Raw genomic sequence first — 144,179 nt, forward strand, 5'->3', positions numbered from 1 at the left:
TCTCAATTGAATTACAAGGCTTCAAACATTTTCTTTAATTTTTAGAATTAGCGCCAAAGTAAGTTTCCGACACAAATAACAGCAAATATGTAAGAAACTACGTAATTCACGTCCTAAAGTCACTGGACCAAATTCATAGATCATGATTTCCTCCAGGGAAGGTTTTTTTTTTGTTTCGTGGCTTTGGAGTCAGGTGTTGAGGAGCTATGTAATTTAATGCAGAGTCATGTGATTCCTTGTATTTTACGTTTTCCATTTCTTATGATATTGGTGAGAACTTAATATTTTTTTTCTGCAGTGTTTCGATCACTTGCGTTTGTTACATGTTGTTTTGTTGTTTAAAAATGTATGCACTGCACACAGTAGCGGCGAATAGGTGTCTTAACTGAGCGAGGGGGGACAGTTTACCTACTGCAATTAGAAAGAATCGTATTGAAAATGGAATTCCGCAGATGATTTTGGGTCAAATCCACTGGTAGACAAAAAGTGTGTTGGGGAGGAGAACTAGTACCAATGTCCCCCCCACCCCTAATCGCCCCCACTGTCAATATATTGAACTAATATGATACGGCAAAATACGGTTCTAAACCCGGTTACTTTGCCTAACTTAAGCGGCTTTTGCAGAATACTTCGTAGATATCTGTTCGTTACATGTACAATTTCATCATTTCCTGTACATACAGGCGTGCACTTGTAGCACACGTGTTGTCCCTGATGAAGAAAGAGGAGAACATATGCGTAACTGATTGAAGATGCAAAGTCCACTTCCAAATTCGCTCGGCTTTAATGAAATTCCGAAGAATTTCGAGCATCCTAATGTATTGCAGTCACAGAGCAGCAGATCCTGTTATCTTTCAGAGTTGAACGAAATGTACATAAATACAGCACCTCAGAGCTTGAACTTACATCAGCGTCTACTTCTGAATTGAGCAGGCTAACGATTATTGAACGTAACTCAGAAATATATTCATTTGCAACATGCACTTTGCTTCTTCAAGTAGCGTGAATAGTGCTGCATAAACTATGAAATGACCCTAGTAGCTCTGGCTATAGCTTTTCCTGTTTGATTTGATTTGTTTTACTTTATTTTACGTTCAAAGTCCCGACACGATTGTTGATCACCTGACATTGTACGTACGCATTCTACACTTCGACTTATTGAGGTCCGTGCGACTAAACTTCAAGTTATAGAGGTGATTAGAATTTAACTTCGACTCGTATAGGTTTTTCATAGTCTACCTTCGAGTTATTGAGCTCGAACGGCATCCTATAAACTGTACAAAAATTCGTTTTATCAAGGTTTTATTCGAGTTGTTGAGGTAAAATTAGTATTGAGTGTTATGGACAATTCAAGGGGATTACAAAGGAATTCAATATGTTGAGGTTCGAGTTATCAAGGTTACACTATATTACTACTACTTTAGAAAACATAAAAGTACATGACAAAAGTTGTCTATATTTTTATTTCTTTGGCACTTATATTTGATTGTGGGTTGGATTAATCTAAATATCAGAACATCATTTAATTTAAATATTTCATTTGGTGTGAGTCTTGTTGTATAGATGAAAAGTACTAATATTACTCCGTAAATATAATAATCGTAGTGATGGTAGTGCAATAAAAATTAAAGTGACTGCTAATACAGGGTAAGTCAAAATGATGGACCCGATTACAGAAATTTATTCTGTGAAATCTAATAATATAACTAAATATAATTGTTCATTTACTTATTTTTACATCAAACTGGATCTAATAATCCTCTTTCTGTTAATAGTAGTAGGTATAGATAAATCCCATTCCATCCATATTTTTCTATTAAAGATATACTAGGATTTATAATAACAATCTTATTATTAATACAACTTTCATTAATATTTCACACAGTATTTAGGCCCAGTGTGTCTTTGTAGCCTCTCATACCATTATCCATGTATCCCAAGGAAGTCAGAATCGCAAGCGGAAGAGTACAGACAAGAGCAAGATAACTCCTTCCTCCGCTGCTTGCACGTTTACACGATTACGGTTTAGAAACAGACAAAGCGTCATTTAGTGTAATGTACCGTCGGGGAAAGAAATAATTTCCGCAGAAACTATTGGTATTAAGGCTTTACGAGGGAAGTATTTTTTTCCCATGACTGTACATAGTATTACAGGAAGCACTTTTATTTATATAACTTAACTAGAAATAACACAGAACCGAGATGATGGTTACAAAAATCGAGACGAGAACGAGACCTAGAATCTTACAGTCGCGAGATGAGACTTAGTGTCCGAGATTCTCGGAAACTATAATGTTACCTAAATCAAAATCCTTTACCAAGCAACTTATTCAGACGTGCCTACTATATATCTGTCTGATTGTTTATACTTAGATACATCATATATTTTGTTTATGGTAATTGGAAAGGAAGTTTATCCATTAGTGGCAACTGCGCGAAACATTAGAACATGGCATACCTGCACACATTCAGGATAAAATTCCATTTACAAGGACCCGTAGGTCGAAGTGAGGCGCTAGATAAGAAATACTCTTCCTCATCGTCGCGATTAATCAAAGAGGTAGAAAGGCGACGTAAAAAACGAAATAGAACGAAAGAAACTAAGTCAATTTAATCAAATATCGTTTCAATTCCTACTGCGCGTTGTTAACTTGTCCGTCGCTGGCAACCCTTTTCAATATATGTCCATGGAATGCAAGTACAAAAATGACAGAATGGATTTGTTTATCACATTACACTGATAAATAATGTAAAATATCCTCATCTATTTTAGAGTCAAGGTAGATTATAAGTTACGAGTTCATACTTATTATCTTATCGTGTAAGACTGGTTCCAAAGATAGAGATAAAGTAACACGCATTCAGTTATCTATCTTCACACATCCTACAGTCCCTCAACCCCCCCTTCCTTCTTCATTTCCCAAATTCCCTCAGCACACTCCCCCTCAAACGTCTAATGTATGGTAATATAGCCTCACACCTACGAAGTATGAGCCGTTGGGTCATTCTTGCTTAACCAAGTGAAATTATAGTCACCTTCCATATCTCGTAAAATTCTACACCAAAATCAAAATTATTATTATTATTATTATGTAATTGTTATCACCCCCAGCACACACAATATATTTTTGTTAGCCTCCTGAGACATAAGTTTCATGTTCTGCCCCTCTTCTCCGAAGTTAGTCCCCAAGCTATACTGCTGTCAGGGCACGAATCTAGAAGTATAATCGGGAGTGGCCTGAATCAAGTTGACTGATTGATTGATTTTGCTAATTTTACTTCGCTTTCCTGCCAGTTTTTGCTATTCGCGAAGATAATTTGAAATAATTCATTTCGCCGATTCTTGAATACTGACTGCTCTCTAGTCTGGCTCATGGCTTCCAATACTAATCATTCTAACATGGATTCCGTCCTTAGCTTCTTTACCGCCATTGTTGGTCAAAGATTTCCTTCTCTACGGCATCTTCGGAAACCTGACATCCTGACAACTTTGAACATTCAGTTACTGCAGACCCGAAGCGATCTGGCCGATATGAAATTTTTCTATAAAAACATCAATAGGAAATTAAGATCCGAATTTCTACTTACAGAATTCAATTTCAGAGTGCCCTCTCGATCTACCAGAAACGCTCTCTGTTCCACAGGCTGCCCCAGTTCTATAATAAATTACCCGCAAACATTGATATTTTCTCCCCAGAAAGTATTTTCCAATCGTCACTAACAATGCATCTATAGATCTTTTGATTGTTTCCTTGTTTATATCTTGTCATGTTTATATTTACCTTTCATGTTGTTACCTAAAACCATCTTGGCCTGTTTTTGTTTCTATATTATAGTTCAGTGTAAAATGGCCATTACATGTTCCGCATCTGAAACTTGGAATAAGTAAATAAATAATGATGAGTGATGATATGATGAAATTGATAAAAGGACATTCTTCACACATAGTGAACAGAAATTTTGAATATTATATATACCTTAAAACATATTGCACTTCAAGCTTTGTGCTAAATATATAAGCTTTTTGAATAAGAACATTTACACGTAATTTAGAAAACAGTATATTTACATTCTAAGAAAGCCCAAACTCATACATAAGAAGCTATCTAAATAGTAACACCGAAAGCTTGCCAAATTTCTATTGCCAAGTACTACAAACTTAATGTCCATCTAACCTGCCTACAAATTTCTTGTGAACACCTTAACATACGTAAAATATCAGCACTATGTCATGAAAACGTCAGTGAAGGAATGCGATAAACGCTGTTTACTCGGCTTGGTGAGGTTGGTCAGTTGCAGAATGGAATACTTCTCGACAGAGAAATCTTTGACAGGACCATTAATGGACACGAGCTATCTTTCAGTTTGTGTTTGTGACGTAGTTCAGAAATTGTATATTGCATGGTTTCAATTCCATTTTCGTTAATGGGGATGAAAACACCCCTGGTAATTTTATTTTGCCGGGGATATTTTTTTTTCTGTGAATGGGAAACCCCGGCATGAGCTTATGTCTAGTTAAGACCACTAAAATCCATATAAAAACATCTGTCCTACCGAGCATCTGGACCAGACAATATTCCTACTATTTTCCTTCAAAAAACAGCTCACTCGCTAGCTACTCCTCTTGCAATGTTATACAATAGGTGCTTCTCTGAAGGCTGCTTTCCCACTCAATGGAAGAAAGCAAATATCATTCCTATTTTTTAATCTGGCAATGCAAACGATACTACATGCTACAGGCCCATTTCTCTCCTTTCCACACTTGCTATTGTCTGTCAAAAGGTTATAAAAAATAGACTTCTGAAATTCACATCCCCTTACATTAACCCAGCACAACACGGCTTTCTTCCAAATTCTTCATGCCTTACCAATCTGTCTTCTATGCAATCCTATGCCATAAACGCAATTACTAAGCGAAATCAGTTAGATGTTGTGTACTTTGATCTGTCCAAAGCTTTTGATTCAGTAGATCACCATTATTTACTGCATAAATTAGCTAACAGATTTAATATAACTGGAAACACGTTAAACATAGTGAAAGACTATCTAAGAAATAGACAACAACGTGTTATACTTCCTGGAATAAATTCTAGCTGGCTTCCTGTTATATCTGGTGTGCCGCAAGGAAGTGTTCTTGGCCCTCTGTTATTTGTATTATATCTGCATGATCTCACAGACCTCTTTAATTCCCCCATCTCAAGCACAAATCTAATGTTCGCTGATGATTGCAAGATTATGAGAGAAATAAAACAGCCATCAGACATGCAACTTCTCCAAAATGACATAAATAGATTCTCTGAATGGTGTAAGCGATGGAAACTGACCACAAACCCTTCGAAATGCTCTTACATAACAATTTCATTGAAGCAAAACATTCTTGAAGGTAATTATACACTCACCGACATCACTCTAGCAAAAGAAGCACAACACCGAGATCTAGGTATCCTCATAGATTCTAAACTAACTTTCGATAATAACATATCAACCATCACAAAAAAGGCAATGCGTATGCTAGGCTTACTTTACAGATTCACCGAAATCCATAACCCGAAAGCACTTTCCATTTACTTCAAAACTTTTGTGTCCCCCATTCTAGAATACTGTTCACCAATCTGGAACATGGCTGCCCCTTCTCATACCTCCAAGATCGACAATGTTCTCAGCTTTTTCCTCTCCATCGTTCGATACAGAGTGCCGGCCCTGAGACACCTACCTAGGAGAGATCTGCTTGTAAACATAAATACTCCAGAATCACGTAGATACGTTGCAGAGTGCCTAGACACAAAACACGGAGCAAGGAAACTTTCCACACTGCAACTCCAAGACTCTCACTCAAGGTACCTTTATAAGGTATGCCATTCCCGAGGTTCCGAGATTTATTCCCATGATGCTGTGCGCGCTATGACGTCATTAAGCGGACAGAATGGAATTTACTTCGTTATCGTATACGGAAGCTTGAGATAAATGGGTCGATTATTTACTTATACACACTTTTTCTTGAATGCCGGTAGAATGAGAACAAATCAACATGTTTGTGCTCCTGCCACGTGCAATAATAATAGAAGAAAATCGCCTGGAATAAAGTGATCATCGCTTCCCAAAAAGTTGCTGCAGCAGGATTGATTCAATTTGTTCCTCCAAATTTCGGACTTACTCAGTGGTGCAACCACAGGGGAGGGCAGGGGCATTGTCCCCCAACCTTCGACGGAAGTCAATTCTAGGGGGGGGCAAACATTGATGGCCAAAGGCACCTGCAGGGGGCACAGAGGAGAAATTGCCCCCTTCTATTTCAAATTTTATACAAATAAAAATACATTTCCTAAAATTTTCTTGCTCGCTTTGCTTGCAGTGCCAGCTTTTCTCAGTCTCGTCAAGTTCAGAGACGTAGCTAGGGGGCGTCGGGAGTCGGTCATGGGCGCCAAATAATCTAATTTTTAAAAAATGTGAAAGAGAGAATGCCTTGGCGCCATGTGCTATTATTTGTTCCTTATTAAATCAATATTGTTTTAAATTGCAAAAATTGGATCAAAAAATTTACTTTCTCGCTTCGCTCGCAATATAATTGTTTTTTTTAATGTGATGTATTTAAATAATATGTCTTGTATATGTGTAATGAAAAAACTTTGAATACGTACATAATTTAGTGTTAGCATCTTGCATATGTATTTTCTTATTTTATGTCGCTCCATGTTGCTTATGTGTAAAACATATGAAAGTTATACATGTTATATGTACCAAAAAAATATCTTCGGCACGCATTTATCATTCATTTTCTGACATTCAAAAATACAGTTTGTGTGCTTGTTTTCAATTATTAGCTAATGTAAAATTTCTGGTGTTGAAAAAATATTTCAAATCGTTTGTTCCAATTAAATGCTTTAGCACAGACATCTACCTACCTTTTGCGTAATTTATGAGGATAATAACGTCTTTGATACTACCACTACTACCACTAGTAATAATAATGACATTATTAATGTTATTATTATTACTATTATTATTATTGGTACGTTTATCCTGGTACTTTCTCCCTCCAGACAAAAATTCGTGGTTGCGCCTCTGGCCTTTTCTTCCACACTCGCCTTCCGTATCATCACGTATGCAACTTTCAAAAACCTTTACACAATCGGAACTCAGTTTCTAAGTATTGCTTCATTGAATATTGAGTGCAAGATAAGATTTATTAGCTTTGAAGTTGAAACATCGTCCGCGACAATAATACTTTGAACATCTCGTAGGTAGCGAACACTAATTAACAATTGCACTATTACTTTACTTTATGTGCGTTTGTTGAGAAATTGTGCTGAAAATATAATGTACGACTTACAGGACAGCCGTTTCTCCCCTGCACATCCTTTCAATCTTCTCGTCAATCAATGAGAAGAGCTGCCATGTAAATAATGACCAAAGAAGCTATTCTATCAGGCCCGTAGCCAGGAATTTTTTGTAGGGGGGGGGGGCGAAGTCAATCCTAGAGGGGGCAATATTTTAATATATTGTGTCGCATTGGCACATGTTATGGTAGAGTACACAGAGGCACTTGCCCCCCTCCCCCAAAAGCTATAAGTAACAGAAAAGGGATGGTATCTTGAAACTGCAACGAACAAAAAAAAAAAAAAACTTCGAGCAACATCAAATAGCAATATTTCGATAATGACCTTTCCAGGTTGCCAAAGAATATAAAGTTTAACATAAATAGGCTAATAGAGACTGTACCTACTTGATATTGTAATTGATTGATTTGGTGTTTAAGGTCCACTTTATGCACACTTAATAAATAAATAAATAAATTTGGACTGGACCTACAGTTTAAAGTGGGATCCGAACCATTATGTGCCTTCACCCTACTTGATATTTACAGGTCGATAATGTTAATTGATGACTAACAACAGCTTTGGGCCTCTCTGCAGAACTGATTAAGGGAGCCCTTTATAAATCATGCTTCATAATGATTCCCTCTAGTTTCCAGTACGCAAGATTTTTTACGCACAAAGGAATCTATCGAGAATCCAACAACACCATTGTGTTGTGTTGTACAAGCAAAATCGGATTAATTACATAATAATGGTTAGGATCTGCACTTTGATGAATTGTGGAAAAAATTGTAATACTTTTTTTGACCTTGCTAAAACATTAAAACATGGGTCCCTTAGTCCACCACGGACTCTATTTCCTTCAAAGGGGAGACTCTTGTATCACTACATACAATGTTTGCCTACTGGTTACGTTAACCATTTTGCAAAATATTGTGTGAATTGTATTATATTATAGTTGAAATACATGTTTCGACACCTGACAAAAATAGGAATCCCTTGATTGACCAATGACTTCTTGGATTACAGTGTCATCATTAATATTTGATATTAAGTTTCATAGAAAGAAATTGTTTTAATAGGGCGCAAATAATTTTACGGGGGCTCCCAGGGCCGACTCCCGCCGCCCCATATAGCTATGGCTCTGAACTTGGACTATAAGAATAGGAGAAATTGTGAGCGAAGCGAGCAAGATAATTTTACGAAATGTACCTAGTATTACCATAAATACTGTCCCAAAGTTGTAAGTAAATAGACACAAAATGGTGAGAGATATTGTAATATCAGAATAACATGAGGTGCATGGATGCATTATGAACCAAAATCACAAATAATTATTCGAAATGGCCACCTTTAGCACTGACACACTTCTGAAGTCTTCGTGGCCACGCATCAATGGAATTACGCAACACATCGACTGGAAAATGAGCAACTGCCTTCAGAAGAGACCGACCGCTTTAAACTTTCAATATTGGGATGTCTCTTCTTCCAAGCCATCTCCTGAAGCTTGGACCACAATTTGTAGTCCAAAGGGTATAGGTCCGGACTTGCAGAAGGCCAATCTGAAGTAGAAATGAAGTCTGGAACATTTGCTATGAGGGCACGCTCCATTTCTGTGAAAATGGGTAAAAACATCAGCCAAAGTACCAGCAGACAGTGCTTGAGAAACTATGCAAGAATCTTACCGACACCATCTTCCATGGAGAGAATTGGAGCTTCCAGCAGGACTCAGCCCCAGCACACAAAGCACGCACCACCCAGCAGTGGTTGGAGGCAAATGTTCCTGACTTCATTTCCACGTCAGATTGGCCCTCTTCCAGTCCAGACTTAAACCCTTTGGACTACAAATTGTGGTCCAAGCTTCAGGAGATGGCTTGCAAGAAGAGACATCCCAATATTGACAGTTTAAAGCGGTCTGTTCAGAAGGCAGCTGCGGAGTTTCCACTTGATGTGTTGCGTAATTCCATTGATGAGTGGCCATGAATACTTCAGAAGTGTGTCAGTGCTAATGGTGGCCATTTCGAATAATTATTTGTGATTTTGGTTCATAATGCATCCATGCACCTCATGTTATTCTGATATTACAATATCTCTCACCATTTTGTGTCTATTTACTTACAACTTTGGGACAGTATTTATGGTAAGACTAGGTATTTTTATTTGTATAAAATTTTAAATCGAAGGGTGCAATTGCCCCTTTGTGCCCCTTGCAAGTACCCTTGGCCGTCTGGAAGAAAAATGCAAGGAACACGTCCTCCCCGATGGCGCAGTGGTAGCGTCATCGCCTTGAAATCAAGGGGTCCCGGGTTCGATACCCGGTGGAGGCACAAAGTGGTTCGGATCCCACTTTAAACTGTGGGTCCAGTCCCAATTAGCCTTACTGTGCATAAAGTAGACTTAAAAAACCAACTCAAACCAAACCTACCTGTATTATTAGTAAAACACATTTTATGTGTGTGTTGGATATGGTATGAGATTTAATTAGGAAAAGCGATGGATAACGTAATATTTATACAAAGTAAATTAATGTATTATGTTCTTACAACAAATGTAACTATTACAGAATAGGAAGCCAGTGACGAAATTAGCCGTAAGTTTTTTTTTAATTCCTCGCAGTAGTAAATATTGTTACAAATAAAATCCAAAAAATTAGATCCTCAACTCAGGTGGATAAGAGATCAAATTATAATTCTCAGCTTGCATTTACCTCCGATTATTAGAAGTATCATTCGACCGAAAAGCAATCTCCGACTGTTGGCTGATAAATGCGACGTGCCTAAAATACAGGAAAACGTAACAGCATAATCGTTCCATTATTTTTGTTTTGTATTTGTATTGCTTTTGTTTTATTTCAAGTATAATTTACCCCTTGGCTAATCGCAAAGATGAAAATGAATGGTGAGTAGATGAAATGGATGATCACAAATCCATGTGGATCACAAACAGTACAGAGTACTACACAGATTGTTGGCCAACATGCCAGAACCTAGTAAGCCCGCAAGAATGAAGTTCCTAGGATATATTACCTGAAAGAAATATTGCTATTTGAATGTTTCCCGAAAAGACACCATTTATACAATAACCATCATCTAATTCATTCGCCGGCCCGGTTCAAGTCCCAGCATAGGCATAGGTGTTCTCTGCGAGTCAGGCACGTATCCAGGAATTCCCTTCGTGGGGGGCTGAACACCATATTTTTAAGGTGTATAGATAGAACCTCACAACTGTATGTTTAAGGCCAGTGGTGGCAATTGGGTTCAAAAGGGGAGGGAGGGTGCAAGAAAAGTTTACTTTCTCTTCCCTTGGTATACAAGGGTTAGCATAAAGAGGTCATAGTGTGAAGGCAAAAGAATGGGGAGCAACTATCCCCAAAATCGTCGCCACTGTTCAAGGCTGCCAAATTATTCAGAACGTGAAATCGGAACATTTTTTACCACTCAACTCCTCTGTTTCCATGCATTAACATTGTGTGCCGGAACCATCTCAGTATGTGTGTTTGTCCATTTCTTATCATCAGACATCAAAACATCTATGGCGTCTTCGAGTGTTTTTACGAAGCTGTTACACACGCACGGTATGGACAATCCACTCGACAACGCGAGACTCAAACTGTTGGCTGCGAACTGGACGCAGAAATTTCTCGAATATTTCTCTCTGATTCGAGCCTCAACACCACTACTGTGTCTTGTCCTCCCATGTTTACAGTTCTTATAAAAGCCGAAACCCACCAAATTATTCATATTGAGGCCTAAGCACTCGCAAGTGTTCACAATTTCTGTCACAACTTCCGCAGTCTTGTCATATATTGGCACGAAACAAAGTAAGTCTTCTCGAATACAGTTCGAAACAATTAATTCACAATGAAAACCCTTCCGATCCCAACACATCTAGTGTTTCTTCTCCCAATATGATTAAATGCTTATTCATTTATCTCCAGTGACGTGCCCAGGGGAGGGTTGGTGAGGTCATAACCCAATTTGACAAAGTATTCCTTAAAAACATGAACGTCAAAGAGAGGAAAAGATGGCAAAATGAGGACTGACCACCGAAAATAGTATGCATAACCCTCCTCTTCTAAAATTCTGGGAAAATTTGGTCCGGGCACAACTAACTCATCACTCAAAACTTTGATTTTCAGTTGATCTGTGCAGCTTATTTCTTTTTTAATTAACCGCTCCAATACCCGTTACTGCTTAAATATTCACTTTAGAGAGAGACCTTCGATCTCTTCGCCCCTCGACCCGAACTAGCACTACACTGAGGCTCCGGAAATTCCGCTGTCGTTAATGCCTTTTGCTTTGGACCCGAACTGGAACTAGTAGTAGACTTCGTTACTTTATGGTATTTAGTCCTTTTCATTTTCGAATCACTAGATCTTATAAAGCCACCAATAGACACTGACTGATCACTAATCGACTGTATGAACTATCACACTTATCTTTGAATACTCATTAAGCGATTCTGTTGTACAGATCAACCTGGAAATTGAAGCCGCGTATTTTAACCTCATTATATTCTAGAACGTTCCACAGATAAAACGATTCGTTAATGTTGCCAGTAGTTCGACTCCTTCTCTTATTCAAGAACGTTCCCTCTCGCGCTTTCCAGAGATTAAAAAATTACAATAAATCGTCCTACGTGTGGCGCTACGTTTGCAGCTTCCAAATGCTGACAAGTCTTTGCATAGTGTTGCGACAACACCGAAAGCGCAAGAAAAGTTTTAATGCAATATTATCAACAACAGGGTTATAGAACATTCTCCGTGTTGCCTTGGTAAGTATTTCTCTCCTTATATATTATCGGCACACTATTCAAGAAAACAAAAACCTAATTTTCCCGGACCCTGTGGCTGAGTGGTTAGTACATCGCGCTGCGACCCCAAGGGTCCCGGGTTCGAATCCCGCTCGGCCATGGTTGTGTGTGAATGTCAATTTATCATTTTCATAATTTCATCACTCATTCCCATCTTCGTAAATTAGCTAAGAGAAACAAAACGCGAAGTAAAATGAAATAAATCAAATAAAAAAAAACTAATTTTATGTAGTGTAAACTGAAAAAATTAAGGGGGGCTCCTGCCCCCTGATCCCACCTTGGGTGCGCGCTATTAACAATAACAGGGTTATAGAACATTCTGTGTCTTGGCTAGAAAATTATTTATCTGAAATTATCATCACATTATTTAAGAAGCCATGAACCTAATTTTATGTAGCGTAATTTCCTGAATGGGGTGCTGGAGCCCCCTGATTCCCACCTTGCATACGTGCTTGACTCGATAATTATTTCTCTCCTTAAATTATCGTCACGTTATTTTATTTCACACCACAAGAAACCAAAAACCTCATTTTAACTATTGTAAACCGCAAACTTTCGGGGTGGCTCGAGCCCCCTAAGCTCCCCCTTGGATACGTGCCTGCTACGAGTGTCCCTTCATCAATTTAAACTAATCATCACTCATCCTGTTCGTCGCGATTAGCCAAAAGTGGAAGAAGACGATAAATAACAAAAACAAATTTATCCTCATCGTGGCGATCAACTGGAGAATGTTAAAAGTAGCGTAAAAATATTAAAGGGAAATTCCAGGACATTCAGTAAAAAGACATATCAGAATATGCCCGGACAAGAACTTTCCTTAGAATGAGACATTTAAAATAAATGCAATAGGTTAGCTGGAAAGAAAAGCCGGCAGTGGACTACAGCCTGCAGGGACAAGATATCACGCAAAAAATAAACTATGCATTGTTTTGGAATAAATGTATTCTTCTATCGCGTATTTGATCTCTTGCTGTCAAATCAAATTAACAGCTTTGGTGTATAATATCAAAAGATGCATGAAAACACAGCGTTTCATGGGCCATCTGCTACATTCTACGCATAGCTTTCAACCGCTCGTGTCCGCTTGGTGACGTCACAAGCTCTAGCCAATAACGTGCAAGTCGCGGAGTGGCCCCCCCTGACTCTCACTCATTCAACGTTCACTATTTCACAGGCTACAAAATCAGTTCAATGTAATCTCAAACCAAACCGATATATTCAGTTCATATCCATCTTTTATCACCAACATATAAAAAATTGTATATAAGTAATGCTTTTGTGAAACACATCTGTTTACCTTGGAACTGTCTCGACTTGTTTATGTTTATATTTATTTTTTGTTTATTTTATTTTATCTTGTTTCGTGTGTTCATTTTAACACGAGTGTACTGTTTTACTGTTGTTTCTTTCCGGTTTAAAATGGCTTCTGCTGTACTGGAAATTTCAATAAATAAATAAATAAAATAAATTAATGTAAAAGAAAGAAAATAAACAGATTTGTGCTGAATACCAAAAAAGTTGTTACGTCTATATCTATGAAAAACTAAATATGCTGACCAAGGCAGTAAACGTTTAGTTTATGTTTTTAATAAAATAAATTACTGCCTTGGTCAGCATATTTAGTTTTTCATAATCATGGAAACAAGGCTTAATGGTGTTGTCTATATCTAATGAAAAGTAAAGTCCCTGATCATTATTTGTATGTGCATTGTTAGTAGTAGTGGTGCACATAAATTTTCCCAGTCGCTGCGAATGCAAAGCTGTACAGTGGGATCCATTAGTATTACCGTGCAAATTGTCCATGACTATTTTCATTAATTTTTCTCGTACATCCTGTGTGTTTTTAAGCGATGGATTTCCATGTATGCTGGTGCAGAAGTTGTCAACAGCTTGTTTTGAGTTTTCTTTTAATTCTTGAAGCTCTTAGTGGGTCAAATAAAGTGCACGAACATGGTGATGGACAATTTGCACGGTAATACTCATGGATCCCACTGTACAATCACAATATATTCCTTACCTTAATGCAAGTTGAGTCTGCATTACGAACGCCCCTATCAACAATGTTGACAAGTTGCAGCAAGTTCACAACATGACTTCCTGAAGAGCTTCAGAAAGTTGCAAATAACAACAATAGAAGTGTCTTCATTAGAAACATCTTCAAATATTTCCAAGTACTGTACAATAGAAAGAAATACATAATTATTTAAATCTTAAAACTGCACTGTGCTTATAAACCCACTTTGCTTCACATAAAGAAGTAATGTTTTGCATTTATTTTCAAGCATGTCGTTTAATATATAAATCTTAAGGACCACAGTTCATTTAATTGCACAAGAAAAAATAGAGGACATTTCTCCTTCTGGGTTAACGCTTAATCGTTAGAATTTTTTAACAAGGAAATTTGAAATGATTTCTTCGCGGGGTTTCAACGCTCAAAACCCTCCCCCCGTGTATGCTCATGGGTACGTTACCTCTAGTTTTCGTCGTGTTGTAGCTGGAGAATAAATTTACACTCAGGATCACCAAAGAATGATTTCATGAAGAAAAAAAAGGCCTCAATCATTTGCAGCAAATGCATTCGTTTGATTGGGTTTGTGCACAGAAAGGCTAATCTGGACTAGACCTACAGTTTAAGGTGGAATCTAAATCACTGTACAACGGGAATCGAACCCGGGATGAAATAGCCGTAAATCAGATCTTTTTTGAAAAATTTCATGGGCCATTGAGGAAATTTTCGAAGAAGAAGAAGAAGATTGGGGGTGTTGAAGGTATCTGAGACTGTTGCGAGCTAAGCAAGGAATATTTTTTTAGATTTATTTTATCCCGAGCTCACAATAATATTAATTCAATGGGGCGCCGCGACGTTTACTCTATTCCAACTTTTTTTCTTTTTGCCCCTTTAGTGAACTTTTTTGTCTCAAGAGTCCGGGTTGACCGCCCCCGCCCCATCCGTAGCTAAATCTCTGCTGCTTTCTCCATCATTTTAATTTCGTTTATCCAGTTTACTATACTACATATTTAATGATTACTTCACATTGCATACAAAAATATTTTTCTTAAAATTGGAGGATTCGAACTTCTAAAATAACCGATGGGGAAAAACTCAAAACTCAACGTTCTTAACTTGACGATAGTGGCAACCCTTCACGTAATATCGCCAGCCAGCAACGATAGATTGGAGTTGCGGGCGGTCGGGGAATTCCCTTGCTGAACACTGAAGTATATGGATGTGCTCGCGATAACGCGTAATCATCATCGAGAGAGGACTGCGACAGACTAGTGCTTCTGCAAGTGACTAAGTCAGGTAACTATATCCTGTATAAACAACTACTTCTTAAGTACTGTGACACGATATACTACCTTTTGCTGTCATATTTGAGGGGTGTAAGGGGTGATCCTTTAGGAAGGCACACAAATGTGATCCTCTTTTCAACGTACTGGACTATCTTGTGAAGACTAACGAGGCACTGGTGCCTGGTCCAACAACCTGATGAATCCTCTGTATGAAATGTGTTGTGTTGTCCATGTGTGTTTGTGATTGTCCCTTCATTCGTTTTATGGTTTCATCTTGTCAGCGTCCATCCTGGTCTTTGCGATTAGCCAAAAGTGTCCGAATGTCCAAATAAAATAAAACAAATCAATCAAAACTCTCATTCGTCAGGACAAAGCAGCGGCGGTCGATGGTTTGTAATAACTATGTGTAACTATTGACCTAATTTTCTCCATTACGCCGTTTCCCCTTCACTTAATTCGGTCCCACCGGCCGCTGCTGGGACAAAGGCCTTGTCCGAAAGATGCAAGATCGTACTTGAAGCGGACGTACTTCAAGAATGGTCGTGTAGTTCAGTCTCGAAGTTTTGGTAAAACATGCGTGCATGCTTTCTTCATTTTCAACATCGCAGCCCCTAAATTTTATTCCGCACCCCCTCACCACCCCCAGATGATTAACCCTGGCGCCGCCACTGCCGTCAGTATACCACAATCTTTAGTTCAACGGGAGGTGCTGCTATTTTAGGTTGTACTAGACCTCATGGAAAACGATATATTGGAATGGCTGGATACAGTCATAATCCAAATCATAACCGCAAAAAGAAAAACAGTTTTGGAACTTTTCCGATTCCACCATTATACACTCCGTGACTCCACCGTCATCTGTGTGACCATTCGGATGATGAGACTTCCCAAAAATGTAATTCGGAACTGGGAAAAAGAAGAGGTCAAACCACGCATCTGCCCAATATTACAATGTAGACGCTGCTTTCGCTATTCACATTGAAAATCAATGTAATACCGGCAATTAGTGTTGCCCACGAGACTTTGGTCTGTCTCGTCCCGTCTTGTGAAAATGCCGTCTCGTCTCGTGTCTCTTCTCGAAAATATACGTTTATTTCGTCCCGTCTCTCGTCTCGAAGGGTTCTGTCCCGTCTCGTCTCGTCCCGTCTCGTTTTGTCTCGTCTCGTCTCGTAAAAGTAATGCAGGATATTATGCCAACAAAAGTTAAAACTGGAAGACATCACAAAATATTATTCCCGAAAGTGGGTAAAACCTTAAAATATTTTGTACGCTGTATAGTGAGAATAAATAAGGTTCGTTAACCATAAGGACATTAATCTAATATATAAAAATGGATGTATGTGTGTGTGTGTATGTTTGTTCCGGTATAACTCTCGAAAGCCTGGAGCGATTTCAACCAAACTTGGTACGCGTATCACTTGAAATCTCGAAAGAAATACTGTGGGGGTAAGACAGCCCTGGGGGGTGGAGGTTTGGAGGGGTGACATGTAAAAATAATCGAAAACGACCGATATTAGTGTGGAATCAATAGTTTTCGGGGTCGATAACATGAATAGGGACACTCCCAGTGCCGTTCAACTCCAAGACACATCTGGCACCCCTAGGGGAGGGGGTGGGAAGGGGGTGAAATGTAGAACGACCGATATTAGTGTGGATCCATAGTTTTCGGGGTCGCTATGATGAATAGTGACACTCCCAATGCCGTTCAACTCCAAGACACCTCTGGCACCCCTAGGGGTGTGGATGGGAAGGGGGTGACATGTAAAACGACCGATATTAGTGTGGAATCCATAGTTTTCGAGGTCGCTAAAATGAATAGTGACACTCCAAATGCCTTTCAAATCCAAGTTAATTTTACACTATAGTTAGAATTCAATGTTTTCCTGTTTAATAGAAGATTGGGATAAATAAATACCCGAGCAACGACGGGCAATCAGCTAGTATTTAATATAATGTTTGTTAATTACCAATAGGTAGAGAATGAAATTTACTTTGTTGTTTTTCTGCCTTCAATCAACTGTTTTATCCATCGTACACTAAGGGAGCTTTCAGACCGAAGCAACAAGCGATAGGCGACAAGTCGCATGGGGAGTTTGCACCGAAGTGACGATCAACACGAGCCCCTTCCGTATATAGGCAAATATTCACCCCATAGTATGCACTACCAACTAACAGACCGAGGCTACACTATGCACGACATTTAGTTTCAGTGATAAAGAACACGAACACCTTGTCGTGTTACTTCGTTTCGGGAGGTCACATTTACTGAGTGTTCGTTTCCAAGCGGTTGCTTGTCGCTTCTCGCCTATCGAGTGTAGCTTGTTGCTTTGGTCTGCAAGCTCCCTTGAGGGAGCGTTCAGAACGGAGTGACAAGCGACATGATAGTTCACACGTGACACAGGTAACTTCAGTTTATTAGAAAGCATTCACAGTCCGAGGCAACAAGACGCACAGTATTCAGAAAACGGTCTAATACGTACAACACGCAAGCAACAATCGACCCCGAACAGTTTGTTGCGTCGCTTCGGTTGCAAGGTTTCATGTAAGGGAGAGTTCAAATCGAAGCGACGTGCGACACATGCTGCTTGGGAACTAGCCCATCAACAGCAGGATTGCACACTGTGGCGGCATGAGACGCCGTGCAAGCCTGCGTTCGATCGGTGGAATCACCAAGCGACACAAGCTCCTTTAGTCTCTAAGCAGGCTTTCCCCACGCATGCGCTACCAACGGACAGAGGCGACACGATGACATTAGAAAACGGTCAAGTCCGAACGACAAGAAAGCGACAATCGACACGTCCCGCTCGTCATGTGGCTTCGGTTCTGAAGGTTATATTTATTACTGAGAGTTCATTTCCAAGTGGCAGGCGTCGCTTCTTGCTTCTCGCTTTTTACTCCTTTGACTTCAGGAGTCAACGCAGAGTATCTAACTATATTGGCCTATTACCAGGTTTTTGGTGCGAAATCTTTAGAGCTTGCAACCAGTACTGAGGATGGAGCTGTTGATTTTGAGAAGAGGGGTCGCAATGAATGAACTGTTTGTGCTGGCGAGAATTTTATGACGATTGTTCCCAATAAGGCTGGAAGAGGACCTACAGTAAACAATGGCAGTGGCTACCTTCGCATCGTTTGGCGCAAGGATGAATGGAAGGAAGCCCTTGGGGTAGCAGTTGTTGAGGAAATTTCAGGATTTTTCAAGTAAAGATAGTAAAGATACCTGAAACACGAGGGTATAGTCTGGGCAAATTCGTTACGAGCATCGTGTGGCGAATTACGTTTTGCGAGGGGGAATCTTACAGATATAACTCGAAAGAGCTTACTAAATAATCGAAGAAATGTTGGAACATCCAGAAATATGGAAAAATAAGAGAATGCTTAACCGACGCAAGAAATTAATTAGAAATGAGATGTTGATATGGGCAGTGATAAAAAATACCTTTTCCCAGCGACGCGTGCAGCTGGTCGTGCTACTTAGGTTCGGAAATTGACATACTTTGGTCTGGTCACTTCTTACTTCGGTCTGACATATGCGACAAACAACACAGGACAGGCGAAAATCGAGAAGTGTCGCTTGCGAACGAACCAACAGTAATAAATGCAATTCTTTGTGCCGAAGCGCCGAGACAAGCAGGAGAGAATAACGGTCACCCAGGGAAGTTATGCCACAAATTGATTACATTTCCTCACAGAATTCAGGTGTTTTCTTGCTCCAATTTTAGTTTCCATGTCTTCCCTTTTTGCCGAATTACGTTTCACCCATTTACCCAGAGGCGCATTATATCATATTTCCCATCCAACGATTATTTTGAAGGGAGGGAAATTCTCCCTCCGCTGGGAAATTTCATGTTTAAACAGACAAAATGCTTAATAAAAAGTTAAAAGGTGAGAGATACCTAGAGAAAATGATTACTGACCGCGAGGGGGTTTGGATGGGGAAATATTACAATTAGCAAGGGAGGTTACATGTCAAAAATCACATCACTTCCTTCCATGAGAAGACTACAAAAATTGCTTTAGGTCCTTTCCTTAGATGGCACGATTTTATGTGGAATATTCCTTATTCCTCGTGCGGGAATAATCGTGTTGTGAAGATAACAACTATTGTATGCCTCACTTAACTGTTCAGTGTGGTATTTAAGAAATTTCCAGTGGGGGGAATTCTACTGACTGTCTAGGGACAGCATGAGATAATGACTTTATGCCATAATACATTTCCCCCAAGGATAAAATTTATCAAGCAGGGGGGATACAAGTATCCAGAGGGGGGAATCCCCCCATCCCCCCTACAAATACCACCCTGCGCGTTATAGCAGTAGTTTTTACTTTAAAGGCGTTAAATATATTTAAGCTGTTTTAAGGATAATCAAATAATAAACAAAGCCCGCAATTTTCGTAATTCTCGTAAGGTTTACAATATTTTTCATAAATTTTCCATTCAAAGAAATTATCAAGAATAGTTCTCTCTCACAATATTTGTATACAGATAGATATCTGAATCGGTATTTTAGCAAAGTACTTATATCTGGAGTACTATTACAGCTTAAACTTACTAAGCTTGAATACATTGAAAAATGGAAGTAATACTGGATTTCGGAAGAGTATAAAAACTAAATAAGATAGCCTTTTTATGTAATGGACGCTGATTTGGGTTTCCAAAGAATATCCTTTACTCCGAGTAAATAAATATTCGCAACTGATTAATTATTTTGTTTGTATTTTTTTCGAGACTTTCGAGACGAGACGAGACTTTTCACGAGCCGTCTCGTCCCGTCCCGTGTCTCGTCTCGGAAACGAGACGAGACAGGTGGTCAGTCTCGTCTCGTCTCGAATTTTGAAACGCTTGTCCCGTCTCGTGTTGTTTTCGAGACGGGACACGAGACGAGACGAGACATGTCTCGTCTCGTGGGCAACACTACCGGCAATACTGCGGCGCTCACCTGAAATCCATGACGTGACTCAGCGAGCGTGACCGATCTTGTGCTAATAACGAAAAATTAATTAAACCACGTCTCCTGACTAAGCTCTTGATTGATGTGTCTCTAATGGTTCACATTAGTAAACCGAGTTACTAAATATTTATTGTTCACTGTTGTCACCCGTCACGTACACAGAGCGCACGTCACTCTGCGAATGGGGCTGATCACTGCAAACTTTTTAGGTGGTAGCGCCAGCATAGTTGTGTCAGAAAATTTCGTTTGTCATTTGTTTGCTCTAACCTTTACATTGGAGAGCGATATAGTAACTATTCAAACAATATTTTCACCAAAGCGAAGGGGTACAACAAAAAATGTTTTCGTAAACCTTTTAAATAATGTAGCATTTCATAAGTTTCCGAAACACATTCTTGTGAAGCTAAGAATTAACATATTAAAGCGCAACGCAGAGTTCTTCAAACCGGCTAAATAACGTTTGTTTATGCACATGGATCACTAAACTTGGTGTAATTTAGGTTATTTCCAGCTGCCGTTGGTTCACAATACAAAACTTTATGTTATACACTACGCTTTAAGTTCTTTTCTAGTTGCGAGTACGCTTAATCCAACTGCGAGTGTCGGAATCAGAGAAACTCCCAAAATAATCCAGAAAAACGCCGTTTGGGTTGGTAAGGGAGGGAGAAAAGAGAAAATTATTAAAATATCGCTCATTTCGCCAGCTCTCTTTATGCTCTGTTCTTCCTTATTCTCTGTCATTTCAAAAAGAAAAAGAAAAAAAAGTCTGCGGTATCGGCCAATACCATCACACAAGGGAAGACATTTAATCCACAACCCTCACTCCCCGCTTGAACGTAGAAACAAAACGAATTCTACATTCACGACCGTCAACCGTCTGAATTCTGAAGAACTCCGCCATCATCTGGCCAGGAAACAACCCAGCATGATAGTAATCGTTGTTTTTAAAAATTCCTCCTTTCTTACTTCACGAGTTTGTGAGCAGGAATTCAAAATAGCTGATTTCTTTTATTTCCACACAGCCTTTACAAGGTAGTTACATACTGTCGAGATGTTTGGGTACAGCTTTTCCTTTACCCATGCATTTGATATTGTGAATTATCTGCTTCCCTGGAGGGTGGAGGGTAGGAGTTTGTCCAACATTTCTTGGAAAATCTACATGCAGAACTTGTGCTGGCTTTCCAACCTGTCACAAGTCAACGAACCTTTGAAATGGAACAAATGTTGCTGTTGGCTGCGCTAATGGTATCGGATGGTGTCGGTGGAAAACATTCAACTGATACTTACCGATACCGATGAGAGAACACTCATATTGCCGGTTCTCAAATGAGGAACTAACAAACAGAAATGAAACTTGACTGTTCTTTTAGATGTTGACGGTTCTCCTACTTATAAAAAATCATTGTTAGCACCTGTTCGACTTATTCCTAATAATCGTGATTCGATTTATTGGGACTAATAATTATACACATTTAGCTGTATCTATACGCACATATTCTTCGCCATCGTTTGAACCTCCAACCAAAGAACAATTTTGCAGCAGCTGAAAACATCAACCTACCAGGCGAGCAGCAGAGTATCATGTCAATTTAGAAGCAAATTTAGGACTCAGGATCGGCCAATTACTTCATATCGAATGATCAGTGGCCGTTATTGATCCAGTCAGATCTGTGGTGCCCCACCTCCTACGATTTTAGAACACGAAGTAACAAAGTTATCTTGCGATCTTAGCAATAGCAATAGCAACACGGCCCCCATAGTTCTTCTCCTCCGTATTGACTGGAGCACACCTCAGTTCAACCGGCGCTGCGGTATATTGACAGCCTCTCTTGGGCCCTACCACCTGTGATATGATATGATATTTATTGATATTGATACAAGCCCTTGGGATGTGCATATCGTACAGTATTGTTATATAAACACCCCGCCTTAAACATACATTTTTAAACATAAATATTTAGAAAAAATTACATGTATAAAAGGCAATATGTCCCTTTTCTAACATTTGTGATTGTTCATTATCACTACCTTCAGAACACTGCACTGCACGCTCGGCCTATGCCTGAGCCACTGTTCCGTACCGTTCACTTTCACCGACCCCTTGCAGCATTTTTCGTCGCTCCCTGTACAGGGTTTAACTCCCCCCCCCCTTGAGCTTGTGAAATATGAAAAATGCTGTGAAAGAAAATTTAAAAAATGCTAATTGATCACAAAGATCTGTGACAATACTACTATTACTACTACTACAATTACCACTACTACTACTATTACTACTACTACTATTACTACTAATAATAATGATTTCAAATATTATTCCCATGCAGCACGGAGAAAAGCACAGCATTCCAAACTTACGAGTCTTTAATAGTGAATGCCTTGAAAATAAACACGAATTAATTATTGAAAATAAAATATGAGGGCAAGTATGATTTAAAAGAGAAAAATAGTTATTTTTGTATCTCAGTTCTTCTTCGTTCGTTTTAAGCGGCTAATGCAGACTGAGGGTAGCCCGACAAGATTGATTTGCTTTATTTTACTTCGCTTTATGTGCCACTTTTGGCTAATTTGCGAAGATGGGGATGAGTGATGATATGATGAAACTGATGAATGAACACTCACAAACATCCATGCCCAGGAGAGGATTCAAACCCGGGATCCCTGGCGTTGTAGCGCGATGAGCTAACCACTCCACCACGGGGGCCGGCTCTAGGCCGACAAGAATACACAGTCACCAGTCCGCCTTCCCATTGTTTACTGCAGCACGTTTGCACTTCTGAATTCGAATTACAATAAGCTTAACTATTGTAAAATGTTTTGTTGCTAAGAACAGAGAGACAATCCAGATGTGAATTATCCTGCATATGCATGGTAGATTTTGCGGGTGGTATTGGCGCGTTTCTCATAAACCTTTACAGCGTCATTTTGGATCCGTCGATATGTCTAAACAATCTAAGCGACCGCAAAGTTCAATTTTGCAATTTTCTTTTGCAAAAAGTCATGCAGTGACTCTCGCGAGAATTGTGAAAATGCCTTGCTTCGTCGCAGTGTGTCCACGCTATTGCGAACGTTCTTCCCGGTACTGATTTCGCATCCCCTTGTGAATTTTCAAGTTATGCCGTATCTACATCCACATCACTAAATAATGTTGAAGAAAGAAGTGCTTTGTGAATTGCCTAGAAGTGATAAATGTGTTGGAATGTCTTTAAATTTACTTTTGAACGCAAGAATAGACTTAGTGGAATTTAGCAACATGGATTCTACATCGGGCCTCATCATCATCCTGGGTGAGTTCCATATGTAAAGGTAATGTTAACTTCCCCGTGCAAATAGCACCGTGCCATGAAAGTGCATGTAGAGGTGAGGCCCCACAGATTTTCGATCTCGGCCATTTTGGAGGTGATATGATCAGCTCCGGCAGCCTTTACCTTTACCCCCCACGGTTGCTTTCAGGTACGCATTGATATGAGGCTGGGTGAGCCCTGGAGTCACTTTATGCGGGAACAACGACTGAAAAATTCTAACCAATTCCGGGAATGGAACCCGGATCTCCCGCATGGTTGTCAGACGCCCTACCTAATAGACCACCTCGGCTTCTTTGATGAGTTCGATAGGCTACTTTGATTATTTCAATTTATTTTAATATATTTGCTTGTTTTTGTGGATTTTCTTCACACATAAAATGTCTCACCTATCATACAAATGACAGTTGACTAGACAATTATTTCGTAACAAAGAAACAAAAAGTGCCCCTAGAATTTGTTAAAAATCGAATAACTAGAAAGTAATTTTGTTCTACTGCTTTCATAAATATATTTATGTAGATCTCTACTACTTAAAAGTGATAGTGATATAAGTAGTAACAGTAGCTGCATTAGTAGTATTATTAGTAGTAATTAAACTAATTAATTAATTATAAGAGTTAATTAATTTTGAGTATTATTAATTTATTATAATATGATAAAACAATGGTAATGTGAATTTGGAGAAAGTTTTAGAAATAACCCCTCCTTGATAAAATCCTGCGCACGCTACTAGTCTTGCTTTCTATTACTTCTATGTTTGCCCCCTTAGAATTGATTTCCGTCCAAGATGGGGAATAGGCAATGTCCCTCTGCCCCTTGTAGTTGCGCTGGGTGTGCTGAAGGGGTGCGGAATAAATTTTGTGGGATGCCATGTTGAAAATAAAGAAAGCATGAAATAAAACATGCATGCATGTTTTAGCAGAGGCGCAACTACGTTTTTTTTCTGGGGGAAGAGCAAGTATGAGGATAATCGTGCCAATAATAATAACAATAATAATATCATTACTACTATTATTATTATTGTTAGTAGTAGTAGTATAGTAGTACTAGCATCAGCAGTACTGGAACCGCAAGCAAGAAAGCCTGGGCATACCCGTGACTCCTGTGCACCGTAGTCGCGAGTGGAGGGGAGGGGAAGAGTTGAACAGAAGCAGGGGAAGATACCCAGAGACTTTTCGCTGAAGTTTCTTTTTTTTGTGGTTACTCTATAGTAGTAGTATCAAAGACGTTATTATCCTCGTAAATCACGCAAAAAGAGGAGAAGTCTGTGCTAAAGCATTTGTGTTGGACAAACGATTTGAAATATTTTTTTCAACACGTTCAATTTCACATTAGCTAATAATTAAAAACAAACACACAAACTGTATTTTTGAAAGACAGAAAATGCTTGACGAATATAATTATTTTTGTACATATGATATGTATAACTTTCATCTAAAACAAATAAGAAAATATATATGCAACATGTTAACACTTGTGTATGTATTCAAAATTTCTTTAATATATATATATACACAGGGTGACTTGTAATTAGATGTATTCTCTGAAAGGGGTTAGAGTAGAGGCAATTTGCAATAAATTTGACCAAATGATAGCCCGTCCGAAAATTAGTAGTTTTCGATATAATCGAATTCTATTGTTTTTTTTTTAAAAATGACAATTTTCCACATAAAAAGATGAATTGAGACAAAACTGTTCATTATATGGCACATATTTCAGCGTTTTCTGATAGCTAACAAACAAGTGGTTCGTTGAAAAAAAAAAAAAGTTTTCTCCCAAATAACTATCACATGTAAGTAACGGCGGGTGAGTCTAAACTTATAAGTGATGATAAAAAAATACACTCTTAGTTCACTAGGCCACGTATTAATAACAAAAATGGTATGACACGAAGCGTACAAATTAATACTTAAATTACTTCCGTGAGTCATCAGCTATCCAACAAGGTACTGTACAAATGTTGCTAACATTCACATTTGTATTCATTTGCATGGAATGGAATCAATGAACATTACAATTAAAGAACATTACACGTCTTGCTCAAAGTGGGCACCTCCGTTACGAATGCAGGCACGGAGGTTTTTACGGACATTTTGACTCGTAACTCGTGATGTGATGGTGTCCTTGATGTGTTGGCCAGCTGTTAAGATCCTCTCCCTGAGCTCTTCTTGCGAGTTTACCGGTGTGTTGTAAACTAAGTCTTTCGTGTGGGCACAAATTAAGAAGTCGCAAGGCACAAATCGGTGGACCGAGCCGGCCAGGGAATCGGGCCTCCTCGGCCAATCCATTTCTTTGGGTATTTTTTATCCAGCCATTGTCGCACGCCCAGGCAGAGCGTCATGAACCATTTGATCCAGCCATTTTTCCTGCCCCAAATCTTAAATGGCATCACTTATGAACATTTTTTGAGGAACGGGATGGCAATGTTGTTGGAGGATGTGCCTCTAGCTACAACACGTGACATGATTTACCAGCATGATGGCTGCCCAGCTCGATCCCCCGATCGATTTGACGCCTTGCGACATTTACATTTGGAGCCACGTGAAAGACTTAGTTTACAAGACACCGGAAAACTCGCTAGAAGAGCTCATTGAGAGGATCTTAACAGCTGGTCAACACATCAAGGACACCATCACATCACGAGTTACGAGACAAAATGTCCGTAAAAACCTCCGTGCCTGCATTCGTAACGGAGGTGCCCACTTTGAGCAAGACGTGTAATGTTCTTTAATTGTAATGTTCATTGATTCCATTCCATGAAAATTAATCAAGTGTTATTTCTTGTACACAAACATTTGTACCTTGTTGGATAGCTGATGACTCAAGGAAGTAATTTAAGTAATTTGTACGCTTCGTGTCATAACATTTTTGTTATTAATACGTGGCCTAGTAAACTAAGAGTGTATTTTTTTTATCACCACTTGTAAGTTTAGACCCACCCGTTACTGAGATGTGATTGCAGTGGCTGTGATTGCAGTGGCGTCTCGTCCCTTGGGGCTTCCGGTGCTTAGCCCCTAAAGAAAAACGGACGTATTGACGTAATTATCAATCACCATAACGCATAACTATCACACAGTCTTTTAAAAGGCGATTTTTATCCACGTAAATTCGTCGTCTGCTGCAATTGATACGACAGCGCTCCTATAACTTGACAAGTTTAAAACAAGACGCTACAATCCATTGTTTGCGCACCTCACATCACATTTCCCCACTCCATTGTCTGCGGCGACGTTCATTTGCAGTGTTGCAAACTGGAGGGAGCTGAATCCTCTGAGAATTTTCAACGAAATTTGAATGTGAAAGGCATGAATTAGTATCCCGTCACCTACGCTACCTATTGATTACGCTAAATTCTAAATACATTTTGATATTTTCCCTTTAAACCTTAAATGAATTAAGTTATATTAGGGATATTTCTTACCAGCATAAGAAATGTATGAAATAAAACGATAGAAAAATGAAAAATATGTAAACGATAGAACTGAGCTCACCTTCTAAATGTTTTCCAGTTCTCCTTTTTCAGTTTCACTCTCCCACTCATCCGAGTCTGTGTCTACCGATGAATCTGTGTCCGTGTCTGAATCGGCTTCACCAAGTCTAATTATCAGTTCATCTACACGCTCGTCCATAAGTCCATCTATATCTTTCAAAGTAAGAATCTTGCAGCCAGGAGTAAAGAGCATGAGCATTTCAATGCTTTAGAAAAGAACACAGGCAAGCGTGTTATCAGATTGCCTTCTCGTGGTGATTGTTGTACGATAAACAAACGAACCACCACCCCACTCGGTAAAAAAAAAAAAAAAAAAAAAAAAACTGGACACTGCTCGATGTCGCATTCAGAACATGAAGTCATTCGCCCTGTAGTTTCTCTTCGTTATAAACCTTAACGCACGTGCGTAATACTACAGTTTACGATCGGCGCACCGCACACATTTTCAAAGGCCGGATTAAATAAAATGAACCACTGATATAATAGGAGCCTGCATGCACTGTCACCCTAAACAGTGAAAATCGTTTGTCATATTTGTTTTAGCTTAATTTTGCTGAGTTGGCACCACTGGTACTCTCAACGCCAGACCAGTGAGTAGAAGAGTGGTGGGGAGGATGACGTAATACGAAGTGCTCCGCAGCGATCTGCGCATATCGGGACTTAACTTGTCAGGCTATAGCGGCATTGATGTCAATTATCGATCTCCGGGGCACGTCGCAAAGAAAGACGTGGCCTACACCCACCTATGCTACAGTGAAGGTCACATGCTAGCAGAGAGAGAAGGGGAGAGTCCAATGGATTTCAGTGCTGATTCGGGGCTAGTTTCTTCGCGTCGCGTTCGATCTCGCGTGTTGTACTGTAGTGTTGTGGTGGCTTTCATTCGCTATGTTTGAGTGAGTTTGGCAGGGTTGATGTTCTAACACAAATTGATGAAAGACACAATGAATTTTTCCGGAAAAATAGGCATATATTAAATAGTATTATCGATTGCTTAAAATTCTGTGGTCGACATGAACTTGCTCTACGAGGACATAATGAAGGAGAACAATCTTTAAACAGAGGCATCTTCCCAGATTTGTTATCCCTTCATAGAAGAGGGAAAACTAAAGAGGGAACTTCGTGTTCTTTATTGTAGTGAAGAGTTGAAAAATATAAACTCTATCAGTAAATTGCATTCATTTTTTATTTAAAATTATTTAGAGGGTACCTTTTCAGAAACAGTAAAAATGACAAACATAGTTTTAATAACTCCAGTGGCAACAGCTGAATCTGAACAATGTTTCAGCACATTGGAGCGTATTAAAACCTGCTTAAGAAATGCAATGGGACAAGACAGACCAAATGCCTTGGCACTTGCTTACAATAGAAAAAGAATACATTTCAAACATAGAGGGCTTCAACGAAAAAGTAATAACAAAATTTTCTGAGCAGAAGAACAGGAGTCAACGTTCGTAGAAAGTTGTGTGCACATACTCGTTTAAAAATATACAAATATATTTATTTTCTAAAATATTAATTCACGCCCACATTTATATTAGGTATATAAAAACATGAAAATGCATACATGTAAGTTGAATCAAATTAGTGTTGCCCACGGGACGAGACGGGACAGGCTTTTAAAAATTCGAGACGAGACGAGATTGATCATGTGTCCCTTTGACAAACGAATATTTTCGAGACGAAACAGCATTTCACAGCATTTCCACGAGAGGAGACAGGCCAAAGTCTCGTCTCGTGGGCAACACTAGAATCAATGTAAAAACTGATACGAAAGGTTAAGACAACAGAGAAACTGTAAAAAAATATATTATAATTATATATGAAAACAGACTGTTATTACAAAAATTACGATATTGTCAAATGATCATTAGCAGTCCTCTGTATTTTTTCATGGAAACAAATTCTTGTTTGCTCGATCGCTCTCACTCCTGACATTGTGCTTCTCAAGTAATTTTTGATTAATTTTAGCTTGGAAAATCATTTCGTCGAGGAAGATTTTTTTTAACATCTCTTTTCTGTTTGGTAAAAATTGTAAGTAGGGTGAAAATTAGCGTTGCCAGCGTGTTCTCTTGCCTGTCGTCTACCCTTCTGCTACATAAACCATTCAGCTAATGAAGTTTTGTTTTTCTAATCTGGTAATCCACTTTCTACTTGTGATTAACATTTTCTGTTTGCAGTTAGGGGCGTAAAATATAATATGTTCGGTTGAAAATATATTTTAACGCCGAAAGTGAACCTTTTGTGAACCATCGGTCTTTCTTAGTTTATCATTCTTACTGCCCCCCCGGGGGTGTTATTTACGCCACTGCATTTATCACATGTTCAATCTTTCGTTCAATAGTCCTTAATGCACACAGCGATATGCATAACTCGGAAAAGGGGTGAATTTCCAATAAGCGGGAAGATAAGCTTCTAGGGGAGAGATTTCTTTCGTATTGCTGTCAGTTTGCCATTGTCAGTTGTGTTGTGTTCCTGTGATAAAATAACGTAATTGTTTCAACGTGATTTTATTTATCTCAATTCCTCATAATCTATAAATGGGAGTAAAATATTTTCGGTTAGAAATCGCTTATTTACGAGTTACGATTATTCAGAATTTCTGGAAATTCAGGAACATAATATATTTTGGAAAGTGCCATTCGTTTAAGATGTAAATGCTAATCTAATTTCCTGAAATAACAGACGTGATACATACACCTTGAGTTTACACATTTACTTTGGATGCAATAATAATAATTATAATACGGTGGAGGCACATAGTGGTTCGGATTACAATTTAAAGTGTAGGTCCAGTCCCGATTAGCCTTACTGTGCATAAACTGGACTTAAAACACCAAATCAACCAATCAATAATAATAATAATAATATACCATTGTTATCTTCATATGCATTTATTATTGTTGTTGATAGTAGTAGCAGTATTCGTCCCTATTCATTTGTGGTTGCTGTTCCGGCTATTGACTGAAATCACTTTAGACACTCCCAATATTACTACCATAGTTACTACTACTACTATTAAAATATGTCAATGGCTTGACTACCCCTACAAGAATTTCTTTCGACGTCTATGACTATGTACTACACATATATGTATTCTTCCGATCGAGAAAATGCATTGTAGTTTTTGAATACACATTAGTGCAAAGGCACGAAATATGCCTAATGTGCACAATGATCGTAATCATACGCATAGCAATAAGACTTATCTGACCACAGACATAGAACCATGCGACTTACGTTCATTTACCCGTCAACAACCCTGTATAGCGAAAACCGAAGAAATCGTAAGTTGCCGGTCACTTTCATGGAAAGTGCCTGCTTTTGTTCTTCCATATTTTCTGTCACCTGTAAGCATGCGCGCCGACTACGTGGGTGCTCCGGGCTCGAGCACCCACATAAATAATCTTATGGGTGCGCCGCACCCACAAGATTTTTAGTTTGATAAAAACAAAATAAAATAAATATTTCTCACTTGCCATTATCAAAAAATAATAAGCAATTAAAACATTGAGATGGGACGGACGTTGATAAAGACAAGCTAACATTGGACAGGGACATGTTTCTAGATGTGTGCAGAACGAACAAAGAAAAAGTGGCCAACTTGTCAGACATTACAAATATTTCAAGTAGAGAAAACAGTGGTCCCATGCGTGAAATGCTCACAGAATTTGTGAAGTTTGTACGGGTGATTTTAACTATACCTGTTACTTCTTGTACCTCTGAGCGGTCATTTTCAGCACTTAGACGATTGAAAACGTTTTTGCGATCAACAATGACCCTAAAAAGATTGAATGATTTGGCAATTTTGCATGTTCATAAAGAAATGACTAAAAATATTGACATTACCAAAATTGCAAACAAATTCATAAGTGCAAATGACATAAGAAGGAATGTGTTTTATATTGAAAGTTAACATGTCATGATTATTATTATTATTATTATTTGGTACATAAAGTTAGTCATTTTGTAGTTTCTGTTCACAACAAAATCCTTGCAATACAATTAAAATTATTTGAATTTATGCAGATTTCTTCATTTTAATTTGTATGAATGTGGTATTTTCTTTTAGTAACGTGTTGATAATGTCATTGCCTCTTGCAATCATTGTGCATGTAAGTTGTTTAAAGTATACAATACTTGATAATTACAGATCTATCCGCCATTGATATGCATCCACAGAAATTTTGGAAAGTCGGCGCCCTTGCCTGTAAGCAACCTGTATTTTATGTACGTATTCTTCTGAATCTAATCTTTACAATGGTGTAAGATTCATATTACCATTTTCGTTGAAAAACCCTGTCTCTAAGAACAAAAGGTATCCCTTGCGGTCCGTTTCCAATACTAACTGCAAGGGGAAAGTACGGACAGCGCGTTGTATATTGCCAGGTATACCGTTGATATGGCAACAGCGCCGGAAGTGACGTTCACTAGACCAGCGTTGTCGAAAGAAGCTCGAAGAGCAGCAGACGACAAATCAGCCCAGCGTTTTGAGCGCCCTGCTGCTCGCCTCGCAATTCCGGAAGTCTCGTATTTACCTTAAATTAAAGGTGAGAACTCTCAGAATAATTTTTAAAATTGTAAGTAAAATATAGTGGAAATGTGAAATGTCCAATAGTGTGACGTATGACTACAGTTGCGTTGGCTCATTGAAAGGCAGGAGAAGACATGCGGAAAATTCAAGTGCAAGGACCGCTGTAATTTATTATAAGAACACTCCAACTGTGGATGGCTATGTTTTAATTACAACAGGCACGTATCTAAAAATATATTTCGGGGCTGGTGAAGTAAACACCCAACGAAATATAAGGGTTTCTTGCACATTAACAGAATGTATCGCATGTAGTAATAATAATAAGCACAGTAATAAATCTGGCCCAAGTTCCTTTTGTTTTATTGCGATTTCATCATGCTACGAATGCAATTTTTACATGGTTCGATTTCGATGTATGTCTGTTAACACATACTGCGGAGTTTTAGCGATTACTTAAGATTTTGATGAAATGTTAAGTATCCCCGAAATTCGAATTCTGCATTCCTAAGGATTCTTGAGGGTGCCATTTCGTTTTTTCACGAAAATAATCTATATTTTCGACGTATTAAGTAAGTTTTGTTCGTTTCTTTTTCCCTTCACTAACACGCTAAATGGCGGTCACAGTTTCACTACCGTAGTCGGCATGCAGTGTTTCCACCCCAATCCACCAAAAAATACCTCCGTAGTCCCTCAAACCATTGGCGCATAGCCCCACGAACCATTTCCGGTAAGGTTAGGTTAAGTAGGGTCACGTATAGGTTACAATAGTTTAAAATTGGGTAACATTATAGTATAGGGGTGACGGATTTCTTCAAATTTACAGGAAAAAGTACTAACGGAAATCATTTTCGGTAGCATTGTGGAAGTTCGTGAATGTAGTTTTGATCCATTTTAATGCGAATTCATGTTGTTTTCTGCGAAAATCTCTGTCCGACATGCTGTTTCTGCTGCCGCCATTTGCTTCTGCACGAGAGCACAATGTTGCATGTGTTAAGATAACGTAACCCCCATAGTCAGTGTTTCAAACTCACTGTGTTTTCACTAGAACATGATGTCTGAGTATTTTTATTTTTTCATTTTTTTTGTTAACTATGCTTGCCTAACCTAACCTAACCTTACGGAAAATGGTTTTTGGGGCTAACGTGAATGGTTTTTGGGGCTAACGTCAATGTTTTGTGGGGCTAACATCAATGGTTTGCGAGGTATTAGCATAATTTCAAATCCGGGCACGAAAGTAGGTATTTTCCGGTGAACGAGGTTGCAACACTGCATAAATTGACAAAACACTCGCACAACGTGCCCTGAACCCGTAGCCATGGAGGAATTCATTTCAGAGCGCAACTTACAAGTCGAAAATCAGCCAGATAAGGTGTATGTATCACGTCTGTTATTTCAGGAAATTAGGTTCGCATTTACATCTTAAACGAATGGCACTTTCCAAAATATATTATGTTCTTGAATTTCCAGAAATTCTGAATAATCGTAACTTGTAAATAAGTGATTTCTAACCGAAAATATTTTACTCCCGTTTATAGATTATGCCATCATCGCACAATACAGAACTGCCAACCTCCAGATTTACCGTGCCAAAAAAAAAAAAGGCAATACGAAACCGAGCTACTAAATTATAAAACACAACAATGGAATATCTTCATCGAAAAAGTCTGGAAATAAATGGTTCACCCCGTATAAAATCACTACCGGCAAAATAAAAAAATGCAAACCATGTCCACCTTAATTAATGACAACGTTATTTTGTTTTAATAGAGTATTGCACGGGCCCGACCCTGTGGCCGAGTGGTTAGCACATCGTGCTGCGATGCAAAGGGTCCAGGGTTCGAATCCCGGTCGGGCTTGGTTGTTTGTGAATGTCCATTCATCAATTTCATCATTTCATCACTCATCCCCATCTTCGCAAATTAGCCAAGAGGCACAAAACGCGAAGTAAAATAAACTAAATCAAATCAAAGTATTGCACGGTTTTAGAATGTGTATTTTACATCATCTTTTTAGTAAGTGTCTTTTCCTATACCTTTTGACCTAAATCCTCAACCAACACTTTCTCGACGAGTCACCATGTCAGGTGTCTGAAAACATCGGTTCAACCTGAAGAAGGAGGTAGTATAACCTTTGAAATGTAGTTCCACAAATCTCACACTCACAAATGTAAGTTACTGATTTTTAATCTTTTAACCTTTAGTTGATATTCGATTGTGAGCAATTAGCACATTACCAGTATGTTAATGACAAGAACAACACAAATATGACAAAGGACTTGGAAGAAATCAACTTCCTAATGAAGAATCTCATACCAGACGGCAAACCTGAAAACGACAGCAATGAAAATAAGGATACAAGAAAAATTTATCACCAGCCATATCCAAAATCACCGATATTACCTTTCACTTCCCAGGAAGTAGAAAATGAAATAAGCAGCATGAAAAGGAAGAAGTCCCCGGGACCAGACGGAATTCCTGTGGAAATAATACCAGAAATCACCCCAGTACTTACGCTTTACATTACTCAACTATTTAATGAGTGCCTTATCCAGAAGACATTCCCAGAAACCTGGAAAGAAGCAAACTTAATAATCATCAAGAAACATCCAAATAAAGATGAAACCAGGGTCAATTCATACAGACCAATATGCCTTCTCAACATTTTGGGAAAAAACTTCGAGAAACTTATCCCAAAAAAAACTCAAAGAATTTCGCCTGCCCATATCAGGGATACAATTTAGGTTCACTGACGATGCATTATGCCTGCTATCATCTACAACACAACACATTCCAAACAAGTACATGGTGGGAATTATGGTGGACATCGCTGGGGCATTTGACAACTTGTGGTGGCTCAGTCTCTTTCAAACACTCAAAAACATGAACTGCCCAGGTACACTCTTCCTACAGAAAAGTTAGCATCAAATATCCGGATCTACAAATTAGTAAGATTACGTCAAAAGGTTGTCCTCAGGGTTCCATTCTAGGACCCGAGCTTTGGAATACTAACTTGGAGCCTGCGCTTATGAAACTACAAGACCATCCAGACTAGACCAGATTATAGCTTATGTGGATAACATTATCATGCTCACTTCCGGTAACTCAAGAAGGGAAATCGAAGATAAAGCATCTACTGCAATGAATATGCTATCCGATTGGTGTGATCATGCTAAACTCAAAATAGCTTATCCTTAACGGGAAGTTACGAAGAAACCCTCAAATCAAACTCGGAGGAAGAAACTTAAAAAGAGTAAAAGAAGCTAAATACCTTGGTATTACTCTTCAAGAGAAGATGTTTTTTAACAGACACCTAGCCCTGGCAACAACCCAGGCTGAAACAACTATAAACAGTCTAGCCACACTGAGTTCCTCAAACTACAACCTTCCACTATCACACATAAAAACATATCTCATTACCATATATAATGCTGTTATTTGCAATGGCTCGCCCCTGTGGGCCATGGAAACCAGTAAACAGTACATTAAAAACAGATTGAGATCTTCGCAACAAGAACAACCTCAACCCTGGCTCTTCTGATAATTGCGGGCCTACAGCCTATTGAAATCGTCATTAAAACTAGAGCATCAAAATATTACTTTAGAAATGGACAAGAGAACTAAATCTATAATCTAATTGGAATACGCCGTGCCACGGTAACAGAAATTCCCCACCACTTGTTTAGCATCTGGCAACAGGAATGGACACAAGCTACGCAAGGAAGGAGACTTCACAGCTAAATAAGCACAACTTCAGACAGACTTATAAATGCCTGAAATCTAAAACCGGGATGGACACACCAGGACATAAAGCCTTCTTTTGCCACACATCGAACAAACAAATCGAAGATTTAAGACAAAAGCTACCAAACTTCAACACGTACCAGTTAATAAGAAATTCCGAGCACTTTACATTACTAAACGACTTAACAAACCTGGTGTCGAAAGAGGAACTTTCCCTCTTCAAATCCGGCATCACTCACCTCCCCATTCAACCCCTGTAATGTAATATACCCCCCAGAAGATCACAAAGAATCCACCTTCGACAAACTCAACAACAACAACAACAGGACATCCCTCTTTCAGACTAAGATCACCAAGAGGATAATGAAGCAGAACCTATCACAGGAACATCAAGAAGGAGACACTAACACACAATACAGTAATACGGCAGAAACAAAAAAAAGATTATGCCTCCCCGGAGAAAGGCAAAGAATAACACTGCAAGGACTCGACCCAGGAACCAACCAAATTTAACCCAGATTTTTATTTTTCGTTTCTTTCTTAAACTGTAATCTTACAGCCCCTTCTTTATTCTCGTTACTAAACACTCTGCAAAATTTCTCTCACTGATTCTTGACAATTCTCCATATTTCCACTACCGAACATACTAAAGTACCTGATACTTCCCAGGAAATCCCTCCCTACTTCTTTCCTTCCTTCCTGATGATGACCCGGGTACCAACCATCATACCGATGTTCATCCCAGTCCGACCAACTCTTGCTGGTCTCCCGCAAGTCTCCTTGCATCAAGCACCACTCGTTCTTTCATATCCCTTCTTAGTATTAATACTTACATCTGAAAGCCAATAATACTCTCACTATCTCAAACATAACATACTAGACGATAGACCCTGCTTAACATTCATAGAATCGTGGTAATGTCTATCCCTCATCTCATTCATCAACACTAATGCACACAACACACAATAAAACTTATCCTAACAAAACATTACCCACCCAATTACACACTTATGTAATTTCGTATCTGTGTTCATAAATAATATTAATGTTAAACATTAACACATATTTACTTCCTACTATTACTAACCTTTTTCTTAATCTTCTTGCCTTGTAAAATGATGTAAAAACCAACTTTGTTCAGGAAAACCGAACAAATTTGGTTCTTCACACTGGGGCATTCATGCCAATGTCACAGTGAATTATTGTAATAAAAAATGGAAAATAAAGGATGAATCAAAGAAAAGTGGGGGAATCCGTAAAAAAATTGCGGAACTGATGCCCTGGGTTAATTTTCAGGTACCAGGGCATAAGCTCATACCTCCGAAAGTAGTTTGACTATTTTTTTTTTATCCATCCATATACATAACAATAATAATCTTTCTATGTAACCATATCTTGTATACTGTTTAGGAAAATAAAATTCTTGTTCTGTTAATTCTAACAGTATTAAACCTAATATATCTAACCAAACAAAAACTTAAAATTACTTCCATGCAACAGATCTCCGCAAACTAAAAAACAGCAAATGTTTCATAAACAATGAAACACTTTTCCACTTTCTCAAGGGGATATGAAGAGTTACAGTCTACAGGAAGATCAACCCTAAGACCCCATGGTTACAAGGTACATATAGATTTGAATTATTGAAGGAACGTACTTGCAGTATGTACAGTATATCATCCACTCTTTACTTTGCTACAGGAAAAAACTTGTTGTTCCTGGTTCCGATTGAAAATCTCCATTTGATTGTCCCAAAATTCCCTTTCCGACTTTTAAATTCACTGTTCAAATCCCCCTTGACAGTAATTCAAACCTAGGACATTCTTAGCATGTTACGTTCGCTACCCTCCACTGAGCGGTCGATGTAGTATATACATTCAACATATATGCTGTCCCATGAAGCATATATTTGTACAGTACATAGTGGCTGTTTAGTAAGTATAGTGTTGGGAGGGTTGATTAAACCCTTGGAATTCGCATCGTTTATTATAAGTTACAAAATAGCAGAGAGTTTGTTGTTTTTATTGTTAGTAACAGTAATTAGTTAGTATTTGAACATAATAACCAAAGAAATACTGCTTTAGATCGAAAAAATTGAGTGTACAATAAAAGAACCAGTTTTTTTCTTTTTTTTGTACCATTTAATCCAAATAGATGATTCCACAGTTTTCAGGATTCCAAAAATTAAGATTTATGTGAGAGTTGAAACAACACAAACATTATGACTGAAATTTTCCTCTCATTATAATGCTTTTTCTTGAAGATATCTAAAATTTAATAACAAAATATAATAACTGTGCATTTCAGTACACTAACTGTTTGAAATGTAAAAAGACACTGAAATACAGTTTTTCTTCATATTCACTTGCCTGGTGAATTGAATAAAAGTCTCTTCAACAATATAATAATAATAGTTTATTTTAAGTGTTGAGCACAGTATGAAACCTAATACAGCACTAAGTCAAATACAAAAGTACAAAGTTACACGAATAAAATACATAAGCTGCAGAATAACATAACAAGTTAGCACATTTACACTTCAAGTTACAGTTTTCAATGAGATCTATTATATCTCTGATACTAATAATTGTTTATTGTTATATAATATTGTGCAATTAACTGTGTATTGTTCTAATAATAATAATGATCATATTTATTGAAGTGATGATAACGATTAAACAACCACTGTGTTATACAAAATTAAAAAATTGAATACATAATTATAAAATAAAACAGTAGATCCTACAATTTTATACATCAACATAAATTCAAATTGTAGGTTTCAACAAGATCAGCTACTAAACCTCTTGCCTTGTTTAGGCATGTGAGAATTGAGATATACCTATGTGAATATCTGGGAATTTTATAAGCTATATTTTTCAAAAAGTATTCACTGTCAACTTGGAAATTTAATATCTTCTCTACAAAATTTAACCTTTTCATTTTTCTTCTTTCTTCTAAGGAAAACATATTCAACTGTGATAACCATTCAGAGTAATGTTGGTCATAGTAATTTTTTTTAAACTTTGTGCATAATAACCTGATAAAAAGTTTTTGAACTGATTCAAGTTTTTGAAGGTGACTGGTTGCAGTCAGAAACCATAATTCATTTGCATATTCAAGAATAGGACGAACTATCATTTTATACAGGAATATTAAGGTATCTTCCTTTTTAAAAACTTTCCATGAGAAAAATATATAACCAAGCATTCTCTTTGCTCTTTTGCAAATTTCTGAAATGTGCTCATCAAATATGAGAGAGGAGTCTATTACTATTCCTAAGTCTTTATGACTGTCGCACACTTGGATTTTATTTTCATAAATAAAATAGTTGGAGACTATATAATGAACTTTCTTAGTACATCTTAAAACTTTACACTTTTTCAAGTTAATTTCCATTTCATTAATCTTGCACCAATATGTCATTCTATCGAGATCAGCCTGAAGTTGAGCGACATCATTATTTGTTAAAATACTCTTAAAATTTTTTATATCATCTGCATATAGTAAACATGTGCTAGATTTAAAACATAATGTAACATCATTGATAAAAACAGCGAACAGAATTGGGCCGAGTGGCGACTCTTGAGGTACTCCACAAAGTATTTCTTGTTTAGAAGAATTTGTTTCACCAATCTTAACAGAGAAACTTCTATTTACTAAAAAGTTGGAAAACCATTTAAGAAATCGTGGTGATAATCCCATTTGGTCGAGTTTGTAAATTAATAACTGATGGCTGACACTATCAAAGGCTTTAGCCAAGTCAATAAATAAAATATCGGTCTGGGATTGCTTCCTAATGTTAGATTTAAGAGAGTCTATTAAAACCAATAAATTTGTGATAGTAGACCTTTTTCTAAAAAATCCATGCTGATTTCCATCAATATATTGTTTAAAAGAAAAAGACAAATAGTCAGCAATTATGTGTTCAAAAACCTTTGCCATGGAATTTAATATAGTAATTGGTCTATAATTATTAAGATCATTGGCTTTCCCATCTTTGTTTTTAGTTACAGGTACAATAAACACATTTTTCCAGATATCTGGAAATATTCCAGAAGTAAGTGACATGTTGTAAATTTTAGTTAACAATGGTACAAAAACATCTTTGTTTGCTTTCAAAATAAAATTAGGTATGCCATCAGGACCTATTGAAGACCTGCCTTTTAGTTTGTTAATTGTATCACTTACATCCTTTTCCAATATAACAGGTACATCAATTAAGTTGATGAATGAAGAATAATATTTTTAAAATTTACATGACTTCTTTTTGAGAAAGATTTGTGAAAAAGCTCACTAAAAGCATTAGCAATATCATATTCATTGAACAGTACATCATTATCATAAATAATTTCAGTGATAGTATTTTCTCTCTTCTTTCTATTAAAGTGAAACCAAAAAGCATTCTTGTCACCATTAACATTGTTTTCTAAGGAGTAGTATTGCTCCTTTACATTAGAATATTCCTTTTTAACATCTTTCCTTAATTGGGAATAAGTAGTGTAATATACACACTTATTTGTAAGTTTAAATTTATCATGATACCTTCTCTTTTTATTGATCATTCTCTTTAGTTTCCTTGTCATCCAAGGCAGTTGATTGTTTGTTCTTTTAACTTTTGAAGGAATATTGTTTTTTAATATTGCATACACATTTCTAGTCAGTTCCATAACAGATTGTTGTACATCATTAGATATTTCAACCATATATGGTAAATGCAACAATTCATTATAAATATTCACATAATCACCTCTGGCGAAATTAAGACATCTATAAATATTATTTTCCCTTGTATCTATATTGTCTTTTTTAGACCTATCCAATTCAAAATAAAATGAAAACGGTGGATGAAACTTATCAATTTTAGATAAAGGATGTTCATTAAAACTAATGTTACAAGTGGAAATGTTAGTAAGTAGAAGATCTAAAACATTAAAAGGCAGTGAAGGGTCATACGATACATTGTGCTGAATTAGATTAGAAAGTGTTGCGATTTCAACAATTTTTTCAGCCTTTCTTTTAACATAATAATTAGAGCAATACAAATTTCCAGTAGCCCAGTCAATTCCACCAGCATTAAAATTTCCAACTAAAATTATTTTATTGTGTTTCATTAACATCTCTTGAACTACCCAATCAAAGTAGTTTGCAAACAAGTCACAGTTTAAATCAGGTGGCAAGTAATGCAATCCTATTATGGTTGGATCAGAATTATTTGACATTAATTTTACCCAAATTACATCCAATTCTGTAAAAGGTGATTCCAAGATCACAAACTGAACCTTGTTTTTAATAAATAAAAGACAACCACCACCACCAGATTTCTGTTTGTTTAAATCCAGGTTTCTATCTTTTCTTATCACCCTGTACATTGGATCTAAATCTATAAAATAATCTCTATCTTGTTTACACCAACTTTCTGTAAGAAAAATTATGTCATAATTTTCAATATTTATATTGCTTACTAATGTTTCAAATTTGGTGTTAATTCCTCTAACATTCTGATAAAAACATTTAATCATATTATTACTAAGGAAAGACAAACTTAGTATTTTGAAGTTGAGTTTTCTCCAGACTTACTGTTACTATTTGTATCAGATACACTTTTGTTTTTGTTGGCAACTATATTGTCATTTTTCAATTCGCCATAAAACCTTGTTACTAATACCCCTTTAGGCCAGATATTTTCATCGAATAGTACATCATAGTCATCCTGGGAAACAGCTACATGAAAAGAAGAGTAAGAATCATATTTAGTTTTCAGCCTTGTACATACCATTTTCTTTACGGAAGAAGTTTCAGCAATATATTGCTGAAGGTCAGAATTTGAAACTTCAGGATGAAGTCGAGTCACAAATAGAGCTCTCTGAGGAAAAACTTTGCGTTGCACTGCTAACCTAGTAGATGGATTCTGACCTTGCACTGATTTCTTCACGTCGTTCACCTGTTTGTTTACATTTTGCAAGGTCGAAGCTTGATGAGTGTTTTTGGAACCAGATGCATTTAAAACCTGGTTGTTTTCTATCGAATGCACTGATTGACCCAGAAACTTATCAGATCCCCTATCTGTGTGAGTTTTGTGAGCTACTGTAGATAAAGGTAAACAAGGAGTACTGCGGGGCATTCCGATTGTGTTTTGTTTTTCTTTCGGAAGATTCGTTTGAATTACGTGTGCATAAGTGTTTTGTAGAATCTTTTTTTCTTCTGTTTTCATTAGTACTTCATTCTGTTCTTTCAATACAATCACTTCGGCTTTAAGAGATTGAATTTGATCACTTAAATTCTGCACTGTCAAGATCAATGTTGACATAATGTCTTTAACATGGCAGCAACTGAAACAGTTTACATTACCTGGCTTTTGTCCTCCAAGTTGATGTTCTTGATCAATATCATCTTCATCACTATTATCACTATGTATTGCCATTTCTTCATTATTTTCTCTATTTATGTCCATGTTTTCATTGGCACTATCGCGAGCAGCTACACGATTAACCGGGACGGGTCGTGGCGTCACAGGCGTTTCATCGCTACGCTGTTGTAAACATTTCGTACATTTATAGGTAGATATGTCGTTCACCATAAAAAATTCAACTTCATATTTAGAAAGTTTCAAACATGGTTTAACGTGAAACCTTGTATTACACAGACAGCATGCCAATACCTGTTGCTTTCCATAAATTCCTTTGGAGCAAATTCCACAGTGATCAGAGGCAGGCGCCATGTTGAATCGGATAATAACAGCAATAATAATAAATTTGGAATTAACTTTATTTATATGAGATTTTCATTATTATTGCCTAATAATAATTATCATTGCTATTATTTCTATTATTATAATTTTATCATTGGGCTGAAATTTCTGGCAATGCGATGAGTGAACCTCTCGTAAATGTTTCCTGTCTATGGCAATGCTGGTAGTTTATTACTTTGGTTCACAATCCCTTGAGATAACTTACTGTAGAAGTAGCCCATGGTATAATATTACACCTAATGTATCTTTGTTTATTATTTTTTTTATTGAAATTAATATTTATGCTTTGGCTCTTATGACATTTGCCTCATTACCGATCCAGTTTTGAAACTAAGGTAGAAAAGGAACCTTCATACTTAGATATATTAAAAGTTTTTATTATTGGACAGCAAGTTTTTGAAAATTTCACTACAACAAAATGTTTTACAATAAAGCATCTTCTCTAAATTATAGATTGTCACAGGCACGCTATTAATGCTTTCATTGCTTCTTTTTTTCCTCACAGAATTTCTGAATAACTACTGTGTTCTTAGAACTGTCTTAAACTCATGAAATGGCATCCTATCAAGAATTGGAGGAACCTCTGAAAGATGTGTTGCGTGAAATAAAGCTAGATAAAGACCAAGTGAAAGAATCCAAGCACATTTTGATGCAGGTAAGTTGGAAGTGTTTCAATCATAAACAGAGTTAAATTAGTACAGTTGATGAGTCAACTTTTTTTAATGAAATTTGTGTGTTTCTGGCAGGGGGACATGCAGCTTATCACACTTTATTAATTGCCCATAGTAAAAACATTTTTTCTTAAAAAAAGGCCCAAAGATTATCATCACTAGGCCCCGGGACTTTGATATAACATATTTTTTATTTGGCATCGGATGAAATACTGGTGTGAGATCTTTACGTATCTGATGAAAATTAGTCAAAATAGACAAACTTGATAATGCATATTTTGACATATTTTACCAATTTCGCATTTCTACAACATATTTCTTCCATTTTCTTATAATAAGACGTTTCTGTATAATTTTGTAATTAATTATCATGCACGTAATCGGTTATTTTATAATTTATTCTTACCTTTAGTGCAGCGGATAGTTTATATTATCGATGTCAGGATAAGGAAATTATGGACGAGGATATTAAAAGCAGATGCCATTTTTTCTTACCTACTAGTGCAGAAAATAATACCCCACTTTTTTTTTATCCAGCCGACAATTGATAGCCATGCAAACATTGTTGACGAAAATTGTTCTCCATCATTGTTTTGCGGGCATGAGAATTAGCATAAACAAGTTTCAATGGTTCTAATTTCTTTACCTTTTTTTGCTTCACACAACAATCAGTCAAAAGTAAAAATAACATTCGGTAACATAACATAATGCCTACTGTGTCAGCAATCGAGTATGGGAGTTTCAAGATCACTTGTTGTTTGAGCCAAGCACGTAACAGTGTGAATGAATAAAATGCCACGAATAGGAACTTCTGCGACAAGATTGTAAGTCCATTGTGAAACGGAAATAATATTGAGTGTAACATGTTCTGACCAAAATTTTGTTGCCTGTTTTCAGATTTTATAGATTTAAAATTTGCCTAAAAACGTTGTGTTTGTGTATTGATTGCCTAGATTTACCAGAGCTGTAGAGAGCTGCCAATTTTGCTTTCGTTTCCACAAAGATGCAAATCTGACATAATTGTAAATGAAACTTGGGATAATTGCAGTGAAACTCGTGATATCTTTAGTATTTTTTCCACTACATTCATCGGTTAAAGGGATTCTGACTTAATTTCAAAGCCCACCACCACCCTAGTCAATCTTCCGTGGAAGATACTGACTTCCCTTATAATGAAAAATTTGAAAGTACTGTTGTGCATATTTTTGGCGTTACTGGGAATATTTCTACATTTTCCTGACATATTTTTAATTTTTTCGACATATTTTACAATTTTTATGAAATAATTACATACGTATTTTTCAGTTTTTTTTAAGGACATAAAGTCCCAGCCCCTAATCATCGCCATCTTAGAAATATGTAAAAATGAAAATGTAGGGCTGAGCCGATACTGATACTTGAAAATTGTTTTAATGAAAAGTTGTTCAAAATATTGATTAATGTTAGTGTGTCAGTATTACACTCCAATTATATGCATAAATTAACCAATAGTTTTGATTTAAACAATTCGAGAATTACAGCAGAATATTAAAATACATGTTACATAATCATTAAGTTTTTTGCATGCAACTTTGAATTTAGGATAATTAGACTGTGAAAGCATCAAACAATTTTTGCGAATCCATGATAGACCAAAGTGCTGGACAAGTATCGGTAAATAAATTCCAACCAATACTTACTGATACCACTATCACTTCTGATACATCCTTTATCACCTTCATTATTTAATTTCTTCCAATGTTCTTTCACAAGGGAAGCCTTCCATTTATGTAAATCTGTGTCCGGCTATTGTTTTATAACTTTTTCTTCTATAATTGTATCCTTTTTCCAGGGGTAGACACATACAGGGTGCCCAGTTGCCATGGCACACAAATTTTCAAATCCAGTTCTAAAAAAACAAAAAGTAATTCAAGTTCACTTATGTAAATTTCCATTGCCTTTTTTTTTTAATGAGTACAGTATAAGCTTTTTAATGTTTGTGTGTTTTCTGTATAACATGTATAATTAAGTCAGAATTAATAAACATGCCATTATAAATTTTTGCACTGTTTCTAGCTGAATTTTAAAATCTACAGCAATATGGTAGAGCTGTCTTTAGGAAGGCCAATTGGGTGCAACAATTAATTACTTTTATCCAATGTTGTATTAATTGATAAATTCGATGTTTTAAGGTGTAGCTTTATCTTAGTTGGATTCCTAGCTTTCTTATCCCATATATGAAAAGATAATGTTCTGGGTCCTGAGAAAAAAGGGGCTGGCACTGGAATTATTTTTAGTTTTGTTTATCCTTGGCTTTTCCTCAATAATGTGGGCTGACCAGACTGTTTTTGAATGAAATTCATGCCTTTTTGTCTGAAGTCATAATCCTTTCATAAAACCTTATGTTGGAAGGAAAGAAATAGTTTTATGCTCTGATGTCTGTTCTTCTTTACCATAGGTGGTGCAAGAGAAGCTGATTCCAAGTATGAGGAAAAATGACAAAGTATTTGCCTCTTGCTTCACCAAACTGGCATACGCTGGAAGTGTCTACAATAATCTCAAGATTCAGGAGCTGTCAGAATTTGACCTGAATTTCATCATTAAATTTGATTCGGCGTTAGAGGTAAAGTGTATCCTATGTTGTTTGCGTTTTTGTTTTAAGTCCACTTTGTGCACGGTAAGGTCTAATCAGGACTGGACCTACAGTTTAAAGTGGGATTCGAACTACTTGTGCCTCCACTAGGAATTGAACCCGCCCCTTGATTAAAAGTTAGCTACGCAACCAGGAAGACACTATATGCTATTTCATTTGTCACATGTATAAAAGTAACAATTAAGTGTTACTGTTTTGAGTGTGCACGTATGAGAATTGTCCTATCCAGCCAAGGTAGTGGTGTTACTTTTTCAAGTATCTAGGATTAACAGTGACCCAAATTTTAGGTTCCTGGATTTAACATTTTCCTCTTTTAGGTTATTTCATGTTGGCCTCCTTTAAAATGTACAAATAAAGATTCCAGTGTGTATACAATGTATGTTGCTTGATTTTGCATGGAAGATTTGTCATTTTGCATCATAGAATCCATGTTCATCTTAGCAAACTTTCCAACACTTGAGTAAGTGTTTGGAAACCTCCAGGAAAATAGTATTTTGGTTAAAAGTCTGACATCTCTTGCTCAAAAAATCTTTCCATCCCTCTGACCATGAATTGATGTCATTGTCAAATTCTATCATCCATTTGTAAACTTGTGGGGTTGTAGGCATGCTTAGCAGCATTAAATATGAATCTGAAAGAAAAAAAGATTTTAAAAAGGGGTTTTTAGACTTCCAGATGGCTTTGGGGAGGGGAGGTTGATGGTAATCCACTGTGGGTACTCATGTGTGGAATTTACTTGAATTTTTCTCCATAGACATGAAAAATTGCAACTTTTATTAGTCCAAATCCCATTGAATTTATACATATTTATAAATGCCCTGAGGCAAGTTTTTCACACTTTAGCTTTTATTTTTATCGAAGAAAAAGAAACTAAAACTGAATTCTCTCAATCCATTTACTTTGTTAGTATCCTTTGCAGAACAATCTATCTGAGAGACAGAAGATTATTGCAACATAAGATATCTTGAAGTTGATTAGGTAAATCTGAAATTTTTGTACAATTAAAATTTTTTCGTAGATTAGTGTATCCAATAATATTTGTGACTTGTATATATCAAGTCTGAGTATATGAATGGCAAATATAAATTCTGCAGCTTAAATATTTTAAATTATATATATAAAAAGCAAAGAAGGAGAAAGGAAACACCAGACAGTGGAAAAATTTGAATTTTCGCAGACTCTTATCGCTGCATCTTCAGAGTTAGGAGAAAGACGGAACCGGAAGTTAGAAGCCTGCAGAGTTGCCAGGTCTTGATTGAAGAAGTAGTAGTGCGTAAAATGAAAAAAAAAACACTGTTTGATCATCAGGCTTGTCGAAAACTGTGAGTGGGAGGGCGAGGTGGGTTGGGAGAAGATTGGTTGGGGCTGGAGACATGAGTTGCAGAGGGGGTGGGATGAGGTGGGGAAGTTACTGGGTGGCCTTGTTCAGGCCAGGTGGATATATAGGCCCTCTCTCATCTTTTGCGAACTGATGTGTTGGCTGGTTGGGGTAAGAGATGGATGATCGCTACCCGGAAGCAGAAAGGGATATTGTGGTGTTTGGTTTGGACGGCAACAGTGAAGTCCAGGTTGTGGGTGGAGAAGCGGTGGTTATTGATGCAGAGGTTGAGGGCAGTTGATGTTTCCCCCAGGTAAAAATCACCACAGATGTTGCAGGTGAGGATGTAGATCAGGTTTGAGGTGTGGCAGGTCCCTTTGGGGTAAAGGGTAAATTTGCCAGTGGCCGTGTGCACCTGGAGGGTGTGATAGGTAATGAGAGTGGGGCAGGTTTTGCACCTAGGGCGGTTGCATTTATGGGCTGGGGGGTGTTGGTTGTGTTGTGGACCAGGATGTTTTGGAGGTTGAAGGGGGGGGGGGGCATTTGAAAACCACTCTGGGCTTGTCGGGAAATATGTTTTTGGTTTCAGGATCACTGTGGAGAAGAGAGTGTAGTGTGTGCCTGATTTTGTTGAGGTGGGGATGATATTGGGTGATGAGTGCAGGTGGGTTGGTGGCGGCAGGTTTCTTGGTGGTGGTGGTGGTGTGAGAGACAGCTCACGATATTTGTTTGGTGACCAGGGTGGAGGGATATCCACGGTTGACCAGATGTGTACGTCCACATCCAAGAAGGTGGGTGGGTGAACTTTATGAAACGGAAGTGATTGAGTTGGTCCAGAAAGCTGATAAGGATGGTTCTCCATGTGTCCAGAGCATGAAGATGTCGTAGATGAAGCAGAGCCAGAGGAGGGGTTTGAGGTTGGGTGTCCAGGAACTCTTGCTCAAGTTTGCTAATGAAGAGGTTTGCGTAGGATGGGGCCATTCTGGTACCCATGGCTGTACCTCGGATCTGTAGGAAATGTTGGTTTTCAAAGGTGAAATTGTTACATGTGAGAACAAGGTGGGCTAGGTGGGTCAGGAAGTTGGTGCTGGGGTTGTGAGGTTTGGATCTGCTATTGAGGTAGAATTCTGTGGAGCAGAGGCCATGGGTGTGGGGTATGTTGGTGTAGACGGAAGTGACATCGATGGTGGCAAGGATTGTGGAAGGGTGCTGATTTTCTGGAGGAAGTGGTTGGTGTCACGGAGGTAGGAGGGCAGAGCTTTCACAAGAGGCTGGAGATAGAAGTCAACAAAGGCAGAGATTCTTTCTGTAGGTGAGTCGTAGCTGGACACAATGGGTCTACCAGGGTTGCCAGGTTTGTGAATTTTGGGCAGTAGATAGAAGGTGGGAGTATGGGGGTTGTCAGGAATTAACATGACTGTGGTAGGAGCTGTCAGGCCTTCAGGGGGTCTACGGGTGTGGATGAAGTCCTGGATTTTATTGAGATGTGCGGAGGATAGGTCAACTGTGGTGGGTTTATAGGTGAAAGAGTCAGCCAGCTGACGAGTGGCCTCCGCCTGGTAATCTTGAGAGTTCAAGACCACCTTGGTGGACCCCTTGTCAGCTGGGAGGATTTTGATGTTATGGTTGTTAAGATCTAGGAGAGCTTTCTGTTGGGAGGGGTTGAGGTTTGGTTGGTTGTGGAGGTCATTTAGGAATGAGCTGTCAGAGGTGGTGGAAATTATGGTACATTACCCTGGCAGGCAGGGGGTAGGATCTTTGGAGGAGGGGGGGGGGCAAAATTGAAGGAGGCTTGGGTGGGTTTCATTGTTAGTGGTTTGGAGTGAGGGGTTTTTGGCCCAAAAATGTTGCTGTCAGAGGTTGTCAAAAAGCAGGTGAAATTGGTTGGGGGGAGTTGTGGGGGAGAAGCTAAGGCCTTTGGATAAAACAGCTATTTAATCAGTGGAGAGTTTATGGCTGGATAAATTGTGTAAATTATGGTTGTTTTGGAGTGTGTTAGGGTCGTTGGTGGTCGTGGATCTGATGGGGTTGGGTTTGTCTGTTGACTGGTTATTTCCTAAGGTGCGATGTGGGGCAGTGCAAATATGGTTTTTTGGGGGAGGTCTATGGTGGTGCAGGAGGGGTGGGCAATGGTAAAGGGGATGGGGTCCAGTAATAGAGGGCATGTGGGTTTGGGACTGAAATTGGGTGGAAGTGGAAGGGGGAGAGTGCAGGCAGTCTGAAAAGCTTGATGGCAGAGATTCGAGAGTTTTTGGAGGTGTTTAGTGTTAAGGTCACTGGCGATGGAATATATATATACTGTTTAATTGATGAATTAGAATTTTTGGATCCATTAGAATCACACAGACCCTTTATATTGTGTGTGTATATCTGTGGGTGGTGAGAGGCAGTAATTCGTAAGGTTGAAATACAGAAAACATTTGCTTGTACCCTTGAATTTTTGGAGAGTTCACCTTGAAAACCGGGAATTATACTTGAATTTAATCATGATTATAGGTTTTTATCATCATCATTACCACCGTCCTCCTCCTCCTCCTCCTCCTCCTCCTCCTCCTCCTCCTCCTGCTTGAGAAGACTATTCTACTCAATACACCAGTACCTTACTCAATGGTTTGCTGTATTTTTTCACATTCCATTCTGTTAACTTATTGAAATGCATAGTTATGATATTAACTTTACAGAAGAAAACTTGTTGAAGTTACGGGAAATTTTAATCCTAAAGTGTACGTTGTGTGACCTTTCATGTAAAGAAATCTTATTTTTGAAATATTTGAAAATTTGTTGGAACCATTTATTCTTAGGAGTGGCAGAATATGGAATCATGAAGTTCAGACAATGTTCTTGCATTTTTATACTGAAATTTCATGCTAACGGATTTTCTCTCATGCTTATTCTGCTAGAATTTTAGTTAACTGAACTTTATTTCTGTTGTCGACTAAAAAAATGTGTTTTTTTTGTTCGTTTTTTAGTAATTTGAGATGAAAGATGCAAATTTCTGTGCATGAAGTGTACTTACATTTTTTTTGCGGAACTTGTGAATTGTCACTTAGAGTTAATCATTTCTATGCATTTCTTTGTAATTCTTTGGCCTCCCCGATGGTGCAGTGGTAGTGTCGTCGATTTGTAATCAAGGGGTCCCGGGTTCAATACCTACTGGAGGCACATAGTGTTTCTGATCCCACTTTAAAAACTGTAGGTCTAGTCCCAATTAGCCTTACTGTGCATAAAGTGCACTTAAAACACCAACTCAATGAATCAATCTATCTTTGTAATTCTTCATAACCATGAATTTATTTTTTTCAGTTTAAACTTGATCCCCATGTGCCAGGCTTCGTGAAAATCAAGTTTGGTCCTATCCCAGAGAGCAATTCTGATGTTTCAAGGTAATCCACTTTAGATTAATACATTGTTGCTTTTTGTAAATATCATCGTGTTGCCTTAGTCTGTAGTGTGTGAATGCTTGTTTGCAGACTGGGGGGGGGGGGGGAAGTTGCATATTCTAGTACATGCATGTGTTTGTGTCACCTGTTGCTTGTCACTTTGGTCTTAAACCTCTCTTAGGATTTTAAACTTTCTTCTTTATCATACATGTCCTGAATAAACAAAATCTAGACCATCATTTATTTTCTACTATTTATAAGATTGAGTTTTGTGATTTGCCATTGTGTGAAAAGAATTATGTAGAAATAAATGAGCGTGTTATCTTCAAGATTGCTGTCAATTTTTTAAAATGCAATTGTAAGTAACAAAACTTATATGGTTCCAGCAGTGCTATTTTTTTTTTGGTATACCATAATATTTTTTTACGGATGGACTGATATGAAATTTTTGCCAATATCTATAACAATTGAAAGTAAATCTGTAAATGCTCAATGAAAACTTCATATCAATAACTAATATCCTTAATTAATAACTGCGATGGTTTTGCTTTAGAAATATTAACCACATACAGTTGAACCTGAGTTATACATATGTCAAGGTGAAGAGAAAATAATACGTATAACGGAGAATTACTTGCAAATCAGATTTAGATAACATGTCATATCATTATCAAAATACTGTAATTGCATCTATTTTGAGTTACAACATACAGCATAATACAGGTTATTTCTGTTATAAAGTGGTAAATTAACGAATCTAATAGTTTGATTCTTAAGTGCATTACATTTGCCAGTTTAATAGTTTTTTGTTGATTAGCGTCCACTTCTGGTATGAAGTTTACTTTCTGGTGAAGCATGTAACTTTTCCTCTTTCTGTTCTCCATGGTCAACCAGTAGCAACTGAAAGCTTTCACTGAAGGAACCCCTGTTCTGTTTTTATTATGGGACACAGCAAACCTTAGCTATTGGTATATTTTTAATGTGTGTTTTCGTGTTGCGATTACATAAGAAATAAAATTCCTATCATGTTCTGAACTGCGGCAAATCTTTCTCCTCTGATTTCATGCCGCCTCTCCGTGCCTTCTCTGTGACACCGCCGTGCTGCTCTCGTCTTTCTTGCAACTCGAGACTGACCACCACCATGTCTGCCTATCCTGTCTCTTTTTGTGTTTTTGTAACAACAAGAATGTATACTTTTATGACATTGTTGTAGTTTGGTTACGTACAAATCAACTGTGCTTTATTAAAATTAGTACTTGTAACACAGAATTGCGTATAAATGCATTACGTAAGAATAAGGTTTAATTGACACGTTTTTTAAATTATATTTTACTGCGACCTACAGGAATGTACATATAAAACAAAATTACTCAGAACTGAGTTACGTATAAAGCAGTCTCAACTGTATTTAGACATATACTTTTAAAGACAAGTGTATATGAATTTACTTACAGAAAATAATAAAATGGCAGAATTGTGCACTAGATTACAGTCTATTTATTTATGGAAATATCAGATTGATAAAATTATTGGCCAGTTTCTACTGATTTGTCCATATCAGTGCTGTTCTTCATGGCAGAGTGGCCAAAGTAGCAGGCTACAAAGCTCCAGGTCCCGTTTTGAACCCTGGTTGAGGCATGTATGCATCATTGTATTTTTTTGCAAGACCAACTTCAACAATTTATCATTCACCCTCTCATGATTTACCCACGTGGTAGGAAAGCAGTGTAAAATGACCAAAATAGAAACAGAGAGAGAAAATAATGTCATTTCAGCTAATTGCAACAGTGAATGATGAGTAATGGAATTGGTGAATGGAGCCTCAGAAACAACACCCTTGCCTAGGCCAGAAATCCTACCTAGTGAGAGCAGTCAACCACTCAACATCCTTGGACACCAGAGGAGTTAAAAATGTGAAACTTTACTGATTGATTGATTGATATGCTTTATTTTACTTTGCTTTTAGTGCCACTTTGGCTAATTTGCGAAGATGGGGATGAGTGATGATGTGATGAAATTGATGAATTGACACTCACAAACATCTATGCCCAGGCCAGGATTCGAACCCGGGACCCCTGGCATCGTAGCGTGATGTGCTAACCATCCTGCCATGGAGGCCGGCATGGAACTTTACTGGCTGCCTTCCGAACTGGCAACTGGAAATCAATGAATCAATTTTATTTGACTGCTATTGTTTAGTTTTGATCCCAAATAATAGCTGAAATAGAAACAAATACACTGTAGGTCGATACTGAAAGAGTAGCATTCCTAATAAATATGTTAAATCTGTCAACATCACTTCATGAAGACACAGAGGCCCAGTAACAATATGGTATTTTGAATGTGCAAGGTACATTCAATAACTAACCGGAAAAGTAGTATAAAAAATCTAAAATACAACCGTGATTGTTATATTTTTGTTATTTTGTGAATGCATCTGTAAGCTATTCATAGCTGGGGCTGGCACACCTGCTTCATGCACGGGATGCTGGGAAACAGTTAAACAAGATGGTGGCACCTTTACAAGAGTGTTCCAAGCTGGAGTAGTGAAGTGTCGTAAGATTTGTGTTGAGTGAATGAGTGAAGGCGTGAAACCGATAGAAATTCATCGCTGCATGACAGTTCAGTACGGTGACAACTGTATGAGTCGATCACAAGTGTATGACTGAGTTGAGAAATTCAAACAGAACATAACCAGTGTTGAAGATTATCCGCATCCAGGTTGCTCTCACTGCAATCACGGAAAGCAACATTGCTCAAGTGGAGGACTTGATATGGGAGAACCAGCGTTTTACTGTCAGTGAAATTGCTTCCCAGATGAAAATAAGAGTAGGATCAGCTCACCATATCAGTCATGACATATTGAGGTTTAGGAAAGTGTGTGCGAGATAGGTTCCAAAACGTTTGACACCGGAAATGAAGGAGAGACATGTTTATGTGTGCAGGGAGCTTTTGCTCCATTATGAAACTGATGGTGGGGCATTTCTTCATCGTATTGTCACTGGAAATGAAAGTTGGGTTCATTTCTATGAACCCGAACTCCAACCTTTTGCGCAAAAAATAAACTAACCATTCTGCAGAGAGAACGTGGTCTGGTGGCCACTGGTGTGCTTTTGCTGCATGACAATGTGAGACCACACACTGATGTCATATTGTCTACCATCGAGGACCTAAAGTTTGAGTGCTTACCCCACCCTTCATATTTGCCTGATCTTGCACCTTCCGATTTCCACACCTTTGGCCCACTGAAAGGAGGACTAAGTGGATCGAGGTTCCAGAATCACGACGAAGTCAAGTCAGCGGTGCATGAGTGGTTGCACACGCGTCCAAAATATTTTTTTTCCTGTGGAATCGGTGCCCTTGTCAAGCACTGGCGTATAAGGTGCATTGAACTAGGTGGGGGGGGGGCTATGTTGAAACATAGTACTGTAGTTCTAAAAATTTGTTGCAACATATTTCCGGTTATATATTGAATGAGCCTTGTATATGCATATTCATTTCATCAAGTAGAACATTTTTCCCTTCAGTTAATGAATTATCAGGGTGTTTAATAGTCAAGAAATCAACAAGTAAGTCAAGAAATTATGCTTGTCATCAAGAATTTTTGCTATTTTTTACAGTATATAGTGAATTTACATTGTACCTGTACTGATTTGATAAAATTTAATATCTGGAAATCTAAAATTGTATTGAGTTGTAGTTATGATTTGTTAACCTTGTTTTTTATGAATTGCATTCTTGTATGCAAGAAATTTTCTAAAAATATTAAATAAAGTAATGTGGCCATTCCCCATCCAGGATGAAGTCTGAAGCATTAATTTTTATATGCATTAATAATAATAAAAGCAAGTCTAAATCTCTTGTTAAAGTACAGATTCAGTTTTCATCTTAACCGGCCTTATGGTAGGGGCTTTTCATTGAATAAAAATATATATTTTGTTAATATCCACCTGTAGCTAAGTAGGAGGTGATTAAATGTTAAGAAAAAGTCAAGAATTTGGATTTGTTATTTCAGTATACACCCTGATTATGAGCTGAAAACTTCAAGTGGGTTGCCATTTTTCAGTATGGCTTAAAAAGCTCAGCTTGGATTTTGGGGTAGTTTTGATATGCTGCACAGCGGCGGCACCAGGATTAATCATCTAGGGGTGCTGAGGGGATGCAATGCTGAAAATAAAGAAAACATTAAACACACATGCAACCTTTCAAAACTGCGGAAGGGAGGCAAGGACAGTTTACTTTCCCTTGGTAGATAAGTTTTAGCATAGTGCGGGGACAAAAATAGCAAAAAGCAGGGAGCAACTACACCCCTAATTGCCACCTCTGATTAACATGAATTACTGACTGAAATGAAATTATATGTGTGAAGTGCACAGCAACTTCGTCTTCGTTAAAATCCCTTCTGCCACACTATCCCCAACAACGAACTGTGAAATTTCTTCGTGAACATTGGACATCTTCCTAACAGTTTTTTTTTAAAAAAAAAGCCTGAAATGGTACATTTACTAGACATGTTACGTGGAACAAATACATAGAACATGTTAACAAGAAAACTACCCTTCACGTTACAACTCGCATTAACTACAATTTCCCAATACCTTACTTTTAAAAGTAGCTGAAATTTTTGCTTCAGTGCAAGGAAGAACAAGCAGGAGGAAAATAAACAACTCACATTAAGCTATAGTCAATTATCGAAAACCAAACAAACGAAGAAATATTCATAACAACAATGCTGAAGAAATTAAAAATGGCCACTGCTCTTTATAGAGGCTGCTGCCAGTACAGGAAAGTATGTGTATCAGCATCTCTTTCAGTGCTTGCCTGTTGCAATAATAACGGTCTTACTTCAGTACTTCACATTCGGCGCTCAATATGACGACATGACATAATATGACACACTAAGGGTTAGTGTTTTTAGTTGAACGTGGGGGGTGCGGAGGAAAATTAAGGGGTGTGCAAGCATGCCCTCGTGCCCCCCTGGTGCAGCCCCTGATGCTGCACTAGATAACATTGTGAACATCTCAGCTAAAATTCAGCTTTGTTTAATTTTTCACCAGTTTTATCTAATTTTACTGGGCTATAATATTTAAAGGACATATTTTTTATCTTCCTTATTTTTGTTATGAGGTCTATGTATTATGCAACTAATGCAAATAGCCTGTCTTGGTATGTCCATAATTTTAAAGAACCAAACACAAGCTGTAATTATTATTATGAACTGTAAGTGAGAGAATGTGTGTTAAAATCAATTTTTGTGCAACATCAACAAAGTAAATTGTGATTTCCAATATTAATGCTTTTACAGGAAATTGGCAAAGTGGGTAACGAAGGATGGATACCTAAAGAGGAACTTGTTTTATCAGTGGTTCCGGGGAGTTGTATCTAAGACAATAAACACAGTAGATGATGAATTTTTCTACGGATATCATGTATGTACACAGTAGCTGGTATTTATCTTCATGGTAATATTGGAAAACAATATTTATCTTCATGGTAATATTGGGAAACAGTCCAGTGCAGTCAATACCTTTAACTGTAATGAACTTTGTGTTAAATTTGTTTTAAGCTTTTCTGTTCTTAAAATTCCATTTTTATTTGATCTTGATACATCTTGTAGCTCTTATTATATGTATGAAAAATTATTTTAAATTTGTTGTAGATTTTGTATTAATACTTTTGGGGTAGGGTGTAAAGGTGGCTGGTGTGTGGTGTTAATGACATCCCTACCTGAGTTCTCTCTCAGGGATAAGTTGGAAGGAAATTATACAAGGGGAAGTCAGTAAATACAGGGTGATCGAAAAGTCCCCGAACCCAAATTTCAATTTTTTTTTTCGCCGGTCGTTATTATGATAATGTCAAAATTTCTGTGGAAGCTGGTTTGCGAGGGTCTTGGCTGTACACGACACAAGAGATGGCGCTGGGGAGTGGCACTAGCAGTCGTGGCGAGGAAATGAACTACGAGCAATGCTGGTAACAAAAAAATCAGGTAAACCAAACCAACAGTTAACCTAAACTGTGACCCCACAAGAAAAAATCGGGTGTTGTTAAATCAGGTGATCTTGCCGGCCAAAGCCCTTATGAAATCAGGCGGTCATCAAAAAATTCACGCAGAACTGCCATGGTGGCATTGGACGTATGGCATGTTGCCCCGTCTTGTTGCAACCACACATCTCGTTCATCGGCGTACAAAAACGCGATAAACTGCTGTATAATGTCCTGGTACACAATAGAATTCACTCGGTTTTCGAAAAAGAATCCTCCTCCACCGACAAAGTCATCCTTGCAACTGGCGTGATTATTTTGTTACCAGCACTGCCCGTAGTTCATTTCCTCGCCACGACTGCTAGCGCCACTCCCCAGCGCCATCTCTTGTGTCGTGTACAGCCAAGACCCTCGCAAACCAGCTTCCACAGAAATTTTGACATTATCATAATAACGACCGGCGAAAAAAATAATTGAAGTTTGGGTTCGGGGACTTTTCGATCACCCTGTAGATCACAAACTGATGTGGGATAGCTGAAAATAATAGTGAGTAGTTTCTAAATGTGTCATTAGGTGGCAGCACAATCCAGCTTGATAATATTTAGTTAGCAGTCGCTAGATAGCAGACGCATGCATGAGCAGCTGAGTTTAAAAATTGTGACCATGTTTGAGGAGTCAGAAGAGCAGCATGCTGTTGTGCATTCTTTGTGGGCAAAAGGACTTCTGGCAAAGGATATTCATGAGGAAATGTTTCCGGTGAGAAGTGTTTGTTGCATGAAGTGGTGCACAACTGGGTCGATAAATTCTAGCAAGGATGGTCAAATGTTGACGAAGACCAACCGGGTCATCATGTTCAAATTGCGACAGAACAAACAATGCGGCAGATGGAGGAGATGATTCAAGCTGGAAGGTGACTGACGATAGACAGCATAGCAACTACAACAGGGTGTTCTCAGAGCTTATCCTACAGCATAATGCACAAATTTCCGAAAGGTCTACACATGGTGGTGGCAAACGTTTCGTGGATGAGGTGCATGAGGTGCGACTGTGGCTGGGACGGCAGCCCAAAGACTATTATGCAGCAGGTTTTGGGGAACTGATAAAGCGATGACATACGTGTATCAATGTTGGTGAAGATTATGTTTAAAAATAAAAACAATTTTCAAGTCAGTATCTCACTTACTATCAGGGGTCCCAGGTTCAGTACCTAGGGGAGGCACATTGCATAGTGGTGCGGATCTCACTTTGAACTGTAGGTCCAGTCTGGATGTGCATAAAGTTGACTTAAACATCAATTCAATTCAATATATCCCTTAGTATTTTTTTTTTTTTTTAAATGTTTGTGACTGACTTACTTACCCTCATAGTTAGGAATTAAGTTAAAAATGGGCTATTTAACTTTATTGCATGACAAGATTTCAAAAAGGATTGATTGTTGATATAGAAATACATATACGGGTACACATGAAGGAATTGAAATTTCAAAAAGAAAAGGATGAACTAAAAATGCAACATATCACTAGCTTGTAGGTCCTTGAATGTAACACTTAAGGTAGCTTTCAGACTGAAACAACATGCAACAGGTGACATGTGCCTCTTGGAAATCAAGCTTCAGAAATAAATGGGACCTTTGAAACCAAAGCAACATGACAAGCTACAGGTGTCGCCTGTTCCTTGCATTTCACTTGGAGTGTAATGTCGTTTTCAATGGCATGCATTGTGTTACTTTGGTCTGTTGTCCATGTATGCACGATGAATGCTTTCTTGTAGACTTGTCAATTGTATGAACCTCCGTGCCACTTGTTGCCTGTTGTTTCAGTCTGAAAGCTCCCCGGGTATTTGGAAGCATGAATGGAGTGTACTTACATATTGTTCTGTCATGGAATTTCCACATTTCAGCCCTGTTTGCTGGCCTTCCTTCAGGTTTTCCAAGGAGTTTGAAACATTGGAAATGGTTCAAAATAGGGGGAAAGTTTAACAAGATTAAATAGGAAAGTTAGGCATTTGGTAGCACCCTGAGGAATGCCCTGTCACAAGGTTAAACCTTCCTAAAGCTGCATGTGACATCATCCTTAAAAAACTGGGCTTGTTCTTTTTCCATCTTCCTTCCTTCCCTTCATCTCAAAAGCTGCTGGGTAAACAGAATTTGCTCATCACAATCTCAGCAGGAAACTACAGACTTTCTTTTTTAATTTATTAAACCCATCTAGTGAGCCATTCTCAGTGCTTTAAATTGCTGTGCAAATGTGATGAAGGTCTTTGAAATGGTGCAAAAGTGACAACATGTTACAGCAAAAACCACATGTAAGTGGTTTTTAATTTCCTATTGAGTAATTCCATGAAAAGTGAAACCAAACTGTCAGACTTGCACGATACATTTAAGGGGGAGAGGGACAATTTCCCCTAGGTCCTTCTCTCTCAGGCAACTGGGGAGCATTGTTGCCAACTTAGATCTTTTGGGGCCAGATCTGGCTCTTTCGTGCACTCGTTTGGCTGTGAGCTGTGGCACCCGCTCCCTGCCCACTATGATGCCATCACTAGCCCTGGCCCACATAGACCAACTTTTGCCATTTTGCACGTGACGTGATATTATTGTGTTGGCTGCATCACCGCACCCCCTCTTACCTCCCCAGCTACTTTTATGTAACGCCGTGGCTGAGGTGAAGATGACAATATTGTTATGCGGGAATCCCTTATATTCGATTTCATAGGACCATCTGTGGATCATTGAGATGGGTGATGTCGTCAGATCTACACAGTGAAAACTAAGAATTGATTGTCATCACTAATAGCAGCACCCCTCCACCCCCTTCACAACTAAAATTACCATGGGGGCACTTTATCCAGCCTTTTAAAATCTAACTCCTTGAAATTCAACTTTAGCTCAATTTAAGGTGAAATTTAGCTTTTTTTTGCATCAGGTTTGGCAACACTGCCAGATTGGCCGTAGGAGGCAAGGAAAAATGCATTTCGCTTATGGGGGGAATTATTTTATTTGTTTACTTGAGAATATCAAACTTCCGATGGTGGAAAAAAAACATATGATCAGGTAGAGGATCCATTGAAGATGATATTTTCGATAGAGTCAAAACTCCCGTTTGTTTATCCGTAACTTGAATTTGAAGTTGTTTCTCCATATGGAATACATGGGATTCTGTAAATACATATTTTACATATTTTTCAAACACAGTGTCTAGCTTAATAATCAAGTTTAAAAACCGCTTCCACTTGCAACATGGGTAGAAATTCATACTCTGAAATTATGTGTGGATTTTCTTTAGTAGCAGTGCCCATTCCAATGATATTGAAATAAATGCAAGCCTGGTGCAAAAATGTCACACCTCACCTTAATTCATTCATTATGACTAAGTACATAATGTTTAAATTTCAGCTTAAAATGCAGGTTCAACCAGGACTCGAACCAAGGTCTGTGGCATACCATGCCATTTCTCTACCACTGAGCTACTGAGCCAGCCTGGCTTCACCTTATTTTTCGATGTCGTTGTTTTACCTGCATGGAATCATCTGTGTCAGTGCTACAGCAATGGAATCTGTTTCTGGGATTCCAGAAGGGGTAGTTCAGTGGTATAGCAATGGCACAATATGCCAGAGACCTAAGTTTGAGTCCTGGTCCAGCCTACATTTTTTGCTGAAATTTAAACATAGGACATCTGTTGTGTGTGCCAAATCTTCACACTTAATGTTTGTGTGAAACGCTCTGATATGTCTTTGTATAATATTTCCTTAGTGCTGTGAAGATGTTGTTCACCTGTTTATAACATGACCTGTGACACAATAGCCCTTGAGTGCTAGGCCCTGCCTACCAAATGCTGGCCTCACTCCCACATGCCTCAGCAAATGTGGGCAATCATCCAACCTGTTTATGAGGTGATATGTGGTCAGCATAACAAACACCCAGTTGTTGGTGTAGTTTTCCATAACTGGGTTACGCTACTCGTTCATAGCTTCCCAATTTCCTCATGATGGTGGGTAGCCACCGGTCCCACACTCTGGCCGAAATCTCAGGAGAAAAGTTATTTCGCTTCCTCCCAAGAGACTGAAACTAGTGCATGTCCCGTAGCCCGAGCCCAAAGCCTGATACCTCAGACCACGTGGTCACAGTGCAGGACTGTTCATCTGTTTACCTCACAGAAATATGACAGTTATCAAGTGAAGGTGTGTTCTCGTTTGTTTTTGGAGTTACATTTATAACAGTATAATTTTAATGGATATATAAGGAATAATAACAGTCCAAGTCTACAAAATACAACTGTATAATACATGCCATTATTAACTTTGTAAAACAATATCCATGCTTTTCAAGTGAGTGATTTGAAGAGTATACAAGGTGAAAGTTTCAAAACGTTACACCCATAACTATAGAGTTAACACAATATGTAAACATGGATAATCTGTGGAGAAAACAAATAATTGCAAAATTATTTGGCCTGATGAATTAACAATATTGATTCAATTACAGATTGTTTCTTGATCAGTAAAATTATTGGCAGCACTTGTCAATAAACTGGTACATTGACCAATAGTGAACAATTTAATGTGTCACATTAGAAAATTGAAACAATTGTACATAAACATGCTGAACTTTCTATTTTCAGGTAACTGTTCGTGATTCCGGTCCTGCTTGCACCCTGAAAATTGAGAACTTGAGAACAAAGAAGATTATCTGTGTAGATTTGGTAGCTGTGTTACAGTTCCCATCTGATAAATGGCCTCCACGTCCCGTTCTACAGCTTAGTGATGTCAAGGGATTGTCAAAGGTAAGACTATACTTCAAAGTTTAGAAGCTTGCTACAGCCTTCCATTTATTGCATCTGTGTTCGTACAATGTACATGTTTGCACTCCCAGGGACATAATGGGCTGTATTAGTGGTAACGTCACAGCAGACGACAAACCAGGATTTGAGTCTAAGCAATGGGCAAAAGTGTTTTCTTCCTATTCAATTCAATGGGATTTTCCATCGGAAGGGGTAGTTTTAATTATTGTGACAGCAGTTATGAAATAAAATAAATTATGATGCGTATCGTACATCAATGTAAAGATGAGATTTCAGTTAATACGACTATATATCACACATACCTTACAGAGAATAAGGTAAAGAATAACTGGAGTAAGAAAATCATGCATTTTTATACAAAAGTTGGACATTCCAGTTCCGAGCACATGGATAATGGGAAACCAAAAGCCTCAGGTGATTGAACCGGTGGAGCTCATTGGCTGTGATTCTGAATCGAATTTCTTTTGGAGCATTCACTTTACTCGATTTCCTACTCCATTTATTCTTTACATTCTCATCTGTAAGGTATATGTTATATATAGACGTATTCTCCGAAATCTCATCTTTACATTGATATAAGATGCACATCACATTTTTGTTTCGTAACTGCTGCCACGATTCTTAAAGTTACCCTTTGCAATGGGAAACTCAATGGAGTTGGGTAGGGAAAAAAACAAGTCTTTATTTGTTTAGACTCTTTTCCAGCTCGTCGTTTGCTGTAACGTCACACGAATACAGCCCATTTGTTCTTTGTTTTCTTTACTCTTTCATAGGCTGGTGAAAGTCATGCTCTCTAAAAATCTGCAGCTTGCAACTGTTATCTTTCCTTCTCTCCCCTCGATGCACTGTCACTCGGTGTTGCTTGCTTATTGTTTCTCTGCCAACTGTCCTGTAGAATTTTCATGTACAGTCATGGTGTGTGCAATAAACGTGGTTTTAATATTGTACAACTCATGTTTTGTGTTTTCACATTGTGAATTGAATTGTTGTTTTTTTTCCATTAATTTCGAAACTTCGTTAACTCAGGTTACGTTATCTGGGACGGAGATGGTAGTGCATCACTGCTTTGTTTGTTATATTCTTACAAACAGAAAAAAGGGACTATTAAAAAAATCTTAACTACTTACTACAAACTACTTTGTATTTGTCCTGTTTACTGACTGTGAAATGCTGAAACCAGAATTTATTTGGACAAAAGATCTTGATGTACATTTCATCTGCTTTAGTGGTTACAAGGAATGATTATTTACTGAAATTCTGAGAGATCGAGGCAGTATTGGTAGGAGGAGCAGCAGTAGATGAACTGGATCAACTTATTAAGAAATTAAACATGATTCTTTAGCATATTCCAGTGTGATATAAAATAGGCAGAATATGGACAAACAAATCGGGTAAGAATCATTATTATACTACGTGCATAGTTTTTCCCCCATACATTTCCAAACGACACACAAACTTGGAAAAAATTAATAATGTATAGTTTAGAATGTCAATATTATGTCGTAAAAGAGAAATTTGGAACATTTTAGATGTACTATAAAAAATAAGAGAAATGTTCAGGTTTTGCAGGACATTTTACATGGAAACGTGGCATATTTCCTCACCTGCAAAAGTGGCATTGATTGCAAGTGCCCATACTAAATTAGAAAGAAACATAAAATAGAGCATTAGAACCTCAATGACAATGAATTTGGAGACCTTTATTTAACTTGGGTACTAACAGTTTGGGAGATACATAATGAAGACAAAAAAATCTGTTGATTAAAGAAAATGGCATAAGCAACTGGCAACAGTGAGCTTAATTTTGACCATCTTGGAAATGATTCAACAAGTACCTAATATACAAGTACTTTTCCTCCAAATCCATTGGCTGTGATGGTGGCAACGAGAAGTTTATGAAATGTCACCTGTTAAAGAAATCAGTGTGCTGTTTGTAAATATATACGTAGTGGTTTAAAATGTTTTTCTTCTTCAGTAACATCTCAAGTTCCCACCAATACTGGTGATGATACTTGAACATTGTAACAATTAAAGCTGTTCAGAATATTAGTGAAAACATCGATATAGTAATATTAGTGGGTAAAAGGAAGGAGGGTTAACAAGGGCTACATAACAAGTGAAGAGGAAAAAGGAAACACACACCATGCACAGAAAAAAATCAAATTTTCACAGCTGTGAGCTGCATCTTCAGATGTAGAAGTGAAGTAAGAGAGGTGACAGAAACAATAGTAACAGTTCAACCTGCAGAGTTGCCAGGTCCAGGTCTAAGTTGTGGGTGGTTAAAGAAACATGGTTCTCACACTAGGCTTGTTGAAAACTGTGAGTGGTATGTTGTGATGTGGGAGGACGCGGAGGGTGGGGAAACGTTACTGGGTGGCCTTGTTCAGACCATAAGATGTGGTTGCACTCATGGCTAATATGTAGGCCCTCTCCCATCTTTTCGTACTGAAGTGTTGGTGGATTGGGGTAAGGGGTGGATGATCGCTACCCAGAAACAGTTGTTCATGGGGATGTTGTGGTGTTTGGTTGAAGTCCAGATTTTGGGTGGAGGTTGTTAATTCTGAGGGTGAGGGCTGTGGATGTTTCCTCCACATAGAAGCCACCACAGATGTTCCATGTGAGGATATAGATAAGGTTTGAGGTGTAACAGGTTCCTTAGGGGGTAGAGGGTGAATTTGCCAGTGACAGTGTGGATCTGAAGGGTATGGGAAGTGACAAGAATGGGGCAAGGCTACCCAGTAACCTCACCCCCACCCCTCACCTCCATTATTACTTTTAGGGCCTCCCTGATGTTGCAGTGGTGGCATTGTTGCCTTGTAATCATGGGGTCCCGTGTTCGATACCCAGTGGAGGCACATGGTGGTTCGGATCCCACTTTAACCTTTTGGAGCCCAAGGCCATTTTCACAAGGCCATTTTAGTGCCTGAGCCGATTTTGAGCAAAATTGAGTTTCAATTAAATGAGTGTAGATCGGAGGCTAATTGCTCTAGAGCAGTGTTCCGCAACCTTTTTTTACTCACGGCACACCCCAGACGGGCCTAGACTCAACACGGCACACCAAAATGTCTGTCCCCTCAAAATCATATGAATCTTAATATAATTACGAAATATTACGTCGTTATGTAATCAATTATTGTTATTATCATTGTTGTTATTATTATTATTATTATTATTATAAAACATGAATAGACTTATGCATTTATTAAAAATTTATTAACTTTAATTCACTGTAGAAAATACACATTTCTAATACGAATTTTAAAGTAAATAACTCTACTCATACCTTCAATGTGATACTTGAGCCTGCTTAGCTGCACACTGATGGCTGATTCGTGGCGGAATCGTTGACAAAGCAAGCCTCATTTCTTCATCGATGGATTTGAGTCTCTCTCTCTTTGATGTTTAAATTACAGTCAACGTCGAGAAGCCCAGTTTACACAAATAAGTAGTTGAAAATGGTAATAACACATTAACTGCCATCTCGGAGATAGCCGGGTATTCACTAACTTCCAAAAATTTTAATTTCAATGTTCTGTCTGCTTTCAAATCTGCCAGTTCCTCTTGTAAGCATAAAGTTTAAGAAGCGCCAACAAACAGGCACAAAACAGTCAGACATACACAAAAGATGCAGTGTTACAAACAAAGAACTCGCTTGAATAGCTCTATTGTATGATTGGTGCGGGCCGCTAAAAGGCTTGCTAAAAGTCTTATGCGGCTTTCTTTGCGGTGAACACAAAGCTTGCCGCCTGTAACCCATCAAACCGGCCCAATATTACAGGCGAGAATACATATAAGATGAGCAAACTATAACAATATTGAGTAAATAAATTAAATTTAATTTCTATGAAAATATAACAGTTGTCAGCAAGAATAAACAAGCACCTTCTTACTTAAAAGCGACAATTAATTTCTTACAATATTACAATAGTAGGTAAAAGTTCACGTCACACCTTTCACCTTGTGATGGCACACTAGTGTGCCGCAGCACACCGGTTGCGGAACACTGCTCTAGAGAGATGAATGATATACCGTTGTATACGGAATGAACCAGATATTCAGAATATATAAAATTTATGCAAATTCGGCATATATGTGGCGATTGTCTATATTTAGACAATGCAGGGTAACCTTTGTAGCCACTTGTGAAACACTTGTGCTCAAGAACAAAGGCTTTTCTTCAGCATGCCTTGAACTTCCATTCTTACGATGCAGTTTCAACAACCCCTCTTCCCCTCCCCCAACCCCCCACCCCCTGCTTACGCCCACACGGAAAACATTCCTTTTGACCTCAAGTACCAATAAACAAACTTCCTTCAAATGCAGTTTCCAGGGGTGAGGGAAACGCATTGCTTTAGAACAACAAAGTCGGCCTTCCTTTGACAGCAAATTTTTTCCCTTGAAAAAAGATGCAAAAAGAGAGTTGCCTTTTTCCCGCCATTTTCATGAAAAAACGTGTAACAATCATTTCTGTTCAATACATGTGTTAAAAACAATATGAAAAAAGAAAATCTAAATTCTAACCAAAAATAGCGAAGTTATAATGTAAAAACTACGACCTTGATAAAGCGTCTTGATCGAGATGATTGGGCACCCTAAGGTTACCTAAGAGCATCTCGATCGAGACAATCAGGCACCAAAGGGTTAAACTAGGTCCAGTCCCAATTAGCCTTACTGTGCATAAAGTGGACTTAAAACACCAACTCAATCAATCAACCATTATTACTCTTTCTACCCCACATCACGGCCACACCACTCACAGTTTTCGACAAACCTGCCAAGAAACAATCTTTATTGTACAGTTTGCAACTTTTTTGTGGTCCTGGCAACCCTGCAGGTCACATCTGTCCATCACCTCTCTTATTTGCTTCTAAACCTGAAGATGCGACCCACATCCATGAAGATTTGAATTTTTCCTGTGTCTGGTGAGTGTTTCCTCTTCTGTTGTTAATATATTAATATTAGGCATTCCATTGCAGGCAGTTATACCACTATAGTGTAAATCACCAACCCTGAGACCTTCTGTAAACAAACGGTCTCACCGATTCGATGTATCACTCCGCGTCAGCTGATTCATGACCGAAATCATCTGCTGTTACACTCATAGTTCGCCGCACCTATTCATTTTATATAAGAGCCTCTGAATGTGAGAACCCGATCTCAAAACATCAGACGAATATGCAGCCGCATACATTGTTACTCTCCCGGTCATTCTCTCTTTCATAACCCTTAAAACTGCAGACACTGACACACCACTGCACTGGGATACCAACTTAACCACTTCATTTACTGGTTTCTCAGGATACCACTGACAGAACGTTACATAAATATTGAGTAGAATATGTTTCTGACCCCTTTTCAAAGGCTGTCCTTGCTGGTGTTTTTAAAACAAGCTCGGAGAACGCGGAGACTTTCCCGCACGCATAGAACACGGCATGTTATTTTTCTAAGGATAAGTCAGGCAATATTACTAAGTTGCACTACTTCCTTGCTGTTCACATGATTATTTTTAGAAAATAACCAATGTTATAAAATATCATTATGTACCCAAATCTCTAAGCTCATTGAAAGTTACAATGCATATTCCTACAAAATGTTCACACTTATCTTGCCTTGCCATGTCACCAAGTTATTTTACGAAGTGCGCTATATTTGGTGGAACAAAAATCGTTATTAGGATGCTTGTCAAAGTTTCCAACCGGAATAAATTTACGAACTTTTTGTCTTGTTTTGATCATCATCAATATATTTATTGAACTTACAGCAATGCATATGCCTGTTTATGCCCATTATATTTATTTACATAAGATACAATTTACATAAAATCTACAAACAAATTTCAAATACACTCCTATCTATATCATCCTTAGAAATATACATTACCATGTTATATCATTTTGTCTAAAAAAAATGCAAGTAAAATATATTCAATTCACATGCAAGAAAGAAGCCAAATTTATGGGAAATGATTACTGGTGCAAAGAGTTAACCATAAAGGTGAAGCAATAAGTAAAAAAAGAAAGAGCATTGGGTTTAAAGTGAGACGTCATTTGCGGCAGCGTATCCCATACTACAAATTGGCCATTGTTTTACCTTATGTAATGAATCCTGTAACAACGCTGGATTTTCGTGTGGATTATTTTACTTCTATGAGTTTGCAATGCTTTCTGTATGCACGTGGTTTTGTTTACAGAAAGTATCAGGGTTTGTGATTTGAACTTTAGGGATTTGCTTTAAAATATTCAAAGTATTGGATAAATATCGAAATATGAAAGTACTTGCCATTTAATGACATAATTAATTTTTCGAAACAATACTGCAGTAAAATAATAAAATGTTTAATTTTGCCTAATTTCCAGGATATTTAGACTGCAAAAATGTCATGTTACATGTTTGTGGACCCTGTGACACACCTAAACTCCAAAAAAGTATCTGCTGGTATCAGTAATTAAATTTGAATAGATTTTTCCTGATACCAGTACATTAGCTCAGCCCTAGTAAATAGTAAATATTATTTTACAGTGTTTACATTTTAAGCAATACACACACATAGTGTTCTGCCATCAGTTGTTTTTGTATAGCTGATGAAAACTTCTTTAGTGACTCATTTGGCACTAATATTCAAACATTGTCCTTTCCATCTTACAGAAAGATTTCAAGGACAGAGTATGGTTTGCTGTGCCAAAGGTGTACAATGAATTGGAGAGCAAACGACTGGAAGATATTTACTGGAGAATGTCTTTCTATGAGTATGAGAAAGATATCATTCTCAGTTTGCAAAACATGAAACCACTAATAAAACTAATGAAGGTATGTAATTTCTTTTGCATTTCACTCCTGAAAATAGTAAATGTATGTAAAACTGTAGCTAGAGTTACTACTTATGTGACAATCTATATATTTTATATATGTATAAAAATGGATGTATGTGTATGTGTGTGTGTGTGGTGTGTGGGTGTGGGTGTATGTATGTATGTATGTTTGTTCCGGCATAACTCTCGAATGCCTGGAGCATTTTCAACCAAACTTGGTACACGTATCACTTGCAATCTCAAAATAAATACTGGCACCCCTAGGGGTGGGGTGGGAAGGGGGTGACATGTAAAAATAATCGAAAATGACTGATATTAAATTCAGCAGAAACAGACATCCGTGACTATGCAATCCTGCACAACGATAGTGTTTCTCGGGTTGTCTAACATTCAGGCTGATATGACACTCTGTTTCAAAAATGCCCGATATTAGTGTGAAATCTATAGTTTTCGGAGTCACTCCCAATGCCGTTCAACTCCAAGTTCATCACCTATCGTCATGGGGGTGAGAGGGGGTGAAAAATAAAATGCCACAAATGACCTAGATCAGTGTTGAATCCATAGTTTTCGGAGTCGCTAGGCTAAATGGTGACATTCACGATCACATTTAAAATTAGTTACATTTTACACTATAGTTAGAATTCATTATTTTCCTGTCTAACACAAGATTGGGATAAATAAATACCCGGGCAATGCCAGGTAATCAGCTAGTTGGTAATAAAAATGATAAACTATATTTGAATTTATTCCATGTTCTGCTCTTCTTTATTTCGTTGGGACAGCTTAACATTGCAGTCCTGTTTCTAAATTGCTTATTACTTGTGCGTACTGGGAATCCCTGATTTTACAATCCCAGATTTTACATATTAATTTTTTGGTCCTTGTTAAAGTTATCGGTAGAGGCACATATTTTTGATCAATAAAAAAGCAAAATTTCGGTACAAAAACAGTCAATTTCGAGTTCAAAAGTGGTAAATAAAATAAAATTTCGGTGCTGTAGCTGTGAAAAAATGGGTGAAAAGCAATATATAAAATGACATTCTGGTTTTAAAATTGTGAACATAATCCAAAATTTGATTTAAAAACTGCACTTATTACAAAATAAACATATCCCTTCTAATAGCACATTTATGTAGTTACCAGAGTATTGAGTTTATTCTTGTATAAAGTGGTCCATTCTTGTTTCTCAAATATTTACAACAGAATTAATCAATTTTCCGTGAATTGCATAACTCAACAGGATAATTCAAACCTTAGAAAGTGTCTATAAATAAACTCTAAATATCGTGTTTGAGTCTATTTTGCAGTTTATTTCGTGGCCAAACAGGGTAGGAAAATGCACCTCCCACCTTTCAGAAACATTAAAAATTAACATTAGAATGTGTTATTTTCAGATTTGGTGTTTTCGTCAAAAATGAAATATGCATGCCCCTAGTTATCGGGTGATTCTACAATTAGGAGACACTTTTGACTTGGATTTAAATTTTTTTTTTTGTTTTATTAATTTTTTGAGATCGAAAAGTTACGAAACTTTTTCTTGATACTAGGTGTGTATTATTATTTCAATGTGGAACAAATTTCATACTGTTACTGTCAGTGGCGTGCCCAAGGGAGTGTTGGTGGGGGTTATAACCCCCCTTTGGCTTAGTACTCCTAAAAAAAAAAAAAGAACATCATAGGTAGGAAAATATGACAAAATGAGGGCTGAATACCAGAAAAAGTGTACATAACTCCTCCCTTTCAAAATCCTGGGTACACCCTTAGTTACTGTCTTCCATGGTGAGGAATTTCATTACAATACACTGTTCCATGCTCATGTGCACCTTTCAGGGGCAGCGCGAGAAAATTTTGACCATGTTGGCAAGAGCATGTATTGATAAATTAGGGTGGGCAGATATAAAGTATAGGAGTTTTACAAACATGTGTTCTCTCTCACTTTCTCCCCCCTCTGTGTAGATTTTCTTTGTATTTCTTTCTCAGTTTCTCTTTACTGTTACACATCTTTATTTCCTCTGCTTGTGTTTCCCCTCCCCTCTCATGCACACACATATGATGGTGCACGTAACCCGTTCGCCAAATCTTCTAATGGAATTTCTTAATATTATACTCTATCCACTCCAATCTAGAAAGAAAATTGGGAAGGGAGTTGATAGGTCTGGCCCTCCAAGAGCTGTTGCCGCTCAGGTTTTTCTCCTATCATTTCTATCTTTCCTCTGTCAATCTTGATATAATCTACCTAGTTCTCTTTCATTGTGTCTCCCTGTCTATGTCTTTCAACTGTTCACTGTGTACTTCAATGTTTACGGGGGATAATTTTCTTATCCCTTTAACTTGAAGAAGAATGAATGTTTTTTTAAGTCCACTTTATGTTGTTGATTTGTTTTACTTTGCTTCTTCTGCCACTTTTGGCTAATTTTCGAAGATGGGGATGAGTGATGATATGATGAAATTGATGAATGGACACTCACAAACATCCATGCCCAGGCTGGGATTTGAACCCGAGACCCCTGGCATCATAGCGCAATGTTCTAACCACTCTGCCACAAAGGCTGGCTCCACTTTATGCACATATAGGCTAATCTTGACTGGGCCTACAGTTTAAATTTGGATCTGAGCCACTGTGCAATGTGCCTCCACTGGGTATTCAACCCGGAACCCCTTGATTACAAGGCGACAACATCGTGCAGGCCACTATATTAAGAAATTTCCCATATACCTTATTAGGTGTACATATTGGATTAGAGTATGCTGTTTAATTCATGGGACAACTTATGAAAAATGTGGAACAAATTCTTTACAAATGCAACAGGCACCGATAGTTACTAGGTTATACAAGAATAGGGTTACCAGACGTCCGATTTTTCCCAGACATGTCCTACATTTTAGCCTTATGTCCGGCATCCAGGAGGAAGTTGAAAAATATCATAAATGTCCTACATTTTGACCATCACATAATATTAAGAAAATATGTAATAAGAAATAATCATGCAATTACTGCACTGCCAAACTCAATAGTGAAATTTATTTTGATTCAGTCATTCATCAATTGTTGTATGTGTATCTTGGTGTAGCTTGAAAAAGTTCTGGAAAACCAGGACGAAATGTCACAGATAAAATAAAATAAAAACCATTAAAAATAACTGTTAGATTATTTTGCATCTACTTGTACAAAAAGTGGTTATGCGAATCCTTAAGAAGAACTTAGATATCCAGTCATTGCTCAAAAAGAAAATAAATGTTTGTCCCGCTAGGAAACAAAGGGGAAAGGGAAGCAATTAATGAACAAAGTTTTGGGACCACTTACTGCTGATGTCACTGTTCAATGCCTGAGTGGAATTCTTTGCCTTATTGTTTATACGAGAGGTGTCTTCTGGGTGCATGCGATGCATGCGGCACATGCGTCAATTGTGGGAAAAGAATTATTACTTTCTTTCACTTCAGATCCAACAAATGTAATATAAGCTTAGTTGAGCACTCTCGTGTAAAATAAATACTTCTCCTATATGAAGAAATTAGAATGTAGAAATGCTCATTAATGTCGTCGCAGAGCAAGCTGTTGGATGGACCGTATCAGCAAAGGAAAATTTTAACGTGGGCAAGCACTGCTCGCGTGCTTCTTTCCTCCCCTATTCGCTTCTTTCCCTCACAATGCATGAATACCACATTGGCTGCATGTGGTGAGGTGACAACTACAGAGAAGAATGTGCTTGTTGTTTCGTTGAACAACGAGCAGTGACAGCCATTGATTTTTCTCCTTGGAGGTACAGTGCAATGCACATTTAGTTTAAAGTTTAGTTTATTTTTATTTCTGGGCCTCCTTCAAAGTTCCACATGACTTAGTGCAGTATTTTCCCGAAATATTTAAAAAAATTACTGGAAATGAAACAGAGGGTGTGATACAGGACCTAATTAAAAAAAAAACATTCAACTTTCGCTCTTTTTCGGAAAAACAAGGAATAGTAAAAAATGATAGACTTTGCCCTTCTTTAACTGGCCTGTGTAGTAATCATAAGGATAAGAAACAGAAGTATTTAAGACATTTTCAAATTGCGCCATATCAAGTGATTTTATAATTTTATGAAGACTTCCTCATCAGACATCAAACCTGCTGAGATTTAAACTTTTATTATCCATATTTCATTACTTTATACGTTATGCGATATTTAGTAATGTTAAGGTGCAAATCGTCAACTATTGAATAAGTATATGTTATCCCCCATTCCATAATATATATGTTTTAAAACATTTGTGGACAACATGCCCTTTATGAAAATCCACGATACGCCACTGGTTTATACTGATTCAATATTTTGATTGTAAAGCAGGGATATAGAGAACAAAGTTATTCAGGGTGTTTGCAAGTCAAGAAAGTCATGGAAGTCAAGAAAAAGCAAAGAAATCAAGAAAAAGGCAATAAATTATTCTTGTGGTCAAGAATTTTTGCTATCACAATGACTGATTGGTTAATTTAGTTTATTTTACTTCACTTTTCTGCCCCTTTGGCTAATCGCGAAGATGAGGATGAATGGTGGTAAGATAAGATGGATGAAGGGACACTCACAAACATATAGGGACAACCGACACAAAGCCCCACATAATATTATACTGGCTGTGAGTCCAGACACCAGGGCCTTGCTAGTCTGCCAAATGCAGTCCAGGATGCATTAATAGATAAAGCAGGTTTAATTCTCTTCTTAAATACAGCTTCAGTTTTCATCTTAACTGTCCCTTTAGTATGGATGTTTCATTAAATAAATATTTATTTTCTTAATTGCAAATATCCAACTTTACATAAGTGTCGATTAAATAAACGTCAAGAAAAACGAGGGGAAAAAAAAGGTCATCAGCACAACAGACTCACGAGAGAAATTATTTTTTCATAAAGTCTGTAAAATGTTTGTTTGGTACTGGTCCCTATAATTTGAAGGAGTTTTACTGCCCATTCTAATATAAATATATTTTGATTAAACCTGAAATTTTGAGAAAAATTGGCTTCTGAGAAGTACCACTTAAATCATGTAGTAAGAAGTACATTGTTTTGAAATTTTGCATGTAAAAATTCATTGAGAATTCATTGGGATAAACTGAAAAGTGTTATTTTTAAATTGCTTTCTAACATGTTCTATAGAAATACATATTATTTAGTGAGAATGTTTTGTGTCCTACATTTTGACTTAATGCCCTACATTTTGGGATAGCATGTCCTACATTTCCCTTATAGCGATGTGGTAACCCTATACAAGAAGTGCTCATATGTGTGAAAGCAGCATCCCTAGGAGAGGGACGAGGCATCACACTTCATTACGTAGCAGTAAAAATATTTGAAATTTAATTTTAATGTTTTAGATTAGCAAGTTATGCTAAAATTCGACTTTTGTAGTTGCACAAGTTCCAACTGCCCTCCTTTATTTGCCACTATTAACGTATCAAAATGAAATACCTTGTTTCTATTTGTGCTAAAATCACATGATGTGTGCACATTATATGTTCACGGATGATGATAAAAAGTATGGTAAACACAGACAGTAGTGAATAAGTATTTTGTCTCCATAATTCAAATTAATGACTTTGCGTATATAGTTTAATAATGAGTGAAAAGAGTGTTGAGGGTTAAGGAATGAACGTTTTTTTTGGCTCACTGTTGCTTTGTAAATTGAACGTAAAGTGCCTTATAGGAAAGTTTTAAAATATAAGAGGAGCACCCATTTTTTGTTCATTTTGTAGAGTAAGACATCAATTTTCACACAAAATATCACTGAAAAATTGTAAAAATAGAGGGATTTGGGTAAAAATGAATATTGAACAATTGATGTTACTACAGAAGTGATTACTTTCATTGAAAAGAAATATTCATGTTGAGTGAGAAAACTACTTTTTTAACCTCTATTGTAGAAAGTAATTTGGACCAAAAAATCATCAACGTTGATTGTTGCGTAGCATTTCTTCCCTACATCACAGTTGAAGGGCCAGGGGGAAAAACGATGAATGTTCATTCGAGACGATTTGCCAGGAAATGAAAAACAAAGTATTTCTTTTCATAAGTACGTTAATATATGCCAAAATAATAATGCGTTTTTCAGGCACTTCTCATCGTTTCCCAACCAAGGCCGTTCTCATTCTTATAGTAGAGCTTCTGAACTATCAGATGGCGCAGCGATCTCAAAATGGGCGAAAAATCGACATTCATCGTTTTCCCTCCTGGGTCTTCAGTTGACTTTCGCGCAATCGCGCAAATGGAGTATCTCCCATTCATAGCTCTTTGAAACTCTTGGAAAAGTATCACATGAGTGAAATAAGCCATCCATTACCCAAAATTCTAGGTTAAAGAAGCCTTGTCATGGATCGAAGTTCCTTTTTATACCATATGGAAATATGTTTTTTTTTTGTTTCGTTGGTTGTTTTTAGGTATTTTTAATCATATCATGCATGTTTGATTTTGTATGCTCCCACCTCGAAGAATGTGAACTTCGGGTATATATTCCACAACTACTAGCCACCGAAGTGTTAACTGGACCACAAGCCTTATGTTTCAAGTTTTAAAGAATGAAAAATATTAATAATTAATAACATCCATCACTATATTTTCATACAATTTCCGCTATCTTACTCAGGAGACTAAAGACAGTGAAACTTCTTACAGAGTGATCATTTCTGAGGCTTTCTAGTGTAGACAGTATTCATGAAAAAATAGGTACGGAGTAAGACAAACTCATATTATTTTATTGAAGAATTCACTTTCTCATAAATGCTGACATCATAAATATGTTCAGGTGGGCAATCAGGTGGGCACAAATTGCCCCCCCCCCCTCTCTGTGGCACCTTTCCTTCACTCATCATTCTAACGACTAACTCAATGCACAGCGATAACCGAGAAGTTGTGCAACTGACTATGCACAGTGTTGCCAACCTCCTAATACCACACTTGCTCCCACACCAGAATGAAGTGTTCAGGGTGGCTAATTACCGGGAATTCTTGGAATTATGCATGAATTCTGCTTGAATTTTTCTTCATAGATGTGAAAAATTGCAATTTTTATTAATCCCATTGAATTAATACATATGTATTTGTTACTGCCCTGAAGCACGTTTTTCATGGTTTAGCTTTTATTTTTATCAAGGAAGGAAAAGAAAAGATAGCTGCGTGGAAAATAAAGCAGAATTCTCTCAATCCATTTGCTTTCTTAGTGTCCTTTGCAGAACAATCTATCTGACAGATGGAAGATTATTGCAAGATAAGATATCTTGAAGTTGATTAGGTAAATTTGAAATTCTTATACAATTAACAATTTCTCATAGATTACTATATCCCATAACATTTGTGATTTGTTGATGTATTTCTAGTCTGAATATGTGAAATTGCAAATGTAAACTCCTCACCTTAAATTAAATATATAATTTTATCATGGACCTAGAGTGGCCATCCTGAGTGCAGTGACGGCACCAGCCTGAAATAGGTGTGTGTGTTGGGGGGGGGGGGGGAGGGGGCTATAGATTTCGGAGTCAAATTCTTGGGGAGCTAACTAATGCCGACCAGCTAAAAGGTATTTGCTTAATACTTTACTAAGGTATAATTTTACCAGTGACATATTTTAGTCAGATACAAGAAAAAAATCAAAAATAAAAAAAAATCACAGATGTATTTTGTTCCATCATATACAAAAGTACTTTTAGGTACGATTTTTTTATGCCAAATGAAATGCATTAATCATATTGTTCTCTTTTCCTAATCCATTATTGAGTGATAATATCTCAAACTTACGATTCATGTGAACGGTATAAAGTACACCATAAAAACTACACACATTATCAACTTGCTGGATACAAGTAAATACTACATGTAACACTATTTCTATGTAAAGTGTGAGTATTTTTTTGCTAAAATGAGAAAATGAACTACAGCAAGAAACTACAATAAGATACATCTGTTTTTATGGCCAGCTACAACCTTGTTTAAATCCAAAGATTTTGCAAGCTCCTTCTCAAAGGACAGAATAGATAGAGAACTCAACCTCTCATGACCAATTCGATTACGAAGATAACACTTGATTTGATGCAAGCAGCCATTGATAGGGGTATGCACATTTCAATAACACATTGCAAAACGGTAATTTTGAATGTTTCAACCATTGCAAGCAGCTGCTTATAATTATGTGTCAGAATTCAAACTCAGTATTAGCACAATAGGAAGCTATGGTTCTATATTGAAAAGGAAATTTCAATTTACATATGCTGATAAATTGTTTTATACTCAAACAATTATAAATATTTTTATAATTATTATATTGATTTAAAGAAAAAACTAGAAATAACAAAAATTACAACAGAATCAAATTATGCCTTTATAAACAAAAATATTTATAACATATAAGTGTTATTTATAAGAAGAAAATATTTATATTATTATCTCTTTTTGAGATAGAGTTAGTCCCCGTTTTTATAATTTAGCATGCATTCATTCCACCACCGAGTATACTCAACATGCAAATTTCTTCATCCAGGCTTTTTTCTACAATCCTGATCTTCAGTTTTCAAAACTCAGTATCTGGCTAAATCACATTCAAATGTTGAACATATGTTTGTCACTTTATATAACTTTCCTCAAAGTATTCATTTGAGGAATTATAGCATTTATAAGCTTGCTTGTTAAGTAAGATGAAAGCAGATACTTATTCACTGCTTCAAATTCAACATGAAATATTTTATACATGGGAGTCCATTCCACAACTTTCCAATCTTTTTTAAAGATTATATCCTAATCAAAGTTCACTAAAGATTCATAAAGGCTTCTATATAGCTTAAGAATCCAAGTTATTATCAAATTGCCATGTTTAATGCTTTAAAAGCAACAATAATTGTACAAATATGTATCAATGCCATATTGCTATATCTGTACTTATGTTTGTTCCCTCATGAGATCCTATCAAAGTGACAGATAACTAGTATCAGAGTAACTAGTACATGCCCGATTTTTTAGTATGTGTTACCTTCAATTGTTTTTGTTTTATATTTTTGTCAATAAGTGCTTAACAGCTTGAATGTATCATATCTTTCTTGTCTGAAAGAACACATATGATAGAAGATATATTTTTTTTTAACTGTTATGAATATGAATTCAAAATATTGCACAATTTGATAATTTTGTCATGATATGCAAATTGGCTTATTTAAACATCATATTTAATAAAATTAGTTTAAATAGTAATTTCAGACATTTAATTGCATTATATGAATAAATTTTTAGCAATCATATGACTAAATTATTATAACTATTGCACAAATGTGGAACTCTGAACTTAGCCTAACCATTTTCAAATGTTGTTATGACAATGTATTCATTTTATTGTCATATGCTGAAGGGTCTTTATTTTGAGTTTTCTTTCTGATTCTTAGTGTGCCATAACACTAAGCTGTCCAAATCAAAATAGTACAGGGAGCAGCGAAATATTGTAGTGATTCGTGCTTCAGAAAAGCGGTATTAACTTAATAAAGTAGGCATCTATTTGATCAATGCCACCCTTGAATAGAAAGTGTGTTAACGATACCATTTTTTTCTGCCATGATGAAATATCTTATGTTTTCTTGTTAAACGACTGGAATTCAGAACTTAGGACTAAAAATGGGCAGGATGCAGAAATACCACCCACTTAGGAGGTGCCACTCTCAATATACAAATTCAGCTCTACTTGGAGACAAACATATTGACATAAAAGCAATGAATATAGTTGCAACTCTTGCACTGGACATTTTGATTAGTGAAATAACTGCTGAAGATTATAATTTTATTTCAGAATATAATCTACATAAATACTGATCAGAATTGGATGAATGGTTTGAGATGTGCTTCAAAGATGGATTCTCCTCCACCAAATCGTAATTGGCTAATTGTAATTACAGCAGAAATTATTTTCTAACATCACAAATTATAATTAATTAACATGTTGGACTAGGACTGCAAACAATAAACTATCCCAAGCATGCTGATTTTTGCACCATACTGCAATTATTAGTTTATTGGACTTGTATTAAGGTCCAATGTATGCACATAGGCTAATTGTGGCGAGAGCTACAACTTCTAGTGGAATTCGAACCACTTAATGAAATGTTACCTCCAATGGGATCGAACCCGGGACCCCTTGATATCAAGGCAGAGGTTTTATCGCTAGACTATTTGAGCTGGGAGCCCAATTTTAACTCCTTAAGTGGGGAGCCCGAGTTGTGCTCGAGCATTTGAATTTGGCAGCTTTTTGTGCATTTCAGATCCAGTCAATGTTCCCGTAGCAGGGAATTATTTTCTTTAAATGGATATACAGTAGTACATACTTAGATACATTTCGTTTTGTACAGTTTGCTTGAATGTTTGTGTGTTCATTCACCTTTCTCTCATTTACAAGACATGTAATGTTATAATGTTGTCCAGAGCCATGTGCCCTCTGGGACAGGGGCAGACTGGGGGCTTGCTGAACTGGGGTCTAAGATTCAACATACAATTTACTTTAAATTATGTGTGCAGTAGTTTCAATTCCCATTTAGGTTTAAGTTACACACACACACACTCACACTCACACACACACACACACTCTCTCTCTCTCTCTCTCTCTCTCTGTCTCTCTCTCTCTCTCTCTCTCTCCCTCTCTCTCCCCCTCTCTCCCTCCCTCCCTCCCTCCTTGACAATGTAGTGAGACAGAGAAATTAGCAGACACACAAAACAGAAAAAACTTCGAATATTGTTCAACGTTTTGAATAATACCATGGAAAATATATTTTCATTTAGGAATATATGTATATATTTACTCTTTTAACTTATTATTTGACAAATTGACATAACAGAACTTCCTTTGAATATTGTTCAAAGTTTTCATATTACATATTGGAATATATGTATATATTTATTCCTTTGATTTATTATTTTACAAATTGACACAACAGAAAGAAGTTTTGGAATTTATGTACATATTTATTCTTTTTACTAATTATTTTGCAAATTGACAAAACAGAAATATCGTCAAATATTATTCAACATTTTGAATAGTAGCATTGGATAATACAATCTCATCTTGGAATTTATGTATATATTTATTCCTTTAACTTATTATTTTAATTAAAAATTGTTATTGTGAACATATTCATTTTCGAATTTTCAAGGAATATATATATATATATATATATATATATATATATATATATATATATATATATATATATATATCAGCATTTAGTAGTCAGTTTCTAGAAAAGAACACACTTGTTATCTTTTAAGTATTAGTATCTAAAACAGTTCCAGTATGAAACTTCTCAAAAAAAAAGGCACGGCACACAAGCCAACATCACACTCCTTGCAGTAAATCCTGGTTTCCCTTCTGACTTTCTTGCCTCTTTCATCTCTTGTCATACAACATATTTTTCACTGTCTTGTTGGGGCAGATTTTTTTGTTGTTGGAGTAAGGTATTTTGGAAAAAGTCTTTCAGTTAGACAAGACGGTTTTGACGTCAAGGCTGGTCTTCCACTTCTGACATCTTTGGTGAATACTCTTGCATCAATCTTTCCATGAGTCGCAGTTGAAACTGCAACCTGTTCATAGTACCACCTAATTTGCTGTACAGCACGTAAGAATTCAAAACAACAATGTCCATCAAATGTCTGAACTGTTTCATGTAATATTTTTTCATTTGTTTCCTGGACATTGTATAGTTAACCAACTGTTGATCGCACAAGTCCACACAACCCATTTTATCATGATATTTAGCCACTACTAATGGTTTGAGCTTTTTCTTAGATCTGGAACCTGTTTCCACAAATGCATTGTCATGTACACATCCCTCTTATCCTTCCACCTTACTGCCATTAGCTTGCCACTAAAATATACTGTCATTTCCCTCTTTACCAATTTACCAGTTCTTTTTTTCTGTGGGGAGTCCTTTTCTGTTTTTCCTCACTGTCCCCAAGCAATCTGTGTTATTGGCTACCAGAAACCGAAATAATTCAGGGCTACTGTAATAATTGTCTGTATGCACTACATAGCCTGTGTGTAGGAATTGCTTAACCAATGTAAGCACAATGTGTGATGGACGCATCATGTGTGCAAATTCAGGATCTAGCTCAGTGTCCTTTCCAGTGTACACAATGGTGTTATAAAGATAACCAGTACCAGATTCACAGAGCGAGTAATACTTTATTCCAAAATGTGATTTCTTACTTGGAATGTACTGTTTGGTTGAAAGCCTTCCCTTCCACAAAAGAAGAGACTCGTCAACTGATATGTCACTCTCTGGAATATAAGCCTCTTGAAACTTTGTAAGAAAGTGATCAAACACTGTTTCAGTTTGTAGAGTTTCACTGGAATACCACTATCTGCACTGTATCGAGTGTTGTCGGTAAAGTGTAAAAATTTTAACAGCAAAGAAAATCTATATTCACTCATTGTCTTATAGAAAAATGGTGTATCTACTATGTCATGTCTTGCAAAATACATTTTCTGATCTGGCTTCACTACCAACCCCTGAGCATACAACAATCCAAACAAAACCATGAGTTCATCTTTGTTTGTTGGTTTCCACATGTTCACACGAGAGCGTTTTTTCAACTTTTCTTTATTCACTGCAATGAACTGTTCTGCATATCTATTTGTCTCACATTCTATTATAGACAGCAGTTCATCATTTACAAGAAATACGAAAAAATTCAATGGATCAGAAGGATTTGTAAAGTTTACCTTTATTCCAGAGTCACCTGTGAAATGAATCTCCGATCTTTGGCACTGAGGCATAGTGGTCCAAGCTTCATATTCTTCTTCTTCTTGCTCACCTTCAACTTCTTCACTTCCACTCTCCTCTGATGAAATATCATAGTTCATATCTCCTTCGGAATCACTAATTTCAAATTCCGAACTTTCATCACAACTGGAATCCTCAAGAAGAAGTCGAATTTGATCTGCGCTTTGCATTTGCTCAGCCATTCTCTCACAATGAAAGAAACACAAGCTATTCCCACTCAGTTAATAATACCGTGCTGCCATCTACAAAAACAACTGCGCATCGGATTCTGCATAGTGTAAACAACAATACCCGAGAACAATTCGTGCTACCTGATCTGAAGTTGGAATAAACTTTCCTGCCCGAACCTAGCTCGGGCAACCCGCTTAACATTACATATTGCAACCCCGAACACAGCTTGAGTAACCCACTTGTAAGTCAATTTAAAAAATCGAAACACCCACTTAAGGGGTTAATCTCTCTAATTCTTAGCATTGCGAATTAGGTAGTTTGTGTACTCTTTTATTCTTTAACATCGTATTTCTCCCTCTTGAATATTTGCAGCAATAAGGATAGATATAACGATGAAACCAATGAGAGAATATCACAATTGTCAGTATTTGAAGCAGGAATTAACAAACAGAAAATAAACATAACACTTCTTTTAGATTTTGAACGTCGTCCTATTATAAAAATTCATTTGCCACACCTGTTAGACGTATTACAAAATATACTGAACCGATTTATAGAGAACGTATTTAGCTGTATATGCCAACAATCAAAGAACAAACTCACAGCCACTGAATATACCTACCAGACTGGCAGCAGATTTACATAGCAAGTTTGGCGACTCATGATTTTCCAATTACTTAGTATCAAATGATCAGTGGCCTCTTTTATCCAGGCATATCTGCAGCTCCCCCCCCCTTGATTTTAGAACACATTGTAATAAAGTAACCTTGCGATCAAACGGAACTAGAATATGTACTTGAGCATTGTACTTGCCCCAGTGGAAGTTTTATAATGGGAAATGTAAATTTCTACTTTTTAAGTTTTTGATCGAAATGCATGTACCGTACTACAAAAACCTAGGGGGGCTATGGGGGGGGGGGGCGAGCTGAGACTTATTTTAGTGGGCTTCAACCCCCTCTCCCTTAGCCTTCTGTAGCACTGTCCCTGTCTGAGTGTTGCACTAGGTACAAATTATAATACATATTTGCCCGAGCCTTGTAATAAGAGATGTACACGTGGGATTATTTTTTAAATACCTTTCAAGGTTTTCTGACACTGAAAATCTCAAATTCTACCCAAAATTTCTGCTTGAAATGATTGTTTTTCATTTCAAGAATGAAAATTGTTATTTTCAAGATTTGCAGTGCAGAAAACTGGGAATTAATCATTTTTAATACATGACCATTCAAAATTTTAGTACTGTTCAGTGCAGTGTGGCCCAAGCATCCAAGATAAAATTTCATGTCTTAAGGGTTCATAACATCCAAACAATATGTCACACAGGTGGTTGTATTGTGGCAAATCATTTTTATAGCCACTTCTTTGTGCATTTACTGGTCCATATGGGCAAACAATCCATTGTTGATCCTTTGTCAAGTCCTGAAAAATATTTTTTTGTAATGAGTGTTTTCCTGCATTTTACAATTTGTGATAGTCTATTGATGGCTTTCCTAGCTTCATTATGCAACAAGTTGTTTTATAGTTATTGTTTATGATGAAATGAATTTGCAGTTGCATCTGTATGTAGATGATTTCTTTTTGGAACCAGTTCCCTTCAATGCCGCCACAGGGAAGGGGTTAATTACTTACTTATTATTCACTGTGTGCCAATATTATATATATAATAAATTGTAATTATTCCAGAAACTGCGTGATGTTTACGGATGGCACTTTCTGGCAAGCTACCACCTTGTGACGGTGTTTCTTCTGGAGTACAAAGCTAAGAATAGTAGGGACCAGTGGGGAGGACAACTTGGAAAGATATTCATGCATGTAAGTTTTAAACTATTTAATTGCTGTTGTGATTTTGTTGATATATTTCAGTGAAATCAAGTTTGTACTGTACATCAGTCTTTTAAAGTTTTACCTGGCATAACTGTACGTTGAGAGGATCAGGTGATTCCGAGATGGCATCGATTCAGGAGAAATTGGTGCATTTTGTGTTATGCAAAGCTGAAATCGTGTGTTCTGGTTTGCGAATTCCAAACCTACAAGAGGGATAGCCCAGTATTGAATGTGTGGTGCACTGTGTCGATGGATCACTTAATCGGGCCTTTCTTCGCAGAGGAAGATATCGTGACAAGCTCTAGAAACCTCAACATGCTGCAGGTGTTCTTCCTTCCCCAACTGATCACACTTGGTATCAAGGATGACGTGCACTTTCAGCAAGACAGGATACCTCCCCATTTCACTCTTGCAGTCAGAAACTTCCTCGATCAAGCATTCGGAGGCAGATGTATTGGTCGCAGAGTACCCACATCATGTCCCACAATGTCGCCAGATCTGGCTCAGTGTGGCTTTTTACTGTAGGGATATGTCACGATGGAAGTGTATGCAGAAAAGCCAAGAGATCCGGATGACCTCAAAGCAAAGATACCTGCAGTCACAGGGGGGCATTTCAGATGAGGAGTGCTGGAAAGTAGAGGTCTGCAAATATGATCCATTACCTACCCGCCGTAATGGGAAGAAATACCCACCCACTCCAACCTTGTGCAGATGTTGTCATGAACCAGGCTGACTTGCTCATCTGAAGGGGAAGCTCATGTGCGTCCATCTGTACCCGATGACTGTCGCCATCTACTGCACTGCGAACGCGGACATCGGAAGCAGGGGTGGACATGGAATTCACGAACACTTATTATACACATTGCGAATCTGTTACAGGCAAATATTCAATGTTCGAATTTTGAATGTCACTGCATGAAAAGACTGCTCAGGAGAAATATTGAAAAGTTTAAATGTGAACGACTGTCCAGTGACTTCCCGTTTGATAGGTCTTTGGGGAATAATCACCAAATCAAAGGATGTTGGCTCAGTTTGGGGAATAATCACCAAATCAAAGGATGTTGGCTTACCTTCTTGTTTATTCTAGACGAACACTACAGCTACACTACAAACACTGAGTAATACCAAAGGAAACACTGAGTAATAACGAAGGAGACCGCTCCCGTCGTTGTCCTCGCGATGCCTGGAAATCTCCCTCTCTCTGTTTTTCGTCCCCAGTCTTTCACCCCTGCTTCCAGGGGTCAAATCACCTCGCGTCTGGTAAGGCGGTTCCTTCTCCCCCCGTTAGGTGGCAGCAAAAGTCAGCGGCTTTCGGTGGCTGTCGCTACACCAGCCCCCCACGGAGAAAAAGGGTTACACCTTGTGTGGGAGGCGAAATGTTACGCGTCGACCAGAACGGGTGACGTAGTCACCTCTTGGTGACGGACTCTCTTTACGTTGCGCCGATGGTGGTTGGTTGGTGAGGGGGTGCGTTGGTGTCTCTGAGGAATCCTTGGTTGGTGGGACGTCCTCCGTCCAGGTGTAGGCTGGTTTGACCCGGTCAATGCTGACGCGGGTCTCACGACCGTTGAGACGCAGGGTGAAGGTCTTGCCGTCTTTGCTTATAACTTGGTGTGGTCCGGAATACGGTGGTTGGAGGCTGCCTCGTACGGAGTCGTCACGGAGAAAGACGTGGGTGCAGGTTGACATGTCCTTGAATACGAAGGTGCTGGGTTGATTGTGACGGGAACTGGATTGTGGTCGCAGGCGAGCCATGTGTTGCCGAAGTCTGGAAATCAGGTCGGAAGGGTCTTCCATCCGGGTGGCTGTTGGTGGCACGATGAGCTCTCCTGGGAGTCGGAGAGGTTCGCCGTACACCAGTTCGGCAGGCGATGCTGCGAGGTCATCTTTGATGGCTGCGCGAATCCCAAGGAGCACGAGGGGCAGGGCTTCTATCCAGGTGGAGCCAGGGTGGCACATGAGTGCTGCCTTGAGGTGGCGGTGAAAGCGCTCGACCATGCCGTTGGCGCACGGGTGGTAGCTGGTGGTGCGATGGCGCTCGGAGCCGATGGTCCGTCCTAGTTCGCGGAAGAGTTCTGATTCAAATTGCCGCCCTTGATCTGTTGTGATGCGCGCGGGGGAACCGAATCGCGAGATCCAACACGATGTGAAGGCCGTCGCGACGTCCGCCACGGTGATGCGTTCCAAGGGGAAGGCTTCGGGCTAACGGGTGAAACGTTCCACGGCTGTCAGGCAGTACTTATAGGGTCCCGCTGATGGGAGAGGCCCGATCAGATCGATGTGCACGTGCTGAAACCTTGCAGACGGAGGAACGAAATTGCCCAATGGAGCGTGCACGTGTCGGGAAACTTTGGTGCGCTGGCAGTCTTGGCACGATCGGGCCCAAGCGCGACAGTCTTGCTGGACTCTGGGCCAGACAAAACGCGACGCGATTAGGCGTGCGGATGCTCGGGTACCGGGATGACTGAGGCCGTGCAAGGCATCAAATATGCGTCGGCGGTGCGCGGCGGGTACATACGGCCGGGGTTTCGCGGTGGAGGTGTCGCAGTAGAGCTTGACTTCGGTGCCAGGTATGTCCATGAGCTGGAGGTGGAGGTCGCAATCGCCGTTCAGGAGCTCACGGAGCTCATCGTCCTCTTCTTGGGCGGAGGCGAGGGAGCGCAGATCGGGGGAGGGGGTGTTCCCACGAACTGCATCCACTCGCGATAGCGCGTCCGCCACCACGTTAGAGGTGCCTTCAATGTAGCGGATGTCCGTGGTGAACTGAGCGATGAAGGAAAGTTGGTTGAGTTGCACTGGAGGTAGTTTGTCACGCCGCTGCTGGAAGGCGTAGGTGATGGGCTTGTGATCCACGTATATGGTGCAGTGTTGCGCTTCCAGGATGTGACGAAAGTGCTGAACGGCTGCGTAGACTGCGAGAAGTTCGCGGTAGTACGGTGGCCACTCGGTCTGCTTGGTGGTGAGTTTCCGGGAGAAAAAGGCGAGGGGTTGCCACGAGCCGTTGGCGAACTGTTGCAGGCATGCACCGACGGAGGTGGCGGAGGCATCGGTGAAAAGTCCCAGCGGGGCTTCGGGATGCGGATGGGCCAGGAGCGTGGCGTTGGCAAGGCTGGTCTTGCAGGCCTCGAAAGCTTGTTCTAGGTCCGGCGTCCATGGGAATGGCTGGGATCCTCGGAGGGTGGTGACGGCAGCATGCAGAGGAGCTTGGTGTTTGGCAGAGGATGGCAGGAAACGACGGTAGAAGTTGATCATGCCGAGGAAGCGACGCACGCCGCGAGCCGTGGCTGGTCGTTTGAAGTCCTGTAGGTCTGCGATGCGGTCGGGAAGCGGTCGTGTGCCGGCAGCGGAGACTTCGTACCCAAGGAACGTGACGGAGGGGGTCCCAATCACACACTTCTGGGTGTTAATCAGGATGCCGTGGTCCGAGAGACGTCCGAAGAGGGCGCGTAGGTGTTCGCGGTGTTCCTCGTGGTTGCGTGATGAGACGAGTATATCGTCGATGAATGGAAAGCAGAAATCCAGTCCTGAGAGCACTTCGTCGATGAAACGCTGGAACGTCTGCCCGGCGTTGCGTAGTCCGAAGGTCATGTATGGGAACTCGAACAACCCGAATGGCGTGGTGATCGCTGTCTTCGGGATGTCGTCTGGGTTGACAGGAATTTGTGTGTACGCCTTGACCAAGTCGATGACCGAGAAGACGGTGCATCCGTGGAGGTGGTTGCTGAAATCGTGGATGTGCCTCACTGGATAGCTGTCCGGAATCATCCGGGCATTGAGGCCACGGTAGTCCCCGCACGGTCTCCAGCCCTCCGTTTTCTTGGGTACCATGTGCAGCGGCGAAGACCAGGGGCTGTCGGAGCGACGTGCGGTGCCTTCGCGCAACATGGAGTCGAATTCGGCCTTGGCTATTTGTAGGCGATCTGGAGCGAGGCGGCGAGGTCGGCTGGACACGGGGGGGCCCGGGGTCGTCCGGATGTAGTGAACCGTGGAGTGACGAACTTCTCGCGGCGTGCCGCGGGAAATCGGCTAGGACGTCGCTGTATGAAGAATCGTTTGACAAGGCCTTGATGCTGGGTTGCATAGTGTTCGTTGGCTGGCAGGGAGCCGAGAGTCCCGTTCGTACATCGAGCAGGCGCTTGTTGCGACAATCCGGCAGCAGCTCAAAGTGGTCCAGGAAGTCCGATCCGATGATGGGCACGGAAACGTCCGCGACGACGAAACGCCATGAAAACTCGCGACGCAGGCCGAGTTTGAGGCAGAGGGGCAGAATTCCGTACGTCTTGATCGTCGAGTCGTTTGCGGCACTGAGATCGTAGTCGGTCGGATGGCGTCGGTCCGGGAGCAAACGTCTCGGGAACAACAAATATCCGACCCTGTGTCGACGAGGAAGCGGTGGCGGCTATAGCGGTCGGTCACGTACAGGCGGCTTCCACCAGGACGGCAGCCGTTTGCCGCGACTAGCGGCTGCCGTTGGTGTTTGTTGTCGCGGGCGCGTACGTGCATGGGTCGTTGCACCTCTGAGCCTGGTCGCCGAAGCGGTGGTGATACCAGCATATTCCCTCATCTCTTCCTCTTGACGGCGATCTGCGGCCGTAGCGGCGCGGGCTGGTACGGTCACGCGATTGCGAGCGGCCGCGGAAGGCGCGAAAGTCGCTTTGCAGGGATGCGACTTGACGAGTTAGCTCCTCGACGCGTTGGAGAAGCCGAACCGTGTCGGAGGCGGGCGCGAGTGGCGTCGTGGTCGCGCAGATAGCCGGCGGGTTGGGCGAGACGAACTGTGCGGCGATGTTGCTTGTCACGGGGGTGAGCATGGGGGGGCTCACCTCCACGATGCGGTCCGCGAGCGTGGCAAGTTGGTCCAGCGGAAGTTCCGAAGACTGCACCTGCAGAATCGCTTGAACTTGAGCGGGCAGGCGTTGGAGCCACAACGTGCACAGCAAGTCGTCACGCATGGGAGTGGTGCCTGCGAGTGACTGGAGGTGACGTAGGAACTGGGACGGTTTGCGACTGCCCATTTCTTCTTCCACCAGGATCTGCCGCAATCGTTGATTTTCAGACAGGGAAAATATTCGCGTGAGTTCTGTCCGCAGCCGGGTGTAAGGGTCGGTTGCCGGTGGTGTACGTATAATGTCTCTCACTTCGAACGCGTACCGACCTTCTAACTGTCCCACGACGTATGCGAACTTCGTCTCCTCCCGGGTGATGTGGGCGATGGTGAACTGGGCCTCCACTTGGGAGAACCACAATTCCATGTCCTCGGGCCAGAATGGGGGGAGCTTCACACTCACTCGATGTACGGAGTCCTGTTGCGATTGTACTGCGTGCGGTGCTGGAGTCCTCGGTTGAAGTGCTTGCTGTCTGAGTTGCTTGTTTTCCCGCCTGAGTTGGTCGAGCTGCGCTTGAAGTTCCTCTGTCATCGCGGTGTAGTTGGTGCGTCCAGAAAAGGGGGATTGGGCGCGTCGTCTAGCGTGAACTTGTTCGATCCGGCTGGTATGGTACACAAAGGGGGTAATCACAATTCACGGCCCCCAAAAAAAACGATCACGTCGGGGTCACCAGTTTGGGGAATAATCACCAAATCAAAGGATGTTGGCTCAGTTTGGGGAATAATCACCAAATCAAAGGATGTTGGCTTACCTTCTTGTTTATTCTAGACGAACACTACAGCTACACTACAAACACTGAGTAATACCGAAGGAAACACTGAGTAATAACGAAGGAGACCGCTCCCGTCGTTGTCCTCGCGATGCCTGGAAATCTCCCTCTCTCTGTTTTTCGTCCCCAGTCTTTCACCCCTGCTTCCAGGGGTCAAATCACCTCGCGTCTGGTAAGGCGGTTCCTTCTCCCCCCGTTAGGTGGCAGCAAAAGTCAGCGACTTTCGGTGGCTGTCGCTACAGGTCTATTAATTTCAAACAACTGGGAACATAGTGTAGTACTGATAACCATGTTTTAATAGTTAATGACAAATCTAGGTAAAATATAATTGGATACATATGTGGTTTTACAATTACATGAAGGGCATGGGGAGCATTCTTAGCCTGTATTAGTAGTTTGGGGTGCCCATTGGAAAGCACTTATCCATATCAGAATATTAATTTCATAAAAGTTGGATTGTAATATCGCTCGACTCCCATTCTCATTTAAGATTCAAGGTTTGTTATGGAGGAATTCAAATTTAAGAAGACAAGTCTCTACTGCGGTTATACCATGGTCCTAAACCAAGTTGAATTTCAACTCTTAACTTCATATTTTATTAATTTATTATTTTATGGTTTTTAATGCTCAATCTTCTTCCATTGAGTATTCTGAACCGTCGCTCCAGTTATCAAATGATTCCCTTAGCACTGTGCCAAACAAAACTATGGCTGTGCCATCTGCCTACGGAGCCACACTTAAATTCCTGGATGAACTGAATACCCGCTCCTGCATGGGCGTGCCTCGTTAGTCCACGACCACAGTTGGAAGCACGTGGATCCCACCCAGCAGTGAACCAAGCAGGATTGATGTCAGCCCGCGTGTGTCCACCATGCGCTGAGCATCGAGAGCTTGGATCCCGACGTGTGGCAGGTCGGTTAAGTGGACATTTCTTCTTGCAGTGACTCATGCCCGCCCACTCAGACCTCTACTGGAAAGCCATTCTGGGTTTCAGGACATTATTGCAGGGATGCATCGATGTGAATGGTGCCCAGTTGGAGGTGGGGAGATGAGGACGACAAATATGCAGTGTTGCCAGGTAAAATTTTAAAGACTGTTATGAAGTACAAACTTTATTTCACTGATTAAATATCTCTGTCCGTTACAAAGTTATAGCGAATTTAAATGGAAAAGACTTTAGGAAAATCCTGTATAGTTTGCTTTCTCTGTGTCTAGTTATCTGTAATAGTTTCATGGTACCATAAGCATCTGGAGCACAGCACTATGTGGATGTGAAAAATGGGCAGGAGCTAAAGCTGAGAGGAAATGTTCAACTATAGGAGAATGTTGAAGATCAAATGGATCGATAGAGTAACAAATGAAAATGTTTTGAGACTTGGGAAAAGCTTGTGGAAAGTGATTGTTCAGGGAACACCAACATTAGCATTTTACTATCTGACGCTATCCACTCTATATCTGAAAACTCTCAACTGGATATAATATACCTCGAGTTCTCGAAAGCTTTCGACTCTATAAGCCACAATTACCTCCTACATAAATCATCTCATCAATTCAATATTCATGGAAACTTTCTCTCTGCTCAAACATTACCTCCAAAATAGAGAACAAAAAGTTGTACTTTCTGGAATCTCTTCTTCTTATCAAGCTGTATCTTCTGGTGTACCCCAAGGCAGTGATCTTGGACCTCTTCTCTTCATCCTGTATGTTGATGACCTTCCAGAATATATTTCTGACTCGTGTAGAAACCTCCTTTTATTTGTTGATGATTGCAAAATACACAGTAAAATATCAAATTTCTGCAAAAGAATTTAAGACTCCCTGATAAAGAGGTACGAAATATGGAACTTAAAACTTAAATCTCAAAAATGTACTACAATGACGTTCTCCTTAAAGAAAAACACATTAAATACAAATACTTCATAAATAATAATTGTGTACAACACGAAGAACCTGGGAGTCATATTTGATGAGAAACTTTCCTTTTTCTGAACACATCTCCGCAATCACCAAGGGCTCCATGCATATATTGGGTATACTCTATCGTTTTACTGAAATAAACAACCTGTCTGCTCTCAGCACTTTTTACAAATCTTTCGCTTCACCTAAAATTGAATACTGTTCTCCCATCTGGTCAATGGCATGATATTCAAATTTAGATAGACTAAATTCTGTTCTAAATTTCTTCCTGGCCATTGTTTGTTACCAAATTCCTACAAAAGCCTTTCCCTTTTGAGTTCCATCTCGCACAACAAGATACACTCAACTTTTTGCTTCTCAGAAGCCAAGGTTATGCCTCATACACCATTCTCTACTCTACAGACTACCCAGCCAATTCAATAAGTTAACGTACCAAATATAAATTTTTGAAAAAGACTTGTTGTATAAAAATGTGTAAAGCTCTATCAGATGTAACTTGTTTATGTTGTTATTTTTGGTGTTCTTTTTCTACTGTTATACATTCCAATGTAAAATGGCTAATGCTGTATTTGGAATTCTTGTTAAATAAATAAATAAAGAACAGGAATACGAACCAAACAATGTAATTTTTACATATATTTCTACACTAAAGCAGCAGTTACTAGCGTTACTGATGTAACACGGTTACGTCTGTAACAATACATCAAGAATGCTTCAATTCGTATTACTGTTTTTAAAACTATATTCACCTTATTTTGTAGCTTAGATGCAAGATTCCAACTAAATCAACTACCGAGAGTATTGGAAATAGTAAAAAAGCAAAAAGCATATTTATAAGGAACTGAGTATACACATACACAGGCTGTCTGGAATTTTCTATTTCTTCTCTTCATTCTAAGCAACCAGTCTACGAAAGAGACATGTAACAAGCACCGATTGCAACTAGACTGCAGAAGTTTCACTTGAAACACCCACCTTGCGCATGTGAACTGTTTGTGCACAATTCAATGCTTTTTTCGGCATCAGTTTATAAAAACTCCAATAAGCATTGGCATGAGCAATTACTGTATAGATGTTACCTGTGCAAAGGCCAAAGCACTGGTTGGCCCTCATGTTTGGTGGAGGCAGTGGATAGTGTTCGGCAACCCTTCCAGGGTGGTCCCAGGAACTCTGTTCGAAAAGCGAGTCATGAGTTGGAAATGCTCTATGTCTATGGTATTGGTTCTGCTTTATAAGCATTTGCAAACTGAAGGTTTACAAGGTGCAACTTGTGCAGGCACTCACTGAAACAGATAAAAAATTTCCCTTGGCCTTCCCGTGTGAACATGCAGGAATAATTATTCGGCCATGAAAGTAGGCTGAAAATAAACTTGTAAATTTATAGCATATATTAACAAAACTTGGGAGAGAAATTCTTCTTTTTGCTGTAGAGAGCATGATCATACCACATCATGGGGCTGAGAATAAATGTTTTGAAAAAGGTGCAATCTTTTTCCAAACACCGTATATGTGTGTGTGTCAGTTAATACTATTCGAGCGTAATTAGCGTAGGAAAAAGGAGTTTACTCGAAAAGTAGAGTACACCTCCCCAATGGCAAAGTGATTATGTCGTGTCTCCTTGTAATCAGGGGGTCCTGGGTTCGATACCCAGTGGAGGCACATGGTGGTTCTGATCCCACTTTAAACTGTCGGTCCAAGCCCAATTAACCTTCTGTGCCTAAAGTTGACTCAAAAAAGTGGTCAAGAACTCAAAACAGTAAGAGCGAAAGTGCAAAAATTAGTTCAGAACTATTCTCTACCATTTGATCCAAATAAGAAGCAGTTGCAAGAGAGTTTTCAGAAATCCAAAAATAAGGTGTTTACATGGGAATGTTGCAGAATTTCCTAAACATGTTAAATTTTATTGTATCAAAGTAGTGGATATGATAATACAAAAGTGCATTGCCCATGTCATCCAGGGAGGTTACGAAGACATGTTACATCAGTAGCAGCTTTATTAAATTTTGAAAAATATGTTATTTGAAATAAGCAAAAGTAAACAACATATATATGGAAAAAATCATTTGTGTAAAGATTGTTTTTATTTCTATATATATCACAGAATTTTTTGCAATATGCATGGAACTGTAAAACTATGTCCTTTTTGTGTTACGTCAGTAACAGAATATTTAATATTCTGTTGTGGAAATCAGAATAACAGACAACCAAATTTTGGTGGCCAATATTATTTGCATATGAACAGTCTTTTTATGTGTAGTGTTAATATTGAATGAAGTTATGCATGTGCAGCGAAAAATGCAAAACTGTGTTTCAAGAACACTTCCGAATGTTATGTCTGTGGAACGGATTTTAAAAATATAGCTGTTTTCATACCGATCATTTGAGATATGTATTTTAGGACATGAAATCAAGTAAAACGAACACTCATTGTTGCACGTTTTTGTGAGATTAGCACATTTATCACCTTTTGACTCCCTCTTTGATAGTTTTTCTTGTATGTATGCATTACTTGCATTGTACAAGTAGAATTATTTTCCTGTAGTTTAAAAAAAAGAGACGTCGCAACGAAAAACTGTTTTCTTATGCTTGTAATAACCGTAAACTACAGGAAAATAATCCCTCTTTGATGCTTCAGCACTTTTTCGTTCCTTTTCATTCATGTATTGTTAAAAAATTGGACAGAAAAATAAATGATTTTTATTCTTCTTGAGTTGCTACATAAAATCCTACTGTCTCATTTTGTAGAGCAGAATGAGAGCTATGAAATGGTATAATATAATCATTGCCGCTCCAATAGTTCCCAAGATAATGTAAGTCACTGAGCTCAAAGTGTCAGTGACTTGTATTCGAAAACATAGAAATGTTGAGCGTAATCCAGTGTAGCAAGTTGGTTGAAACCAAGGAAATGCCATGTTTACTTCCTAAGCTACTTTATGTAATTATTACTAATTATGTTATTTGCTACAGTGCTGAATAAAGAATGTTAATGTAACTCGTTTAGATTGGAATAAGAGCATTTATCAGCACCTTTTAAAAGCATTTTCAGAAACTTTTTTTTCCCCTTTCCTGACCATAATTTTGCACTTTAAAATCCGTTCCTAGTGATGTCAGTAACGACGGAATGACCCTTACCTCCTCATATGTTAATGATTAGCACACAAACTTGAAACATTGTTCCTTGTCAAGTGCTTACAATTGCAAAATGTATCCATCTTGTCAAGAAAGATTTTATCTATCAGATGATACTGACTGCCTGAGAATTCAGGCCTTTTTTTCCCCAAAATAACAAGCCTCTTAACTGCTTTTTTCTATATGTTATTAACCTAAAATTCTGGTTTAAATCTTCTATGGTAAATTGCAAAAATGATTCCTGGTTGGCTCGTTCATACAGGATGTTAATTTTTAATTTTGTCTGTTAGAGTCAGCAGAAAAAAAATGTATATCAGTAATATCCCCTTCATTAATCTAGTCTCGATTTTATCATTATGTGAAAATGACATTTTTTCCTTCATTGCCTTCATTTGGATAATGGAGCGGTCTATCTCCCCACCAGCTGCCAATGCAGTTAGAAATGTAGAATTTCAGAAAATTTATTTCAACAACTTATTGATGTTGCAGGTATGATTTGAACAAAATCTGAGACATTCCAGTTTTTTTTTTTAAATTTATATAGACTAGGGATGGCCAAACGGATCCGGATCCGAAAAATCCGGATCCATTCGGATCCCGATCCAAAAGTTACGGATCTGGATCCAGATCCAAAAATTCCGGATCCAGATCCGGGTCTGAAAGTTTCGGATCTGGATCCGGATCTGAAAGTTCTGGATCTGGATCCGAATCTGAGAGTTCTGGATCCGGGTCTGAAAGTTTCGGATCTGGATCCAGATCTGAAAGTTCCGGATCTGGATCTGGGTCCGAAAATTCCAGATTTTTTGGATCCGGATCCGAGAGTTTCGTATCTCAATCCCATTATAATATTACCACACCTTAAAAGGTATTAATGATCTTCGATTACAAAGAAATTTTTCATTAGTTAGTCCTACAAGAATTTTTTTCAAGTGTTGTTCCTAAAATACTTTGCTACGCATCGGCTAACACACTCGTGCACAAAAATAATCTTACTTGTTTAACATAAAATGTCAGAGGTGATTTTGTAAATGCCATTGAAACGAATATGTATTCATTCGAATGTATTGGAAATGAAAACATACATAAATTCCAGGATGAAACCTTTAACACATATAACAAGATAGAAATGTTATACGTCCTCCTCCGTAGTTGAGCGGGTTAAGGCGTTCACTCGTCTTGAGATCGTTCGCTGCGGGACGGCGTAGGTTCGAATCCGGCTCTGGTCGGAATTTATTCGGCCTACGTATAGGGCCGGTGGCAACCCACCATCATGAGGAAATTGGGAAGCTCCGAGTGAGTGAGCGAACCCGGTCAAGAAGACCTACAACAACGGCTGGGGGTTCGTCGGGCTGATCACCCGTCACCCCAATACTGGTCTAAGACCTCCACGCTATAACAGGTGACGGAGGAACAGTGTGGGAGGGAGACCAGCAGTCGGTAGGTAAGCCAAGGCCCTTCAACGGCTGTAGCGCTGTGGGTTTAGTTTAGTTTAGAAATGTTATACAAAAATTATACAATTGTTCTACAGTTACAGTTTTACAAATTAAAATAAAACATTATAATATATGCAGTGTTATATAATCACAAAGTGTAAGACTAACAAGGAAGGTTATCTAAGTGTCCCCCTCCGATTTCCATGAAACTTGGCAGGCGTATAGTGGGGCCCAAAGGAAGAAATACGTGTTTTTTTGTTTCAGCTTAAAAAACGGTTTTAGGGGGCAAAACTCACCTCAAATGTCAAGATGAGGACAAATTGAAGTGAGGATCTGACCCCTGTGTCCCTCCGATTTCCATGAAACTTGGCAGGTCTATAGTGGGGTCCAATGGAAGAAATACTTTTTTCTTTGTTTCAGCTAAAAAACTGTTTTAGGGGGCAAAACCCCCTCAAATGTCAAGATGAGGACAAATTGAAGTGAGGATCTGACCCCTGTGTCCCTCTGATTTCCATGAAACTTGGCAGGTCTATAGTGGGGTGCAATGGAAGAAATACGTTTTTCTTTGTTTCAGCTAAAGAACTGTTTTAGGGGGCAAAACCCCCTCAAATGTCAAGATGAGGACAAATTGAAGTGAGGATCTGACCCCTGTGTCCCCCTCCGATTTACATGATACTTGGCAGGTGTGTGAATAAACGGGCCTAAATGAAGAAATACGTGTTTTTTTTTTGTTTGGGCTAAAAAACTGTTTTAGGGGGCAACCCCGCCTCAAATGTCAATATGAGGACAAATTTAAGTGTGCATTTGACCTGTGTGTCCCCCTCCGATTTCCATGATACTTGGCACGTGTGTGTATAAACAGGCCTAAATGAAGAAATACGTGTTTTTTTTATTTGGGCTAAAAAACTGTTTTAGGGGGCAAATTCCCCCTCAAATGTCAATATGAGGCCAAATTTAAGTGTGCATTTCACCTATGTGTGCCCCTCCGATTTCCATGATACTTGGCAGGTGTGTGTATAAACGGGCCAAAAGAAAGAAATACGTGTTTTTTTCCCTTCAGCTAAAAAACTGTCTTATAGGCAAAAACCCCTCAAATGTCAAGATGAAGACAAATTGAAGTTAGGATCTGACCGCTGTGTCCCTCTGATTTCCATGAAACTTGGCAGGTCTATAGTGGGGTCCAATGGAAGAAATACGTTTTTCTTTGTTTCAGCTAAGAAACGGTTTTAGGGGGCAAAACCCCTTCAAATGTCAAGATGAGGACAAATTGAAGTGGGGATCTGACCCCTGTGTTTACTTCCGATTTCCATGAAACGTGGTAGGTGTATAGAGGGGCCCAAAGGAAGAAATACATGTTTTTTTGTTTCTGCTAAAAACTGTTTTAGGGGGCAAAATCCCCTCAAATGAAAAGATGAGGACAAATTGAAGTAAGAATCTGACCCCTGTGTCCCCCTCCGATTTTCATGAAACTTTGCAGGTGTATAGAGGGGCCCAAAGGAAGAAATACGTGTTTTTTTTTTCGGCTAAAAAAACTATTTTAGGGGGCAAAACCCGCCTCAAAAATAAAGATGAGTACAAATTGACATGGGGATCATCTGACCCCTGTGTCCCCCTCCAATTTCCATGGAATTTGACAGGTGTATAGAGAGGCCCTATGCCCCCTGTTTCTTCCTATGCCATATTTACGTGGTTTCGGGGTCAGATCACCACTTCAATTCCGGATCCGGGTCTGAAAGTTTCGGATCTGGATCCAGATCTGAAAGTTCCGGATCTGGATCTGGATCCGAAAATTCCAGATTTTTTGGATCCGGATCCGAGAGTTTCGTATCTCAATCCCATTATAATATTACCACACCTTAAAAGGTATTAATGATCTTCGATTACAAAGAAATTTTTCATTAGTTAGTCCTACAAGAATTTTTTTCAAGTGTTGTTCCTAAAATACTTTGCTACGCATCGGCTAACACACTCGTGCACAAAAATAATCTTACTTGTTTAACATAAAATGTCAGAGGTGATTTTGTAAATGCCATTGAAACGAATATGTATTCATTCGAATGTATTGGAAATGAAAACATACATAAATTCCAGGATGAAACCTTTAACACATATAACAAGATAGAAATGTTATACGTCCTCCTCCGTAGTTGAGCGGGTTAAGGCGATCACTCGTCTTGAGATCGTTCGCTGCGGGACGGCGTAGGTTCGAATCCGGCTCTGGTCCGAATTTATTCGGCCTACGTATAGGGCTGGTGGCAACCCACCATCGTGAGGAAATTGGGAAGCTCCGAGTGAGTGAGCGAACCCGGTCAAGAAGACCTACAACAACGGCTGGGGGTTCGTCGGGCTGATCACCCGTCACCCCAATACTGGTCTAAGACCTCCACGCTATAACAGGTGACGGAGGAACAGTGTGGGAGGGAGACCAGCAGTCGGTAGGTAAGCCAAGGCCCTTCAACGGCTGTAGCGCTGTGGGTTTAGTTTAGTTTAGAAATGTTATACAAAAATTATACAATTGTTCTACAGTTACAGTTTTACAAATTAAAATAAAACATTATAATATATGCAGTGTTATATAATCACAAAGTGTAAGACTAACAAGGAAGGTTATCTAAGTGTCCCCCTCCGATTTCCATGAAACTTGGCAGGCGTATAGTGGGGCCCAAAGGAAGAAATACGTGTTTTTTTGTTTCAGCTTAAAAAACGGTTTTAGGGGGCAAAACTCACCTCAAATGTCAAGATGAGGACAAATTGAAGTGAGGATCTGACCCCTGTGTCCCTCCGATTTCCATGAAACTTGGCAGGTCTATAGTGGGGTCCAATGGAAGAAATACTTTTTTCTTTGTTTCAGCTAAAAAACTGTTTTAGGGGGCAAAACCCCCTCAAATGTCAAGATGAGGACAAATTGAAGTGAGGATCTGACCCCTGTGTCCCTCTGATTTCCATGAAACTTGGCAGGTCTATAGTGGGGTCCAATGGAAGAAATACGTTTTTCTTTGTTTCAGCTAAAGAACTGTTTTAGGGGGCAAAACCCCCTCAAATGTCAAGATGAGGACAAATTGAAGTGAGGATCTGACCCCTGTGTCCCCCTCCGATTTACATGATACTTGGCAGGTGTGTGAATAAACGGGCCTAAATGAAGAAATACGTGTTTTTTTTTTTTGTTTGGGCTAAAAAACTGTTTTAGGGGGCAACCCCGCCTCAAATGTCAATATGAGGACAAATTTAAGTGTGCATTTGACCTATGTGTCCTCCTCCGATTTCCATGATACTTGGCAGGTGTGTGTATAAACGGGCCCAAAGAAAGAAATACGTGTTTTTTTTTCCTTCAGCTAAAAAACTGTTTTAGGGGCAAAACCCCCTCAAATGTCAAGATGAAGACAAATTGAAGTGAGGATCTGACCCCTGTGTCCCTCCGATTTCCATGAAACTTGGCAGATCTATAGTGGGGTCCAATGGAAGAAATACGTTTTTCTTTGTTTCAGCTAAAAAACTGTTTTAGGGGCAAAACCCCTTCAAATGTCAAGATGAGGCCAAATTGAAGTGAGGATCTGACCCCTGTGTCCCCCTCCGATTTCCATTACACTTGGCAGGTGTGTGTATCAACGGGCCCAAATGAAGAAATACGTGTTTTTTTTGTTTGGGCTAAAAATCTGTTCTAGGGGGCAACCTCCCCTCAAATGTCAAGATGAGGACAAATTGAAGTGGGGATCTGACCCCTGTGTTTACTTCCTATTTCCATGAAACGTGGTAGGTGTATAGAGGGGCCCAAAGGAAGAAATACGTGTTTTTTTGTTTCTGCTAAAAACTGTTTTAGGGGGCAAAATCCCCTCAAATGAAAAGATGAGGACAAATTGAAGTAAGGATCTGACCCCTGTGTCCCCCTCCGATTTTCATGAAACTTTGCAGGTGTATAAACGGGCCCAAAGAAAGAAATACGTGTTTTTTTTTCCTTCAGCTAAAAAACTGTTTTAGGGGCAAAACCCCCTCAAATGTCAAGATGAAGACAAATTGAAGTGAGGATCTGACCCCTGTGTCCCTCCGATTTCCATGAAACTTGGCAGATCTATAGTGGGGTCCAATGGAAGAAATACGTTTTTCTTTGTTTCAGCTAAAAAACTGTTTTAGGGGCAAAACCCCTTCAAATGTCAAGATGAGGCCAAATTGAAGTGAGGATCTGACCCCTGTGTCCCCCTCCGATTTCCATTACACTTGGCAGGTGTGTGTATCAACGGGCCCAAATGAAGAAATACGTGTTTTTTTTGTTTGGGCTAAAAATCTGTTCTAGGGGGCAACCTCCCCTCAAATGTCAAGATGAGGACAAATTGAAGTGGGGATCTGACCCCTGTGTTTACTTCCTATTTCCATGAAACGTGGTAGGTGTATAGAGGGGCCCAAAGGAAGAAATACGTGTTTTTTTGTTTCTGCTAAAAACTGTTTTAGGGGGCAAAATCCCCTCAAATGAAAAGATGAGGACAAATTGAAGTAAGGATCTGACCCCTGTGTCCCCCTCCGATTTTCATGAAACTTTGCAGGTGTATAGAGGGGCCCAAAGGAAGAAATACGTGTTTTTTTTTTTTGTTTCGGCTAAAAAAAACTGTTTGAGGGGGCAAAACCCGCCTCAAAAATAAAGATGAGTACAAATTGACGTGGGGATCATCGGACCCCTGTGTCCCCCTCCGATTTCCATGGAATTTGACAGGTGTATAGAGAGGCCCTATGCCCCCTGTTTCTTCCTATGCCATATTTACGTGGTTTCGGGGTCAGATCACCACTTCAATTTCTCCTCATCTTGACATTTGAGGGGGGCCTCTATACACCTGCCAAGTTTCATGGAAATCGGAGGGGAAGACTTAGACCTCCCTTGTAAGTGTATTAATTAATTACAAATCGTGCACGCACGTACACACACTATATATATATATATATGTGTATGTATGTATATTATATATATATGTATATTATATATATATGTATATTAGCAGGTAATAATATGTTATAAGCACATTCTTACTTTCCAAAGAAGCGCATGTGGGATGGCAAAATGGATCCGGATCTGGATCTGAAAATTCTGGATCCGGATCCGAAAAATTTTAGGATCCGGAACCAACCGGATCTGGATTTCAGATCTGCCAGGATCCGGATCTGGCCATCCCTAATATAGACCACTTGGCATGCATTTCTTTCTGTTTTGTCGGAAACATATTTCTCTATTCGTAGATTTTAAAAATATTGAAAATTGACCATATCAGTAGTGACAAGACCCCACAGGACATGATGTTTAGTAGTAAACAGTAGAGCTTTATATTTATTTATTTTGGCGACAATTTCAGTTGATGTGGTTACTGTTTAGTGTGGATCACAATCATCTTAGGAGCATAACATTAATATGCTAATCACTGGTAAGTAAAAAAAAAAAAAAAGTAAAATATGTGAAAGGAAGGACGTGATTGCCACGGTGGTGAATTTTTTTCCAATACAAATTCATGCACCTCTAGAACCAGGCATAGGTCTGAATAGAAGATAGAATTTTTTTTTTTAAGCTTCAAGATAATTCTTGGCCATGCAGGGAAGGTGCAATATCCATGACAAGTGCTATTTTGTTTTTGTGTCCACTGTAAGTACTGAACTCTCATTTCCATGAAGCTTAGTCTGTTTTGCACACTGCTTCAAATTGAAAAAGATTTAATTCAAGGTCAAATGATGCAACCACCTTCATAAAACAACAACTTGCAATTAATCTTAACATCAGCTGTGTTTCATCTGCAGATGCTGACTCGACTATTGGAGCATCTGGCAATGGGGAAAATCAGTTTCTTTTGGGATACAAGATGCAACTTTCTAGACTTTGTGAAAGATGACACACTAAGAAATGCCCAGCATCGCATCCAGAGGATCATTAACAAAATCAACGAGGCGCAAGGTGAGAAAAGAACGCAAGTTATCTACGAAATCTTCAAAGTTGATGTTTCTTCTGTTCAGCTGCCCAGTCCAACATTGGAACCCCAAAATGAACAACCTTGCTCCGAACAGAAAGTTAAGGAGGCACCAAATGTTTGGGCTGTCTTGGGAGGAATAGGTGCAGCTGCTCTTATTGGTGCACTTACAATAGTAGTGGCACGAAAGACAAAAAGTAATAGGTAAGAAGCAATTCTTAATGGCTTTAATCTTGACGTTGCAGTTCTGCCCTTCTTGTAATGTTAATTGGGAAGATGAACTTTTATCCTTTTTTTTTTAATGCAGAGTGATTTGGAAGCCTTATGGCAGTTTTAATACTTGGCCATGCTGTTGTTGTTCAAGAAAAAACTGAAATATGGTGTAGGGTCTGTGTATTATCATGTTTTTGAAGTGCAGATATTGGCAAAGAAATTGGTTTTATTACATTATTTAATTATAAAAAGCATTTATTACATGTGACGATATTTTTCGAACTTTTGAATCTGTTTCAACACAATATGTAAATCACCTTACCTACTCGCTCTTTGAACTCCAATAGGTCTAATGATATGAACGAAAGCTCTGTGAGTCATTGCCACTTGTAGTAAGAATTTGTGGGCTGTCTGTGTTAAAAGTATCCAACAACAAATTACAATGCAGAACCTCTCACTGTATATTCTCAATTGAAGCTCACTTGATTGGATATTTCTCCAAATATTTTTTGATCACACTTTCAAGGTTACTTTTTCAGGAACGTTATCAGTAGTTGCCTTAGTTGAGACGTGAACTCCACAGCGGAAGGTTCAATGGGTACTTCGATTAGCATAATTGGGGTTACATGAAGTTTCATCAAAAATTGTGTATTTCGGGGGGGATTGAGATTTGGACAATTTGAAAAATCAGTTGCTCTGATAATATCTCAAATATTAAAAAAAACTTGGCAGGAACTCGAGTATCATTTTGACATTGGCCGAACTGCAACGGGTGTTCCCATTGAACTTTGTGAGTTACCCTATACAATATATAATATTTCAATACACTTTATAGATGCTGAGATGTGTGTGTATGTATTTTTGGATGCTTATAGCCTGGACAAGTTGTATATAGGGGGTATTCAGAAAGTAAATTCTAGTAGACTGTTAAGAAAAAACAAGGGTCACATATTTGTCAACAATTTATTATGGTCAGAAACTATTTCTCAGTATAGTTGCCACCATTATTAACATACTTGTCAGGCTGGAACAGACGCTTTTCTAGATCCTTGTCATAGAAATCTTCTATATAATTCTTGGTCATGAATATGACTCTTCATTCGCACTGCACATGTCACGTTGTTGAACATGCACAGTTAAGCAGTGCTAATACTACCACTGTCACCTAGTAGTGGCAATTTCTCACAGTAAAGATGGTGATATTTTGCAAAACTGTAAAGACTAACACCATCCATATAGTCTGGATGGTGATGAAACATTTTAATGGATAACTAAAATATAGAAAATACTTTTAAAACTTATTCTAAAAGAAATTTTCTTTGCCTTCAAACCTAAATTTTACAAAGAGACTGGTTTAACGTGCAAGTGTTTTCTCCCGTTCTTAATGAAAAATCTTAAATGCTTTTCATAAATTGAAACCCAGAAATAATTCAAGAAATCAATGTGTATCTTATTATATGTAATACTTATGTAATTATTTCAATTCTTAGTATTGAAGGTACAAATTTTAGACCCATCTCAATTATCAATATTTCTACATTGTTTTTAAATGACTTACTGACATTCTTCTTCATGTTGATCTTAAGCTGTATGTAGAGATCAATGAATTTTAATTAGGTATTTGGTCTAGGAATTAATTCGTGCGGTTGTTACGCACACATTGAAGCTGTAGTTCAAACACAAAATACATAAATACCTTAAGAAAAATATTGTCCATCGCGAGCCACCACTTTCGCCCATCTGTCAGGCAAGTTACGGATTCCGTGGCGAAAGTAGTCCTCATCCTTTGAAGCGATCCAGTCAGAGACCCATTTTTCGATATCTTCTGAAGAAGTTAACCGCTGTCCAATCAAATCGTTATTCATGCAATCGAACAAGTAGTAGTCCGAAGGAGCAACGTCTGGTGAATACGGCGGGTGGGGTAAAACTTCCCATCCGACATTTTCTAAATAGGTTTTGACCGGTTTTGCGACATGTGAGCGAGCGTTATCATGTTGAAAAATAAGTTTATCATGTCTGTTCTTCCATTCTGGTCGTTTCCTGGCCAGAGCTTGCTTCAAACGCATTAATTGTCGTCGATAACGTTCTCCATTAATAGTTTCACCCGGTTGCAGCAGCTCATAGTACACCACACCTTTCATATCCCACCATATGCTCAGCATAACCTTTGCACAGTGAATATCTCGTTTCGGTTGTGATGGACCTGGTTCACCTGGCTTCACCCAGGCCTTTTTTCGTTTCGGGTTCTCGTAATGGATCCACTTCTCATCGCCAGTAACAATGCGATGCAAAAACCCCTTTCTTTTCTGTCTTTGAAGCAGCAATTTGCAAATGGTTTTTCGTCTTTCAACGTCTCTGTCTTTCAATTCATGTGGAACCCAATGTGACATCTTTTGAATCATCCCCATGGCTTTGAGGCGTTTGGAAACTGTTGTTTGATCAACGCCTAATGCTTCTGCAAGTTCTTCCTGCGTTTGACACGAATCCTGATCGAGCAATGCTCTCAATTCTTCGTCTTGAAATTTTTTTGGCTGTCCAGGTCGCTTTTGGTCTTCCAGGCCGAAATCACCACTTCTAAACCGTGCAAACCACTTCTGACACGTTCGCTCAGCTAGCGCATGGTCACCATACACTTCCACCAAAATATGATGACTTTCGGTAGCACTTTTCTGCATGTTACAGTAATGAAGCAGAACACCCCGCAAAAACACTTTATCTGGCATGAACTGTGCCATGTTCAGTTGACTACAAAATGCTGTTGTTGACACGTCAATCAACTGCCCTTTACTACGAAAGATGCGCGCTGACAGGAGTTTTCAACGCATGTGTGGATACACGGAACTGTGGGATGATACACTCGTTACGCCATCTCTTGTCCAGGCGCACGAATTAATTCCTAGACTAAATACAATATTTTATTGCTTTTGTATTTTTTTCTTGTATGTATATACTCCACTCACTTTACCTGTTCCTCAACAGGATAATATAAGTATAAATATACATCGACCTTAGAATTCGGAATGGATACGCATACCACCACCACACAATCAACCAATTTGTAAATTGTAATATCATCTGTAATTTGCCATGGATCACTGTGTATCTGCACACACCCAATGTTAACAACATTGTATGCTATACACTAGTAAGACTAGTGACAAGAATCAGGTGACTGAGGGTTTACCAAATCCTGTGTCCCTCCTTGACAAATGCTTTGGCTCCTTGACAAATGCTTTGGCAATGGTGGTAACTATATGAAGAAGTAACTTGTGGTCTCTAATAAATTATGTATCCTTCAGAAACGTTTTTTTAATACTCTTCATGTGGCTGGAGTGATGTGTTACTGTGTTTTCCTTTTTTGGGGAGGGGAGGGGAAGGCAAGAGGGGTGGTTGGTTAATAATGATTCCAAGAGCAGAAACTATAACTTTCTTTTGTATTTAATGGATGCTCATATTTATCAAATCTAATTTCAAGTAGATTATTTATTGAGTTGCTTAGTGCCTTTGAAATTTGGCTAGTTTACAATCATGTAAAGATGTAATTTTATTTGTTTAATTTTTAAGTTATTTCAAAGATCAAAAGGTGCATTAAAATCCAGTGATTGTGGATTTGCAAGAAAGTAATGGTTTCGAATGTATATGAAATATAAGTACAGTGGAACTTCAAATATTTAATTTTGGTCCTGAAGCTATGTAAATATTTCTAACATTTTGTTGTATTGGCACATTGAAAACAATGTGTATTATGCAGGAAATGAAAATTTGCATTTATATTAAAATTTTATACATGAAAAGAAAATTATCTTTTTCTTCAAAACTGAAATTTACCTTCTTTCTATGAAGTTTGATGAGATGTAGAGCATGGAAAGTTGTGTTCAGACTTTGTTCCTGAGGTACATACATAATACAGTGGAACCTCGATTTTACGTTTCTCAGAAGACCAAGCAAAATAAATAAATATGTGCAGGAACATGTCAAATCGAGGGAAAGTTTGCAACATTTTGCTGTGTTGGAACCATCAGGATTGAATGCATAATGCGGGAAAATGTAACATTGGGGTTCCACTATAGGCTGAATCCATCTCCAGACAGGCAGAGGGGTGGGAATTATCGTCTCGGATTTTCCTGAAATTTTAGTATGTGAAACTGTGAGACAGTCTAATACATATTTTTTATTTTAATTTTATTTTTACTCTAGATATAGCTGTTGAAAGTTGACCGTGTGGCAGCCGTTTTGGATCTGTCAGTTTTTTAAAATTGCAATATCTTCTCAACAAATAGAGATAAATGAATGAATCTTTTTTTGTTTTGAAGTATTTGTGTTTCTACATATTATAAACAAATAATATCTCCAAGACCAACATTGGAACAGCAACTAAAAAATAAACAAAGTTTTTTTGAAAAATTGTTTATCTCAAAAACACCAATCTCAAAAATTCTAAAAATATTACAGGCATTGTATATCTAAGGGTACTACTAATCCTGAAAAGGGAAGCATGCCATTTTGCTTCTCGAATTTTTAATGATTTTTGTTTTAATCCATTTTTGGACAAATTTGTAACTGTGGAAATGTTACATTAATACACTTATAAATTGTTTTATGCAATATATATTATGCATCCATGATATAAGACACTGTTTGCTGAAGCAATAAAAAAAAACAGTTCTAATACAACAAAGACAGTGCACCTATTATCCTAGTCCATTATAAGCACTGAACAGTTGTTGAATAGTTTAGTGGAAGCATCTAGTATGGAATGAGCTCTTGCTCATGCACCAACAGGGACAGCAGGATCAATAATATCATGCAACTGGATATAACATGTGTGCTGTTTCTTGTCAGGAAAGCGATACCCACTGGAGCTGCCATGAGGCAGCATGAAGTTAACAGTAACTTCCTGTAAGTCATTGCTGACCTGTGTAACTTCTGCCACCCACCATTCACCTTCATACACACAGGCCACAAACATTCCAGTCTTTAAACTTTGGAGATCATGCAGTTTAACAGCCGTTATATCCTCACTGTTGCCAAATTAAACATATTCCATGATGCTTTCCACTGTTCTTGAAATGGAGAGCTTGTTTCCATCATAAGCCCACACATGAGATTTTTGGATTCCTTTCACTGGTCCAATTGTTTTCCAATCTTCCAGTTTTCAAGCTCGAAAATAGTGGATGTCCACAGTAGGGGTCTGGTATACCAAAAATTCCTTTCTCAATCACCATTCTTTGTGATTTGTCAATCATGTGTTTGGTAGAATTTGGGATGTGTTCTAATATCTACTGTTTAGTAACAGATCTGGGAACAATAGACATAACTTGAACCTTTTGGTTGTAAGTTGTTCATGAATCAGCAGCTGTATTTGTATTTTTTAACCACAATTCACAACACTCGCATTGTGGAATAACATTATATTCTGCCAAAGGGGAGGCCAATTCAGCTTAAAAAATTCTGGACAGACTCCTTCCAGTTGACACATCTGCTGTTACAAGCTATTTTAGTTTTCTTCTTACATATGATTGTGGATTGCCTTTCAGGTAACCAGGCTTTCTAACAGGTAAGACTCCAACTGCTGATGCTGTTGTATTTAGCTGCTGCAACTCTTCAATTTTAGAGTCAAAGGTTGTGTCACTGCCATCTTCAGTTGCAACAGTAGTAGGTGGCTCGTATTCTTCATTACATAATCTATTGTAGCATTTGGAGCACAAGTGATGGTTTGGATTTACCCCGTCATTAGGAAACCTCTCAGAAAACACATTACTTAGATCACCAACCACAATAAAGTCTGGTCTTTTGCTTCTCTTGTAACACTTTCTTGTGCACATGATCATAATCTGCACATTTAATTATGTTCTGTTCCCACTGTGAAGCCATTTATTCCTCTCAGCAGACTGTTACAAAAACCTGTGAAATGGGATCCTATGTAATCACCTACAATGAGTAATCCTTGCACAAAAGCTTTCAAGTACTGCTGGACCACAAATTTGGTCTCTTTGTTTGCCTGTTGACAACTGAACTGTGAATTAAATGTGTTCTCCCTTTTATATACTAGACCAAACATCCAGAATTATCAGTTCTAGAAGGTTCTGTTACATTCTGGAATTATATGGAAGGTTCCAAACAATTCCAGAAGATTCTGTTAATAATATGGAAGGTTCCAGACAGTTCTAGAAGGTTCTGTTACATTCTGGAATTACCTGGAAGGTTCCAGACAGTTTTAGAAGGTTCTGTTACATTCTGGAATTATCTGGAAGGTTCCAGACAGTTCTAGAAGGTTCTGTTACATTCTGGAAGGTTCCAGACAGTTGTAGAACATTTCCATGGTTCTAAATATGTCCGCAATCTGATTTTTTTTTAAAAAAAATAATTAAGAATGCAAGAAGAAAAATGGCATGCTCCCCTTGTCAGGATATGTAGATATACAACTCCTGTAATATTTTTAGAACTTTTGAGATTGGTATTTTTGAGATAAATAATTTTTTTAAAATAATTAGTTTATTTTTTAATTGCTGTTCCAATGTCGGTTTTGGAGATATTATTTGTTTATAATATGTAGAAACACAAATACTTCAAAACAAGAAAGATTCATCTATTTATCTCTATTTGTTGAGAAGATATTGCAATTTAAGAAAAATTGACAGATCCAAAACTGCTGCCGCATGGTCAACTTTGCACAGCTATATATCGAGTGAAAATTATAATAATAATAATAAAAAAAATACGTATTTCAAAGATTCTCTTACAGTTTCACAATTAAAATTTCAGGAAAATCAGAGACTATGATTTCCCCACTTTCATTTTCACTGCCTGTCTGGTGATGGACTCGACCTGTATTTGACTATTCCAGTGGAATGACACCTTTAAAGCTTGACGCCCACTGAGACACAATGAAACACGGTTACGACAACAGACCTTCTGTTGTCTGCTTCTATTGAAATCAAATGGTGTAATGCCCACTATAGGAAAAAGCTTGGAGCAGAAGCCGGAATTTCCATGCCAGAAGTCTGCAGGTTATTTTTAGGGTTAACGCCCACTGCGATGCCGGAAGCAGGCCTGTTGCATTCTGTTGCCATGTTTATTCACTTTATACAAGAAAAGAAATCACTGTTGGAAGTATTAGTTCTCGAATTAAAAGTAGGCTGTTTTGGTCATGACTGTTATGCATTGGAACACTTCTCCAAAAGCTATCGGACTGCCCTGAAATATTTTACGTCTGAGGAACAACAGTCTTTTAATTCCACCTTTGTAGAAGTCTGCAGATGTGGAGATATGATGCTAGCTCTCCACTGTAATGACAACCACCTCATGATTGTGCAAACTTCAATCCAGGAAGTCTTAAAGTGTCAGGTCAGGAGAATATGGGGGATGGGGCATGGATTCATAGCAACAATGCACATTTCCACTACGATGTGAAATACATTTTAAACTATTTAATTTTGTGAACAATGATACAGAAATGAGATGTGCAAAACATCTCGCTGGAGAAACAAAAGAAGTGGTGATACCTGTTGCTATCTTCTCCCTCTGTCTGACTACACTGCAGTACAATGCCATTTTTTGTTTCACCAGTGATCATGATGCCAGACTACAAGGTATGGAAATTTTCAACACTTGCATAGTTGTTGGTGTTCACATAGTTGGCTGTGTACATTATATGTATTAGTAATCCAAGCTTGAAAAGTTCTGGGAACTAGAATGAAATGTTGCCACTTTCAAAAAGAATATTTATTTGTATTATTTTTGCAAATTACAAGTGGTTGTGTAAGTAAATATTCAAAAAGAATATTGGCATTATCATGAAAGGGTAATCAGTAAGGCTAGGAAGTTGATGCCAAATTATTATTTTTCTGGGCTTTGAAGACAATGCTAAACCTGAACGTAGTCAGTTTCAGTTATTTTGCATTTTCTGGCCTTTTTTTGGTTTTTAGGTCATTTTTCAGTATTTTTATTGCATTTTTGAAGTTTTTGAAGTTTCTTTTTTCTCCTTCCCAGCTGTTTCATGAATTTTAAATGCATTTGATAGTGTGAAATAAAGTAGGAAAAAAAACCTACATTAGCACTTGATTGCTTTTTCCCTTTGCTTCAATAGTTTAAACCACCAAACAACAGATATCAAATTATTCAACTAGTCTCTTGCAAGTTATGAAAAATCAAGCTTTCATTAAAATTCCAGAATTTTTTTTTACAATTTTAAGGTCATTTTTAAGGTTTTCTAGGTCATCAACTTTCGAGCCCTAGTAATCAGACATCAAACATTCTAACACCATGTTTCAATCGAGCACCTCTTCTCTTCTTCAGGTAAAAAATACTTTTTTGCTGTTTGTGGAATCAAACTTATGGCAAACCTGTCACTTAATACAAATCGGGTGTCCTAACCAAATGCTCCATTGCACTCCCCTGGAGTAATAATTTTTTTTTCCACACACACATACATATTATACATAAACCTAAACATTTAGATTACTTATTCTCTTTCTCTTGAGAGGGGTAGGGGGTGCATATTTGCTTAAAATGTGCACTGGGATGGCTTGATAGGTTTTGGACCAAAAAGGCTGTTCCTTTAATTTGTAGGTTCGGTGAAGATGAGAGATGAGGAACTCCCTCAAAACATAGTGTTAAACTGAGTAAAAGAGTATAAGGCACTAGATATTGGCTATTATCCAAAATATTGCATGTTGGTACAGGGCATTGTCACTAACATTCAAACAACTAATATTGAAAATTTAGTCAATTCTGACATGTACATTTTTAACAAAATTTAAAAATTCTTAGAAATATATATATTTTATACATAATAAAAAATATCCATCAAAATTAAATTTAGAAAATATACCATATTACTGCTCTCTCCACAAAAACAGTCAAGTCAAGGTCGGAGGCTTCCCCTTGCCTCCTTCACACCCCTGGCCCTCCAGGGTTGCCACACTTCGCACGTTGTACACATGAGGTTGATTTCGTTGCTTATTGGCAAGAATGTAGATGAGCGGCGTGACCTTGACTGGGCTGTTTTCATAGATTTAGTCAATTCTGACATGTACATCTTTTTTAAAAACTGTTACAAATATACATATATGTAATAAAAATACAAAAAAAAAGAGGTCCCAACTGTAGTCTTATGAAGAATCTCTCAAAAATGAAGAAAACCTTCATAAGTTCCATGTATATTCTGTTCGTAATATACATAATTGAGTAATCTACCCAAGGTAATTTTGGAGAATAATTTGTTTCTGTATTAAAAACCCACTCAAAATGTATAGGCAGAATAGGATAAAAAACAGTAAAAACCACTAGTCAATTAGTAATGTCAAAAGGACATTGAATACATAGAATCACTTGTCAATATCATTCAAACAAGTATCATTGATATTGTGCTCAATTCTGATCTGTACATTTTTTTAACAAACTTGAAAAATTACATATACAATTAAAAATATGGTACACATAAAAAAAAATATATATTAATTTTACACTAAGCGAAGTATGCTTATGGAAGTTAATGTATGCTGGTGGAAAAGTATTGTTAAATAAATTCCAACCGACGCCAATAGCTCAGCATCAATATTGGCTCAACCTTGAAAAGTATCCATCGATGTAACATTTAGCAAAATATACGTTCAGAGCAGACCAAACCCCCTTGAACCATTTTACTTTTTTTTGGGCAACGATTTAACGAGACCAGCAACTGCAGCACCTCCACCTACTACTGCACCAGCGACACCTCCTGTAGCGGCAGTAGCGATGCCAGCAACGCAAGTTCCAACTCCAACAGCACTATTATGGATACTCGCTCCAAAGTCAAGAATATTTTCGTAAGTGTCCCTTGCAGCCTGTTTGTAATATACAAAAGAGATATCACTTGATGCATCTACCACTGGTCAGTTTTATAAAATAATCCTTGGGTAATTTTCATTTATTAAAAACTAATGTGTGCATCCGAACAGAGGATATTTGTATCTTTCTCCTCATATAAGGGCAAAGACACAGGACTAACTTTGCAAATTAAAGGAACCAATATTTGAGCATTACAGATATTGTGGAGATGAATATTACATCAAGAAAAGGTAAGAACATCTAATAACTAAATTCACTACTCATAAGTTGTAATACTCAGAACACAAGTCACATCTTTTGTGGTGTAGATTCTAAAATTGTGGGGGGTGGCATTTTTTCTCATGACTCCTCAAATCTTGCAAATTATATTAAATTTTCGTCGTGGAAAATCACCACAATTGACTCTCCGCCACTGGCGCACAAGTTTGTTTTTCAATGGTTATGGAATACTTCCGATAAGAAACACCAGGTGGCAGTATCTACGCCATAGAACATGGAAACTAGTCCTCTTCCAACCAGGCAGTTGGTGTACAGAGTTGTTTTGCAGTTAGCAAGAGCTGCACATTTGTCTTACGATGGAGAGGTAACGTGAAAAGGAACATAGCATGCAAGCTGCCAAACCATGCGAGAGAGGAAAGAGTATCTCTGTACCATGGCTTCATAAGGTTACGCAAAGCACCAAGCAGCACTACCACACCGAGGTACTGTGGCAGTGCAAATGGAAAGTTGACTCATCTGCAGGCAATTGTGCTGTGAAGTAAAATGGAACTGAATGTGTGCAAAAGTTTTATTGCATGCACGGAATGATAGCCATTATGACTCAACAAATTGTGTGATGAAGGTTTGGCACCACAAGGCATGAGACCATGTTACACGAAGGGACCAATACAATGAAGTTTACTGAAGATAGAAATTCCCCAATACCGTTCAAAAATTTCTGGAGGTTTTGCTTCAGTGTTCAAGAGAGAGATAGAGATCAACCACCACTTTGCAGATTTTCTTAAGAGGGAGGAAAAGTTCGTGAAGCGAAGGTGTAATTTCCACATCATGTTGCTGGTCTCAACACAACTGCATCTTCACAATTTACAGGTATGTTCTGTTGCACCATAATAGACCAATAGAACGGGTTGGTATTTTACGAAGTGCTATTTCACTATTACTCACACGTGATTTTTCTAGTATTAATATTACGTGGAAAAATACTGCCATTGTGTACTAATTAGTGGTTCATTTTTGCCATTTTGGTTCCACAGTGTGATTGCCATAAAACGATGAAGGGTGACTGTCACATGGTTGCACAATTTAATGTAACATAAACAATGTTCTATGTACCAAATAATTTGTTCTGTGCTTAATTACAATATAAGAAACCACGACAGTTGATTGTGCAGAAGAAATAAATATGTCAAAAAGTTTTTGAATGTTGTTACGACCGTGTGCAGCGAAAAGTGGATTGTAATGAAAACATGCCTTATCTTACTTTTTTACACATTACCTTTTAAAAGAGCATCTCGAAATTAGAGATGAAATTGAATTCTTTTGATGGAAATTGTTGAATATTCATAAGTAGGGGAAAAATAAGTTAAAAGTATCAAAAACTGCACAATTTAAGATTGAGTCAATTAAATGAATGTCTTAATCAACACCTGTAATATCTCATGTGCAAGAGATTTTCAAGACCTTTCCAACAGCATCTGATCACTTCAACTGTCAAAATATTAGAATTTAAAATTAATGAAATGGTGAAAAATTAGTCGAAATCACACATTTTGCACCCCTGTAATTTTAGGAATACAAAATATATGAATCTGCAACTTTACATAAGGTTCTATCTCAGTATGTCAAATTTCAAATGAATCAAAATATTTTGAGCTTTAAAAGTGCCCTTTCATTGGTTGATTTCACATGGAATGATCCAGAAGCATTGTCACTAACATTGACACAATTAACATTGATACTTGAGTCAATTTGCTACGTATATCTTTAGCAAACTTTAAAAATTGTAAATATTATATGTATTAAATATACCCATCACAATTATATTTAGCAAAATATGCAAGTTACAGAAGTTTGTAAATTACATGTATTCTACAAAATTATACACCATGTCCCAAAGGTACCAGGTGGTTATAATTAAAGTGACTGTGTTCAGAGTGGTACAGCACGGGCTGTAATGAGAGTAGCAGTCTGAAACTTCATAGATATGCTAATGAAGCAATGCGCTTACGAATTATGAAAAAAATAGTTCCAATTCTCGCCACCAGGGTAAAAAATGGCGCTGTAAGCAGTCAAAACGTGGAATTTTCCGTAACTCTGACGTCAAAGTCGGTGACATTGCCTAACCATTGTGTGAGCTCCCTGGTTGTTGTTGGTGACGCTTGTTGATTTTTCCCCTGTAGTGATGTGAATGTTCGCCAAACATTAAAAGTTTGAATTTTTCCATGTAAAAAGCAATGGCTATTGCGAAGAAAGACTGTGCACTGCTAGTGAAGTTTTTTTACCAGAATGGGAGCAATAGCAATGCTGCACTGTGGAAATATCGCCAACAGAAAGGGCTGAGAAGAGGGCCCATGTCAATTGATGGGCTGAAGAAGATGATGAAGAAATTCGAGGAAACAGGTGAATTGAATGTTGCACCAGGGAGAGGAAGGTGGCCCATCCCCGTGGAAGTTGTGGACGATGTTGCTGTAGCTGTAGCTGACCGTGCAGCACATGCCTCAACTTCTGCAACCAGTGCTAGAGCTGTGGCACGTGAATTGTCACTCCCCTGGTCAGTTCGCAAGGTTTTGCGGTGCATTTTACACTGGTATCCCTACGTGAGTTTGGCCATCGGTTTTTGGCATGCATGGAAGTGGATGACTTGTGGCCGGGGAATATTCTGTGGACTGACGAGGTGCATTTTACTCTGGACGGTGCAGTGAATACTCAGAACTGTGGCATATGGGGTTCCACTCGTCCACATGTTGTGCAGGAACAACCATTGCACTCAGTTTATGTGACTGCTTGGTGTGGGTTCACTAGCTCCTTCATTCTTGGTCCGTTTTTCTTTGAGGAGATGATACCTCGAGGACCTGTTAGGTGTACAGTGACATCTGCACGTTATAGGGACCTCCTTGTGCAACACGTGATTCCAGCTTTGCAAGAACAGAACTGTGAACACACCACCATTTTGATGCAACATGGGGCAACACCACATGTCGCTCGCCGCGTGAAAGATTTGCTGCGAGAAACCTTCACTAATGACCCCGACCTTACAAGATCATGTCTATCAGGGACATGTCCGATCTCGGCCTGATCTGAAGGCTAGCATACAACGACATGTCGCTCAGAATTCACCAGACATGCTGCGAGCAACCGTCGACCATGCCGTGTTACGAATGCAGCATGTTGCTGAATTGGGAGGCCATATTGAACAGTTCTTGTAACCATAAGTTCCTAATAAACATGCCAGAACCAATGTTCTCATGTGTTTGATCTTTCCTGCCTTTTTCCTGTAACTATATCACATTTTGACTGCTTACAGCACCACCCTGGTGGAGATAACTGGAACTATTTTTGCATAATTCGCGAGTGCATTGCTTCATTAGCATACCTACGAAGTTTCAGACTGCTCCTCTCATTACAGCCCGTGCTGTACCACTCTGAACACCGTCACTTTAATTATAACTACCTGGTACTTTACAACTTCGAAGCCATACAGAACAACTTGCAATTGACACAGAGGAATATACTTTGTTGTAGGCGATTCACCAACGCCTACAGTTTTTATTGTCAGGTGCTGAATAAGATGGTGCACCTCACACTGGGCCTTAAACGTGGGAGATATCCTGAACAGGACATTTCCAGCACCTTGGATTTGAAGAAATGGTCCAATTGCCTGGCCTCCTAGATTCCCTGATTTTACACCCCCACTTTTTTTTCCTTTTTTTTGTGGGCCTACGTCAAAGACACAATTTACAGCACTCCTGTCATTGATCTTGATAATTTGAAGGTCAGAATAAGAGCTGCCATAGCCACAGTTGACATGGATATGCTAGAGGGGGTATGGACAGAGTTGCAATTTCGATTAGATGTACGTGTCATCAGGGATGTGCATGTGGAAGTGCACTAATACACAATAAAACTTCATGTGTTGGTAAATCAAATGGGGCACGGTATGTTTATGTATGTCAATTGCAAGTTGTGATGTATTACATCAAAGTTGTAAAGTACCTTTAGGGACACCCTGACACTCTGTACTTCTTTTGTGCAATGTCAGCAAAACTAGTTCCAACTGCAACAGCAGTCTTCTGGAGTATCTCACCATAACAATGACATTTATTTCTCCAAAGTGAAGAATATATTCATAACTTTCATTTATATTCTGCTTGTACAATACAGAGTAATCTACCAAAAGGGAATTTTAGAGAATAAGTTATGTGTATTTTTGTTTCTTAATTAAAGCTCCCTCAAATTGTACAGGTAGCATAGGTAAAAGAAAAAAGTAAAAACCACTAGACAATGGGTAATGTCAAAAATACATTGCATAGTAATATAGAATTGTCACTAACATTCAGACATATACATTTTTTTAAACAAACTTTTAAAAGCCTTTAGAAATACAGTGAAACCTTGATTTTACGTTTTTCGGGAGACCAAGCTGAAAACAACTTAAAATGCAGAAAAAAGTAAAATCTGTGGTTTCACTGTATGTATTTTCTACATAATACAAAACATCAAAGTATTGGTAAATAAATTCCATCTGATACCAATAGCTCAGCTCAACCTTGAAAAATGTCCATATACATTTAGCAAATCTTGTTGACAAAAGATCAAGCACAGTGCAACATTCTACTTTTTTGTCAACACGAAGCTAAGAGCGTCTTTGGCTAACTCTGCAACAGGAGCAGCTTTAACAACCTTGCCTGCAGTACCAGCAGCAGCAGCAGCAGCACCAGCAGCAGCAGCACCAGCAGCAGCAGCACCAGTACGTGCAGCAGCAGCAGCAGCACCAGCAGCAGCAGAAGCACCAGTACGTGCAGCAGCAGCAGCAGCAGCAGCACCAGTACGTGCAGCAGCAGCAGCAGCAGCACCAGCAGCAGCACCAGCAGCACCAGCAGCACCAGTAATGCCAGTGACCCAAGTTCCAACTAAAAGAGCACCATTATAGATTTCGTCTCCAAATTGAAGAAGAGTGTCGTAAGTTTCCTGCACATCCTGTTTGTAATATACAAAAGAGATATCACTTATGTATCTACCCCTGGTCAGTTTTATAGAATAATTATTGAGTAGAGTAATTTTCATTTATTAAAAACTGTAATGAGAACTAATATGGGAACAGAACCCCTTTAGAAAAAAAACAAAAAAATATTATATCCTGTAACGGTCATCTCTGGAGCAGAAAGTGAACAAAAACAAGTCTCTGAGCAATTGTGACGCAAGATGGCTCCACCAATAAACATGCGAGGGGGAACTGTATTACGTGAAAGGGGGAAACAACTGCGTACACAACCCTTCAACCATTTAACCTGTGTTCTTCCCTTGCCCGGTGGCTCAGTCGGTAACGCATCTGACTACCATGCTAAAGGTCCCGGGTTCCACCCCCGGCCGGTTCAAATCCGGGAACTTTTCTAACGATGGAAGCAGCCCCAGCGCCCACCCAGTGTTGAATAACATGGGTACCTGGGGGAAACCCTGGGGGGTAAAGGCGGTCAGGGGTGTGATGCTGATCACATCACCCCCACTCACGACTGATCAAGAAAGTGTGGGGCGTTACCCCCACACCCCCTATACGCCTTCTTGGCATGGTGCTATGCACAGGGGAGCACTTTACTTTCTTTTTTTTTTACTTTATCTTCCCTTGCATTTGAACCAAGAAAGTGTGGAAGAGCAAAGGTATGCAGAAACCTACTTTCCAGTTTGATCAAGGACCTTTGTAAATATGGCAATACAGTGTGAAAAAAATTCTGTTACCATGGTGAAATGCCTTCCTTGGCTGGTTCAGTGACCAGTACCCTCAATGGGTATTTTGGAATTAGGATAATGATGAGATTCGGGGTATTTGACAGGTATCCGAGTATCAGGAAAATTGTTATCGTAATGTATGGCTGCCATGAGTATTCAGATGTGAAGAATTCAGGTATCGATAGGTTGCACATTTAGGTAACAAAAATGGACATTTCCACTTTGACATGAAAAATGGTTTAAATCCAATCATTTTACAGATAATGACACAAACATCAGATGTGCAAAATATCTCAGCGATATGTGTTTTGGTTCTCGAGAAACACACCTTCAAACACCGCTGAAATTCACCTCCTATGTCACGGATTTGAAAACGTCCTCTCCACAGACACGAGGTCCTCTGACGTCATCACTTAGAAATTCGTGCAGGCAGGGCTTCTGCTCGTCCCGTCAACTTAGCATGAGCCGCAGACGCAACAGCAAAGTCACTCTTGCCTTGCTACTGTGTAAAACAGTGTAATCTTCTAACTTCCAGTGCAAAAATCTGTGCTCCATTTCTTGGAGATGAATTATGCCCTAGCAGTATAGCAGTATTTACTATAATTCAGCCACTCGGTAGAGGGTTTTCCCATTAGGGTGAAAAACAGTGGCATGCGGTGATAAATCAGGCAGGGGAACAGGTCACCTGCACTTGCCTCCGCCCCCCACACCATGCATGGGTGTCTTAATATAATACAGTAGATCAAGTAAAATTCAACCCTTATTGAAATGAACCAAATAAATATACAATAGGCTACATATACTGTATTACAAATTGTCTGAAGTGACAAATATGAGGCATGTTAAAATTATATGACAATAATAATTTTAAAGCAAATGTGATGTAATATAAAGAAAACATTAAATATATAAATTGTTGATTTGCAACAAAGAAAAATTTGATAATATAAATTTTTGAGTGATCAGAGGGAAAAAAATAATGTTTTGTCGGAACCTGTTTCATCTCTTTATTCGTAGATTAAGTTGACGTTTTTTCATAGAGTTGAGTATTCTTGTAATTCAAATGTCCTCAATGCAATAATGGCACACAGATGACTGAGTATTTTTCATAACGTCCGCTAGGTTAGTAGAAGTTGTTAATGTATCAAAACCCGAACTGTTCCAGCCTCCTTTCTCAGGATTAAACAAGGACAACAATATTATTTGCCACTGGAAGAATATCCAGTTAATAATTTTACAGAGTTGTAGTAACTAGTTTGAAAATGCCTTGTTTATGATTTCGTTTTAGTTTTTAATTCAGTTAGGATGTGTGTTGGTTTGTTGTATTTTCTGCAAAGTTCAATGAACTACAGACTTTCGTCCTCAGCCGGTCGATCATACAACACTCGCAACATTCGCTTTCTTGTCCTGCCGCTGCGTGCCTTGAAAATTTGGTCTTGGGCTTGGTGGAACAGGTGGATGTGAGCTGTTCCCTCGGAAGTTATTTCCCAGCGTTTAGCCAAGGTATTTAGCAGGCGCTTAGACTGTAGAAGATTTTATCAGTTCATTATGAATGTCAGACGCAAGTTCTCAACGAGATTAGGAAGTAATAGACTTTCTACACCCAAATGTATAACTTGTGATGCGATTAAACTTCAGCACATAGCGATAACTGGAAGAAAAGTGAATCCGCAATATCTCTGAGGGAACAGCTAGTGTGTTCAGCTTCCATGGTGCGTTTGGATCGTTTATCTTCGCGCGTGGTCGGAAATACTCGGCGTCAGACAGTAGAGGGTGAGAGCCATTTTGCGTTGGGGGTAGGTGACGTAAACAAACGTCCAGCCACGGTGAAAGATTTTCTTCAGTGATACTTTTGGAAACGATTTCGGGAGAAAGAAGTGTTCTTATTATGTTAATATAAATAATTTCAATAGCTCAAAAGCGTGATAAGTAGGAGGGAATAGCCTGTTCCCTCTGTACCATGGAGGGACCGCCACTGGTGACAAAGCAAAACTTATAACAGTCAATGGCTGAACACGTGAACTACCTTGTTCATTGCGAATACATAGGTTGGTTCTGACTGACAAGAACTTGTTACAGGAATGCCTTTTCTGGAATTAAAATTATTTTCGTCCTAATATTTTCTTCGCAAATTTTAAGATAATACGTTTAGAACACTGGTTTACATGCCAATTTCTGCAATATAAGAGGTGATACGATATAAAAAGGTATGGGGAGTTTTTAAATTTCCTGCAGTAAATGACAGTTTTCTTCAGTTAATATATATATTGCAAATTTTTGTATGTAGCCTACTTTTACGTCGCTTTTCCGTCACTTTGTTTAATCGCAACGATGAGAACACATGGTTAATTTAGTATGTATCTTCTCTAACATTACATTTCTTCCTACTTTTGGCTAATCGCTACAATGAAGATGAATGACTACAAGCAGTATTTGAAGTCTGGGTGCAGGAGGACCACCCCCCCCCCCCACCACACACACACACTACCACCACCACCAACAAGCACAATCTAAGTATCAACCAACCTGCCACGATACCAGACAAACTTTTTCTTCTGCCCCATCTCATTTCGAAAACATTCACTTGTCCGTTCCATCTCCTTTTATGAGACGAGACGGAAAATGTATTGTCTCGTGAGCAACACTAACATTAACAATAGAACATCCTCCTAGCTGTCCCCCAAAGTGAGCAAACATCCTCCAATGTAACAATTTCCAGTTCAATGAAATGCCACTCACAAGGAAACAGTCATGCTCAGGTCGAGAGTCAAACCTTGAACATGCGACTTCCTCAGAGAAATCATGAACTTTGTGTATAATAATTACAATGCCAGTTCATTCCTAGTAATTCTGAATCTGCGGTTAGGTTTGCATATATAAACAGGATAATATCCAGTTTTCGAGGACTCGTAGTGTTGAAACGAGGAGTCAAACAAACAACAAAAAAAAATCATTAAGAAAAGTTGTTTTTTTTGTATTTATAATCTCCATGCACTGTGAACGTTTGTACGATAAGCCTTTGTATACATTGTTAACTTTATATTTTTCGAGACTTGAGACGAGAACGAGAATTGCCCTCCGAAACCGAGATGGATGTTATAAATCGAGGCGAGACTGTCAATGAGACATTTACAAATAAACACGAGACAGACATTTACAACTCTCAATGAGAACGAGACCAAGGCTGCCATGTCTCGTCTCGATAGGATCCTTAGTGGCGAGGTTGTGAACCAACCAATTAATGTGTTCGGGGTAAAGATATGAGGCGGCTTTTTTCGCAGTAAAAAATTCAAAATATATCGTACCATTTCAGTATGGGATATAATGTTATACACATGGACGCATATATAGTTCACGTAAGGGGGGGGGGTCAACTTTTGGTATGATTAGGGTTGCTTTATTTCCAGGATACTGCTGGCCGGAAGCTTGTTGGGGAGCAGGTCAGGGAGGGGTGCTGGACCCGACAGAGTTGTGTGTATGTAGTCACGCTACTTAGTATTGATACTTTTCTGTTCATCTTGTGTCACTACGTTTTTAATAACCAAATTTCTTTAATATGACTCGGGGGGAGGGGGGGGGGAATTACTGATTTGACAGTCTCAATGCAGTTTCTTATTGCAGAAATTCCAAAACTATCAGGAAATTGCAGACATTGGTCTGCAGTCCCATCTGGTGTGTGGAATTACGAAATTTCCTTCCCATCCGTATCCCATCAAATACGTCTCTAATTTAAGAGAATGAAATAAGTCCGAATAAATTTTTATGAACAAGCGGATAGAACAGGTAATCTGGTAATTTTACTCAACCAAAAAAAGAGGGGGTTGGAGCCGTTGAATCCCCCTTAAATACACCCATGTTTATACACATTATTTCCTTGTATTAATTATAAATAAACTAAGTATAGATATGTACTGTGCAACTAATGTAATCTTCTCAGTGTATTTTCTCTTATCTGCACAAAAATATTTGATCATAATTTGTGCAACAGAAATGGAACACAAACTGAAATTGCTTTATGGTAGGGATGGGACCTTGGTTTGAGTTGGTGTTTTAAGTCCACTTTATGCACAGTAAGGCTAATCGGGACTGGACCTACAGTTTAAAGTGGGATCCGAACCACTTGTGCCTCCACCGGGTATCGAACCCGGGACACCTTGATTACAAGGCAATAACGCTACCACTGCGCCATGGGGGAGGCCCGGTAGGGATGGGACCGATTAATCGGTACTGTATTGGTATCGGCCGATATAGGCATATCGGTAAAATTACCGATTATTTTACCGATCCGTTATATCGATAAATATCTGATAACTTAGTGCATAATTCTGCCATTTTGTTGTAATTTTTATGGAAAATCTCCATGCCCTACTTTTTTAAAAAGTAAATATCTAAATATGCAATTTCTCTTGCACTGCAGTCACTTTGAAACACACATTTTTTTAAGGAGGTCAATGAGCCTTTCAGGTTCTTCAAGGACCATTTCTAATTTTATATCGGATCGGTAGAATATCGGTTATCGGTATCGGTAAATTTTTTATCGGTACTTTATCGGTATCGGCCAAAATTTCATATCGGCCCATCCCTACTTTATGGAAAAGAAAGTTAAATAGGCTTTAAATAAAATGAAGAATGTGAAAATTCTTATTTTGCACTACATAGGTTACGGTAAATATCGATAAATATAAGTTTAAAAAATATTTTTGAATGTTTAGTCAGCAACCAATTTTATAAGCAATATTTTTCGCATGACCTGAGAACAAACACGCAGCTGAACCCTTTCATTTATCTTGCACGTGAGCAGCAGGGATATTTCATAGAAGAATGATCATTACAAAGCATAGCTTTCCTTTCTCCTATCGCTCCTTCTTCCATTATTTAAATCGGTACAGATTTGTAAAACTGCTGCACGTGTTCGCTCACCGTGGGCTACACATCCAGTAAACTGGACGCTGGAACCAGACGACAAATGAGCTCTCTCCAAGTAGTGACATATTAACATGGAGGCGGCGTGTTTTCAGCGCAACGCTAGGCTCGCAACTTTGGAAGTCTCATTTTTGCCTTAAACTGAATGCAGAGAAATGCGACAACTTGCAGGGGTCATTTTTCCAGGGTGTAGTTTTTAAAATTGTTGTAAAAAAATTGAGTGGAAATGTCCATTCATGTGATAAGACTGGAAGTGATGAGAGATGGAGGATGTAAGATAGTAAAAAAAAATGATAAGTATTAAATAATCTGTGATGCAACAGCCCTCCAGGGCCAGGGCCTACCTACCAACTGCCAGCCTCACTCCCACATGCCTCAGCAAAGATGGGAGATGGATCATCCAACCAGTTACGGGGTAATGTGTGGTCAGCACAACAAACCCCCAGTCACTGTTGTAGGTTTCCATGACCTGTATAATTAGTATTGGAAGACTAGAGAGTTTCCAACTGTCATTTCAAACAAGATTTACGAGGGGATGCTGATAAGTCTTTAGCCTTTGTGCCTTCTTCTGTTTTGATATGAACAAATTGCATGATGTAATGAACCCTCATCGTTGTAGTTTCTTGTGACAAAACACGAGCCTTCTAATGTAAATATATATTTGTGTATTGCAAATCAGCAATTCAGGAAAGTTTCAGTGGAAATGACAGCGAAGCAATATGATCAATGATTTCTTCTTGAAAGTAAGTCTGCAAGTCAAATTCATGAGGATATGGCACAAACATTGGGGGAACACAGTTCATTATGCAATCACCGTGAAAAACTGGGTTACCAAAGTTCAAACTGGACATGTCAGCACAGATCATGTATCATCATACAAATTATCTGAATGATAGATATGTGAGCAATTCCAATATCTGAATATCATTCGCCTGAATTATATAGTATATGGGTTGAATATACCCTTCATGAAGATATATTTTTTTTAGCGGTTTTTGATTATTCGGATTACAGAATTCCAATGTATTGAATATTCAGATACCCAAAAATTTGGATAGATACCCTCAAATCATGCGGATGTTTATCTCCACAGAGACATGAGTATTTATTATCTTAATTTTGGAAATTTATATAAAAGTTTATCTAAAAGATATCTGATACCCAGATAAATTTTTTTGTGTTGTTTGTATCCAGTATATCACAGTTAAATGTTGAAAACAAGGTTTCTGAACACACAAGACAATGTGAGAGAATGGACCGAAAAAGTTAGCTAAACAAAACATTTTACTCTTAAAGTGCATAACTTCAGCTATTTTTCTACATAGGCACCCATGCACTGAGGCAGTGGCGGCGATTAGGGAGGTGGGGGGGGGGGGGGGCAGTTGCCCCCGCATTATGCTAAAGCTTATATACGAGGAAAGGTAGCTGTTTTGCACCCTAGTTTTGGAACCCAATCGCTGCCAGTGCACTGAGGCACTCTTCATACCAGGAGACAAGTTTTCGTATACCCTCGTCATCCACTTCTGCTCCCAGTCCACTGAGAAATGCAGTTACCATTTGCTGGAGTACTTTGTTGTTCTCAAAGTGCTTTCATCTCAAAAACTCTTTTCATTTTGTACAAAGATGATCATCACTAGGGGCAAGAACAGGCAACCTGCATATTCTTCTGCAAATGGACTGGCAGCAGAAGTGTATGGTGAGGTCATGCAAATGCTTGTTTCCTGGTACAATAAGTGCTTCAATGTCATGGGTGCCTATGCAGAAAAATAGCTCAAGGTATTTACTTTCAGAGCATAAATGTTTTGTTCAAATAACTTATTTCATTCTTTTTTTGTATTAGCAAACAGACTACTTTCTGGACATGCCTCATCTATAAATAATTTTTAATGTTTTTTTAAAAAAAAAAATCATGCAACACACTTTTCTAATTCAACCACATGAATTGCACTCATGGTAAATATAAATAATAATATGTACGTAATGTATTATGAGAAGAACAAAATGCCTTGGGAATTATGGATTCAATCTGAATAACTAATAAAAAGTAAATTAATTTTTCATAGTGGGAACACATGAGTTATAATTTACTCGTAAAAACCGTGATGTGTAGGGTACTTGACAGTTACAGTTTCCTTGTCTCTGCATGATTTGCAAAATATAATGTTTTCGAGCCACCTAATAGGTATTTCATGAATATGTGCAATACTACATTTTAATTTTAAAATTTTTGTTGGACACTATTTATCAGAAAAACTAAAACTACAGTAATGGACAATTAGGGTAAAAACTATCATTTATCTGTATTCACTATAAAATGTGGCAATTGATTGAAACTACATTCAATCAATTGCCACATTTTATAGTGAATACAGATAAATGATAGTTTTTACCCTAATTGTCCATTACTGAAACAGTAGATAGCCATAAGAAGACCTTAGGTAGTAGTCCATTACTAATGCTTTCTGCACTTCAGCAAATATTGATGTGAAGCATCTGAGCAGAATCTTTATTGTAGCAACGTATGCACTCTTACAAAGTCTACAGATTTAGAACATGTAAAAAAATGGTAAAGACAATGCATGCAAAATGCCATGAAGGGATTAGGTTGATGTGAACACACATTCATGATCTCAACCATTTGTGTAGTTGATGTGATCAACACCAGCCACCAGCCACATTTACCCTCCCAGGGCTGCACCCCGACTACCCCTACTGAACTCCAAAGCTGAGAGATGCTGCTGAAAAATTCACACTTGAAATCAAACCAAGGTTTACCGTGTGGCAGTCGGACACTCCACCGATTGGACCTCCAGAGCTTGATAAGTGAAATGATAAACAGGAATTTGAAGAAAAAAAAATTTGAAGGTGAAAAAATTGAAGGTGAAATTTTTCTTGGATATCAAATAATAGAGCACTTACCTTAATGAAAATGAAGAAACAGTGCACAGAATAACTTTAAAATATATTAACAAACCTTAATAGCCTTGTCAGAAGTAATTTCCAGTTCACTTTGTGGGATGTCATGAAGCATTCTCTCGAGATCCTTAGATATTAGACCTTTTACCTCATCAAACTTCTCTTTCTCTTTCCCACCAAAGGCAAGGCGTATGGAGCTAATTTTAGCCCTTAGCATTTTTTTGTGGTGGGCTGTTATGATCTCCAATGCAACTTCCTTTTGCTTGTCTTTGATTTTCTGAAATAAACAGGGATCCTTTCTTAAAATTTTCAAGTAAAGAGGCATTCAAATGTATGTAAATGTTTCTAACAAAGAATGTGATACCAAATAGGCAACACTGACATGACCACTAACACTTATATCTGATCCAAGATTTCAACCTGAACTACTATGTTCACAGAGAAGCAGGCATAGCCACTAGACAAGCAGGATGGTGGTACATTATTTCACCATACATAATATTGTAGCTCATCCATACTAGAATTTTTTTAAAAATTCTTCTGACCTCTCTATTTAATTCAAGCCTTTGTTTTGGCATAAATAGCACAATATATTTCAATTTTCAATTTTATTTCAGTACAGTTCATATAAAAAAAAATATATAATTACAAAATTTCTATAATTTACAATCTAGCTGAAAGGACCCGACGCCTAAGTGGGCATAAGGGAAAAGAAGAAGAAGAAGAAGATATTCATTAATGCTATAATATTCCTTATTAACTAATAGTTTCTTTAATTTGTTTTTGAAACTTGTCATACTTTCGGCTTTTATATCATTTGGTAAATGGTTGAATATTTTAATTGTCATCTGTTGGGGTCCCTCTTGAACTAATGCTAGCCTGGTGAAGTAAGGCTTTAAGAGCTGTTTATTTCGGATGTTATATGTGTGTTCTATTGAACTTCGCAGAGCAATATTTTTTCTCGCATATAATGACATTTCATATATGTACAGTGAAGAGAGGGTTAATATTTTGAATTTCTTAAACAACGTTTTGCACGATTCCCTAGGCTTTATACCTGCTATAATCCTAATGGCTTGCTTTTGTTTTCTAAATGCTTCTAAACTTGCCGGTGAGTTCCCCCAAAATTCTATTGCATAATTTATTAATGAATGAAACATTGCATAATATACCTGAATTAGTGAATTTATTTTAATATCCTCAGTGCAAATATTTTGGAATTTAGTTTTTTAACAAGTATTTTTACGTAGTTTGACCAATTTACATTTTCATTTATAGAATTTAGTTTTTTAACAAGTAATTTTTACGTGGTTTGACCAATTTAGATTTTCATTTATTTCTAAAAATTTTGTTTCTCTAACTAATATTACTGGAAGATGGCTATTCTTTACTACATCTTTAATTTTATTGTTTTGTTTAGTGTGAAATAGCACGTAATTTGTTTTCTGTTCATCCAATAGTAATTTGTTACTGTCAAACCAAGATTTCATTTCTTCCATTGTTTTTTTCAATGTTGGCTTCTAACTCGTTCACATCATTTCCCTTTATTATTGCACTAGTATCGTCTGCATACAACAAAATCTTTGTATCCTGTATATTTAATGGTAAATCATTTATGTACAAAGGAAAAAAATAGTGGGCCTAATATTGATCCTTGGGGAACTCCATATTTTAATGTCTTTAGAGTGGATTTGTATTTTCTTTCGTTTCCTTCTCTTTCGTGGCTAATTTCAACACATTGCATTCTGTTTGATAAGTATGATTTCATAATTTCAAGCGCGTTACTCCTTATCCTATAAGTGTTCCATTTTAGAAATGAATATTTTGTGGTTTACTAAATCAAAGGCTTTTGTCAAGTCGTAAAATATTCCGAGAACATTTTTTTTTATCGTTTATACCTTGCAAGATGTTTTCGATTAATGTATGTGTTGCACTTGCTGTGCTTTTATTTTCAATAAATCCATGTTGTTCTTTTGATAATATGTTGTGTTTATTAAGGAACTGTAGAAGGCGACGTTTTAGTAACTTTTCTAGAATTTTGCTTAGCACAGGTAGTAATGAAATTTGTCTGTAATTTCGAACCAGGTTTTTACTTCGATTTTTAAATACTGGGTTGACTTTTGCTATTTTTAGCTTAGTGGGAAAGATACCATTCGCAATACAGTCATTAAAGAGATATTCTAAAATGGGTGCTAACAACTCCTTGATTTCTTTTATTACTCTGATTGGAAATTAGTCTCCTACAGCCTTTGAGTCTTTTAAATTACATATCTCCTTCGATATTTCATTTGTTGTGGTTGGTGTTAAAAACATGCTTTCTAGAGTGTGTGGTTTAGAGTTACACAAAAGTTGCAATGGGTTTTCTGCTTTATTTATATTTGTTACTAAGTTATCTCCTAATTCGGTGAAGTATTTGTTAAGTGTTTCACACACTATGAATGGATCGTCTATTTCAATATCATTTGTGCATAATTTTAAATGGGTATTTTTTTTTTCTTTCATTACAGTATTTTCATTTACAACGTCCCACATTGCTTTGCTTTTGTTGTTTGAAGACACAATTTTGTTCGCATAATATTTTTGTTTGGCATCTCTTATTTGTTTTTTATAGTAATTTATGAAAATTTATTTACTGATTTATTTATGGGAGTGCGTTGACTTTGACTTATTAGGGATCTTTTTATTTTGTTATATTGTTTTACCTCTCATGTTATCCATTGCTTTCTCCTTAGAGTTTGCTTCTATTTTTCTTTTAGGGAAAGCTTTGTCAAAAATATTGTAGAGTGTATTTGTAAAAATTGTGAACTTTTTATCACTGACTTTTCATCACTGTCTATTTGACTTACATTCGGCTCCAAGATTCTATTTTCATGCATAATAGGTTGTTTGGTAACACGTGTAGTTTTTACGTGCATGATTTGGCATGTGTGATCAGAGAGACCGTTCTTAATGTCATATGAGATGTCACCGTGATCGAGATTTGTGAGAACATTGTCAATTGCAGTTTCGGAATTAGATGTTATTCTGGTAGGTTTTGTAATTAAATAGTTAATATTATACGATAAAGTTAGTGTCAACAAATGGTTTCGCTCAGGGCAGTCGTTTAGAAAATCAACATTGAAATCTCCACAAACTAATACTTCTTTCTTATGAATATTTTGTATGTTATTTAGTGCATTTTCAAGACGTTCAAGAAATATTTCTAAAGACCTTAATTGGCTCCGGTAGACCGAAAGTATGACAAGGTTCAAATTATCTATTGTAACAGCAGCACATTCAAAATTTAATTCCGAGGACTCGTTACACAGTTTGTTAGTTTGTCTAGCATGTGACAGCAGAGAGTTTTTTTATTAAAATTAGAGAACCACCTCGTTGGTATGTCGCTCTACAAAAACCGCTAATTATTTTATAATTACTAATTTTCAAAAGTTTTATATTTTCACTGTTGAGCCAATGTTCTGTCAAGCATATTACATCTGGTTCCGGGTCGATTGTGTTGATCAATACTTTGAGTTCTGCTATTTTGGGAGTTAAGCTTTGTATGTTGTGCATTAGGATGGTAAAAATATCACTCTGGGTGCTTACTTGCTGTCCTGTTGGGGTCACCGATCTCTCACTCCCCCTCTCTCACTTGGAAACACCCACCGCAGCCCCTACCGGGCCCACTTTTACTTTCTCCCCCCCCAAATTTTTCACTTACTCGAGGGTCACGGAAATTGAATCTTCTTTCAGGAACGACACCTGGGGCACATTCCTTGGAATCCGGCGAAATCTGGAGTCCAGCTTTGTCCCTCTTGTAGTCAATGCACTGTTGCAACGTGTACGCCACTCCATTTACGACGAGTTTGTCGTATCGCAAGTGAACGACGCATCCATCTTTTCTTGCTTGCACCAAATGAGGTTTCAACCTTTCCCTCATTTTTTGCACACCGTCCGAATAATGTTCAGATACCGCCACACCAATTGTTTTGAGTTGGTTCAATTTCCTAAGGATCTCCTGTCGCTTTTTATAAGAATTGAGACGCACGACGATCGGCCACCTCCCACGCACTCTGCCCATTCTGTGAGCTCTCTCCACCATATCTGGAGAAATATTCTGAGTCTACTGAAAGTGAGCCAACCTTCTCTTTCCAGTCACATGCCATTAGGCAACACGAGATTTATACGAAACTACATATGCCTAATACTGTAGTTATGTTTATGTACTGTACAAGAATAAATATACTTGTTTTTCCCATATAAAACATCGGCGTGGCTCACTTTACAAGGGGAGGCCAAAAAATTCTTACCAAGGATAATACACATATAAGAGCATAAGAAAGTCCTATAAGCCAGGATGATAGCGAAAATCATTAGGTGCATATGGAAGTTAACATATGACATTTCCATCGGATACAGATGTTACTAGATGAGATTTCTGTCGGATATGGAAGTGGCTAGCGCCCTCAAACCATTTCAATGAAAACTAACAGCCCTAAAATGATGGGCAATTAATGGGGTTTGCATTTTGAATGGAAATTGTTATAACTCTGGCACTTGGGAGCAATCTACTTTGGATAAGTTTTGTTTTGCAGCTAAAACATCAGAGCATGCAACCGTGTACAATTCAGAACGCCGGACCGAGGAAGGGGGGCTTGGGGGTGCTACCCCTGAATTTCAATGGAAAAACATAACAACCTGCCCCTTCTTCCCCTGCTATTTTGGGGAGAGGGCACGAACTTTAGTATTCTTTTCAAAGAATGGACGTTTCCAAAAGAGAATGAAACATGTTTCATGTTCTTGGGTTCCATACAAGTTGAATAATAAGCCAAAATGTGAAACTGTTTTTTACGAAAAATAGGTAATTTCCATATTGCTCAGAAAATTGTTATAACTCGGGCACTATGGGAGCAATCTACTTCGGATAAGTTTTGTTTTTCAGCTAAAACATCAGAGCATGCAACCGTGTACAATTCAGAATGCCGAACCGAGGAAGGGGGTTTTGGGGGGTGCTGCCCCCAAATTTCAATGAATAAAAAAAACATAAAATCTGGAGTTTGCCCCCTGTTATTCTCCTGCTATTTTGGGGAGAAGACGCAAACTTTAGTATTCTTTTCAAAGAATGGACATTTCTCAAGAGAATGAAACATGTTTCATGTTCTTGGGTTCCATACAAGTTGAATAATGAGCCAAAATGTTAAACTCAGTTCGCAAATGTGGCATGGATATGTTGCGGAAGGGGGGGGGAGGGGGAGGTTGGTCATCAATGTGAATTTCCCAGGGTTGCTCCAGACCTGTGTCAGAGTTTCCACCCAAACATAAGAGTATGAAGGTCTAAAAAGCACATTCATTTCGTAATCAGCACCATGATACCATATGGTATCATCGGGGGAGTAAAGGTTAAAACTGTTCTGAACGTAATTTGAAATGTGATTTGTAATTAGACTCCTAGAAAGTGTCAGCAGCCTGTTAGGTAAATAAATTCCAACTGATACTCTGTCATATTGATACCAATACATTGGCATCAGCTCGGCATCAGCTCAACCCTACTATATGGTAAAAGAAGATAGAAGTAAATGTTCTTACATTTGGAAACATAAGTGGCCGCGGTGGCTCAGTCGGTAACGCGTCTGACTACCATGCTAAAGGTCCCGGGTTCGATCCCCGGCCGGTTCAAATCCGGGAACTTTTCTAACGGTGGAAGCGGCCCCGGCGCCTACCCAGTGTCGAATAACATGGGTACCTGGGGGAAACCCTGGGGGGTAAAGGCAGTCAGGGGCATGATGCTGATCACATCACCCCCACTCACGACCGGATCAAGAAAGTGTGGGGCGTTACCCCCACACCCCCTATACGCTTTCATGGCATGGTGCTATGCACAGGGGAACACTTTACCTTTTTTTTTTACCTTTTTTGGAAACATAAAGGAAAGTAACTGTAAAAGTACCTGATGATTTCACACCAGTTATCACAAAAAGTGACTGAGTCACAGTTTCTTCACAAAAAGTGACTGAGTCACAGTTTCTTCACAAAAAGTGACTGAGTCACAGTTCGTTTAAAAAATAACTGCTATAGTTATCATTATTTAAAAAGTAATTGTTACTTCTAAACACTGTTGCACTGTAAGTGGTATGATGATGATAAACTACTCTGCATCTGAAGACTACCATAGTACAATGCCACTGGTGATGGAACTATGAATGGCAAAATGTTTCCATACTACAAAATAAGCAACTCATCATCATCATCGTTCGCCATTCTTGCCTCTGGCTGGGTTGGCATAGAAGTCAAGCCTCTCCATTTTTTTCCTGGTCTTCCACCATTCCTCTCTTTCGACGGTGTTCCAATCTTGTCCTTTCTCCTAACACTCTCCACTATCTGCTCTTTCCACCGACATCTTGGTTTTCCCCTTGGTCTTATTCCCACTCCTTGGGCATGGTAAGCTCTTACTGGTAGTCTTTCTGCATCCATCCTCTTCACGTGTCCGAACCATCTCATCTGTGCCTGATCTATCCTGTCCTGAAACTTCACCACCCCCACTGTATGTTGGATCTCCCCATTCCTTATTCTATCCCATCTAGTCTTCCCCAATATACTCCTTAAAAATGTCATCTCCACTGTCTGCATCTTTCTTTTGTCTCTCTCTGTCATTGTTCATGTCTCTGTTCCATACATAATTATTGTCACATAGTATGTGTTGTACGAGGGTCACTATTTATATTTTGAGCCTAATAATGAAAAAAAAACAGGAATTTGGCATTGAAAACTGCTTTATTGTTTTTCGAAGTATTCTCCTTTATGGTCAATACACTTTTGCATTCATTCGAACCATTTGTCAAAGCAGTTTTTCCAATCTTCTTGAGACACCTCCATAATATGGTTTTTGAATGCATCAACATCATCTTCCGCCAAATAAAATCATTGTCCACGCAATTTATTCTTGACATTCAGGAACAAGAAGAAGTCATTGGGTGCCAAATCAGGACTGTATGGCGGATGACCCATCAATTCGATTTTTTGACTGTTCATAAAGTTGGTTGTTAGACGAGATGTGTCACAGCTGGCATTGTCTTGATGAAGAATGATTCGACGACGTTTGTTTGTTTTCCGTATTTGACCGAAGACCTCTGGCAAACAAATTGTTGTGTACCATTCAGAGTTGACCGTTCTACGTTCCTCTAAAGGCACAGTTGCCACATGACCAGTTTTCCCGAAAATACAGGTGACCATTTGTTTCGATGTGCTTCGACCGCGAACAACTTTTGTTGGATTGGGTTCATCTTGAAACACCCATACAGTCGACTGCTGTTTACGTTCCGGCTCATATGCATATATCCATATTACAATCTTATATACGTCTTTTGAAGCACCACAATTGTATTTATTGAGCATTTGTTTGCACCAATTGACACGAGCGTCTTTTTGAGTTTTTGTCAAATTGTGTGGGATCCAACGAGAACATACCTTTCTCACAGCTAAATGATCATGTAATATTTTATATATGCTGGTGGAACTAATGCCTATGGTTGCCTCAATCTCACAGTATGTCACATGACGATCTTGCAGTATTCGGTTTTGCACAGCATCAATGTTTTCTTGAACAACAACTGATTTTGGACGACCTTCGCGAATCTCGTCGGTGAGCGAATGGCAGCCACGATTAAATTCGTTATACCAGTGTTTCACAGTGGCAAAGGATGGGGCTTCATCGCCAAATATGGAAGTAAGTTGATCGATGCACTCTTGTCTTGATAATCCACGCCGAAAATCATAAAAAATCATCGCACGAAAATGTTCACGAGTTAATTCCATTTTATTGTTGTCGCGCAATCTCCAAGGCAACATAAACAACATAAATGAAGCTATTGACAAAACATTTGAAGTACGTTATGGTCAATAATGCCTGACGATTCCGTGCAAACGTCAAATCGCACCTAACTTCAATCAGTGCTGCCAAGGCTCAAAATATAAATAGTGACCCTCGTATATTACCTTCTTGCATTTCATAGGTACATCCCTGTTCCATATTAATCTTCGAACACTTTGATATAGTCCACCACCAATTTGTCCTCTTCTGTTTACCTCCTCATCTATTCTTCCACTTCTCTCACTTATGCTTCCCAGATATTTGAAGCTCTCCACTACCCTCAACTCTTCTGTGTCCATTCCATCTTTATTCTTCATTCATTTCTGGCTGTTTCTTGTTGTTATTAGCACCTCGCTCTTTTCTGCACTCAATTTCATTCCTGCCCTTCTGATTTCTTCATTCCAACTATCAAGCTGTCTCTGTATTTCTTCTTCTCGGTTCCTCCATATTACTAAGTCATCAGCAAACAACAGGGCCTTCATCTCTTCTTCTCCTATCTTCCCCACCTCTTCGTTAATTGCAACCTTGTAATTATGAAGAGCAGTGGGGAAAGAGCACTTCCCTGTTTTAGTCCATTACTTATACTGAACCACTCTGTTCTTCCCACTGGTGCCTTCACACAGCTCTGTTTCTGCACTCTACACACTCTCTCTTCCTCGACTCCTTTCTCTCTTGGAGCCTTCCAAATCTTTGTTCTGTCCATTCTATCGTATGCCTTTTCTATATCTAGGAATGCCATAATCAAATCATTTCCATACTCATAGTGCCTTTCCTGCATTTACCTTATGGTGAATATCAGATCTACTGTTGATCTGCCTCTTCTAAATCCATACTGTTGCTCTCTCATGTCCAGCTATTTTACTTCCCTTATTCTTTTCTCTGATATTTTCTCATACACCTTTGCTGAGTGGCACATAAGTGTTATTCCCCTCTAGTTTTTACGTTCCTTTCTAGGAACTATTAGTCCCTTTGTCCAATCTCTTGACACTTCTCTCTCGCGCCACACTGTTTTCAACACACTGTACAGTCACTGCACACCAATCACTCCTGCTCTTAGTATCATTTCCACTGGCACTTTATCTACTCCAGGTGCTCTACCTCTCTTCATTCTCTTGCGTACGCGACTGTGTCAAAACAATGCAGTGCCTTGGATGGGAGAACATTGTCATATTATATGGCCATTCATGATGAAAAGAGTGAAATAACCCAGAAAGGAGAATATGATCATATCATAATACCACTGATGTCGGAACAATAAAATACCTCAAAACCAAGATTATCTGTCTCTTGGAGAATATGTGAACTACAGGCTTTCCTGTGATATGAACCACTGCAACCGGGCAGAATAGAAATATGATGGTGGATCAGTATCAATACGGAAGTACTACATATTGATATAACACAAAATTAATAGAAATATTAATAACCTTCAAGTGAGTTTTAATGTCTTACCTCTTTTAATTCTTTACAATAGTCATCAGTAGCATCCTCAGATTTACTGGAGACTTCTTCCCGGAACTTCCTTTTGATTTCTTCTTGAGTATTGTAATGGCAAAGGCAGAAGTTCTCCATGTTAGCACTTTCCATCATGATGCTCTCATACTCTATAATGCTAGCATACTGGGCACGCTTGCAGTAACTGGTATTTATTTTCTGTACAGAGAGAAATATTTTAAGAGGAATAAATTGTGTACCATTTTACTTGCAATTTAGGCATTTAATGCCATTTCTCTAAAAAAAAGGCACAACAAAACATGCAGCACCTGGCCAGGACACAAACTTAGAAATTCCCCATTGATCACTTGTTCCTTCTCCAAGATGTGTGAAAAAGAGGATCGTATCACTTGATATCTAACATGTAAGTTATTATCTCTTACTGAATAAATAAAGCATTAAGACAAATTGTCATCTAAGAACCAGAAGAACATAACTCTAATTTATCAAATTTACAGGAGAGAGAAAATAATGTATACTCAGGAATACGTCTGACTGCTAAAAAGTCAGTAAACAGGAGATATGCAACTCAACTTTACTGCTAAGGATTAGAAGTGGAGATAAGTTGATCTGACGCCTAATTGAGCTCTTCCGAGGAGATACGTTGAAACTGAAAACCACATTTTCGAGCTACATTCCTCTTGTTGTCATGTGATGAAATATCAAACAGGGCCTCACCAACAAAATAACAGTGAATCATCCACAAACATAAGACATTTGTCACCACTCCCACATCTAAAAATTAAGTGATTTTTCCCTCTTCTGCAAGACAACTAAACATAACAAATCAAATCATCAATTAACATCAGAGTTAAAGACAAGGGCCTACATTCTTGACATCTATAATTCAATTAATAATAAATTTTTTTAAAAAAAATCAGTTATCAGTTCCACCGATTCATCTAAAATTAACAATTATCATCAATTAACATACCGTAAACTGGGGTGACTTTGTGACACGTGACAATGGTACATTTTTCAGATTCTGGAATCCCATTGTAACTAATACTGTTCGCTTTGTTGACAAATGAGTTTGCAGAGTTAAAGACAAGGGCCTACATTCTTGACATCTATAATTCAATTAATAATAAATTTTTTAAAAAAAATCAGTTATCAGTTCCACCGATTCATCTAAAATTAACAATTATCATCAATTAACATACCGTAAACTGGGGTGACTTTGTGACACGTGACCAATGGTACATTTTTCAGATTCTGGAATCCCATTGTAACTAATACTGTTCGCTTTGTTGACAAATGAGTTTGCAATTTGTGTGCCTGACGTGTAATATAATCTGCACATGCAAATCTGAACTTCCAGCTGCTTTGCCACAACTAAACACAAACAGCCAAAAATGGCAGACAACTGGCTGTGATCGTGAGAAACTTATCTGCAAACTTTTGTGTATGTGTTCTGAAGCAAAAAATGGAAAAGTAGGTTAAGTTGTGTATGTACTGGAACTTCTGATCATACACTGTTGATGTGTAGTCTGTGATATGTGGTGTACATAGTGAAGACCATGTTGACAAATTTTGCTACCTTATGGAATGACTAGTCTATTGAATACAAAAGGGGCTTCAGTGAATCTTCTTCAGTATACAGACATTTTCTGTTGCAGAGGCTGAACAATGAGATTGACATACAAAGGTCATATTGGATCCTGTCCATAGAGAAATTATAGTGAAGAAATGTTACACTAACTGAACTAAGATCTAAATTAAGATCTACATTAATAAGTCTTTGCACTGTGGAGGAAAAGTACAGGATCCATGGGAACACATGTTGACAGAACTTAAGTCGAAGAGTAACAGTTTTGCACCAGGTGTGCATTTATTTCAATAACGGTGGAATAGGCAATGGTCAGCAGATCACCTTATGAAGACAAGGGTCTTACGTTTGAATCCTTAGTCATGCCTGAATGTAAAACAACCAAGTACAAACACAGAAAATAAATGTCTTAAACAGCTAACAAAAAATAATACTTATGCTAGATGGTATTTGAGATAAAATTTTCAAATATTTTACACGTTAGTATGGAAAAAGAGCTGTATAAATGTTTAAAACAAGCTGTATAATAACATCTTCACAGAAACCTGGCAGGTGAAAAAATGTAAATAAAATAACAAATAATGTACAATGATGGTAGTGAAATATGTAAAAATTGTGAAAATTAAGTTTTGTTTCTTAAAGCAAATTTTCAATTTACTGGTATATGTTTTTACAAGTTTGAAACAAGGTCCATCTAAACTTTTAAGGCTCTCCAACACCATTTGCATAACTACACATGTAGTGGTTGAGATTTGACGTATACCCCATGAAAGACCCCATTAAAAAAAGGTTACAAGAAAAAAAAATAAAGCAAACACTGCTTACTTTGGTCCATGTGCTGGACATCTTATCATCAATCCAGGTTGGTGTCAGTTTCCTCAGATTTTCTTGATTCTCCTGTAAGATGCATCCATGTACATCGGAAAGTTTTTGTATTGTCAGTGAAAGTGAAGGACCAAACTCAGTGACAAGCATGTCCAGCTGAGTATCATATTCAGCCACTATTGCATGCTTAAGTTTTTCTCCCAAGATTAGTTTCAGATTCTGTGCAAATACAGGAACATATTTAATTATTTATTCAATTTATAAATTTCTTCCACATAATAAGTGCTCTAAATGTTTTTGAAATTAATAGATCTAATTTTTATATGAATGTCTACTTTGAACTAATACATATTCGTTTGTGTATTTACCATGCAGCTCAGTCGTTAGAGCGTCTGACTACCATGCGAAAGACCCGAGTTCGATCCCCAGCAGGGGAGAACCAGGACTTTTTCAACCTGTTCAAGCGGCTCCGGCGTCCACCCAGCATCGTATAAAGTGGGTACCTGGAGGAAACTTTGGGGGAGTAAAGGCAGCCAGGGGAATGGTGCTGATCACCTCTCCCCCAGCTCGGCCAAGATCAAGAAAGTTAGGTGCCCTAACCACACACCCCCTATAGGCCTTCATGGCGTGATGCAAAGCACAGGGGAGCACTTTATTTTTTTTATATATTTTCATGATAAAAATAAATATGATGTAGATTTTTGTAATTACAGTATATTTACAAGGGGAAGTCAAAAAAAGAACAGAGATTTTGGATTCTGGCTCAAACTGATGGACCCAGGTCTCATCTCCTGTGACTATACTCTCCAAAAAAGCTTCCCCTTCATCACCTGTAGTGGTCGAGTAAGCATTGACAGATCTCCACACGATTGTGCTTAGGTAAGCTCTTTTGGCACCCATCTTGTACAGACTTTATTGAAGCGAAGCGAAGCTTGTCGTGGATGATTTCATTTGCAAGAACCTTGACTAATTTGCAAAGAACATGCCACCTTATCAATGGTCACCTGTTGGTTTGTCAGAATCATCTCTCGAGCTTGTTAAATCTTCCCATCAGTGGTGGAGGTTGATGGGCATTCTACTCCTGCTTTGTTTTTCATGCTTGTCTGGTCATTTTTTAACCTCTGTATCCACTCATACACACTTCTATACGGTAGAGCACTGTCCCCGTATTATATTGAAAGCCTGCGATGAATTTCATTCAGCCAATGACACACCTCCAGACCAATGATTGATTTGATTGATTGATTTTCTTTATTTTACTTTGCTTTTGTGCCACGATAGGTTAATTGAGAAGATGGGGATGAGTGATGATGTGATAAATTGATAAATCGACACTAACAAACATCCATTCGTAGGCTGGAATTCGACACCCGGTGTCGTAGCTCGATGTGCTAACCACTGTGCCAATCAATGAGACAAGTCTGTACAAAAACTAAAGAATTTGGAATAAATACATACCACCTCTACATAGAATTTGCATATGTGCATATGATACATTAAAGAGAGAAACACTAATTGAAGCCATGCAGAAATTTAATACCCCACAGAGGCTTTTAAATGTGTAACCCCTCAAAAGCACAAATAAGGAACCAACTATCCGATGAATTTGAAACTAAGCAAGGCCTATGTAAAGGAACATAATAAATAAATTATTCAGATTTTGGCACATGTGGATGACATAGTAATAGTAGTCGGAACACCAGGAGGATTGTGTGTGAAAGCGGCAAAAAATGGAACTTTCTGCAAATACAGCAATAACTACATACATGGAAATAAGCAAAGTACTCATTACTGTTACTTTATTGAAAGGTAATGGAATGTCTTTTAAGAGAGTAAGAGAATTGAAATATCTTTGCCCTTACCTGACAGAAAGGGTGATATAACAACACAGAATAAATATAGGATATGTAAGTTAATTTGCAAAAAAAAAAATTGTCTGTACAGAATATATCTTTTCTAGATTTGTAATTAACATTTTAATTTGCTTCAGATATGTCATGAAAGGAATTGGTATATTCTGAACAAGAACCCAAATCTAATCCAGACCTTTATTACATTCATAATTGGTTTTGTGTGAATTACTCACAGTTGACAAATATTAAAAAAATATTTATATTATGAAAACACAACAATAAAAATATCAAATAAAAGGTCACTACTTATGATATTGTGAGTCTCCATCTTTGAGACTGCTATGTTTCGGAGGTACAACCACCTCCTTCTTCAGGCAATCTTAGACATGTGTCAAGTTTATCTTTCAAGGAAAAGGTTTTGCGGGTTGGAATGAAGGTAGAAAATTTGATAAAACTTGTTCACATATTAAAAAATATATCCTTATCCCTTGTCATTGTTCACTAAAATTTACAAAAACAGATTAAAATGATTAAAACTATAAAATCAAAACCCCCTGCAAACGTGCTGTCATCAGCTGATACTCCCATCATTTTAATATGTTTTTGTAAATTTTAGTGAACAATGACAAGGGGTAAGGATATATTTTTTAATATGGGAACAAGTTTTATCAAATTTTCTACCTTCATTCCAACCCGCAAAACCTTTTCATTGAAAGATAAACTTGACACATGTCTAAAATTGCCTGAAGAAGGAGGTGGTTGTACCTCCGAAACACAGCAGTTTCAAACAAGGAGACTCACAATATCGTAAGTAGTGACCTTTTATTTGATGTCTTTATTACATGTCATTGTAGATAGATATTGCATATCAAGTAGGGGCTCGATACAATACTGGCCTCCTCCATGGCATAGTGGTAATATTGTTGCTTTGTAATCATGGAGTCCCAGGAGTCCCAGGTTTGATACCTGATGGAAACTCCTCATACACAGCCATGACATATGGAAAAAGCAAAGCGAGAGCAGGACAAAGTCACTAGTTCCCTTGCACTGTGTGGCAACATCAACCGGGCTGTGTTGCCTAGTTCGAGCATCAGGTCAACCTCTCTCCGGGGCACTTTTATGTCATCCCTAACATTTCGAGCAAATACTGTCAGTTTGTATCACATGGATTACAAAGACCAACTCTACAATAAGATCTTTCATTCTCTTAAACCTTCCAACACCAGGGGTTGTGCTCCGATATGGCAACAGTGCGAACTTCTGCCATCTGCCTAGCCTAATTTCAAGGCCGTGCATTTAGTGGTTTGGATCTCTCTTTAAACTGTAGGTCCAGTCTCTATTAACCTTTTGATGCATAAAATTGACTTAAAAACAAACTCAAGCTGATGCCAATATCACTGCTGATACTCTTTACCATTTCTGATACTTGATAATTGTAACAATTGAAAGTAGTTCAGAATATTTATAAATTTTACATTGGAACTATATAATAACACAGTTTTGCTTCAAAATATTCGTAATTGCACATGCTTAACACAAAATCCACTACTTCTCCAACAATTGTTGCAAAATTAATGAGAATTATACATTTTGTATAATTTCCAGGATATATAGACCCTGCAAAAGTGTCACATGACATTTTTACAGAATCCACAAGACACACAGACTCATGGTAGTTTTATTAAATCTGGTGATTTTTTTTAAATCAATGATTTAAATCAGTTTAAATAAATAATTTATATAATAATGTACATAAGGAATATGTAGATATAAAAATCACTTTTGGTGTAAGTACATTAATCTCTTAATCAATGAATTGTGTTTTATTAGGCTCTAAAAAAGGTGTGATGGTATGAAGCTCATATGAAAGGAAATGTAATTTGTAAAGTGTAAACAGACTTAAATTTATCTCAATTTAAAATTCAATCACACTTATAGGCAAAAATAGTAAAAATTGTGTGTATAATAGCATACAAAGTGTTAATCATGTTAAACCATAAATAGTATCATTATCATTAAGCTGTAAATAAACATGGCAGCTGATATTTTGCAAACTACCATTAAAAAAAAAGTCATCAAAATTCAGCTACAAATAATGTATATATTTTAAAGTAACAATTACATAGTACAAGTAGAATGTTTTATTTTCACTGGAAGAAAAGTTACTGAAATTATAATAGTTTCACTAACACACTCAACAAACATTTTCATAGTAGGTTCATATATACAGTATAAGAAACAGAAAAATGTATATTTAGTTATAATTTTTTGTTTGATTTAATCAAACAGTTCAAATATTTTACAGGGCCATTTACCAGAAAAAGTTTTTCTATTAAAAATTTAAGCGTGTTTTAAATATAAAAAATCTGATTTATATGAAAATATCATCAAAAATGATTTTTTTTAAAAATAGAAAGCATGATTTTTATCCAACCTGCTTAGACTCCAGAAAAGTGTTTGCTAGTATCAGTATTGCTATTGACTCAGTCCTAATATCCAGCTCTGCATGTATTCTAGGTATGTTCTTAAGGAATCCAAATAAATCTTCTTAAGGCATCCAAATAAATGTGATATACAGAATTAAAATATCTAAAAACTAGAAATCTAATAGTATTCACATCATACAGTTATAAGAAGTAGATGAATAGAGATTTGTACCATGCAGAATATTACCATGATTTTAATCCAAAGTTACATAAATTCTTTTATATTATATAAACTAAGAATGCAATACCTACCTTGTCCAAATCAGACCGAGCTTTTTTGTACTGTTCTGGTTCTCCAACAGCAGAAGCCATCTTCATGGAACTATAAATATCCTCTATGGCCTTCATATGGTTTTCCACTAGAACTTCCAGGTCACATTCTTCCTCGTCAAACATTTTTTTGTACTCCATTTCGGCCAAATTCAACAATTTCTTGAAAAATAAATCATCCAACTCCTAAAAAGAAAATGTTCAATATGTTATAAACACACTACTACCGACTTCTGTGAAAGCCTCGTACCAGGGCAACAGGCCAGAACAATACTATGAAGGAATCCCCCTTCTGGTATAGATACATTTACCAATTTAAATAGTATGTATGTTCCACTTGACATTACAGTAGCATTATTTTTCACTTTATTTTTTTATGTAAATGTACACACAATCGGATCAATAAAGAAGGTAATAAAAGAGCAAAGCTATCACCTGTGCACTGTAGCATGCCATGAGGAAGGGCACCACGCATTCTCAATATTAGGCATAAGAGAATACGATAGGATCAGCACCATGCTCCAGCCACCTTTACCACCAAATTTGACTCCACATACCCACTGATTGGAAACTGAGCGAGCTGCAAAGCTGATCTATGCATGAACATTGTCAGGAAAATTCAAAGCTGAGATTACTAGGGCTGAGCCGATGTCGATGTATCGGTATCAGAAAGTATTGGTTGGAATTTATTTACCGATACCAGCCGATACTTTTCCGGCATTTTCATCTTTCATGAGTTCTTCAAAAAAGCCTTGGGACATTGTCGTAGAGTCTAATTATCCTGGAAATTATGCAAAATTTGAAGCTTCTTTATATTTCATAAAAGTTTTGTGTGAAAAGCTATATTTTATTTTATATAGTGTCTGGAAGATATATCGCCCAACACTAGTTCTTGGCACAGAGCATTTGGGGATGGCTTCAAAATATTTCATGTACACATCTCTATTCAGATAGCTCCAAAGGGTTCTCTGCATAACTATACCCCCCTCCCCATCCTCCCTTACACACATACATACTCCATGTGTACTTAGAGGAATCTCTAAATTGCAAGTGTATGGTCCAAGTGAGCAAAATAAGGTTCCTTTGACATGTTGGGATGTTGACAACATTAGTTTCAAGTTGCCAAATGTAGTTCATCAGTAAGTCATGCCTGCCATTGCACTTAATTTGATGCAGGACAAAATCTAGGACTCTAGAAGATAAATAAAGGAAGTTCTCATTCACTTACCTTGCATAAGTTATTTCTGAATAATTCTGTGTTCTCCATTTGCTCTGCATTCAAGTCAACAACCTGTTCATCAAAATCCAATAATGCCTTCTCCCTGTTGTCCTTATGCTCCTTTACAATTGTGGACATTGCAACTGATGAGGTGAAACCAGATTCGTATGATTTTTTCACTTTGGTAGAAATGTCTTCCAGTTTACACTCCAAATTAAACTAGAATGTAGAATTCATGTAATAGAATAAAACTCAAAGATAAAATCATAACATCTACATTAAATCACAGGAGATATGCTGATAAAAAAGAAGGGTACAAACTAAATATATTTCTTAATTACATGTACTACTTCCTATTTTGAAGAGATTAGAAATAGGGTGCAAATTAATAAGGAAACAGTCAAATTAATTTATAACATAAATACATAGAACTCTTTTGTGATTGAATGGTTATTGTAACATATTATGAAGCCATAATCTTTGTTCCTGTATCTGTTTCATCAGATCACCATTCATCCTCAATTTCATAATTATCCTAGAGAGGAGCACTCATCCTCAATTTCATAATTATCCTAGATAGGTTACTAAGGTACACAATTTAGGACAGGAAAGTGTCATATTGTAATGTGATCATGATCCAAGTTTTCTCCTTTGCTTATTGTATTATTGTGACTTGAAACACAAATTTAAATGGTAAGCACTTGAAAATGAATGACTACTACAAATGGGGAAAAATTGTAAATAAGAAAAGTTACAAATGTTGGCTATTTTTATGAGATGAATACATATAAGAATGTTTTAAACAAATAGATATGACAAAACTATATATTTTATTAACAAAATAAAGGCATTTGTGTTTCCTATTTGTGCAAATGAATTGAGCTTGTCAATAGAGTGCCAAATAGAATAGATGCATGGAAAATGTTGTTATCTGTTTTGGAGTGAAAGTTTTGATTGGTAAGATGATTTAAACATAATTTTAAAATAAAGTAATGCATGAAGGGGATACATGATTAGGGCACCATTTAGTGAACAGTATGACAATAAAATTAATACATTGTCATAGGGTCATTCCATGCCAAACCATCCAATGGGGGTTGCATGACCATTTTAGAAAAAAAACATTTTTAGTACATAGGTTTGTACATGTTTCTAGATATCAAAACCAAAGTTCAAAAAAAAATATTGTCTTTAGTTCTCCTGGAGCAGCCATTTTTCCAACATGGCGCATGGCTTTTTTTGCTCATGTAGCAGTATACAGAAACCTTAATATCTAAAAAAACCATTAAAGCTAGAGACCTGAAACAAAATTCATTTTGTAGCTAATGAAGTATACTTCCTATGATATTCAGGTATGTTTTGCTTGAAATTGCATCGTAAGTACGAAAATTATGATGGAAAATGAGGTAACAATAGTTAAAAAATTGCATTTTTAAGCCCGATTTTTTTAATGAAGGGGTTTAGTCTAAGGCTTGATTTTTTTTTTTCATGTGTAGACCTACCTGCAGGGTGTCTGTAAATAAAATATCAGTGGCTAGAAATGCACCCCTTTTTTACAGCATGGGCTCAAACATGGTCGTTCATTGAATTTTGAGTTTTCGGGGTTAAATATCTCAGATGGGTCCCCTTTAACCCTTTAAAAATTCTGAAATTTGGCACATAGGAAGCCCTTCATGAACCTAACTCACAGTAAAAATCTCAACTTTTAGATTCAACTCGTTTTGGTCAATATGAGGTAACGTATGTCACATAATTTCTGATGTTGCAAAGTAAGGTTAAACTACACCCCATACTTAAAATAATGAAGTCTTTTCTTTTTCTTTTTTAAATTTGGGTTAAATAAAGGCTCAGCAAATAAGGTTTTAATACATGACTTACCATAAATTGAAATTACAAGGTATGACAATTGAATATCTGCGAAATTTCATTGCAAAAGGTTTGATTTATTAGGTACCCACGACCAGTTGGTATTGTCAGCTCCAGTTTCCTATTCATTCTCTTTGTTAAATTAGGCAGGATTCTTTGTTCTTTCACTAAGTTCCTAAGTAAATTATCAGAAACCTTCAGTTCATCACATATTTTTTCTTGACCAAGTGGTAGCAATCAAACTGATGATTCTGACCTTTTCAACATTAGTTTTTTGCTCATTTACATTTTTCTTCTTATAATTTTAATTATATGATTGCACTGGCCACGCAAAGGATT

At 38.1% G+C, this 144,179-nt stretch overlaps 2 protein-coding genes across 7 annotated transcripts in view; one reads left to right on the top strand and one right to left on the bottom strand.

The window, feature by feature from the left end:
* The first annotated feature begins 15,361 nt into the window (after positions 1 to 15,361).
* Positions 15,362 to 104,579, top strand: LOC145988877 (cyclic GMP-AMP synthase-like receptor). 5 transcript variants are annotated; one of them, XM_083124143.1, is made up of 9 exons: positions 15,362 to 15,429; positions 42,688 to 42,837; positions 45,291 to 45,455; positions 50,107 to 50,186; positions 55,489 to 55,612; positions 60,782 to 60,943; positions 67,607 to 67,768; positions 82,396 to 82,524; positions 100,440 to 104,579. In XM_083124143.1, exons 2-9 carry the CDS (start codon positions 42,736 to 42,738, stop codon positions 100,812 to 100,814), a joined length of 1,299 nt encoding a protein of 432 aa, XP_082980269.1. In that variant the 5' UTR covers positions 15,362 to 15,429; positions 42,688 to 42,735; the 3' UTR covers positions 100,815 to 104,579. The 5 variants fall into 5 exon arrangements, with proteins under 5 accessions (XP_082980269.1, XP_082980272.1, XP_082980268.1 ...); XM_083124146.1 differs by lacking the exon at positions 15,362 to 15,429 and adding an exon at positions 31,372 to 31,387; XM_083124142.1 differs by lacking the exon at positions 15,362 to 15,429 and adding an exon at positions 31,613 to 31,707.
* A 3,949-nt stretch (positions 104,580 to 108,528) lies between these two features.
* LOC145988878 (uncharacterized) overlaps positions 108,529 to 144,179 on the bottom strand; it is a 165,798-nt gene continuing 130,147 nt past the window's right edge. For both annotated transcript variants that reach the window (XM_083124148.1, XM_083124149.1), the window contains 6 exons: positions 141,984 to 142,193; positions 140,738 to 140,941; positions 136,147 to 136,365; positions 133,731 to 133,931; positions 124,491 to 124,709; positions 108,529 to 115,846 (listed from right to left, as the gene is read on the bottom strand). In XM_083124148.1, coding sequence (XP_082980274.1) covers positions 115,481 to 115,846; positions 124,491 to 124,709; positions 133,731 to 133,931; positions 136,147 to 136,365; positions 140,738 to 140,941; positions 141,984 to 142,193 — 1,419 coding nt within the window. In that variant the 3' untranslated portion in view covers positions 108,529 to 115,480. The remainder of the gene's footprint in view (positions 115,847 to 124,490; positions 124,710 to 133,730; positions 133,932 to 136,146; positions 136,366 to 140,737; positions 140,942 to 141,983; positions 142,194 to 144,179) is intronic.

This window comes from Lepisma saccharinum, chromosome 6 (assembly GCF_977018435.1).
Source record: "Lepisma saccharinum chromosome 6, izLepSacc3.1, whole genome shotgun sequence".
NCBI lineage: Eukaryota > Metazoa > Arthropoda > Insecta > Zygentoma > Lepismatidae > Lepisma > Lepisma saccharinum.

Coding starts and splice junctions, on each gene's coding strand:
- LOC145988877 (XM_083124143.1), top strand. CDS start 42,736: ATGGCATCCTATCAAGAATTGGAGGAACCTCTGAAAGATGTGTTGCGT. Junction 42,838..45,290: donor CCAAGCACATTTTGATGCAG/GTAAGTTGGAAG, acceptor TCTTTACCATAG/GTGGTGCAAGAGAAGCTGAT. Junction 67,769..82,395: donor CACTAATAAAACTAATGAAG/GTATGTAATTTC, acceptor TAATTATTCCAG/AAACTGCGTGATGTTTACGG.